A 123,031-nucleotide genomic window follows, 5' to 3' on the forward strand; every position below is an offset into this window, starting at 1 on the left:
GTCACAAATGATTGACACCTTCTAGAGGATCCACTGCAACTGGGGACCTCCACACTGCAACCAAATATTCAAAAACTTTCCCTAAAAAAGCAGACACAAAAAAAATCGTTAAAAGGTTAGTCAACCGTAAAATTAACAAAAGTTTTCATTTTTTGAAATTGTTAAATGCATAGTAGTTATATTTTTACAAAATAATGTACATTTTTAAGTATATCTAATTGAAGTTTCTTGAATGCAGCCTTATTTGATTACAGCTAAATATTAATAGGTCTTTCCAATATGAAAAGCTTCTCTACCCCTATTCTAGACAAGAGGTAAAGTAGAAATAGAAAAACATTGACCCTTCACCCTCCTGAAAGAGAACCCAGGATGAAAACTTACAGGAACATTATAGCCAAGTTTCAAAGCTCCCAAATTAAAGAGAAAATACTACAAACCAGAAGAAAAAAACCAAACAAACAATGTAAATGCTGTGGAGCTATAATCAAAATAACGTTAAGACCTAGCAGCTTCTACATTAAAAGATCACAGGGCTTGGGACATTATATTTCATAGAACAAGGGAACTGGGATTGTGACCAAAACTATTCACTCACTGAGTAAAACCCTGAATGAAAAAAAAAGAACATTTAATGCACTGAGAGACATGTAGGTGTTTATGAAAAATAGAGCAGAACTCAATGGAAAATGGAACATGGAAGATCCAGGAGAAACATAAGGTAAAAATTAAAGGCCATATAAGGGACTCAGTATGTCAAACTGTTTACATTTTATGTGTGAAAATGTTATCAGTGAAGAGGTTAAGGGGTGCTGGGGACCCCAAAATACCGACAGTCCGGGTCATGCTTGAATGAATTCGACTCAAGCTTTCTTAAAGCCAAAGAAAACAAAGTTTATTAGAGATTCGCCAAATTGGGTTGGCTCTTAAGGAGCCTAAGCATTTGTAACGCTTGTATTCACAAGTGGGCCAGATAGAACCTCAGCTAGACAGAGTCTGAGCTGGATTGCATCTGAGCGCCTTCATGGAGGCAAGGTGGGACTTAAATACAGAAAAGGGTATAGGAGGGATCTGGGGGGGGTGGGGGTGGTCTGGTAGTCCAGGGTGATGGGAAGAGGGGTTTAGGAAGGGTCTTGAGGAGAAGTCCAAGGAGGGAATCCAAGGAGGGTCAAAGGCTGGAAACAGCTGGAGGCTAGCAGGAGATATCAGACAATGGGGCACCTAGGTGGGCCAAGAGATCTTGATAGGGGCAGTATGGGAATGAATACAGATCTTGATGAGCTTCCAGAGACTGCCTGAACAAATGGGAAGATTAAATTTCAGTAAGAAAGGCCAGATTAAGTAGGAAGATTCAAGGGGAGTTCTAGGAGGCTCCCAGAGTCTGAACCCCATCATCAGTACTCTTAAGAATGTCTTCATTACTAGTGTAGTTTTGAGTTACATAAGCTCTTATCCTTCTTAGAAAATCATTCACATTATTATCTTATGTGTCATTTACTCCAAAATCTAGTAACAATACTCAACATTTGTACTGTGCTCACCATGTTAAGCACTTTGGAATTATTTAATTCCTCCAACAACCCTAGAATGTAGGTACTGTCATCATTATTATATCACTCTGTACATTCAAAGATTGGTCAAATACTCTAATATTCTAGAATTCTAATGTAGCTTCTAAACAAAGTTTTCCCTCAAATCAATGTTTGATTTATAGTAACAAGTGGCAATAACTAAACTTTTTCACAAGGACCCCATATTTTTAGTTGGTTCAGATTCAAAACAATCTATGGTGATGCTCTCACATCTTTTTGTCTTTGAATTGCCCATAGAGGCAAATCAAATCTTTTAATTTTTTAGACTTAATTTTTCCAGTGTGCCGTCAGGAATTTCTCAGAAAATTCCCCAAATCTTTTTCTTAAGTGGGATCAAAAATGATTTAAATGAACAGAATTCTCCATTACACTAACTGAACTTTGAATTCTCCTAAATGAAATATAGATGCGTAATCACTAATGTTAGCAATTTAAGAATCTCAACTTTCACAAGGACCATTAGCTACCAATACTTCAAATGTCAAGGTCCAATATTATGAAGGTGCACATGCTTTAATTTATGCTTGACAAGAGGCAGGGAACATCCTGAAATCATTTGCGGATTCTGTTTTGTTCTCTCAATATTCCAGGGTTTTATACTCATATTTATAAATTATGTTCTCCTTTTAATTTGATCTTTTGTAGTCTGACCACCCTCTATTACATGTGCATGCACTTAATTCATTCTTATACTTTCCTATGATTCCATATTCTTGTTTAATTCTAGCCTTAGTAACTCTTACCCTAACTTAGTATACATAACCTTCACACAATTTCCACAAAATGCATTAACTTTTACTTCCTTTTTATTTATAGCAGCTCTTTTTGTGGTGAACAAGAGCTGGAAATTGAGGGGATGCCCATCAGTTGGGGAATAGTTGAACAAATTTGGTATATTGATAATGTTTAATATAAAATTTTGGAATAATCTCTTTGTTCTCTCTGAAGCAAACTCAGAGAATGCCTCTCCTATGTCAACAAAGCCAGCCAAGGCTGACTCTACATTCCTTAAGAGACCTTTAACCTAAGACACTATCTTGAATAATGGGACGTTTTCCATATCTTAATATTTGTAGACATACACTATGTTATGGCATGTTAATGGTAAAGAAAACACAGACATCTTAGGTCGTAATTTCTATTGAACTTTGTTTACCCTTTCCTATGTCAGTTATCTGTTTAGGGCAGGAAGCCTGCCACTTACTAGTGGTGGGATTTCCTTCTCTATCACCGAGACATATGTTTACCCAGCTGGAATCCCAAGGCCTGACCAACATTACTTTGTTAATTGTCTTGTCTTACTAAATTTATGATTTGTTCAACTAGGAGAGTTCCTTTCTCATGGCAAAATGTATATAAGCCAGAAGATTTCTGCACTGGGTAGCCAGAACATTTCTGGCTCCATAATGCATTATGTTACTGTTTTCTTTAATAGGGAATTGATTAATTAATTAAATCATAAAATGTATGCATTTAGCCATGTTGCCTTTTCTTAACAAAGTTTTCAGGTCAACAATATGAATGTAATGGAACATATTGTGCTATAGGAAATGATGAACAGGCAGATTTCAGAAAAACCTGAAAAGACTTCTATGAACTGATGTTGACTGAGAACAGAAGGACCACAGTAACAGCTACAGCAATGCAAGGACCTAAAACATTCCCAAAGTATTCTTGAGGCAAAATGTTGTCCACATCCAGAGGAAGAACTATGGAACAGGAATGCAGAATGAAGCAGAGTATTTTCTCTTGTGTTATCCTTTGTTTTCTTTCCCATGGTTTCTCCCTTTCATTATAATTCTTCTGTGCATCATGATTAATGTGAAAATGTGTTTAATAGGAATGTATGTGTAGAGCCCATATCTGATTGCATGGTATCTTGGGAAAGGTGGGTTGGAGGGCGAAAATATCAAAGTTATGGAAGCAAATATTGAAAATTGAAAATAAATTAAATATTTAAAAAAAATAAATTTTACTTACTTTTGAGTGATTTATAGTTTTGCAACAAGCTTTTCTCTCTCCGGGCAAGTTGGTGTTTGAAAGCAGAAATTAAATTCAAATTCTTCTGACTTGTATTCCTTTGGGGACTAAAGGTCCTCGATGAAACCCAAAGGATTCCCCAACATGACATACTCAAGACGAGTTCAAACTCAGAGACTGACTGCCTGAAACTTCTTTGGGCTTAGCAAATATGTCTCTTTTTTACAATCCTGAGTTGTGGAATTATTTATACTGGCAGGAATTTTATTCTGATTTCTCCTATACTGTTTTTCTTATTTTAAAACACTGAATTTTATTGAATCCCTATTTCACTGAATCTCTCCTGAACAGATTTCATGACTGACAAAACTTTTTTTAAATTTTTATTTGTTTTATTTTTTACTTATGGAATACAACAAGCATTTCCATAACATAGTATAATAAAAAAAATGATTTCACGTGAAGCTGCAGATCTATTTTGTACAATTCACATTTTTGTACACTCACATACCAACTAGGTATTAGTGGGCCTAGATTTCCATAGTCTTTCCGCCATTTACTTTTCCCATCCTCTTTGTTCTAATATGGCCACTCAGAGGTAAAAAACTCATAATTAGTGGTCACTAGGTGGTGCAGTGGATACACTGGGAGGCTACAGTCACTTACTAGGTGTATGACCCTAGACAAGTCACTTAATCCTGCTGGCCTTAAACCATTGGAGAAGAAATGACAAACCACCCAAGAATAGTTGCCAAGAAAACCCTGTGAACAATATTGTAGTGCTATGGTCCCGAAAGTAAGGGAGAATCAAACCAGACTGACCAACCACGTGACTGGCACAGTGCCAAGCACTGGGAGTACAAAAAGAGACAAAAGATCGTCTCTGCCCCCAGGCAGCTCACAATCCCCTGAATAAACAGCAGGAAAATGCTTCCACAGTGAGCTATGTAGTGGATAAATAGGAAATGCCTAACGCTGCAATGACTAGGGGTTGGAGAAGACTTTGTAGAAGGCAGCAGTTTAGCTGAGACTTAAAGGAAGCCAGGGAGGTCGGTAGTCAGAGTCGAGGACAGAGAGTGTCCCGGGCTTTCTGTGACAGCCAGAAAAATGCTTTGACCTGAGAGCTCTAGGGTCTTGTGAGTGAAACCTCAATGAGACCAGTGTCACTGTATGGAGAAGGAATGCGGGGGAGAAAAGTGTTAAGTAGACAGGGAAGGTGGGAGAGGGCCAAGCTATACCAGGCCTTGCATGCCAAGCAGAGCATTTTCTATTTGTTCCTGGAAGCCATAGGGAGCCACTGGAGTTGACTGAGTGGGGGAGGGAGGTGGCATAGACGGACCAGCACTTTAGGAAAATGACTGGGGCTGGACCAGAAAGGGGAGAGACTTGAGGCAAGATAAAGGTCTTTGTCCTCTCCCCTCAGGCATAGAAGAATACCTAAAATCTCTGTGGAGTCCTAAATCTGATTCAGTCTGGGGAGGGGGCGGGTCTCGGATCAGATCCCCCAGCTCCAAGGAAGGGGGTGGGAGCCCTAACCCCAGGAAACCCCACTAACCCAGGCCAAGTGAAGGGAGCCTAGGATGTGTGACCCTCCCCTCACCTCCCCCACATCTGGGCTGGGCGGAGGCCGGGGCAAGGAGGAGCCAAGTTTAACCTAGCCTGGCTGGGAAGGCAAAGGGGTGGAGGGAGGAGAGATAAAAATTTGTGATTTCCACCCATCCGTGGAAGGGTGGAGGACAGATTCCAGGGAGCAGTCACTCTCTGTCATCATTCAGCTCTGCTGGCAGCCTGAGAAGACATCAAAGGACCAGAGAAAGTAAGTCTGGGGGTCAGGTCCCCTCCTTCCCCAAACCCTGGCCTCAGCAGCCCCACAGGTATCTGCCCTCCCCCCACCTCCTTTGGAAGACAGACCACCAGGGGACCAGGAAGGGAAGCACTTTTGAGAATCCTTTTAGTCTCGTGTCCCACTTAGTCAATAATCCCTTTCCTTTCCTCCAGAGGGAAGTCTCCAATGGCCTGCCCCCATGATGGGAGCCTGCGTGGTAGAGGAATTTGAATCCAGCTCCCCCAGGTCCCAGTACTAGACCCTAGTAGTCATACTGTGATTTACACATGAGGTCACATTTGATCCTCACAACTCTGCCTTGTAGAAGCTATTATCCCCATTTCCTGGATGAGAAAATTGAGTTTGAGAGGTGCAATGACTTTCCCAGAGTCTTAGCTGGGACGTGTCAGAGGGAGGATTCTTAACTAGGGTGTAACTGACTCCAGGCCTAGATCACTCCCCACTTAGCCTTGGCTCAGTGTTCTCTTTGTAAAATGAGGGAGCTGGACTTGGTGACCTCAAACTAAGCCCCTTTGGGGTTTCACATATAGATGCATTCCTGCGATCTGGAGATCACGTCAGAAATTAAAAAAAAAAAAACCTCAGGGATATTTAGAGTTGGAAGGACATCAGAAAATGATTTTGGAATTCTCTATTGGCCCAGGCTGTTCCTTAATGCCCCTGTGACCCTGGGCCAGTCATTGACAGATCTGAGTCTTGTTCCTTCAGGCAAGAAGAGGACCTGGAGCTCTGAGGCCCCTCCTGGCTGTAGCCCATGGTCTTTTCTGAGCTGGCCACTTGAAAAGTAGATTCCAGCCTGTGAAACCTTCTCTGTCCCTGCTTAGTATCCTGGTTCCCTGCTCCTCTCTTACCTTGGACAGCACCTGGGTCCAGGCTCAATTGGGAGAATCCTGCAAACACACTTTGGGGACCTGAATGAATCCTGCTCCAATCTTCCCAGGCTGATTCGATTCCCCTGGGTCTTTTTATTCTCCACTCCTCTGTGTCTGCCCTTCTCTCACAGACAGGCTCTGGCCTCCTAGTCATTCTTTCATCTCATCTTTCCATGAACAAACATAAAATACCCTCCTCCCTTCCTCCATAGCACTGGGCTATGTTTGAAAATTCCTCCAAGGAAACTCGTTGGCCTTAGCACAGTGCCTGGCCGGTACAAGATGCTTTTTTGTTGTAGTTTTAGTCACGTCTGACTCTTTGGGACTCATTTTGGGGTCTTCTTGGTAAAAATACTTTAGTACTTGATTTGCCATTTTGAGTCAGATAGGGTTATGTGACTTACCCAGGGTCATACAGCTAGTCTGAGGTTGGAAAATGAACTTAAGTCTGACTACAGACTAGGCAGTCTGTCCAGTGCACCACCTAATAGGTGCTTCATTGAGGTTTATTGATTGTTTGACCTGCTGAGCCTTAGTGACTGAGGGGGGCATGGAAGTGAATTATCTCCTAGGATCCTCGGTGCTGTGACCCCTTTCTGCCACAGCTCAGCTTTACTTCTAAGTGCCCAGCGGGCAGGGACTGGGATCCTCATGTTAAGTTTCAGTGGTGCTGAGGACAATGGAGGGTTTAGGTGGGAAGAAGGTGGCGCCATCTAGGGAGGACAGATAATGGCCACAGATTTGGATATGAAAGGCCAGGTTAAGTGGGGAGAGTACAAGAGAATTCAATTTGAGTATGAAAGGCCAGGTTAAGTGGGGAGATTCCAGGAGGTTCCCAGAGCCTGAACCCCATCATTTCCCCTCTCAAACAGATTGGACCCAAATTCTTTTGGGTAAAGGGCAAAGGTCTCAGTTTCTGAAACTGCTTCCTGCTGGCAAGGGGTGTAAGAGCTGTCCCTGCCTGGATGGGTCCTGTTTAAGGGGTACATAGCCTGAGCAGTCATCTGGAAGTTGATGGCTTGTGCCCTGGAAAAGACAAACTGGCAGACAGGGACCAAACAGGCATAAGAGAAGTATAAAGAAAAGACAATTTCCCTGGCATAAAAGACAGTTTCTCTAGAGAGAATTAAAGATGACTGTGGCAAGGCCAAAACATAGAAGTGATGAGGTTTAGGGGTGATGGGAACCCCAAAATACCGACAGTCCGGGTCGTGCTCAAATGAATTCAACTCAAGCCTTCTTAAAGCCAAAGAAAACAAAGTTTAATAAGGATTCGCCTAATTGGGTTGCCTCTTAAGGAGCCTAAGCTTTTGTAACGCTTGTATTCACAAGCGGGCCAGATAGAATCCCAACTAGACAGAGTCTGAGCTGGATTGCATCTGAGCGCCTTCATGGAGGCAGGATGGAACTTAAATACAGAAAAGAGGATGGGGGGGGGGGTCTGGTAGTCCAGGGTGATGGGAGGAGGGGTTTAGGAAGGGTCTTGAGGAGAATCAACAAATATCAGACTTGGGGGCGCCTAGGTGGGAAGCATGTAGGGCAATCAAGGGATAACAGACTATGATCACAGATCTGTGTATGAAAGGCCAGATTCTGTGAGGAGATACAGGAAGAGATCAATTTGAGTATGAAAAGCCAGGTTCAGTGAGGAAATTCCAGGGGAGCTCAAGGAAGTTCCTAGAGTCTGAACCTCATCCGAAGGACGTTTGATAGGGGAGTTTTTTGCTGTCAGATATCCCCTTTCTTTCCAGATTGCTCCTTGGGCTTGTAGAACAAGTCCAGCCCCCTCATTTACTCTGTTTTGAGTAAAGAAAGACAACAACTAGCCTAGGATCAGGTGCTACAGTGTGGGTTTAGACTCCCAAAACCTGTCTGCTCCTTTCATCCACATCCAGAGTGAAAGGGTTTCTAGCCTGGGCAGGGCTAGTGCTGGGGTCGTGGTCAAGTTAGTTTTCAGAGTCCCAAAAGCTTTAGCCTGCTTGGAGTCAAGGCCTTGAGTATTGTCATAAAGGGGTTTAGCAATAAAACCGAATTAGGAATCCAGAGTCTACAAAATCCTGTCATGCCGAAAAAGACTGGAACTTGTTTCTTAGTGGTTGTAACAGGGATAGACAGGATAGTCCTTTTTCTCTCAGGTTAAGGAGTGAGAGCTGGGTATGAGCTCATGGTCCAGATACTTTAGGAACTGGCATGCTATCTGGACTTGGTTCAAAGAGATCCTATAGCCTGGAATGCCCAAGAAATTAAGGGCTTCTGTGGCAGCAGCCAAAGAACCTGCCTGGGTGGGGCTACACATAAGTATATCATGCACGTACTGAATCAAGCCACTATCTGGTAGTTTGAGGTCCTTTAAATCCCTTCCCAAAGCCTGGCCAAATAAATGAGGATTATCTCTAAACCATTGGGGCAGCACTGTCCTTGTTAGCTGATATGGACTGGATTCCCGAGGAAGAGTCCATTCAAAGGTGAAAATAAATTGTGAGAGTTCTGTTCTCCATTAGTCTTTTTTGTGGGAAGGATCTCATTACTTCGTGGAGATAAACAAGGGAGTTCTTCCCAGGTCTCAGGCTTAATCAGATACTGGCCTAGATGGGGAAACACTTTAGGGTCTGGGCAGTTAACACGGGCTGGGGTGGCAGAAGTAGCTCACCCTGGAATTCTCGGATCCCAAACAGTTGGCTCCACTGTCTCCCACACATTTAAGTCAACATGGGGAGATTTAGTGAACAGAGGGAAAAGGGAGATGGGAGGATTAACTAGAGAAAATTGGCTCCACATTTTCACCATCAGGACCCTTCCCAACAAGAGGGCAGGTTAGAGGAGGGCATAAGGAAGGAGTGTTTAAACAACAGATTCTCCATTAGGCTGGGGAAGGGGTAGGTCTGGAGACTTTCCTTAGTTTCCCCTTCAGTGCCTATGACCCAAAGGGTCAAGGGGCAGGTAGGGTCAGAGTAACTGGTTCAAGCAGAGAACTCAGTCATGTTAAAGTGGGTAGCCTTACCTTCAGCCTCTGTTTTTGCCCAGGGCTTGGCAAGAGAGGTGGAGAAAGTGGGAGCACTGCCAGCAGCCAGGCTTTCTCATCATTTTAAGTCTTGAGAAGACTGAAGGATAGGGTACTGGGGGGTGGCTCCACCACTTTTCCAGGCTGAGGGACATTCTTTCCTCCAATATCCCTCTTGGTCACATGGGCGTGGTTCCACAGGCATTGGTTCCTGGGTCTCCTTCTGGGGCGGGGCATCCTGGAGGGGCACTCCTTGGACCAGTGGCCCTCCTTGTGGCGTGGAAAGGAGGTTTCCCCACTTGCCCAAGTAGCCAGCCTTCCTCCAAGAGGGCCCCCTGGAGGGGTGCTCCCTGGGTCTTTTTCTGGCCATGGCAGCAGCCAAGAATTCAGCATGCTCCCTGTTCCTGGCCCTTCCCCTGCATTCTCTTTTTTCGGCTGCAACGAAGCCTCTGTTGTTAAAGACTCCAAAGACTGTCTCAAGTAATTGGGCCTGAGGTGTTTGGGCTCCCACTGCCAATTTCTGCAGTTTTCTCCTAATATCTGGAGCAGACTGATTAAGAATATACATGCTAAGGATTGCTGCTCCTCCTATGGAGTCAGGATCCAAATTTGTATGCTTTTTAATAGCTTCTGCTAGCAAGTCTTGAAAAACAGCAGGGTTTCCCTTTTCTCCCTGAGTAATTTCCCTAACTTTTTGAAAATTTACTTGTTTTTAAAATGCAGTTTTTAGGCCTGCTAACAGGCAAATTACCATAAGGTCTCTTTCCTCTATCCTCACCCTTTTCATAATGCCATCCTGGGTCACTAGTGGGAACAGCAGCTGCTCCTGGGCGGTATTTTATGGGATCATTGCTAGCCATATGATCCTGGGCATGTTCCCAAATTCTTTGCCTCAATGGTACAACAGGCAGAGAAAAGAATATGCAGATCCTTCCAAGAAAGTTCAAATTGTAGGGATATGTCCTGATAATATTTAATATAAAATTTTGGAATAACCTCTTTGTTCTCTCTGAAGCAAACTCAGAGAATGCCTCTTCCTATGTCAACAAAAGCCAGCCAAGGCTGACTTAATGTTCCTTAAGAGACCTTTAACCTAAGACACTTTTTCTGAATAATGGGATGTTTTCCATATCTTAATATTTTGTGGACTTATACTATGTTATGGCATGTTAATAGTAAAGAAAACACAGACATCTTGGGTTGTAATTTCTATTTGAAACTTTGTCAAACTGTTATCTTTTTTTATTTACAACCTATGCAATTAAGAAATTCCTTTCTAATGGTCTAGTTAATCACTTACGGAGACCATAAAACTGAAGGACACAGAACACTTTTCTTTGTCCTAAAAGAGATTGAAGGCTGGCTGTTTTGGGTATCTGGTAGCTAGATTTAATACCTAGCTCCAAGAACTCCACGTACTGTTACTTTGAAAGGAATTAATTAATTAATTAATAATAAATGTATGCATTTAGCCTGTTGCCTCTACTTAACCAACTTTCAGGTCAACAGTCTCTAAAACCCTCAGTAAACCTAGTGGGGTCTTTACTTCTAAGTGCCCAGTGGGCAGGGACTGGGATCCTCAGAGCCAGGGAATTTTTGACTACCTCTTAAATGACTGTGGACCTGGAACTTGGTTCTCCATTTCTCTTACCTCTCCCAATGAATGAATGGTCATTTCTTCACCTCTTCGTTAATCCGTGCCAGAATTTGGAGTGAGTGCTGTAGACTCTAGGACCAGAGCCCAGATCTGGCACTCCAGCTGGCTCTTGAGACTCCACCCTGCCCAAATATTATTTCTCATCCCCTTAAAATTCACCCTCTAGTTCTTCCAAGTCTTGAAATCTCAGTTCCCCTCAGGTTTCTGTTTTCCTTGGTCAAATTCAAATGGCGTCTCCTTTCTGCCTTCTGATCTTGGTTGGAGATCTTCTGGGACCATGAAATGCTAATGGTTCTCCCCAGAACCTGTCCTGCCCAAGTCCCACTCTCCCCTAGTCCCCCTCCAGCTCCAAGGTTTTGCTTTTTTGTCTGGGTAATAGCCCCACTGATCTGTTCCTCTTTCCACATCTCATTCAAAGTTCCAGTCTCTGCCGATTAAATTCCTGGAGAGAGGAAAACAGAAACAGTCCTTGGCCTGGGAGGTTTACCCTCTACCTAGAGATGGCCACTTCTGAATATTGGGAGATCTGTGGGGGTGGCGCACATGTCAGTAAGCTCTGCTTGCAGGGCAGGAATATGTGCATGTGATGATTTGTTTACAGTACTATACCTTGCAATATTGCTGCATCCTAATTTTAATGCAGGAAAAACCCATAAATTTATAATAGATTATTAAATTTAAGATAGCACCTTTTTTCAAAAATTTTTAAATGATGCAAATTTCAAAAAACCATTAAAGAGTTAAAGTAGCTTGGGAGAGGGGCAATGAGTAATTTTTTTCTAAAGGGAGCAGTAGGCAGAGAATCTCTATTTTGGCTTCAACTCCAAACTTTCCCTCTCCTTTCCAATTCAGCTACATGTGTGGAGACCAATACCTACTCTTCTCCAGGATCTGGTTGATTTGTGTCAATCTATGCCTGAAAGCCCAGCTCCTCTACCCAGTAACATTTTGAGTCATTGAACCCCTCCCTGCCCACAGCTCAGCTTTGCCAAATAAGATCCCGAATGGTGGGGACTGTCTTTCTTTTGTATAAAAAAAGTGCAAAAAGGATCTTTGAGGATTGTGTGCTGGAATATTGAGCTCCCCCCACCCCCCACAGCAATCCCACCTCAGTCCTTTTCTGGCCTCCTTCCTAATTTCCTGCCATCCTGGTGCCCCAAGACCAACATTTCCTGCTTCCTGCTTGTCTTCTTTTCCCATTAGAACTTGGGTTTTGAGGGCTGAACAGAAAAATTGTGGGACCTCCCAATGGATGGACTTCATTTGCTTAATCAGGTAACAGCCAAACCCCCAGATGTACAGAGAGATGTGAAGGTAATATAAGTGGGTCGATAAAGTTTATAACATGAGCTGTAACTTATGCCCTGGGACCAGGCAGGTGTCCTGATGTCCTGGCCTCAGCTCCTCATTAGGATCCAGCTGTCTTCCAGTGAGAGAACATCTCATAGAAAATAAGAACAAGGAAATAAAATCTAGACAGAGGGAAATATCTCCTCAGTGTTAAGATTGGGGTAGGGAAGGTGTAGAATGGAGATGGATCCAGGAGGTAAATTTTTAGTTTGGAGGAGAGTTGAGGGGGGGTGGGCAGGTCTGGGCTCAGACTCCATAGAAGAAAGGGGGACCTGAGCGGGGAGGGAAATCAGGGAAAGGGAATGGCTAGGAGAACCTGGAGGGAAGTAGGCTGGGGATATCTTTGTAGGTAATAAAAGAGTGTAGCAGGGGGAGAGCTGGAAGACCAGGAGATTCTGCTGAGAAGAGTCAGAATCTCAGAGCAAGGTAAAGGAGGGAGGGAGAGGTGGTCCAGCCATGGGGGGAGGGGAGCTCTCAGACATGGTTGGTTGCTTGTTGTCCTTCATTCTTGAACAGGATGAAAATGATAGCACTGTGCTGGAGGCAGGTTTCTGTGTGTCCAGCTATGGCATTCACACAACGTGGCCAGCCTATCAGAGTTGCGCTCTCTGAAACACAGTTCCAATGATTGGCAGTTTGGTTTGAGAAAGGACATCACTGTCTGCTGTGTTAATCTGCCAGGTGATCTGCAGAATCTTCCTAAGACAGTTCACATGGTGGTGATTCAGTTTCCTGGCATGGTGCTCATAGACTCTCCATGTTTCACAGGTGTACAACAATGAGGTCAGCACAGTAGCTCTGTAGATGTTCAGTTTGGTAGTCAGGCTAATACCTCTTATCTCCCACACTTTCCTTTGAAACCCCCAAACACTAAACTAATTCTGGCAATGGGTAGGTACATTCATCTCATTATCAATGGGTACATCCCTGCCAAGGTAAGTGACCTTATCCACTGGATTCAAAGCTTCTCCATTTGCTGGAGCCAATGGATGGTGTGGTGCTGGCTGATGGAGCACCTGTGTTTTATTGATGTTAATTGTTAACCAAAATTAGCACAAACAGCAGAGAATGGGGCCATACTTTCTTGCATCTCAGCTTCAGAGACTTCACTGAGTGCACAATCATCTGCAAACAGAAAATCATGCACCAACACTCCCTTCACTTTAGTCTTGGCCTGTACCTTTTTCAAGGTGGAGGATTTACCATCTGTATAGAGCAATATAGAGGACAAAAGAGGTCAATGTAGAAGTTGAAGTTTCGGACAGGGCTGGGCTCTTGGGATTAGGAGGACCCACCTAGAGCAGGTTGGCTGGAAGCAGAAGCACTAGGAGTTCTGCCTTCTTTTGGAATAGAGAAATCTTTCTGGGAGCCAGCTCTGCCCATGCAGGTTCCAGATAGGTCTGAATGAGGACCACTTCTGGTGGCTTCCTTTTTCACTGGACCTCCTCTTTCCTCTCTGACCTCCAGGTGACTGTCCTGCAGGCTTGCCAAAGCAGGCTGCCTTCAAATTTCTGGCTCCAGGTGTTACTCTTCTACTTGTCCAGGTTCCCAGTCACGTCCCAAAGGTCCTACACTGCTATCCCATTTTACATCTGGGTCACAGTGACCCGACCTACAGTATCCAATGAAGGCAGAACTCTGGGTCTAGAGTCATTGAGGCTCTGCCTGATCTCATCTCCTCTGGGATGCCAAGCCCCTTCTCCCTCCTGGGTCTCTGCAGGAGGATGGGGGTGAGGTATGAGGTCAAAGGGAAGGAGTTAGAGAGGGTGGCAAGTCTACTTATGCTCAGACCAAGCTCACTTCTAAGTCTCACCCTCTCTGCTGCCCTACTCCTGAGGTAGACTCTCTCCCCTGAGGGCAGAGCATTCTGGAAGCTCACCCTCTGAAATTCCTGGCTGATCATCATCCACCCTAGGAAGAGAAGGCAAAGACTTCCCCTTGTTAAGATTTTTCTCCCTCCTCAGGTGAACCTGCAGATGACCAAAGCCTTTTCCTAGGAGAGAGCCTGGAACCAGAGAGAATGGCCTCTGACGGCCAGAGACCCTCATCCCAGGTGAGTGCAGTCCATCCACAGACCTGACCAGCATCAGAAATCCTGGAATACAAGATAGCCAAGGAAGCTTTATCCTGTTAGATGGAGGTTGTCGTTTGCACTGCTGTCAGCAGAGCAGAAATTGTCCTCCTGCCTCAGGTCACAAAAATGTTCCCAGGTTTTCTCTGAATTCCTCCTATTTCCCATTTCTTAGGTCAAGTCAATAAACATTTAGATAGTGGCTCCTTTCTAAGGAAAGTGTGCCAAGCACTGTGCTAACCTACTGAGGATGTAAAGGGAAGGGGACATAAAACAGTTCCTGCCTTCAAGGAACTCCCATTTTAATGGAGAGAGACCATTTAATTATCTGCGTCCAAACAAGCTCTCTACAGTATGAATGGGAGATTTCCCAAGAAAGAAGTCTCTAACAGTTTCAGGGACCAGAGAAAGCTTATTTTGGAAAGGTGAGATTTTAGCTGAGATGTGATGGAAGCCAGGAGGCCCAAGTGAGGAGGGAAGACATTCCAAGCATGAGAGACAGCCATTGAGAAGGCACAGGGCCAGGGGATGGAAGGTCTTGGTCAAGGATCAGCCAGGAGGCCAATGGCACTGGGTCAGAGTAGAGAAGAGGACCAAGGTGTAAGAAGAGTAGAAAAGGTTTGGAGGCTGGTCATGGGCCTTCTGGATATTTAAGTGTAATCTTTTGACTGAATCCAAATTTTATAGGTTTTTCAGATTTGTCAATTAAAGCATCAATTCCAAGTATGGAGAGAGCATGTTTAGGAAAGGAAGGATGCAAGTTAAGTTGTGTAAAGGGTTAAGGAGTGAGCAGAGGGCAGCTTGGAATCAGGAACACTTGTCTTCATGAGTTCAAATCTGGCCTCAGACATTTACCAGGTGTGTGATCCTCAGTCATGTAAGTCACTTAACTGTTTGCCTCAGTTTATCATTTCTAAATGAGCTTAAGCAGGAAATAGCTAAACACTCCCATATTTTTGCTCAGAACACCTCAAATGGGGTTTACAAGAGTCAGACACAACTGAAACAACTGAATAACAACTAAGGAGTGAGTGAGAGAGGAAAGTAGAAAGTTCAGCCAGATGTTACAAGGAGTTTGTTTGAGAAAAGGAGATGAGACAGATTGATTGTTCAGAAGGTGGTGTGAGGGTTTAGGGAAGGTTTCCTTAAAGATGGGGGAGATGGGTATGTTTGAAATGACTAGGAAAGGGACCACCTGGCAGAGAAAGGTTAACAATGTGAGGGACCTGGATGTGGAAACTGAGTGAGTGTGCTAAGTGGTGGGGAGGATAGGATGGGGTGGGATCAAGTGGCCCTCCACATGGTTGGTCTTTGCGAACCATGTTCTTAGAGAACGAGGAAAGAATGCATTGTAAGATCACCTGAAGAGGTTCTGAGGAGAGAATGTAAGCAGTCATTCACTCAAGATTTATCAAGTGCTCACCATGTGCCTGACACTGCTCAGTGGGGGTCATGCAAAAAGAGGCCAATAGAGGTGTCTACTCTGAAGGAGCTCACAGTCTAATGGCAGAGACAATGAGCACACAAATATGTACAATTAAGCTACAAGCACAAATTCGTCATAGAATTTTCTTAATATGTCACTTAGGACACTGCTTGTAGGGAGGAATTTCAGATGTTCCCTTCTCTCTTTCTCCTCCACAGACTTTTATACCTCACTAAGAGAATACGTACATACCTTCTCCCTAATTCCACTGGAAGAAGTATTGTGTAGTAAGATATTTTCGCCAGCTTTTATTATTCCAATGTGATTCTCAATGACAGGTTTCAAGTACTGGGTTTGATATTCACAAAGGTTAAATAAGTTTTATGCAAATTGCTTCTGTACTTCTGTTTCCTCTTCTAAACTGATGAGGTTTGGACTAGAACTCTCAAGTCTTTTTAGGAGTTGGTGATGACATTCAAGGATGTGGTTGTGGACTTCACTAAGGAGGAGTGGGGCCTCTTGAACCTTTCACAGAAAAAGCTGTACAAGGAGGTCATGCTGGAGAATGTGCAGAACCTGCTGTCCCTGGGTAAGGACCATTTCCTCTCTTTTTTTGGTGTTAATTATCAGGCCAAAATTAGCAAATGTGCCTGAGAATGGATTCATATTCTTGTGCATCTCAGTCTCAGAAGCTTCATTGAATGTACAGTCATCTGTGTGCCATTTTGGTCTTGGCTTGTAGCCTTTTCAAGTTCAATAATTTACCATCAGTCAGGTAGCTGGAGATAAAGATTTGAGTTCATTCTCAGAGGAAGAAAGTAAAATTTAAAATCCCACTCCTACTTCCAGGAGATATTTCAAATCATCTCAAGACCAAAACAGAGTTCTTGGAAGAACTTAGAAAGGAGTTCAAAAATCAAAGGAGGAATTGGGGCAAAACTCAACGGGGATCAACCACAGTCCAGGAAATCAAGAAATTGGAAAAAGCAATCTAAACCATAAGAAAGAGAATTTAAAAGAAAAAGGAAAGAAAGTAACTCATTTAAAACCAGAATTGGGCAAGAGAAAGTTAATGACATTAGAAACCATCAAGAAATACTGAAAACCAAAAGAATGAAAATGTAGAAAAGAAACTTCTCACTAGAAAACAAACAATTTGAAGAACAGATCAAGGAGACATAATATAAGAATTATTGCACTACCTGCAAGGTATCATCCAAAAAATTGAGTCTAAGTACAATACTTCAATACATTTTTAAGGAAAATTTCTCTGCACTTCTAAAAGAAGAGGTAAAATAGAACTAGAAAAACATTCATCATTCATTCCCTGAAAGAGATCCCAAGATGAAAAATTCCAAAAACACAGTCAAGTTTCAGAGCTCCCAGGTTAAGGAGAAAATACTACAAGTCATAAAAGAAAAAATTTAAACATGTGGATACTGTGGAGCTACAATCAAGGTAACACAAGATCTAACAGCTTCCACACTAAAAGACATAGGTCTTGGGACATTATATTTAACAGAGAAGGGTGCAGGAATTGTGACCAAAAATAATATCACTCAGCAAAGTTAAATATAATCCTGAATGAAAAAAAAGACATTGAATGAACTGAAAGACATTGAAGTACATATGAGAAAAAGACTTATAAGACTTATGAACAGGAGAATAATTTATGAATAAGAGATAGAGAAGAGAGTGAAGTATAAAGGGGATAATTTTTATTATGTTAAATTAAAAAGATTTTGTACAAATAAAATCAATGTAACTATGATGAAAAGGAAAGCAGAGAATGGGAGGGGAATTTATATATAGTTTTTAATTCTTTTTTATTTTATTTTTGATTTATAGGTTAAAACAAGCATTTCCATAACATGTTACCATAAAAAAGATGATTGCAGATGAAACTGCAGATGTACTATGAACAACTCACTATTCCTTTCAAATATACAACAAAATTGTGATGTAAATTTCTTTTTTCTTTCCTCCTCCCCTAACAATGGCCACCATTAGATATGTATGATAAAATTTCTCAGATGAAGTTCACATATCTCAAATATACAAAATATACAAAGATCACTGAAAAATCCAGAAGAATATGAGTCATTCCCTTACTGATAAATGATCCAAGGATATGGATAGGCAGTTTTCCATTGGAGAAATCCAAACAATTTATAATCTAATGAAAAAATGCTCCCAATCATTATTGAGCAGAGAAATGCAAATTAAAGCAGTCTTGATATATCATTTTATACCTATCAAATTGACTAAAATGATTGAAAAGGAAAGTCACAAATGTTGGAGGGGATGTGGCAAAATTGGGACATCAATTCATTGTTGGTGGAATTGTGAGTTGATCCAACCATTTTAGAGAGCAATCTGGAATTATGTGAAAGTGTTGTTAAACTGCGTATGCCCTCTGACTCAGCAATACCACTACTAGGTCTGTGTTTCCAAAAATGATTAGGGAAACAGGAAAAGAACCTATATGATCTGCAATATTTATAGGAACTCTTTTTGTGATGAAAAGAACTACGTAGACTTCAATTGGGGGAATCACTGACCAAGTTGTGGTAGATGACTGTGATGAAGTACTACTGTGCTATAAGGAATGATGAGCTTGATGATCTTAGAAAAATATGGATAGACTTGCTCAAAAGTAATGAGGAGGGAAAGGGGCAGAACCAAGAGGACATTGTATACAATAACAGCAAAATATTTTTAACTTGGAGCAAATAACCCATTTTGAGTATTAGAAACTGCAAAAAATCACAAAGGACATATGAAGGAAGATGCTATCTGCCTGCAGAAAAAGAACTGATAAATAGAAGTATGTATGGAATGATTTTACATATATGTGCATTTGTGTGTGTGTGTGTGTGTGTATGTGTGTATACATTTGATGTTAGCCATCTCTAGGGTAAAAGGAGGGAAGGGAATAAAGGAAAAGAAAAGAAATTTGCATGATAACTTTATTACCTATTTAAAAAGAATAGGACGTTGTACAATAATTTATTTGCTACTTCATGTGTAATCACCTTTTTTAATTATACCATGCAATTGAAAAGCCTATTTTACTCCATGAATTAAAAATAAAACAGATAAAATTTAAAATAAAACTAAAGATAACAATTTTTTAAAACTTTCTGTTACTGGTGAAGAAATAGAAAGATAGATCAGTGGACCAACGTAGACATGGAGGACATAGTAGCAATTGCTTATAGTAACTTTGTGTCTGAAAAATGACAAGTTTTTCTGGTAAGAATTCCTGATTTGGTGGAAATTGTGAAAAAAGCTGGAAAGTAGTCTGTCAGAAATTGGACAGAGACCAATCTCATGCTCCATTTACCAAGATTAAAAGAACATGGAACATATGACCAATCAAACTTATGGAGAGGTGAATAATTTATGCATAAACAAGAGAAAGGATAATGAGGTGGAAAATAGATGATTTTTTTTTTTTACTAAATTATGTTAAAAGGTTTTGTATAAATAAAATCAATGCAGCCAGAATCAGGAGGAAAGCAGAAAGGGGCAAGGGGGAATTTATAGACAGTGTCTCAGATAAAGGTCTCATATCTTAAATACATGAAGAACTTAGTCAAATCTAAAAGAATATGAGTCATTCCCCAGCTGATAAATGGTCAAAGGCTAGAAACACCCAGTTTCTGGTGAAGAAATTAAAGCTATATACAGTCATATGAGAAACTGTTCTAAATCATTATTCATTACAGAAATACTAATCAAAACAACCTTGTGGTATCATCTCATAGTTATTAGATATATTATATATATATACCATATATAGGTATTATTATTATATACATATATATATATTCGATGTATAGTTATCAGGTACAATGATAGAAAGGGACAGAAATAAATGTTTGAGGGAAGATGGAAAATTTTAGACACTAATTCACAGTTGGTAGAACTGTGAACTGATCCATTCATTTTGCAGAACAATCTGTAATCATGCCCAAAGAGTTATAAAACTGTGTCTACCTTTAATCCAATAATACCATTCAGGTCTGTTTCCAAAGATGATTAAGGAATACAGGAGAAAATGTATGTTTTAAAACACTTATAACAGCTCTCTCTTTGGTGAGAAGAATTGTAAATTGCAAGTCCCATCAGTTGGCTAATAACTTGAGAGGGATTGAGTACAGCCTGAGTAAATGGTCAATAGCTTCAGCAGTGGTTGAGCATGGTCTCTAGAGAATGCCATGGAAGTGGTTATCCCAACTCTCCAGGATCATGTCCTTATCACCAGTTAGTGTGGTTCCATCAGCACTGAGTAGCTGAGATGGACTAAGGTCTTTGGCCCATACTTAGCCTTCAGGGTATTATAAAATCGATTTGGATTTTTACTATCAGCACAAAATTGAATTTCATCTGCCTTCTTATTGAGGTAACACTCCTGAATCTCTAAGCTTTGCTTGCATTTAACTCTCAGACGAGTGAAACACAGATAAATGAAGTAATGTACTGGTAGGCCTGTTGAGTTCTCGTTTTTTATTTAGTAACTTCTGAATTTCCCAATCATTTTCATCAAACCTCTTTGGAAGTTTCCAAGTGTTCTGGCCCAGATGAGTTAATGTGATGCTCTACATTAAATCTCTGAAAGCTGGCTACTCCTTTCTTGCTCAAATGTTGAAAACTGTTTGGCTTAGCTTTCCCTCCAAGTTAACAACAGACTGTACTCCCTTGGAGAATCACTGTAATCTACTGACTTTAAGTTTTCTGGTAGCAACCTTGTCTTGGGGCTGCTGCTTGAATGTGAATGTTTAGTCTCTGATGGGTCCAACCTGCTCTGAGGTACAAGCCTCCTTTGTCACACACAGCTTTTCTGTCTCTTCCCCTTACAATGACACAGTCTATTTAATGCCAATCTTTTCTCCAAGAGTACATCCAGAAGGTTTTATTGCATTTAGAATGGTGATAAGAGGTTCATAAGTCACACAGTCTTAAGTAACAATTGCTATTGCATATATTTATTTGTGTATATCTTTTATGTATTTATATGTATATATTATGTGTGTGTGTGTGTTTGTCCATTTGCTTCAGTTGTAGAGACCAAGTTTGAAGTAAATCAAATTCCTAGGAAGCTGAGAATATTTGTGGAAGAATGTGACCTGCAAAGATTCATGAACGATACTCCCTTTGACTTCAATTTGAGAGAAATCCATGCCTCTAATACTGAAGTAGAGCTTTTTCAGTCCCTTGAGAAAGCTCCTGAAATGCCAATGTATCCAGGTAATCAGTTGGAAATGGCCTTGAGGAGGACTTCAGACCTCATGGGACATCAGAAGAGTGAGAGTGGAGAAATGCTTTGTGTAAGTAAGAAAGGTGGGAAGGCTTTGAGTCAGAACTCCAAGCTCATTACATATCAGCAAATTCCCTTGATAAAGGAACCTGATGAATATAATGAATGTGGAACATCCTCATCCCATCACTCATCTCTTCTATCATCTCAGAAGATTCATACTGGGGAGAAGTTTTATAAATGTCATGAATGTGAGAAGACTTTTTGCTACAGATCACTCCTTATTAGCCATGAGAGAATCCACACTGGAGAAAAACCTTACAGATGTAATCGATGTGGAAAAAGTTTCAAACGTTGTTCCAATCTTACTGCACACCACAGAATCCACACTGGAGAGAAGCCTTATGGATGTAATCAGTGTGGAAAAGCTTTCACACAGAGCTCCAGTCTTGCTGCACATCAGAAAACCCACAATGGAGAGAAGCCTTATGTATGTAATCAATGTGGAAAAGCTTTCAAACAGAGCTCCAGTCTTGCTGCACATCAGAAAACCCACACTGGAGAGAAGCCTTATAGATGTAATCAATGTGGAAAGGCTTTCACAGAGGCCTGCCATCTTGCTGCCCATCAGAGAATCCACACTGGAGAGAAGCCTTATGTATGTCATCAATGTGGAATGGCTTTCACACAGAGGGGCCATCTTTCTACACATCAGAGAATCCACACTAGTGAGAAGCCTTATGGATGTAATCAGTGTGGAGCAACTTTCACACAGTGGGGCCATCTTTCTGCACATCAGAGAATCCATACTGGTGAGAAGCCTTATGGATGTAATCAGTGTGGAAAGGCTTTCACACAGCATTCCATTCTTGCTAAACATCAAAGACTCCACAGTGGAGAGAAACCTTTTGAATGTTATCACTGTAAAAAAGCCTTCATAGAGATCTCCAGTCTTAATGTACATCAGAAAATTCACACTGGGGAGAGACCTTTTGAATGCAATCAGTGTGGAAAGACTTTCAGACAAAGATGCAGTCTTTCTACACATCAGAAAACCCATACTGGAGTGAAGATTTATAAATGTAATCAATGTGGAAAGGGTTTCACAGGCAGGAGAGGTCTTGCTGCACATCAGAGAAGTCACACTGGAGAGAAGCCTTATAGATGTAATCAGTGTGGAAAGGCTTTCACACATTCTTTTCGTCTTGCTAAACATCAGAGAATCCACAGTGGAGAGAAACCTTTTTAATGTAATCACTGTAAAAAGGCTTTCCCACAGAGTTCCCTTCTTGCTATACATCAGAAAATACACAGTGGAGGTAAGCATGATGTATGTAATCAGTGTGGAATAGCTTTCAGATTCACCTCCAGTCTTGCTTTACATCAGAAAATTCACCCCGGAGAGAAACCCTAGGAACTTCATTCATCATATGTGAGGGCACAATATAATTATAGGGTTCATGTGACAGTAATCCTTTATAGTATTGGTTCCAATTTATGCAGTATTCATTAATCTTTGCATGAATTCAGTATAGTTGTTAGAGTCAATATACACCACATGCACATATGTTCTAAATTATATCTAAAGAAGTATTTGATAGGTTTTCAAACTCCCCAGTTGGTCTGATCTGTAGGTAGGATAAAGGTGGTGTACATTCGATGGGCTTCGGAGGACAACTTTTCAATAGGAGTTAATAAGTTTTAATCCACTGAGTAAGTAGAAGGGAACATCTAGCACAGGAAATGTTGGGGAGCCAAGGTGGAAGAATACTGGTCGAGGAGGACAGCCAGCACAATAGTACATTCTGGAGTCTTACATGAATACAATGAGCACTTGTTTACACCCAGTGAATAAATAGTTGGTTCTAAAATGTAACCTTACTATATGCTAATTATTAATAGATATCATTTCATGATTTTGTAATTGATCATAGAGGAAACTCACTTGTTATTTAAAGTTTAACCCATAAACATCCTTGCTTTGCCTGGGAGAGGTCCTAATGTCTTAAACTGCAGCCTTAAGCAGTCTCTGAACACTATGCACAGGGCTGGGGAGATCTTTTCAAAGGTTAAGAAGTCCAAAGGAATCCAAAGAGACAAAGATGAGTTAGTCATTGATCATTACCATTAGTTTATTAATTAAAACACAATATACCACATTATTAACTTTTCAAATATTTTCTCACATTCTATAATAGTTACATTCATGGTCTAACAGCATTCAGATCAAAAATAACCTGCTTTACCATGTTTTTTTTTCTCCCCAAAGGTTATAATACTAGACAAAAAAGTTCAATAGAATGAATTTTCAAAGAATGTTCCAGGGAAAATCAGTCATCCTATCTCCCTTGACATTTTTGAAATCACATCTAATGACATTGAAAACCCAGTATTTAGTATGGAGTAAGTACAGTCAGTTAAAGGGGTAGCAATAGTTCATTTCTACAGTATTTGCCATATGCCTGACTTTTCTCCTAAGGAATTTCATGCAGCTGTGAGGTCTTCCACCCAGTCTTCACTTGCCTGCCCCTGCCTCTAGGTTCCATACCACCTCCTTTCTCTCAAGGGTTTAAATTTGCCACTTTATAGTTCAACCTGGACAATGTTATTGCTTCCCTCATTGCTGACAATTGCTCCAGAATGCACAGAGCTGGCTTTGCAGGAGACAAGACCCTTCAGGTTGTCTTCCTTCCACTCTTGGGCACTCCAGACATCAGGGTGTGATGGTGGGTATGGGCCAGAAAGACAGGTCTATGGGGAATGGCACCCAGAGCAAGAGAGATATTGTGACCCTGAAGTACCTCACTGAACATGATATTGTCACCAACTGGCATGACATGGAGATCTGTAGTCATACTTTATACAATGAATTCCTTGGGGTCCTTCCCCATGCCATGCTTTGCCATGCTCTGGTTGGCTGTGATCTGACAGACTGCCTCATGAAGATCCTGACAGATGACACAGTTTCACTATCACAGCTGAGAGAAATCATGTGTGACATCTAGTAGCTGTGTTACATAGCCCTAGACTTTGAACAGGAGATGGTCACTTCTGCATGTAGCTCTTCTCTGGAAATGAGCTTTGAGCTCCCTGCTGGTCAGGACATCACCACTGGTAATAAGAGATCCTGGTGTCCAGAAACTCTCTTCTAACCATCCTTCCTAGGTCTGGAATCCACAAAGCTACCTTCACCTGAGTCATGAAATGTGATGTTTACATCTGTAAGCCATTACAGTATTGTCTGGTGATACCACCATGGATCCAGGCAATGCTGACAGGAAGTGGAAAGAGATTATAGTCCTAGCTCTCCAGCACAATGAAAATCAACACCATTTCCCCACCTGAGCATAAATACTGTGTCTGCTTTGGAGGCTCCATCCTTGTCTCTCTCCACCTTCCAACAGAAGTGGATCAGCAGACAGGGGTATGATGAATCTGGGCCCTGCATTGTCTACCATCAATGCATCTAAATGGACGGTTTGCAGTTTTTTGGTTGTTTATATATAGTCATATTTATAGTATGGTCTAACAGATGAGCCCCTAAGAAAAAAAAAGAGACTGCTGTCCCCTCTTTTTTTGGCACTTGCCTCAGGATTTAAAACCTGGAAAGGTGAAAAGTGATGAGTATTTATTCTAAGTATCTTGGAGGTAAATGTCCCTATAGTTCTACAGTGGGTCTAAGGACTATGGTTACACATTTTTAAAATTATAAATATTGAAAAATGCATTTTTATAGAATTATTTGCCTCTAGGAAAGTTGTCCTTCTCTACCAAAAGGATCCATTTAAGGTGAATCCAGAGAGGGAAAAGATGAGGTGGGGAAGGTGTCAGTATTGCTTTACATGTAAATGATATAATCCTTTTAAAAAAAGCACTTTGTATCTTCTGCCTTAATACTTGTTCTTTTTCTAAATTGTAACAACCTAAATCAATGGGCCCTCAACACAGATGTTGTCAACCAGCTTGAGCCCTGACCTTACCTGAGAAAGACCTAAAACTTGGATTGGCCAATCAGGATGAAGACATTTTGGCCCACTCTGAGCATAACATACCATAGTGCCTTGGGTGCTCTGGCAAAACAGACATGCTTTGCTTTGTGCTCTGAGGGAATCGAAGCTCTCCTGCTGTACTTTGCTGACTGGGAACATTCTTGTGCTAAGGACCTGGCCCACTGGACATTTCCCTTATCTCAAGTTCCATGACTCACTCTTTGTTAGCAGCTTCCCTCTTTCCTGTTCTTTCTGTTCTGTTCTGTTAATGATAGAACAAAAACAGACATCCTGGAAGTATAATTTCCATTGACACTGATGCATTTCTTATTTTTTACAAAATTGTCCTGTTAAGAAATTCCTTCTCATAGTATAAGTATATGGGAACTGTAGTTTTGACTGGCACAAGCATGAGTCAGGAAGGAGGAAGGGAAGCACACTCACTTTGCTTTGAGAGTATAAATGTTCCTATAAATGGTCCCTTCTGGGAGCCCAGAATTATTTTCAGCCCAGAAATGCATGCGTGATTCTCTGGCTCAATGAGAATAATTGGGCACATTATAGCACATGTATAGCCTTCTGTTGTTCTGTGGACAAACCTTCAGTTAAGGAGGAAACTGATTGTTTCTTTGGACCAAACCTTTGGTAAAGGGTTTACCATTTTTGGTGCTGTGTGACTGGTATGGAACTGATGGAGTGGAGAGGTGATTCCTGCCCCCCCCCCCCACCCCCCCCAGACAACACTAATGACTTGATGCCACAGGATAGGTTTTTTCCTGGAGTCTCATCTTTGCTGGTTGTGTGGGTGAGTTTTTTACTCCCAGATCTAATTCTCTGACCTCCACAGGTTTGGTCCAAGTCTGCAATTCTCTTTAAGCCAGCTTTGGGAACATGGATCACTTTGGCTTTATTTTCTTGGTCCTCTTTGGTAAAGGTTCAAAATTGGTTTATCTTAAGTCTTAAAACTAGTAAGCTTAAAGGTTAACCATGTCTAAAGTTTGGAAGTTTTTCACTGATGGTGCTTAAAACTGGCAGAGTGAGAACCAGAAGCTTCTTTCCTTAGAGCTAGCAAAGCCACTTCACTTTCAGCACTCTTTCCCACACCATTTAATCCCCTTCCTTTTAAAGGCCTGGTGAACTCTCTTATTGTGATAAGGCTAATTCCCTTTAAGGCTATGGTCCTGACAGGGACTCAGATCCCTGAACTTAACTTCATCATGATTTGCCCCTTTAAATCAGCAATCTCTGGGGCATTCTGAGGAAGACTCATGAGATACTGTTCCCATTCTCTCTTTTTGCCCACTCTCACTTAGGAGAGGTGTAAGGGGGCTACACTCATCAGTCTTGGATCTTTGCAAATTCCCCAACCACCCTCCTCAAAGTAAAAATAGCCTATTCATGACAAGTTTCTAATAAGCCTCTCTGAGCTTTTAGACATATATAATATATAGTTAGAGCAAACACTGGGAAAAATGAATGAACTTTCTTGTTATTTTGAGGTCATAGTTGAAAGCAGGACAGGTTAGATTTTTTTTTTAAGAGTAAAGTCCGTAAGACTTATATGTTGTCTTGACTCTGGTGAGCTTAAGGCTGTAGTAAAAAAACCCAAAAAAGTCAGTTACAGCTAAAAACATCTGAGAAGATTCTGGAGGTTTTGAGATTAATCATTAAGAAGTTTAGACACTGATTATTTTAATACTGTGGGAGAAAATTCCTGAAATTGGAGGCAATTCCAGGAGCTCACCCCCTGACAGAGTACCTCCTGACAAGCCCAACTTCCCCAGAGTCAGGAGTTCATCTCACTACTGGGACTGTAAATAGCTCCATGTTTTCCCAGTCAATCCCTCTCATATCAGGTCAGATTAAGAAAGGAAAGTGCTGGAGAACTGTAGGGAACTCGTTACCGTTCTCTACCTGGCTGAAAGAGGGGAGTAGTAGACATAGTGAGGGCTCTACTGACAGTGGGGACACTGGCTATTGTTCACGCCTCTGGGCAATGCCTGAGAGCATTACCCAGATTCTGTACAGCCTCCAACCTCACCAATGTCTGCTGCTGTGGGGAAGTGGAGAAAGGGGGGATCTTAGGCCCTGTAGCCAGCATTCCCTGAGCCCTGTCACCAAGAATTACTACTACTTGGGAAGTCCTGGCACAAGCCACCCCAGATCTTGTGCAGTGTCCTCTGCCATACCCCCTACCCCAGCACCCAGCTGCTATCTTTGAGAATCCAGGTGCCCCTGGAAGGCCATGGCGCTATGAAGTGGAGAAGCCAGTCAGCCTCTACCCTTGGTAAGCCCACCCTTCCCCATGCCAGTTGCAGAAATGTATCATCTATGTAATTTGTGACAAGCTATTTTATCTCTGTTTGCCCTGTTTCCTGATTTGTAAAACTAAAAATGGTTATTGTGGGATCAAAATGAATGATTCCACATTGTTTAAGAAAATGATTGGCATCTCCTAGGTCTCTCTAATTTAACGTACTTGTTCCATACCTGTTAATTTTGAAGTAGTTTTAAAATACCAGAAGTAATAAGATCAATACTTTTTATATGCAATAATTTGGAAATGCAATTGATGTCATCTGAAGTTTATTGTTTGTGTTATTGTATTTCTAAAATCTCTTAGATCATAAAATTTGAGAGATCATTCTGAGGTAGAAATGGTGTTAGACAAAGCAATTTTTAATTTGGATTTTGTTGCCTAAGAATTGGGCTTTTAAAGGGATGCAATTTTAAGAAACTAGATAATTTGGAAACTTAAAATAGTTAATGAGGTATATTTGGTTGTAAACAGGTACTAATAACAATGATATTTAACATAGCAAATTTTCATTTTAAATTAAAAGGTGGTTGAAAATTGTAGTTTCAACGTATTAATGATGAAATGAATTATTTTCTGTGCAAAGTAATTTGAAAATTTATGCACCAAAATTAATAATGGATTTGTTACAAGTTTTAAATGTATAATATTGTTTACAGTATTGTTACATTTCTAAATTTGGTAAACAATTGTGTCTGGATGTTGTTGGAAAAAGTAATTCTTCTTATAATCTAATTAGAGTAAAACTTGTTCCAACAAAAATATATAAGGGAGAATGAAGGGTCAAGATAAACTTCTGAGTTTTGTCTATATTTAAGAGGAAGTTTCACCTAGAATTCTTATAAACTGTGCAATGGAGATAAGCTAGATGCATTTCTAATTTTTCTCTTTTAAAGAAGAGTTTTCTGTGTTGTGGAAATCCTACTGAGCAAATGGGAAACCTTGCACAAAATACAGGTGTGATTTTCAAGCCTGTTTCATCTAAGGAGATGTGTGTGTGTGTATGTTTGTGGACTACTACATTTACTATGTGGGTTTCCAGAATGTAATTATTTTCTTAATTTCTAGTGATATGTTTAAGGATCAAAGGAAAGGAAAGATAATGAGTAAAAATTTTAAAGGCCTGGTGAACTCTCTTATTGTGATAAGGCTAATTTAACTGACATGTTCTTCTTGGCTTAAAAAATAGAATCCCCGCCCCATTACAACACCTTTATGACTAGGAATCCCTGAAAATTCCTGAATCCCTGATTCCCTGAATCCCTGATATAGATAACCTCTCCTAGTACATTACTGTTATCTGACCCAGTGTCTCCATCATTCCTTAATAGAGAGTACTGCTGGTTTTCCTCATGGTGGACTTTGTCCAACAAAAATGGCAGGTCATCCTACCCAAAGCAGTTGCTGCCATTTCCATATAGGAGGAATGATATGATTTTAGATAGAAAGATAATAAAGTACCAAGGCATGATTAAAAATAACTAGGGTTAGCTGTTTGACCATAGTATTTCAAGGACCAATACTTTTTCCAATCCCAAGTGAGACAATCATCCTTTCCTTGTCTCATGTTTCTTCTTTCACTATATCCTTTTATTTTTCCAACTTTGGTAGGAATTTAGTGCCAGTCTATCAACTTAGTAAATTTCATGTTATAGGAAAACTTAATGGCATGATCTGAACTTAGCCCTCCATGGCTGACAAACCAGATCTGCTGATTAGAGACTGGGTGCTTTTAATGAATAACTTAGGACCTAGATTATAGTGACTAGAAACCTAGTCAGATCCAAGGAATCTAAGTTTTTTTCTGTTATACATCTCAAGCAATCCATGTCTTATCTTGAAACTGCCTCCTTGCTGGTTAATCAGCTACTGTCTCCTTGTACCATGTTTGAATCCTATAAAAAGATGTAACTTACAGACACTGAGTGGGGTTGGGGGAGGTTGGTCACCTTTATTTTGGCTCTCCCCTTTAATGGATGACTTAACAGACTTCTTGTAAAGTTAACCCAGTTGAAGAAGCTTATGTTCTAGCTCACAATGTCTAAAGTAGAAGTGCAAGAAATGATTACCCAAGTCATCCATGTTTGTCCAACAGAGTTTATTGGAAGAAAACATAGGAACAGTAGAGTTACAGTAATAGCCTCAGCTGTGTAGCCTGTGTAGACTCTCATTTTCCTGACTCCAGGGTTCAAAGTGGGTTGAATCAAATGCCAACCCCTTGATGTCACTTAGGACAAAGATACAATACTAGGTGACCTACTGACCCTCTCCTCTTCCAGTTAAGGGTTTTCAATTTAAGGGGAAAAGGATAGAATTTTCTAGCTCCAGTGGGCCAGGCCACTTCCAAATCTGTTAAGTCTTTTTCTGCCCCAAATGTAATCCTATTTTAGGAACTTGCTAGAAGGTAGGGAGGAAATGGAAACTGAGGACATGTAGCACATCCTTACCACATGGATGGTCATGAAGTTTGCCCAAGACTGCTAGCCTTCCAATGCCCAGAAAAGGCTTGAGACAACACCAATAGCTATGAGCCCACATGCCTACTTTCTCATCCTTACACATTTATGATGATCTACATGCATATTGAAGATATTTGCAATTAAAATTTACCAGGCTTTCACAAAAAAATTCTCTACATCAGACAACAAACATCCTTAATTACACAGTTAACTGACTGAGTCTTGCAGAGAATACGAGATCCCACAGTGTATGCTCACTGATTACAAAGGAAAAACAAAAACAAACACTTAACTGGACAGAGCAAAATTCAAAGACTCCCTGCCCCCTCCAAGAGGAGCCTCTCATGCATATATGCTAGGATCATACAAGATATCTGGTAAATGCAGTCACAAAGATGACATTCCAACAGTCCTCCAATCATTCATGTTACAAGGCATAATCAAGGAGATGAATATTTGCCAAAATCTGCATGTTTCCCACTGTCAGGGTGGATGATTTGCATTAGATATAAATCGAGGAGGGGTTTTCTATAGATGTAAAGAGATTTTCATATAGAAGGATTTCTACCAGAATGTGAGCTCCTTGCTTTCTCTATTTCCCAGCACTTGGGCACAGTGCCAAGCATACTAGAAATACTTAATAAACATCTATTAGTTGGACTTGAGTCGAGGGTATTGTTCTCTGGGCACTCCCATCTATGGAAGATATTGTATAATCTAATTGTGCATCCCTCTCTGCCCCACCTCCCATTCCCTGAAAATTGCATGGCCTCAGTAAGACCCATAATTATTCAAGAAGAGCTTGGATTAACAATTGAAACTAGAAAAAGGAAATGGTTGAAAATTTTCTGTTGTCCAGACTGACATACAGCAGGATAGTTAGTCTACTGATTTACTCCATCAAAACACATTGCTGAAGCAGAAATTATAGATAATAATGATATGGCTCAGAATTAAACAGACAAAGACTAGGGTAGATGTGTTTGACAAAATTTACATTTAATGATGCCATGCAGTTTCCTGGTTTGTCAACATAAATATTTTCTGCAAAGATGACAGTGTTACATGTATTGAAATACCAGCATCTCCAAAGACACAAAGCTGCAGATGACCCAAAGGAAATGGAAGGTGGGTCCAAATACACTGCAATGTATTTTCAGTAATGAGTTATGCTCAAGCAATGGTATAAGGGGCATCGCTGAGGAAACATATGGCCAAAAACAGATTTGGGGGGAGGTAGAGTTCATGTGGTGAAAGTGAAAGATAACAGATGGACCTTCCACAGGAACTTACAAAATGTAAGAAATCAGAGGAAAGCCTCCAACACAGAAGGTGAATTCTTGAGGTGAGGCCTCTATGGGATGATGTAAATGAAAACTACCAATTATGAAAGGGTATGGATGGGCAGTAATCTAGAGTGGTGGAAGGAATACTTCTGTCAGAACATAGGTTCACCAAAAGCATTAAAGGAAAAGTGAGAATGAGAATTTGCCCATGGCCAGAGGAACTTTCTACTCTCAGGTTCTGACAGCTGTTGAGGACTGAACCATCACTAAAGGTCTTTTCACTTTCCCTGCATTTATAGGACTTCTCACTAGATAAACTCCCCACATTCACAACGATTAACGAGCTTTTTCCATAAAAAACAAACAAAAAACTACATTCCTTGATAGTATTGGCTTCAGCTAAAAGCCTGGTTACATTTATTATATTTCCCAGCTTCTTTCCTATGTGTCTTCTGATGCTCAGCAAGAGATGTGCTTTGGTTGAAGGCTCTGTCACATTGATTACATTTGTAGGGCTTCTCACCAGTATGGATTCTTTGATGTCGTGTAAGGTTCATATTCTGGCTGAAAGATTTTCCACACTCATTACAGTGATATGGTTTCTCTCCAGTATGAGTTCTCTGATGTCGAGTAAGATTCATACTATGAGTGAAGGCTTTTCCACATTCATTACACTTATAGGGTTTCTCTCCAGTATGAATTCTTTCATGTTGAGTAACTGATGAGCTATTGCTGAAGGCCTTACCACATTCACTACAATTATAGGGTTTTTCTCCAGTATGAATCCTCTCATGCTGAGTAAGAGATGAGCCATTACTGAAAGCTTTTCCACATTCATTACATTTATATAATTTTTCTCCAGTGTGAATTCTTTGATGTCGTGTAAGGTTCATACTCTGGGTGAAGGCTTTTCCACATTCATTACATTTATAGGGTCTCTCTCCAGTATGAATTCTCTGATGTTTAGTAAGACTTCCCTGCTGACTGAAGGCTTGTCCACATTCATGGCATATGCAGAGTTTCTCTCCAGTATGAATTTTCTGATGACGAATAAGGCTTGTGCTCTGGCTGAAGGTTTTTTCACACACATTACATTTATAGGGTTTCTCTCCAGTGTGAATTCTCTGGTGTTGAATAAGAGTTGTATACTGGCTGAAGGTTTTTCCACATTCATTACATTCATAAGGTTTCTCTCCAGTATGAATCCTATTATGTAGAATAAGTGTAGAGCTATTACTGAAGGCTTTACCACATTCATTACACTTATAGATTTTCTCCCCAGTATGAAGTCTCTGATGTTGAGTAAGGTGTATATTTTGGCTGAAGGCTTTTCCACATTTTTTACACTTAAAGGGCTTCTCTCCAGTGTGAATTCTTTGATGTTGGATAAGGCTTCCCTGTTGACTAAAGGCTTGTCCACAATCACCACACCCATATGGTTTCTCTCCAGTATGAATTCTCTGGTGTATACTGCAAGATGAACTGTTGCTGAAGGTCTTCCCACATTCATGACATCTAAAGAATTTTTCTCCAGTATGAACTCTCTGATGTCGGATCAGGTTTGTGCACTGACTGAAGGCTTTTCCACATTCACTACATTTATAAGGCTTTTCACCTGTATGAATTCTCTGATGTCTAATAAGGCTTGTGTACTGACTGAATGATTTCTCACACTCAGAACATTTATAGGATTTCTCTCCAATCTGAATTCTCTGATGTGGAGGAACAGACAAGTTGTTACTCAAAGCTTTCCTACATACATCACAATCACACAGCTTCTCTTCAGTATGACTTCTCTGATGTAGAGTAAGAGTTATGTTATCACTGAAGGTTTTCCCACTTTCATTATATATGTGGAGGTTCTCTCCAATAAGGGCTTTCTGATCTTGGTTAAGGTCTCTCTGGTGGAAAGTTTTCCCAAGTTCATAACATACATAGGATTTCTCTCCATTAAGTATTCTGTGACACTGAATGAAGTCTGAGGGGTAACTTAAGGTAATGCTGCATTCATCACATTGATCAGACTTTTTACTTGAGGTGACCCTATCAAGTTGAATTAGGTCAGAATATTGTCCAAAGCAAAGTTGGTGTGAATCATACTTGGAGGCACTTTTTCTAGCACTCTGTTGTGTTATAAGAATTGAATCTGAACAGAAACTTCTCTCATAATTATTATACTCTTGACCTTTCGGCTCACCAGTTTTCTTGTGGACAAAGGGTACTTGCCTGAAATTTCTCTCCTGGCTTCCCTGCTGCCTCTTAAACCTGCTACTACATTCCCAGGATTCCCTCCAAGGAGCACCCCAGGGACCATGCCAGGTTTCTTGTAATGATTTTTCCACAGCAAAATAAGACTTTGAAATTGTTTCCTTGATCTCATATCTGGACTCCCAATCTGAAAGAAGCAAGAAAATGTAAATGTTCTTTGTTCCATAGTCAGCCATCAATCAATAAGTACTTATGAAGCACCTGCTATGCATCAGACACTCTCCTAATTAATGTGGAGACAAAAGCTACAGACAAGCCCTGCTCTCAAGGAACTCACAGTCTAATGGAGGAGAAAGCATAGAAACAACTATGTATATATTAGATATTTATAGGATACATCAGAAATACACAATTGTGGGAAAGTATTAGAAGTGGGAGGTGGAGAGCAACAATGAAACACCACTTATGGAAGGTCAGATTTGAGACTAGTATTGAAGGACGCCAGGAAAACAAAAAGGCAGAGGTGAAAAAAGAATATTCTAGGGAAGGAAGGTATCAAATGAATGGTAGGCATGGATTTGGGAGACAGAGTATCAAGTTTAAGGAAGAGCAAATAGGCTGAATTGGATATGAAGGGTAAAGGTGAAACAAGAGTCAAGGATGACCCCAAGGTTGTGTTCCTGGGTGACTAGGAAGATGGCAGTGCCAGACTCAGTACACAGGAAAGTGGGGAGGAGAGTGAGGGCTTGGGAAGAAAGAGAATGAGTTCTATGAGTTCAGAAGCCTACAGAACCTCCAGTACAAGATATCTAAGAGGCAGTTAGTGATGTGAGACTTGAGCTCAGGAGAGAAGTTAGGAGCAATGAAAGTGAGCAATGACCCAAAAACCCAGAGAAGAGAGGGTACTGGAGGAGGGGAAGTTCAAAAAGGTCAAGAAGGATGAGCACTGAAAAAAGCCATTTGATTTGGCATTAAGAAGTCCCTAGTGACTCTGAGCTTGAATGATGAGGTCAGAAGCCAGACTCTAGTGAAAGAACAAGGCAGGGAGAGCGGGCACTGATTCTAGGTTTCTCAAGGAATCTGGTTGAGGAGAGGACAGATATAGGATGATAGTCAATCCAAGAAAGCAAAGGCTTTTTAAGGAGGGGGAAGATATGGTTGTGTTCATAGGCAGCAGAGAAGGAGCTAGGGTATGGAGATATTAAAGATTAGGCAGTGGGAAAGTGGAGATCATTAGAGAAAGGGCAATCCCATGGAGAAGTAGGGAAAGATGGGTTCCAGGATGAATGGAGAAAAGTTTCCTTTGGAGAGAGCACCACATCCTCCTGCAAGTAAAGGAGGAGATTGAAGAAGGAGGCATCTTAGTGATGTGAGATGAAGAAGAGGGAAGAAGAGGGAGTTTCTGTGGAATGGCCTCAATTTGTCCTCAGCTGGCAGGGTGGCAGGAAGAGAAGCAACGGGAGCTTTGAGGAAGGATGAAAAGTTTGGAGTCGCTGTGCTGAGTGGGAATGTCGATCCATTCATGAGGTATCAAAAGACTGTTTTGCTGCAAGAAGGGTCCAGTCAAGATTATATAACCTGCATTTGTAGAGCAATCACCCTGATTTTGTGACTTTTTCCATTTGCATTTAGTAGCACATGAATAGTGGTGAAGATTATGGATTGTGGGAGTAATTCAAGATTGGAGTTTAGCAAGGCATGATCTGTGACAGAATCCTGGGAGGTAAGGGATAGTATCGTCTTCATTTTATAGATTTTACAGGTAAAGAATCTGAGGGAGAGGTGAAATAAGTATAACTTAATTAGTGTCATGCAGCTAGTAAGTCTCTGAGGCTAGATTTGAACTCAAGACTTCCTGACTCCCAAATCAATTCCAAAATGCTACCGAGCTGCCTCAGAGAATATATAAAAAGCACTTGCCAAACATTAATATGCCATATAAATGTTATTCTCCACATAGCACTTCCAGGTGTTCATGATTCCTGAAAGACATGCAGATGAGGAGAGGTCCTGCATGACTGGATAAAGATTCATGTCATAGCTACCCAAAAAGGAAGAGAATGGTATCTGCCAACTTTAATCCAGGGACTTTGACTTTTGATTTCCCAAAACTCCAAGATAGAGTGCCTAGCACTCTATCTACTAAGCCATTGGCTTCCTCCTCAGAAGGGAATTTAGGTAGACTGATTTATCTTTAAAGAGTATTTTCTATAGAGTAGTTTGGGTGGAGAACAAATCATGGCATTTAAGAGGATAGAATGGAAACCAAGGACATGGAGAAACGGGACAGAGTGTCTCCACTGGAGAATTCCAGCAAGTAAAGGCAGGATAAAATTGGAAGGAAGTGAGAGGAGACTGAAAGATTTCACTTGTTCGTTTTAAGTGCAGGGCAAATTAGGGATCCTGGCAGATGGAAGAAAAGGACTGAGGATGTAAGACACCAAGCAGACCAATAGGAAATGATTCTGAGAACAATGTCCTTCAAGGGAAGGAGGCAGGAACACAAGGAGAAGCTATACAAGTAAGGAAGCACAAGAGTTTCTCAGAGACAAGAGGTAAGTATAATGGGAAAAAGCCAAGCAAGTTACTGATTCAGGCAAAGACTAAGGATGATGGGGGACCCAACATGATCCAAACAAGCTATAAACAGGATACCAGACACTAAAGGGAATGCACCAGAACCAAAAGACAATGGTCTATGAAAAGGCTTATGTCACAGCCTCAGACATTCTCAACCTATCTGGGGTCATACAGTCAGCACCTCAGATATGCTACTTAACTAAAGAAGTCTCTTTTTAATTTAAAATTTATTTTTTCAAAGGAAGATCTCCTCTCCTTCCCATCTTCCCTTCTAATCCCTGTCCCCCCCCTTTCCCCATACACATTGAGAAAAAAAAACATCTCTGTTACAAAAACTATGTATAGCTAAATAAAATAAACCCCACATTGGGAATATTTTACACTGCATTGCACACATGTGCACAAATATACACATATATTATATATTATAAATAAAATATGTGCATATATTTTATATATGTGTATTACATTTATGTATCATATATAAATATATATGTTTACATATACATATAAATATTCTCAACGTGGGCATTTGCTTCACTTATTATACATGATTTTTATATGTACATGTACAAACATATATAATAAATATTTTCAATGCATGAATTTATATGTGTGTATATAACATTACATTCTAATTCTGCACTATGTGTTTGAGGAGAGGTCTCAGAGATGTCATGCCCCACTCACCCTGTGACCTGTTGTTTGCATTGGCTCTCACCTACCTCAAATTTATCCCCTCACCTGGAAAAATGTTTCCTGCTGCTTCTCTCTCCGGCATCCATGGTGTTTCACTTTGCTCTAATTGGAAGATCACATTTGGTTTGGAAACAGGATGTCCTGCTCATGAGGAAGAAGTAGGAAAATTCTGGGAATAGAGAGCCTTCTCCAAAGGGAATTCTCTCTTCCTCCTCCAAGGAAGGTAGACTTGGCAACAATGACACAAGGATGACACCCGGGCAAGCAAAGAAGGGACCCAAGGCTGAGACAGGGTCACAACCAGCACCCAGCAGGTGAGAACCTTTCCCTAAGCATTCTGCTCTGAGCTGCCTTCCCCCAATCCCTTAAGTAATTTCATTCCTTCTCATGGCATCAGTGGTCACCTCTCTTCACATCTCCACATGCTCTTTCCAAGGTCCTCTCCATGTCCCAAGCTCCAAACCCTACAAGATCTCTACCCAAAGCAATGCTACTTCAAACACATCATGTCCAAAGCCAGCACTTAGGACAGTGCCTGAACATACTTAATAAGTGCTTAGTGATGCACTAAATGATGGTCCCTCTCCCACGCTGTTTGTCTGTCTGATTTTATTTCTATTAGTAGCCCTGTGGTTCTCTCAGTGTCTCACATTTGAAACTCTGATATTACTTTGGACTTTTCCCTCTTCTATATCTCAGTTACTAAGTCCTCTCCAGTCCCAAACTGCCATCTCTCCCATTCAATCCTTTTTCTCTATTTCCATGGCCACCTTCTTCATAGAGGCCCTCACTGCAATACTGTAATAATTTCCTGGCAGGCTGTCCTGCCTATCACTTTCTTACTCCTCCAGTTTTGACTCTGCACCAATGTCAGACTCTTTCCTTATGCACAGGACCAGACATATAATTTCTTTACTGAAAATCTTGGATAGTTCCATATTTGCTATTGAGCATAATACAAATTCCCCAGCCTATCATTCAGGGTCCTCTAGATTTTGGCACCAACTTATCTTCCTGACATTATTTCAAATTCCCGTCCATGCACTCTGAACTTGAGATGATGCTCACAATGTCCAGGCTCCACAGTTTGGTTCCTCCATGTCTTTACAGCTCCAACCTGCCCAACATCTACAAATCTTTGATGCTTAACTCAAATGCTACTGCTCCCAGAAGGCTTCATCAAGCATCTGAAGGTAATAACCTTCCATCCCTCAGATGACAGAAAGCACCGTGCACCTCTCCAAGGCACCTTTATTAGGTAATATCTTATGAGCAGTTTGTGAATTGCAAGCAAGGAACATCATCATCTTAGAAGAACCAAAATGACAAGAAGCTGGGTTGGATTGTATCCCCCAGCTACACTGTGAGTCCAAAGGCAGAACTCATCCTTGCCTAAATGTGGGCTCTGCCTGCACCCAGATGCTTGATAACACCTGAGGAACTGACTGGAAGCCTCATCCTCAGGCACCTGCACTGAGATACTGGGGTAGTATGAATGATGTGGAGGAACAGAGGATGGGGAATGTAAAGCCTTGGGGATGGCCCCATGAGAACCAAGTTGTGACAAGGACTAGATATATGATGTCAAAACCCTTCATCTGGAAACAGAGGAAAATAGCGTCCTGTCTCTTACTCTTGACACATCACAAATATCTGGTCCTTGCTTGGCACCCCACAGCTGGCCTAAGCACTTTGCATACCCCACAGGAGGCCATATAATCTTAAGGTTCTAAGTCAGAGAATAAAGCTGCCCTGGGGATGGCAAAACTAACGGTGGGCCATGAAAGTAACAGAAAGTTGCTGTGCCTGAAGAAACAACAACCATAATAAATACAGAGAAGCATGGAAAGATTTCCATGAACTGATGCAGAGCCAAGAAAACAATTTACACATTGGCAAAACAATGTAACTGGAGAGAAAGACCAAGACAAAACAAGCAAAAGAAAATGTTGCAAAAATATAACAAACAAACTTGGCCCCAAAGAAAAAGCATAAAAAGACATGTTCCCTCTCCCAGGCCTTTGCAGAAGTTGGGAGCCACAAGTGTGGGACTGCACATAAAAACCTATTTTTTTGAAGGTATAATCAATTTTGTCAAAATTTTTCCCTCTTTTTCTTTTTTTGTGAGGCAATCAGGGTAAAGTGACTTGCCCAGGGTGACAGAGTTACTAAGTTTCATTTGTCTGAGGCCAATGAACTCAGGTCCTCCTGGTTTTCTATCCATTGAGTCTCCTGGCTGCCCCACCTCTTTCATTTTTAAAAATACTTTACTATATGGGATGGCTACCTGGAAAAGCGAAAAGAAGCAGGATGCAAAGGAGAATCTAGATAATGTAAAAACAAAGGATACTGATAAAAATCCATGTTTTTTAAAGGAAGAAATTATCTTTACCCAGGGACACCAGGTTCCGATAGTTCTCCAGCATCACATCTCTGTACAGGGCCTTCTGACCAGGGTCCAGCAGCTCCCACTCCTCCCAGGTGAAGTCAATAGCCACATCCTTGAATGTCACCAATTCCTGAAATAGCAGACAGATTCCGGCTCATCCAGGGCCCATTACCCCTCACACAGCCAGGAAGGCAGAGAGGAAATTGGGCAGTGGTTTCTCACAGTGTTCAGCATTCAGTATGCCAATGAAACCAAATCACATTCCCAAGGTAAATCTTTGATTAGATAAATGTAGAACCCACTTTCCAGGACTAATCTAAAGTCATTCCATAAGACTATACATCTAGAGCTGCAAGGGACCTCCGAAACCAGCTAGTCAAGCTGCCTCATTTTACAGGTAAGGAAACATGCTCTGAGAGGATAAGTGAATTCAACCAAGGTCACACAGGTCTATGAGTGGCAAATCCCAGTCACCTAATTTGAGTTAAATCCAGGACTTTTTAGTCAGCTCTCTTTTCACTCTGATTTCATGAAAGAAAAAAAAAAGGGGGGAATTTCGTTAGAATTTCATAATGACAAACTTTTATCTTGATTGCTTCAACAATAACCATTAAAAATGGAAGCAAATCAAGGGTAGACTATAACTAAATCACATTGACCTTGACATACTTGCTATCAATGAAAGCAGAGGCCCAAAGGAAATGCAACGAAAGGGGAGAGGCCTCACATCTTCTCATAGCATTGAGCGTGGTTGGTTTTTATCAAGTAACCAAAGACAAGAGGAAACAACACTGCCAGGGCTCATGGTTCCAATAACAACACTAACCATAACAGCTAGCATTTATATAGTGTTTAAGGGTTGCAAATACTATCTCTTTAATCCTCAGTTATCCTGTGGGTAGGGGCTATCATTATACTCATCTTACAGATGAAGGCAGACAGTGGGAAAGTGACTTGCCAGGGTCACCAGCCAGTAAATATCTCAGGCTGGACTGGATCCCAGGGCTTCCTGACCCAGAGCTCTGCTCAGAGTCCCACCTAGCTGCCTCTCCAAGACCCCTAGGAACATAACTGAACTTAGGTGACAACTCCCCCTACAGTAGCTGAGAGGATATAGGGCAGCTTTGACAAGACTCCAAAGACCCTCTACATCAGTGACTTCACTGTCATGGTGGCCACTGGAAAACTCAGCAAGGCCAAAGACTTGCAGCCACTCCATGGCCTTGGGGATGGAACACTGGACTGAAAACCACAAGATGTGGAAGCCTGGCTAGTCTCTTCACCTTGGAGCCTCAGTTTCCTGATCTGTAAAAGGAAGGGGGTGGAACCATCTATAAACCTATGAGATGACCATCTTCTGTAGCAAGCTAATTTTTTTTTTCCCCAATCAATCAACCAAGAGTCAAGTATTTATTAAAGTGTTTAATATGTCCCAGACATTCTGCTAGGTCCTGGGGATAAAAGACAAGGACAGCCTCTACTTTCAAGAGGCCTACATTACTTTTTTAATATTTAATTTTTAATTTATTTTTTCTCAATTACATGTAAGGAAAAATTTTAACATTCTTTTATTTTTCAAATTTTAAGTTCCAAATTCTCTACCTTCCTTTCTTCCTTCAAGCCGAGCAATTTGATATTATACATGTGCAGTTGTGTAAAATATTTCCATGTCAGCCATGTGATGAAAGAAAACACAAACAAAAGAAAACAAGAAAAATTCAGAAGCTTTCTCTGGAGGTGGATAGCACTTTACATTATGAGTCTTTTGGAACTGTCTTCGATCATTTTATGGTAAAGACTAATTTCTTAAAGAAAACACTTGGTAATTGGGGGACCAGGACAGCATCGGATAACATCACACAATAAAACTATCTTTTTAAAGAGAGGAAGTAGCTCATTGCTGCTAGGGAGCCTGGTATCAGTAGCAATATCTTAGCACCTTCCCCCATGAGGGGGAGGCCTGGTTTTTTCTGAAAAGGTCTTAGCCAAGTGGCCAGGCCACTTCATCTACCTGACTTTCAGCTTCCTCAAATTAGGGTATTATATCAGATGAAGGGTGAATTTAAAAATATATATATATATATATTTGATAACCATGTCTAAATATGATTGGTTTCATTTTAAAGGCAGCTAAGTGGCCCAGAGTTCGGAAGATCTGAGTTCAAATCCAGCCTTGGACACTTAGTAGCTGTGTGACCATGAACAGGTCACTTAATCTCTGCTTCAGTTTCCTCATCTGTAAGATGGGGATCATAATAGCACCTTTCTTCCAGAATTGTTATCAGGATAAAGTTAGATGATATTTGTAAAGTTCTAAGCACCAAAGAAATGCTACTGATGAGTCATTATTATTAATCTTCTGAGTTTCATTTCATGCACGTAAAAGCATTCTGAGAAAAGGTACTTGGGTACCCAACTGTCTGCCAAGGGGGTCTAAGGCAAGCTCTAATAACTCTGGGCTCTCCATCGCACCCAAGATAATCAAGAATCTTCTGGGGAAAGACACTGAGGTTCAGGACCCTGGATGGGCCGGCATGCAGGAAGTGCCAGTGGTGCCCACATTTTGAGAACTGAGACAGCATTTCAGGAAAGAGTCAAAGCCAACTTACCTGTGACCTACCATTGGTCAGGACACCAGAAGCCATTGTTTTGTCCTCTGCCTCCTCCTCCTTCAGGGAAAGGGCAGAGTCCTGAGAATGCAGAGCTACAGAAGGAAGAGAAGTCATGAGAGAGACCGAGATGGGCCTGTAGCTCCCCAACTCCCCAGGGTGGAATTCTCCCCAGAGAAGCTTCTTCAACCCCCATGGGCTGAGCACAAGATGAAAAGGGAGCTGAGGAATATGTGTGCTGCCTTGTGGCATGAGAGAAAGGTTCTGGCTTTAAACACCTGATAGCTCACTTGCCCTGTGGTCCCAGAGGGTTTCAGAGAGGTAAGGAGCCACCTGGTGTTGTGGAGATGCAGCTGGTCTTGAAGTCAGGAAGCCCTGTGTACAAGTCCTGTCATTGGCATATTGCTTCTGGAGCATAGCAAAGTCACAATCTCTTAGTGCCCAAGGGAAATCTCCAAGACTTCAAGCTATGTATGAGTTGTGAGCCCCTGGTGACTGGTGTCATGGGAAGTTTTTCACTTTGACAAAATGGCAGGCAGAGCTTGGCCAAAAATGTCTAATGGCAGCACTACCTGGTGGGAATGGCCCAGAGCTACCAGGCCATACGTAGAGCTGAGTGCCAGGCACAACTGGGGAATGGGATACCTCTCCAACAACATCAACCCAGGGTGCCAAAGCTAGAGCTTCTGGAGGAGAAGGCTCACCAGGAAGACTTGGCTGGTCCCTGCTTACCACCCCAAGAAAGGCTGAAGGGCAGAGCTACCCCAACCACAATTCTGAGGGCAAAGAAGGAAGAGGAACACTGGGCTGGAGGATGGGACCCCCAGCGGCTCCCAAGTGTCCCTATCCCCAGAGAAAATCCTACCTTACTGAAGTTCTTTGAAAAAATGTCTTGATATCTTTTGGTATTGATGTCACCTACATTTCCTACCTTATCTCCTCCAGGGAACCATCCCTTTTATTAAGAACAAAATGAGAGGAAGAAAGTAAAGAAAGTTTCCAAGCTCATCAGTTCATCTACAATCTGACATTATATGCAGTTTCCCACGCTTCTAGTTCCCCACCTTTGCAGAGAAGTGGTCCCTCCACTCGCTAGTCACAGGGCATTTCTTAAGATATAATACACATCCACAGCCACAACTATGGGATAATAAGTATATAAGTGCATGGTACTTTGAAAATCATATATACATATATATATATATATATGTATATGATCTCTCTCTATATATATAGATCATGTATATATATGATATTATATATATATATATGGAGAGGGAGAGATACACACATAACATATATATATATACATATATATAGCTGCTATTCCAATACTGAAGGAACAGCCCAGGCAGACCTGTGTGTGGTTTAGCTGCTGGAACAAATGGAGACCCTGCAGTGGGACTTCACTTGAAGAGATCAGGGATAAGCAAAAAAAGGGAAAAGAACCTATTTGACCAAAAATATGTATAGCAGCTCTTTTCGTGATGGCCAAGAATTGGAAATTGACGGGATGCCCATCAGCTGGGGAATGGCTGAACAAGCTGGGATCTATGAAGGTGAAGGAACACTCATGTCCTATGAGAAATGACAAAGGGGATCACTTCAGAAAAGCCTGGAAAGGCTTGTATGACTGATGCAAAGTGAAGTTAGCAGAAGAACCAGGAGAACATTATACATAACAGCAGCAGTATTGTAAGCCCGTGAAAGCCCTAGTTACTCCAATTACTAAAAAAACCCAAGGCAACTCCTAAGGACCTATGAGGACAAACATTCTCTACCTTCAGGCTGAGAACTGATGAATTCTGAGTGAAGACTGAAGTGAATTTTTTTAGTTTCTTGATTTTTATTGGGTTGGGTTTTTTGCAACATGGCTAAGATAGAAAATGTTTTGCATGACTTCACATGTATGAGTATTGCTTGCCTTCTTAATGAGTATGGAGGGGAGAGGCAGAAGAGAATTTGAAACTCAAAATTTTTAAAAAGAATGTTAAAAAAAAAAGAAATTTGAGGGAAAAAAGGGAAATGAAAGATCAGATAAATGACTGACCTCCAGAGCACTCCCTTTGTTCTTCAGGGAGTTCAGCACCTGGTTCACAGGGCAGGCTTTCTCTCCTCCCCTATGCCTGCCCTCATACTAGGGAATGTCAGCATTTCTACTGATCCTCCCTCAAATCCCCCAGGCTCCCATGACTGCCTCCTCCTCCAGTTCACCTCTGCCACCCACCAGCGCATCCACTTCTGAGGTCACCGTACCCTCACCTGATCACAACCTACTATCATCTCTGCCCTCCCCCTGCCTGTGGTCTGCTCATACTGTGACCTCCACCAAGCCTTATCTTGGTTATCTCTCAATCCTTCTCTCCCCTTCTTTTCCCATCTTGACCCCGTGGTGAACTAGCTCAACACTACATTCCTCTTCTCTCAAGTCAGGGCCTCCTTCACCTATCCCTGACCTAGGCTGGCCAAGCTTCAGCTGGGCTCCCTTTCACTCTCTTCCAACTGCATGCTGCTACATGGAGATAAAGAGAATCAAGCCACCATTCTGATAGAGTCCACCCCAAATCTGCATTTGTTAAAAGGACAGGGGGCAAAGGGTGGAAGAAGGAAGGCTATCACTGGGCAATGCCAGTAATGTTTATAAAAGAGGTGGTGTGGGACATAATTTAAAGAGAGAAAAGGAATGGTGCATGGACAGGTTGGAATGGGTGCTCATAGGTAGGACAGCAGAAGGAACATGAACTCTGGAGTTAGAGGTACTGGGTTCAAATCCTGCCTTTGCACTTTACAAAAAGGGGGACTATGACCAAGTTCCTTCACATCCTGGTATCTCATTTCCTTCATGTTTAAAATGAGAGTTGGACTAGCAGCCGTGGGGGTCCTTTGCAGCTCTCAGATCCTAACACACCTCCTTCCCCCACAAGCCTTTCATAATGCTCACCTCTCTTCCCAAACATTCGGGCCAAGGCCTCCATAGGCACCCCCACTGTGCCTCTATGGGCCTGACGTGGGTTCAGGAGGGGCATCTGTCCTCAGGCACTTCGATCAAAAGAGTTGGCAGGGATGGATCCTTCCCAGAACTGGTGCCTGGGGGTTCAAAGACAAAGGGTCCTTTAGCTGAGACCTCCATTCAGGGTTCCAGAGTCTGCCTTCCCAGCAGGAGAATCCCCTCTGATGCTCCCAGGAAAAGCCTTGGTAGAGCTACTGTGGTCGGTGATGGGGCTGAGTCACCCACAAGACTCCAAGTCTCGGACCTGGGTTCAAATTCTGGCTTTGTCATGTGTCTGTTTCTTCTTGGGCCTGTTTTCTCTTCTATATAACAAAGGAGTTGAACCAGAGGATGTCTAGTGTCCCTTCTAGTTAAAATTTGGTGACCTTATAAGATTTCTAGCATCCTAATACATGCATATCTGCTCACACACACATATTATATGTGTGTATATATGGAACAATGGGAAGCAAACACACTGCCCTTAGACTGTTGAGTCCTGGGTTCAGATCCTGTCCCTGCCACTTATTACCTGTCACTGAAAGGAAGTCACTCTCTGTGCTTCAGCCTCAGCCTCAGCTAGGGTGGCAGGAAGACCCTGCTAGGACCCCAAGCACAAGACAAGCTTTGCTAATTTAATATTCCTTCACTGAGGTTTCAATCACATTCATTGTAAGCCAGCCCACGGGGTATCAGCAGGATTGGGTTCACAGGGCTGAAAGTAGAATCAGAAAGACCTGAGGTCCAAGAGGGCCTCAGACACTGGCTGGTTGTGTGACCCTTGGCAAGTCACTTTAATCGCTGGCTGCCTCAGTTTCCCCTTCTGTAAAATGGGGCATCTACCTCACAGGATTGCTGTGAGGAATCAAGGAGATGAGATTTGTAAAGCCCGTGGCACCCCAAAGGACCACAGAAATGCCAGCTGAAATTCCTCCTGAATAAGGGACCCAGAAATGCTGCCTGAGACCCAAGGAGGTCTGGGGTACAAAGAGGCTGGGGGGGAGTCACAGGAGAGTGACAGGACAGAGCTGGCCAGGGCTGCTCAGGACCAGGAAGGACCAGATGCCAAGACAGTGATCAGCCCCCTGGAGGGCGGGGGTGAATCCCTGGCACTCCCTTCCCCTCCCCAGGAGCTCCCCAGGCCCCTCTACCCCTCCCCCCATCCTCAGGGAGGAGGGTCCCTCCAGCACCCCCATTCCATCAGATGCTGTGCCTCTTCCTCCAGGGAAATCAGGGGGTTATTTACATTTATGCAGTACCTTCTGTATGCACTGTGCTAAGAGCCTTGTGATCTGAGTGGATCCTCCCAACCACCTTGGGAGAGGGAGGAAGGGAGGGAGGGAGGGAGGGACTGCTGTCACTCCACTTCACAGATGAGGAAACTGAGGCGAACCGCGTGGCAGAGCCAGGACACACCTGTGACTCCGGGTCCCGGGGCATCCCTGCCCGTCCCTCTGCGCCCTCGGGGGGTGCTTGGCCCAGCTTACACACAGCAGCCCTTCACACACACCCTGGCACGCACTATCTCACTCAGGGACACTCCGGCCCCTCCCCCTTACGTGCAATTTACACACACGCACACCCTCACCAGCCCCTCCCCCATCACGCACCCTCCCTCACAATCCGCCCCTCCCCCTCACGCACCCTCCCTCACAATCCGCCCCTCCCCCTCACGCACCCTCCCTCACAATCCGCCCCTCCCCCTCACGCACCCTCCCTCACAATCCACCCCTCCCCCTCACGCACCCTCCCTCGCAATCCGCCCCTCCCCCTCACGCACCCTCCCTCGCAATCCGCCCCTCCCCCTCACGCACCCTCCCTCACAATCTGACCCTCCCCCTCACGCACCCCCCCTCACAATCCGCCCCTCCCCCTCACGCACCCTCCCTCACAATCCAGCCCCTCCCCCTCACGCACCCTCCCTCACAATCTGACCCTCCCCCTCACGCACCCTCCCTCACAATCCGCCCCTCCCCCTCACGCACCCTCCCTCACAATCCGCCCCTCCCCCTCACGCACCCTCCCTCACAATCCGCCCCTCCCCCTCACGCACCCTCCCTCACAATCCGCCCCTCCCCCTCACGCCCCCTCCCTCACAATGCAGCCCCTCCCCCATCACGCACCCTCCCTCACAATCCGCCCCTCCCCCTCACGCACCCTCCCTCACAATGCAGCCCCTCCCCCATCACGCACCCTCCCTCACAATCCGCCCCTCCCCCTCACGCACCCTCCCTCACAATCCGCCCCTCCCCCATCACGCACCCTCCCTCACAATCCACCCCTCCCCCTCACGCACCCTCCCTCACAATCCGCCCCTCCCCCTCACGCACCCTCCCTCACAATCCACCCCTCCCCCTCACGCACCCTCCCTCACAATCCGCCCCTCCCCCTCACGCACCCTCCCTCACAATCCACCCCTCCCCCTCACGCACCCTCCCTCACAATCCGCCCCTCCCCCTCACGCACCCTCCCTCACAATCCGCCCCCAGCCCCTCCCCCATCACACACTTGCACGTGCAGTCACACTCTCGGACACACAACCCCCCTGCTCACACACCTGTGCACGCCTTCACGCCCAGCTTTGCACCGGTCCGAGCCCTTCCCTCTCCTGCAAACGCAATCCCACACGCACACCCTTGCACGGCCACTCCCACGCTCACTAACCCGGCAGGGTCCGCGGGAGTCTTCACCCCGCGGTGGGGTAAGGAGGAGGAGGGGCTCCCTAGCAGCTCTAGGTGGGGCCACGCCTGCGCACTAGCTACCTCCACACCTCCCTGCCTGGCCCACACTCAACCAGCGGGGTCCCAAGAACAAAGGGCAGAAAAAAACGGAGTTCCTGGGGAAATGTGCGCCTGCGCACCTCGAGATTCCCGGCATGCCGTGGGGTTCTGCCGCTGCCACAGAAAGTGCGGAGGCGTGAGTGACGTCACTCTGCAGGCCTTATGGGAAATGGAGTCCGAGCGTGGGACGCTCCGGCCTGGACCTGGCGACCACGTGGAGAGCCGCGAGGCCTGGGAGGGCGTCGGATCCTTTCATCTCACCCCTTTTTAAAAGAGCACTAAACGCTGCTAAGAGGGCCTGGGAAGCTGGGGGAAAAGCCCCTTCTGCCGCATAAATGTCAGCTGTCACTGTCACTGTTCGTTCTCACAGCCATACTGCAAGTGAAATGGATCAAACCCTGGAGCTGTCCAACCCTGTAGGAAGAACCTCTGTGGACTTAGCCCAGGAGGTGCTCAGAGCAGGGTTATCCACATCCCGCCATGGTTGGGGGAGGACATACAGGATGATGAATTTCATCTTCAATGACTCAGTCAGGATGCTCTGGGGCAGCTAGGTGGTGCAGTGGATAGAGCACCAGTGCAGGAGTCAGGAGGACCTGAGTTCAAATGTCACCTCAGACACTTGACACTCACTAGCTGTGTGACCTTGGGCAAGTCACTTAACCCCAATTGCCTCATCCTGGGTCATCTCCAGTCATCCTGATGAATATCTGGTCCCTGGATTCAGATGGCTCTGGAGGAGAAGTGAGGCTGGTGACCTGCACAGCCTTCCCTCACTCAAAACAAAGTCAAGTGCAAGTCATGTCATCATTTCTCTGATGGCATGGTCTTCTTTGGCAAGGAAGGACGAACACACACAGGATGCTCTAGAATGCCAGCACCTGTGCTGGGTATTAGGAAGACAGACTGAAACCAGAAAGCTCATTTTCTGATAGTTTTTGGATTTTAGCCTTGGTGGTCCCATCCCAGGGAGTTCAGTGAAAAGGAAAGAAGTCATGTTAAGCCAATGTTTCAGCCTGTCCTCTATGGCTATGCCGTGGATCTAACCCATCAGTGTTCTACTTCATGGAGATGTAGAATTGTTAAGAATTAGGGCAGCTCAAGGAGCAGTGCACAAAGCACAAGCCCCGAAGTCATAAGCACCTCAGTTGAAATGGGCTGCATGACTGGGAACAGGTCACTCAACCCTGTTTGCCTCAGATTTCTCATCTGTAGAATAAATCAGAGAAGAAGTGGCAAATTTTTATCGAATCTTTGCCAAGAAAACGCCAAATGGAGTCATGAAGGGACAGGACTAAGTAACAATATATTGACTATGACAATATAAATGGAATGGGGAAAAAAAACATAAGATTGAATGCTGTATATATTTATAATGACCAAATCTTGACCTGGAGAATAGTTGAGAAAATGTAGCTCTTTGTAAATGTGGAGGACTCTGGCTGTGGAATAGTGCATAACCTGTCAGAAATCATGGTGTTTTCTTTGATTTGAATTTTCTTTTCTCTCTCTTTTTTTAATCTATGTTGTAAAGTGTAAGAATGGGCATCAGCCCAGATATTTACTCCACCTCACTTAAAATAAGTTGCCAAACTTGATGCCTTGTAGAGGTCCCATTAAGGAATAATTAATCTGTTAAATTTTTGTTTTCATTAAACTCTGAAGAGTTTGGTAGTATTCCATAAGTTCATCAAAATATCAAGATATCCAGATTATAATTTAGAAATGAAAAAAATTTGATTATTCCTTTTTTTATATACTTGTTTTCCAATTAATTTTTTGTATCTTACTTTTCCATTAATTTCTGTATCTGTCTTTCACCTCAGCAATCTCCAAAATGACCAATGTTGGAAACGATTTAAAAAAAAGAGAGAGAGATTTGTCCTCTTTCAAGTTTTTTTTTTAAGTTTTTGGGTTTTTTTTTTTAGCTGCCTACTTCTTTTGGTTGATCATGTTAAAAGAAAAGGAATAGATAAAAACACCTTTTAGCTTTCAGTTAGCACAAATAACATAGCACAGGCAATACAGACACTTATTTGCCATTCTCTTAAGCATTTTCTTAATAGTATGATGTCCTTTTTTTATTTGAAGTAATTCCTAAACTTAGTTTAATCATTTCCAAAACAGGCACATGCAGAACATATACCAAGACACAAGATTAAATCAGGCCTGAACTTCTTCTAAGTTCTTCTCTAAGGGATTTTGTAGTCAATATCTTACCTGTCTCCCCTAAGTATAGAACTTCTGACCATCTTCTGGCTAGGGTTCTGCTGTCAGCCTAAGGTAATTCTTCTGTTGCCTCATTACTAATTCAGTAACAATAGAAAATTGCTTTATTCTAATTTGCCCACTGGGTTCACACAATTAAAGTATACTTTATATTTAGAACAAGTCCCTAATAGACAGAAGATTTGGTTAAAATCCCATTCCTGTAGACTTTTTCCAAAGTATAACCACAGGAAGGAAAACTGAGAATGATGAACTTAGCAATTTCAATAGTTCATTTGTTCTAAGCAGATTTGGGAGCTTGTTCAATTAAATTCCATAACTTTCTACGTAATCAAAAATTCCAGCTCTCGGTGGCAGAGAGGAGGAAGACGACGACAAGGAGGAAGGAAATCGCAGCAGCCGAGCCTCCGTACTTTTCTCCTTGGCTCGCTCCGGTGGGTGGCCATGGGGAGTGCCCTCTGTTCCTGGGCCTGGCCGAGGCATGGAGGTGCAGCTGCTGGGCACCTGGCTGGCACTGGTGCTGAGCCTCATCCTGCTGCCCTTGGCGTTCGGTGTGTCTCTGGGCATCTCCGAGGTGTACCTCAAGATCCTGGTGAAGATCCTGGAGTGGGCCACCTTAAGGATTGATAAAGAATCTCCAAAGGAATCAGTACTTAAAATCTCAGCTTCTGGCATTATAATTGGGAGAGATGAGTCGCCTATGGAGAAAGGGATGTCTGGACATCGAGGGAGGGACTTTGAGCTGTCTGATATGTTCTGTTTCTCCAAGAAGGCTTCTCCAAGACGTTGTAGAGGATGAAGTGACTCAGATTCTCCTCAGAGGAGCTAGTGTCTTGGAATCTTCTCACCAGAACAAATGTTAACTTCATCAACCTCTGGTTAACCATGGTGTGGGTGCTGGGAATTATAGTAGGTTACTGTTTTCTTCTTCCTCTTCGCATTACTTTGACTTTCTTTGGAATTAGTTTGCTGGTTATAGGAACTACTCTGGTTGGGCAAGTCCCAAATAGCAGTAAAAAGAACTATCTGAGTGAACTGGTCCTCTTGATTTGCTGCAGGATCTGTGTCAGATCCCTTTCTGGTACCATTCATTACCATAACAAGCAGTACCAACCGCAGAAAGGAGATATTTATGTTGCCAACCATACTTACCGGATGGATGTTCTGATCTTGACCACTGATGGTTACTACGCCATGATTGGTCAGGTTCACGGTGGACTGATGGGCATCATTCAGATGGCTATGGTTAAGGCTTGTCCATATGTGTGGTTTGAATGTTCAGAAATGATGGACTGACATCTGGTGACCAAAAGACTGAAAGAACACATTGCTGATGAGAAGAAATTGCCCATTTTAATCTTTCCTGAAGGAACCTGTATAAACAACACCTCAGTCATGACGTTTAAAAAGGGAAGTTTTGAAATAGGAGGAACCATATATCCAGTTGCAACAAAGTATAACCCTCAGTTTGGTGATGTGTTTTGGAACAGTAGTAAGTACAGCATGGTGAACTATTTACTTGAATAATGACCAGTTGGGCCATAGTCTGTGATATGTGGTACCTGCCTACAATGATCAGAGAGGTAAATGAAGATGCAGTACAGTTTGCAAATAGGGTTATGTCTGCTATCGCCGTGCAAGTAAGATTGACCGAGCTTTCTTGGGATGGAGGTCTGAAGAGCTCCAAAGTCAAAAATACTTTCAAGGAGCAGCAGCAGAAGAACTATAGCAAGATAGTTGGAAATGGGTCTATAAACAGAGATTCTGATTGAGTACAAAAATGAAATCAGCCAGTTTTCTGTACCAGTGGCAGAACACAGAAACGGATTTTTCATTATAACTTCATTCCACTGAATTATGTAATGAAATAGATTTCCACCATTATAAAATGAAAAGGATTAAAGTGGTCCTCCCTTGAATAATTAATATTGGACTGAAATACTTAGGTAGTAAATCTTGAAAAGGATATTTTCTAAGACTTCTTGGAGGTCCTTGTTTATAAGTCTGGAAGGATAGCCAGACTTTAGTTTCTGATCAGCTTTGCTTTCCCCCATCCCTACCATCCCCAGAAAACAAAACAAATAAGAATACTCATTAGGTACAGTTCCTCTGGTATCCTGACAAACTTAAATTCTATTACCCCAAATTTGAAGATGGGATGTTTGGAGGTTTTCAGGAAACAAGCTTTGGCTGTAAAATGCCATGAAAGTCCATATTTTGGGATAGAAGTAGAAACATGATTTGTGGACCTCCACTCATCAGATGTGTCCAGTGTGGAAATGTGAATCGAATCTGAGTGCATATTGAAATAAAGCACCTTACCAGTAATCTGTTAGCATCGTTCATATCTACTCAGCCTCTTAATGTTCTCAGCTCTTCTTTTGTCTGCCTCTAGTTTGACATATACTTTTGTTTTCGTAGGCAAACTTTCACACACTAGAATCAGGAAAATGAATTCACATCACATATCTTTAATAGAAGCATGAATGTAGAAACATGTGGTGCTATGCCATTGCGGTGGGTATATTTTTCTTTCCCTTACAATTTAAAGAGAAGTAAAATAACTTTGAAAAACTGAGCCTTAAAAAAGAATAAAAGGGAAAATACATATTTCCCAACTCACCCAGCATAAGCAATGTTTGTTAGCAACATGACACAATTATTAAACACAATGAAAAGTATTATCTATTATTTTCTGATGTAAAGAATGTTAAAACTATCTTATTGTAAATACAACAAAAATAAATTCTATATTTCTAAAAAAAAAAAAAATTCCATGCTTTGGCCAAAACAATCATCTAAAGCATTTGAATTCTCAAACCAAACTATATGCAGCTCAATAGCTCTTTCTTTAGACACCCCTGGACAGGCAGTCCACCCTTGCCCCTGTGGGGATCCCATAGGATGCGTTTCTCCTCTTATATCAGACCACATCTCTCCTGGGGTGGTCCCAGTCAGGGGATTCCTCCGAGGAAGTTCTCCTGAAAGAACTGAACTAGATTCCCGAGGATCCATCTTATTGATTATTCCATTTGAGAAGTTGTCCACTGAAGATGCTAAAGATGTCCCCCTATAATTACGGATCATGGGAGGCAATATTTATTTGCCTGAGTTCTACCTATATGGAAGTCCTTTGCCTACAGCTAACTGTAATATTCAGGGATTCATTTTGGCATATTGTCCACAATTTCCAATTCTTAACTTCTGGATTTAAGCTCTAGGATCCTAAGACCAGGCAATTAGGACCCAAAGGATCTCTACAAGTGAGTATTCACCAAAATTTATACCAATTTTTCTTTACAACTTCTCAAAAATTTAGCTCTGATTGTCAGTTACTGACTTAATCCTAGGCAAATCATCAACAGGCAATCTCAGTCAGAAGATTTATGTGAAAACCAAGAGAAATGAACATGCATGTGGCACCCAAAGGTCTTTACAGAAATTTACATTTTTGTAATAGCAGGACAAAGGGAAGAAAGGATACCAGGAAAGGGAGTGACACCAGAGGGGGAACAATGCAGCAAAAGTGGGAAAAGGGAAGAGGAAGGTGATGACAAAAGCCTCATTCTTTTCCTTAGGGAACTGGCTAAACTAGGAACATAGAAGAAGAGTCTGCTTCTCTACAAAGGACCCCAGCTATACAAGCATTATTCCAGCCCGGCAAACACTGGCTGACTCCTATCTTACTTCTCAAGTGTAGCGGACAGAAGATACACGGGAGGCAGGAAAAGATAGACCAATTCCGTTTATTGATCTGAGGGTTAGGGCATATATAGACAGAAACTGCAAGTCTACATGACATTCTGCTTGTCTCCTGTCCCAGTGATTTGGCCAGTCTTATTGTCTTTAAAGACTGTTAGCTTAGAGGACATCTATTTTACATATCCCTTGTTTTCTGTAGTTCTTGTTTGTCTCACAGAGACAGCAACATCTGGGGAGGCATGGAGAGCCATTCCGGATGATAATGAGCACAGTCTCAAAGAACAGTTTCCCTGAAGGTCTTTCCTGATCTTGTCAACCACACTCCACCCTGGCCCTCAACACTCAAGGATACACAGGGAATCTAGCTTGGGATGAAAATAACAAATTAAGTCAGATCAGAGGGAACTTCATCCTTGCATCAACAGGGACAGTCTTGAGTTGAGTGAAGCATGGGCCATCTCAGGATGGTCATAAGATGGTCACCTGCTCATGTTGAACAAAAGGGAATGGTACAAAAGACACACTTACTCAGGGTCCTCCCCACAGCCCATAAAATACCTGTAGAGAGGGACTCAACAAATTTTGGAGGAGCAGAAGTGGAGAACAACAGAGTGGAGGAGATTTCCAGCCCACAGTGACCTGAAAGGCCCATGGAAACATCAGTTGCGCTGGACACGGAGCCAAGTGGGGAGCCCAGCCCATCCTTGGCCAAGTGGCAGTGGGCGTGACAAGACTCTGGGAGGAGGACACCTTGGGGGCAGAATCACCAGTCACAGTAGGGGGCCTCAGATCCCTCGGCCCACAGGCCCCAAAGGTCAGTGACAGGGTTTAATCAGCAGGCCAGGAAGGGAGAAGGGCTTTCCCATACCTCCTCCAGCAGCAGGCAGCAGCCACAGAGCCTGCACAGCAGCCCATAGGGAAGCTCCACTGTTCGAGCATAAAAACCCCTGGGGGCATTGAAGAGCTGAGTCTTGCCTCTGCCCTGGGTGGAGGCCCTGGCCTAGCTGGTCTTTGTCTCACACCGAATGACGGCCCTGACCATCCAGCTTATCTGAAAATCAGCCCCCAGTGTTCACTTGGGAACTGGAGGCCAAGTGGCTGTGGAGAGGTATCTGCTAAGATTCTGGGCACAAAAATCCCTCTCTGCATCCAGACCAGTACACGCTTGATTGTGCCACCTTGGAGGAACTGAGATCTCACAGATTCCTAGAGTATACCCTACTCTTGACAAAGGACCCAAAAGTCAAGTAATTGGTTGGGAAAATGCCCAAAAAAGGGAAAAAAAGTAAGACCATAGAAGGCTACTTTCTTGGTGAACAGGTATCTCCTCCCATCCTCTCTGATGAGGAAGAACAATGCTTACCATCAGGGAAAGACATAAAAGTCAAGGCTTATGTATCCCAAACACCCAAAACAAATATTCAGTGGGCTCAGGCCATGGAAGAGCTCAAAAAGGATTTTGAAAATCAAGTTAGAGAGGTGGAGGAAAAACTGGGAAGAGAAATGAGAGAGATGCAAGAAAAGCATGAAAAGCAGGTCAACACCTTGCTAAAGGAGACCCAAAAAAATGCTGAAGAAAATAACACCTTGAAAATAGGCTAACTCAATTGGCAAAAGAGGCTCAAAAAGCCAATGAGGAGAAGAATGCTTTAAAAAGCAGAATTAGCCAAATGGAAAAGGAGGTCCAAAAGCTCACTGAAGAAAATAGTTCTTTCAAAATTAGAATGGAACAGATGGAGGCTAATGACTTTATGAGAAACCAAGAAATCACAAAACAAAACCAAAAGAGTGAAAAAATGGAAGATAATGTGAAATATCTCATTGGAAAAACAACTGACCTGGAAAATAGATTCAGGAGAGACAATTTAAAAATTATGGGACTACATGAAAGCCATGATCAAAAAAAGAGCCTAGACATCATCTTTCATGAAATTATCAAGGAAAACTGCCCTGAGATTCTAGAACCAGAGGGCAAAATAAATATTGAAAGAATCCACAGATCACCTCCTGAAAGAGATCCAAAAAGAGAAACTCCTAGGAATATTGTGGCCAAATTCCAGAGTTCCCTGGTCAAGGAGAAAATATTGCAAGCAGCTAGAAAGAAACAATTCAAGTATTGTGGAAATACAATCAGGATAACACAAGATCTAGCAGCTTCTACATTAAGGGATCGAAGGGCATGGAATATGATATTCCAGAAGTCAAAAGAACTAGGACTAAAACCAAGAATCACCTACACAGCAAAACTGACTATAATACTTCAGGGGAAAAATTGGTCTTTCAATGAAGTCGAGGACTTTCAAGAATTTGTGATGAAAAGACCAGAGCTGAAAAGAAAATTTGACCTTCAAACACAAGAATGAAGAGAAGAATGAAAAGGTAAACAGTAAAGAGAAGTTATAAGGGACTTACTAAAGTTGAACTGTTTACATTCTTACATGGAAAGACAATATTTGTAACTCTTGAAACTTTTCAGTATCTGGGTAGTTGGTGGGATTACACACATGCACACACACACACACACACAGAGCACAGAGTGAGTTGAATAGGATGGGATCATACCTTTAAAAAATGAAATTAAGCAGTGAGAGAGAAATTTATTGGGAGGAGAAAGAGAGAAATGGAATGGGGCAAATTATATCTCATAAAAGAGGCAAGCAAAAGACTTTTTAGTGGAGGGAAAAAGAGGGGAGGTGAGAGAAAAACATGAAGCTTACTCTCATCACATTCCACTAAAGGAAGGAATAAAATGCACACTCATTTTGGTATGAAAACCTATCTTACAATACAGGAAAGTGGGGGAGAAGGGGATAGAAGGGGTGGGGGGGATGATGGAGGGGAGGGCAGTGGGAGGAAGGAGCAATTTGAGGTCAACACTCTTGGGGGAGGGACAGGATCCAAAGAGAGAACAAAAGCAATAGGGGGCAGGATAGGATGGAGGGAAATATAGTTAGTCTTACACAACATGACTATTATGTAAGTCATTTGCAAAACTACAGAGATATGGCCTATATTGAATTGCTTGCCTTCCCAAAGGGACTGGGTGGGGAGGAAGAGATGAAGAGAAGTTGGAAGTCAAAGTTTTAGGAATAACTGTTGAGTATTGTTCTTACTACTAGAAAATAAGAAATACAGGTAAAGGGGTATAGAAAGTTATCTGGCCCTACAGGACAAAAACGAAGATGGGGACCAGGGAAGGGAAGGATGTTAGAAGAGAGGGCAGATTGGTGATAGGGGCAATTAGAATCCTCAGCATTTTGGGGAGGGGAGAGGGGAGAAATGGGGAGAAAATTTGGAACCCAAAATTTTGTGAAAATGAATGTTAAAAGTTAAATAAATAAATTTTAAAAAATTAAAATTAAAAAAGAGAGAATGGTACAGTGGAACAAAAATAAGGTGAATCACTTTCCATGTAATTGAGTCACCTCTGTCACACTGGGCTTGGTGACCATGAGAAGGAAAAACAGGGGTGAAGTGTTTCTGGTTAGCTTCCTATGAATAAGCAAGTGAACATACAATCCACAGTTCACATCCCTGAGTCCTAATTTACAGAACTTGTAATCATTACTCCATGGAATCACAGCAAACTGATTAATACTGATTAAAACAGAGTAGGGGGTTCAAATAAATTATTTCTCACAATCTACCCAATTGTCCCCATAAGAAAATATATCTCACTTCAAATGAAACCACAGTATGATTTACTTTTAGGACAGACTCGATCCAATCAAATCTGGATTTATAATCTCAAGTGGTATCTTTAGAATCTAAAATTTCCCAAGGGCCATTACCTGCCGGGACCTCAAATTATATGGACCACAGTTTTCAGTTACCTTCCTTCCAAAGATATATGGAGGCAGTCTCACATGTTTATCTCCATCTCTTTTGAGCTCATGAGGTTCTCCTAAAATACAAAAATTGTAAACATAAAGATATCATGACTGAATATCCATCTCCTACATCAAGATTGGAATACACTCTTCTAATGGACCTTCAATGACAGAATTTTACTATGTTATACTCAATTCCATCCCACAAATTTATTACTATAGTTTCCATTTGGTAAGTGGTATAACTTGATAGAATACTGTCAAAACAGACATTTCTTCACCTGGAGCCCACAAGTTTATATGCTTTTCCCAAAGAGAACCGTCCTCAAACCTGGCTTTCCCAAGCTCCAAATCCTTCATTTTCCAATCTTCCATTCACAGGGGAAAGATACTCTAACTTCTTTTCACTTTCCATCCAGCCTCGTTTTATCCCTACTTGTTTAAATCTTCTCACTCTTTTGTCATCCAGGGAACTTTGACTAAAGCCCTGCAGACTTCAAAGCTTTCTTGTTGCACCTTGATTTACCTGGACATCTTTCCTTTATTTCCATCTCATCCTTAGTTAGAAATCAAATCTTCATCTGAAAGTTATCCACTGAAAATTTCCTGTATGAATTTTCTTGTCTTATATTTTCAGTTACATAGTTCTTATCAGTTTCTTTTAGCTCACTTTATCTCTAGTTTACCAAGACAATTAAGTTCAGTAACATCATTCACAGAAGAAAATGCAATGAAAAGGCCAATCTCATAAGATCTAGAGAAGACAGATGGAAACCTTTATTTATTTATAGCGTTGCCTACAACGCTTGAAATTACCTTCCACTAAAGCAAGGGATCTATCACCTTCCAAGGGAAAAGAGTGGGGAAAAAAAAATCTTACACATTAATTGCATGTAATCTTGCCTTTACTAACTTGCGAACCCCTTAAATGGTAATTTAAATGTGAAGATCTTTCCCATTCATTAATAGGCCCATGTCACCTGCCTGAGTCACATGGAGCCTGTGGAGGGAGGAGCTTGCTGAATGGGTGGAATGTGAAGGGTGGAACAGGAAGAGGAAGAACTAGAGCAGAGCTGGGAGGAAGTTAGTCATGAGAGCAGTCAGAACTAAGGATGCAGGCAATCAGGCATCTGGCTAGCAGGAGTGAAAGAGCTTCTTTGTGATTTTGTTTAAGGGAGCTGGTTTGTGGAAAGCCTAGCAAGGGAAAGGTCTGGGGATGATGCTGTTCTCTGCATTGTTATTGTATATACATTTTGATGGATTTGGCTTTCTGGTGTCTGAACAAATATTTTGGTTCTGTGTTCCATGTGGAGAGTCTGCTGTATTTCATGATTCAGAATTGTATCAGGATAGTCATGACCACTGTGGGTGCTGTGAATATTGCATTGGCCCTACACCCTTCAAAAAAATCCAATAAAATATTTTAGTATTTGCAAAAACATTCAAACTGTAATTTAGAAATTTACAGTAAAGACATTATATTTCATTTAGTTTCCAATCAATTTTAAGTGCCCCAAATTCTTCTTTTTTCGTTGCTTGTCCACATCTCTGCACCTCCTCCTGGGCAGGGTTAAAGACTAGAAGAGATTATCTAGTCCTTTTTCTTTATTTCCCACTGAAAGTCTGATCAAAGTATCAGTGGAAGGAAGTCCCCATATTTTAAGAAGGAGATCTTAGCATCAGAACTGCATGTTGTGTGTCACAGAGAGCTATTTCAAGTAACTTTTATTAATTTAAACTCATATAAGACTTTAATTTAAAAGATATCATCTCCTATGATGCAAGCAACATAGAGAAGGCTAATATCAAATAGTTGGCATTGTTATGTTGTGGTTTCATCCTATTAAACTTTTCATGACTCCATTTGGGATTTTCTTGGTAGAAATACTGGAGTGAGTTGGCATTTCCTTTTCAAGCTCCTTTTACAGAGGAGAAAACTGGGGCCAAACTTGTCCAGAGTCACACAGCTAGGAAATGAATGAGGCCAGATTTGAACTCAAGGAGAGGAGTCTTCCTGACTCCAGGCTTGGAGTTCTATCCTCTGTGCCACCTAGCTGACCCAATATTGCCTTCCCCAATATTATAAGCTCCCTTAATATGCTCCAATTTATGATTTCCCCTGCTTTTCTTGAGAAGAACCAGAGGACTGGATTGGGCTAGGAACTGGGGCCAGGAGTTGCAGGGTCACTGCTGCCAAATAGCACAGAAAGCAACATGGAAATTAAAAAGGTAAAAACCTTGGTTTTATGAATATGCTCAAGCACAGGTTCAGGCCTCAGAGAAACCATGAACCATCCTGAGGATTCTGACAAGGTGGTTTAGAGGCAAAATTACATCAGGGTGAAAGAGAAATCCTTCATTTCAATATTGCAATCTTGTGCATTCCCCTAAGGCCATAAAATTTCCAGAGAAGAAAAATCTATAATTCCATACTTCTTTCAATATTGTAAAGGTTGAACACAGTTACACAGTCATAATCTCATACATTCCCCAAGAAAACAAACTGTATAGGTAAACTGAGTCAAGGTTACAGATTATACTAAAGTTAATGATGGATTCCCAACTAAGCTGAATGAGGAAGAGGATTTTACTTTGTAGCCAAGTCATCAGGGACAGCTGAGATTCTTCCTCTGATTTCTTTTCTAAGGAATATTAGGCTCTCAGTAAATGTCCACATTCCATAGGACAGGTGAGGTTCATGTTAACCAAAAGTGGCCAGAGCAATGAAAGGATAGAATCAATTCCCTTAACCATAATAACTAACATTTAAACAGCACCTACTATGTGGCATGCACGGTGCTAAGAGCTTTATGATTATTATGTACTTCGATCCTCACAAAGAGCTTGAGAGTTGATGCAATTATCTGCATTTTACAAATGAGAAAACTGAGGCAAACATTTGCTCTCTCTTCCAGAATTGACAGGGTCCTTGCCCGGGACTGCCAGAGTAAGGCAGCACAAGATGTAGTCAGACAGGTACATGGCAGTGCTCTCAGTGACCCACATCCTCAGTAGGGTCCTTCAGTTTCAGAGGTCACCTATGTATGTATTCCTGTCTGCGTCTAGTGTTTTCCTTCTGTTCTCCTCGATCAGAGAGAGGGCAGAGGACTTTCAGGTAACACCTTAGGCAAGAAAAGGGAGAGAAAAAGTGCATTTCTCTTTTAAGGAATAAAGAGAAAGATGCTTCCACTGCTCCCGGACTGTTAGCCCCGGGGTTTGCACCAGTGCAAAGCCCTGTCAGTGCCTTGGTCATTAGCCTTTGTGCAGCTGCTGCTGCTCCTTGACTGGTCTGGCAGGATGAAGTGAAGGGGGTGAGGTCCTGGAACCCCTTCCAGGTCCTCCTTTGCCATGTGGGGTGGGGGAGGTTCTGGAGGAGACGTTCAGGGCACCCCCAAGAGGCACCCGTTACTCGAGTCCAGGAGAGAAAACGGAGACAGGTGGGTTTCTCCCACAGCCCACTATGGACAGTTTTCACAACCTGCTGGGAGGGTGGACTTATTATCTTTATTTTACAGTGGGGGAAACTGAGGCCAAGGCGGGGAAGTGACTCGCCCAGGGTCACCCACACTGAGTGTCTGAGGTCATATTTGAACCCAGATCTCCCTAGGTCTAGGCTCCCATTCCGTCCAGAAGTCACGACACCTCTGACTAGGGAGGGGTTTTACCTATTGGGGGGTCCCCCTGCTCCCCAAAAGAGTCATTGAAGTCTTTTCCATGAGCCCAGAACTGCTCCTCTGCCTTCCACCAGTCGGCCGTTGGCCTCTGCCTCAGTTTCCTCCTCTGTAACAATGGGATGATAAGAGCAGCACCTCTCGGGGTCCTCTGGGGATCACTGAGGCAGGGAGCACACATTAGGCACCTCCTGTGTGCAGGACAGGAAGCAGAGAAGGGGGGTGAGAACGTGCCGAGCCTGGGACTGGCGGAGAATGACGTCACAAGCCCTCCAACCAATGCTCTGATCCCGGAACACGCCATGACGTCACACTCATCCGGGCCCCTCCTCCTGAGGCAGCCACGGCGAGCCCCAGGGCATGCTGGGAGTCTCCTGGTGCACGGAAACCGCTTCCCCAAAGGACGGGCCGTTGGGAGAGGGGAAGAATAGGAGGGAGTCAGTGCGCAGGCGCGGCCCCGCCTCCCCGCCCCCTGGGGGCCCCTCCTTCCCCTCTGCCTCCTCCCACACACTCCGGACCCAGTTCGGGTTAGTTTGGCTGCGTCTGCTGGAGAGTGTGCGTGGGCGTGGGCGTGGGCGTGGATCTGTGCGTGCGTGGGCGTGTGCAAGGGGTGGGTCCGGGCCGTGCGTGTGTGCGGGGTGGAGAGGGGTGGGGGAGAGGGAACGGGAGGGGTGACGGGGGAGGGGCCTCGGAGCGTGTCCGAATTGTGAGTGATTGTGGGGGCCTGTGCCCCGATGGGGGTGGGGCCGGGGCGGGCTTGTCACGTGGTCCCCGGCTGCCCCGGGTGCTGGTGAGGGGAGGGGCGAGGATTCCCTGCCCCCTCCCCCAGGTCCCCACCCAGGTTACCCCCACTTCCTCCCTTCCACAGTGGGAGGGGCAGCAGGCCCCTGCCCCGCCCCCCGGTGTCAGGGGATGCCCCGGGACCCCGGAGTCACAGTGTGTCCTGGCTCTGCCACCCCGTTTGCCTCAGTTTCCTCATCTGTAAAGTGGGGTGACGGCAGCCCTACCCTCCCTCCCAGTTGGGAGAATCCAGTGAGCTCACAAAGCTCTTAGCACAGTGCCAGCATACAGTAGGTGCTGTATAAATGCTACCTCTTACTATAAATTACCCCCTGATTTCCCTGGAAGAGGCACAGCATGTGAAGGGGTGGGGGTGCAGGAGGGACCCAACCGAGGGGGTGGGGCTGGCTCCCTGAGAATGGGGGGAGGGGGAAGCAGCTGGAGAGCTTCTGGGGAGGGGTGTTTGGAAAGGGGGAGGGGGGCCAGGGACTCACCCCCACCCCCCAGGGGGCTGGTCACTGTCTTGGCATCTGGTCCTTCCTGGTCCTGAGCAGCCCTGGCCAGCTCTGCCCTGGCCTCGCCTTCCTGTGACCCCTTTGTTTGGCCTCTTTGTATCCCTGACCTCCTTGGGTCTCAGGCAGCATTTCTGGGTCTCTTATTCAGGAGGAAAGGAAATACTCCCAGCTGGCATTTCTGTGGCCCTTTGGGGTGACTTTACAAATCTCATTCCTTGGTTCCTCACAGCAACCCTGTGAGGTCGATGCCCCATTTTACAGAAGGGGAAACCGAGGCAGCCAGAGATGAAGTGACTTGCCAGGGTCAGTCACACAGCCAACCAGTGTCTGAGGCCCTATTGGACCTCAAGTCTTCCTGATTCCATGCACTTTCCCCTTCCAGGGATTCAGATGAAGGCCCTGTGATTTTGAACCCAGTCCTGCTGGTGCCCCAGGGGCTGGCCCACAGTGAATGCGAATGAAATCTTAGTGAAGGAATGTTAAATTAGCAATGCTTGTCTGGTGCTTGGGGTTCTAGCAGCGTCTTCCTGCCACCCCAGCTGAGGCCCAGGCAGGGAGAGAGACTTCCTTCCAGTAACAGGTAATAAGTGGCAGGGACAGGCTCTGAACCCAGGACTCAAAAGTCGAAGATCAGTGGGCAGTCATTTTGTTTCCCGTTGCTCCATGCTGGCTCCCACACGTTACACATGTGTGCTAGAAGACGTGTACATGCTTAGGGAAATCACCTGCTATTGTGTGAAAGTAGAGGCCAGTTTTAGAGCCACTTTCATTCTGGAAATTCTTTAGACCCCAAATTGCCTTTGTTTCCTTGGGAAGAAGCACTCAGGAGTTGGCTGGGGGCAGCTGGGGGAGACCTTGGGCCATGAGCCTTAGGCTTGTCCAGTGTGGCCCATGAGGATGAAGGGACCAGTTTGGGAGGAGTTCCCCAGAGCCCCTCCTCCAGTCCTGGAGGAGAAGGTAATGTAGTGATGTCTTTCCCCTGAAGACAGAGCCTTTGTAACTGATCTTTTGAGAGCTCATCTTTTGTCATTCCTGGCTGACCAACCTTCACCCTGGGAAGAGAAAACAAAGACCATATCTCTACCACTCTGAGATTCTTCTCCCTCCCCAGGGAAGCTTGCAGAGAACAAAGCCTATTTCTAGAAGGGAGCCTAGACCCGGAGGGAATGGCCCTTGTTACCCTGAGACCCTCATCCCAGGTGAGTGCAGTCCATCCACAGACCTGACCAGCATCAGCAAACCTGGAATACAAGAGAGCCAAGAAAGCTTTATCCTGTTAGACATAGGTTGTCCCTGACAGTGCTGTCAGCAGAGCAGAAATTATCCTCCTGTTTCTGCACATGTCCTGCCTCAGGCCACAGAAGCCTCCCCAGGTCTCTCTGAATCCTTCCCAATGACTATTTCTTAGGTCAAGTCAATAAACATTTAGAAAGTGGGTCCTCTGTGCCAAGCACTATGCCAGCCTACTGGGGATGCAAAGGAAGGTTGAAGAAATGACAGTGCCTGCCCTGTCCAATGGGCTCACAGTCCAATGGGGAAAGAGCCATGTCCAAAAAATCTCTCTACAGCATGCATGGGTGGCACTCTTAGAGGGAAGGCTCTGGCAGTTTTAGGGATCAGGAAAAGCAGCCTGTAAATTCTCCTTATCTGACAGGTTCTTTAGGGACTTACCAGGTAGGGACCTTGGGGCTTTCTTTTGGGTAAGGTCATCAGATCTTATCAGCCTTGGAGAGGCATTGCCTAAAGAAAGTAATGAAGTAGTTTAGGAAAATTAGAATTCACCTAGAATATTATGTATGGCAATTGTACATTTGAGCCAACAGAACCTCAGCAGATCCCAGCCTTGATTCAAAATGGGAACCCTTCCTTGAATACTGTTATATTATCACACCTTGGAATGCAAAAAATAAAGAGAATGGCTCCAGTCCCCATGATCTGGGGACTCAGTTGTGGTAAATCAACAAGCACTGATTATGTGCTGAGCGCTGTCCTAAGTGCTGAAGTTACAATGCAAGATGAGCAGCCCCTCCTCTCAAGGAGCTCGATTTCCAATGGCTTTAGTCAAGTCATTAAGTCAGTGAGCTTTTATTAAGCATCTGGTATGGTCCCAGCAACTCCATGTCTCTTGGGATTCCAAGAATGGAAAAAGAAAACATATAATTTGTAAATAACTACACACATGCCTACATACATACATATGTGTGTATTTTATATATATATATGTATATGTATATAGCTACTTCTAGAAACAGAAGCTGCGTGGTACAGTGGCTAGAGTTCTGGGCCTGGATTCAGTAAACCTGAGTTCAAATGTGACCTTAAACACTTCCTAGATGGTTGGTCTCAGTTTTCTTTCCTGTAAAATGGTGGCAGTAGAACCTACATAAGAATTAGTATGCGGATTAGATGATATAATGTTTTTTAAGTGCTTCTGCACAGCACTTAGTAGGCACATTGTATAAGGTAAATTTCAGGAAATCAAAGAGAGAAAGTGGACCAAGAAAGGCTCCTTGTAGCAGACTGAGTGATCAAGAGTGAGGAAGAGAGATGAGTTGGGATGAGAACTTAGAAAAGGTTGTCAGATCTGGCAATTAAAGCATCAAAGCTAAATTTGGAGAGATCACTTTCAGGAAAGGAAGGATGAAAGCCACTTTATAAAGGGTCAAGTGAGGGGGTGACAACAAGGTGGCCCAGTGGATAGAACACTAGCCTTGGAATGTGCAAGACTCATCTTCATGAGTTCAAATCTGGCCTCAGCCACTTAATAGCTATGTGATCCTAAAGTCACTTATCTCTGTTTGCCTCAGTTCATCATCTCTAAAATGGCTAGAAGCAGGAAGTGGAAAACCACTTTTGTATCTTTGCTCAAAAAACCTCAAATAGGACCTGGAAGACTCAGACACAACTGAAACAACTGAATAACAACTAAGGAGTGAGTGAGTAGAAAGTAGAAAGTTCAGTCAGATGTTTGAGACAGTTTGCCTGAGAAAAGGAGGTAAGAGAATGATTGTTCAAAAGGTGTTGAGGGTTTAGGGAAGGCTTCCTTAAAGATGGGGAGATGGGCATGTTTGAAGTCACTAGGAAAGGGACCATTTGGTAGGGAAAGGTTAACAATGTGAGGGACCTGAATGTGGGGAATGATTGAGTGTGCTAACTGTTGGGAAGGAGTGGATGGGGTGTCGGGGGATCAAATGGGCGTGAACCTGGTTGGTCTTTGTAAAAACAAGGCTCCCACTTTCTTAGAAAATGGAGAAAAGAAGGTTCTGTAAAATCCCATGAAGAGGCTCTGAGAAGCAGAGAAGATAGGCAGCTACTCACTCTGCACTTATTAAGTGCCTACTATGTGCCTGGCACTATGCTTAGTAGGGGTTGTGCAAAAAGAGGTTAAGAGGAGTGTCTGCCCTCAATGAGCTCACAGCCTCAGGGGGAGACAGCAAGCACAGAATGATGTACAAACAAGCTATAGACTGGTCAATGGGATATAATTAAGAGAATGAAGGCAGTAGAAGAAAAGAGAGCTGGGAAAAATAGAAGGTGGGATTTTGGTTGAGAATTGAAGAAACCAAGGAGGCCTGAATGAGGAGGTAGAGAATTCCAGCCATTCCGGAGAGCCAGAGAAAATGCCCTGAGCTTTGAGTGGCTTCTTCCTGGTATATAAAGGAGGCCAGAGTCATTGAGACAGAGAAGGTGGCAGGAAATAAGGAGGAAGAAGACTGGAGAAGTAAGTGGTGTCTAGGTCATGGTGGGCTTTTAAAGCAAAATAAAAAAGCAAAATAAAGCAGATGAAAGTGTTTGGATAGTCAGTAGTCAATAATTGTTATTGGCATTCTATATGCCAGGACTGGGTTAAACTTGGAGATTTAAATAGAAAAGAAGAAAGATTGTCCTGCCCCCATGGAGTTTACACTTTCTAGGGGAAGACAACACAGCAAAGGAAGAGATTTAGGGGAAAAGACACCAGACCCTAGGACAGGGTGGCAGAGTCAGGGAGGATTTCAAAGTAGGGCAGCCAGGTACAAACATGGAGATGTGGGAGCTGACCCTCTCCCTATGTGGAGGTTGGGAAGTATATGAGCTCATCTTATGGTGGGAAGGAGAGATTGTGGGAGGATGGGGAAGGAAAGAGATATGCAAGTGCTACTAAGAGCAAGTTAGGGATTAAATAGATGTATTATCAGTGAATAAAAGCATGGCCTTCTAAAGTGATTGTTCATGTTATAAATAAATACAGTATAATGAAGGGTCATGACTCAGAAACCCAGTGAGAAGGAAAATTTTGTATATTTTTGGGAATTTAAAGAATCAGGAAAAAATAAATTCCTTTATTGCCCAGAAGTTCAATGATAGAAATAATTGATTCTAAAAGTGAAACATAGATTATAGACAATAAGACATTTTAAATAAAATCAAAATTTTAAAAAAGTGAAAAGAGATTTCTATCTCCATAAAAGAGAATTGGTTTAAGTAATACAACTTGTAAAAATATTCTGCTTGAAATGGAAGAAAGTGAAATGGAAGATCATCAAATTCCAAATGGATTGACCAAACGTTCTCCATGTAGCCCCTTTGAGAAGTAGACGAGCCCTCCCAATTATCAAAGGCTTTACAGCTGTGGCCATTCTCTTGTATGATATCCATCACTCTGCTTCTAGACTCATTCTGTTGATGGGTGAGCCCTAATGCTCTAGCAGCATGTTGAAATAATTTATTTTTCATAAATAAGGTGAGTATCTTTTTTATGCATTAACATAGTCTCCCAGCCTGTAATATATTACCTTTTTAATGAACACTCCTTTGCCCATATAGTGACTCTTATTTCTTGAAAATTAAATAATAAAATGAATGTATTCCATTAACAATTGAAAGCAATCATAAAACATTGACAGCAGTTGTTTTTAATTTATTTATTTTAATTTTTAACGTCCAGTTCCACAAGATTTTGACTTCTAAATTTTCTCCCCATCTTTCCCCTCCCTCCGCCCCAAGATGGCATACGTTCTGATTTCCCCTTCCCCCAGCCTGCCCTCCCTTCTATCACTCTCCTCCCTTTATCCCCTCCTGCCTTTCTTTTTTTTATTATTCTACTTGTTTTCCATGTTCCCTAATCACCTCCATAAATCCCAGATTTTTTTCCCTTCCCTCCCTCTCCCTTCCCCCCACTTCCCCACTCCTTGCCTAAGATGGCACACAATCCCATATAGGCTCTACACATACATTCCTACCAAATACGTTTTCACCTTAGTCATGTTGCACAGAAGAACCAAAATGAATGGGAGAAATCACAAAACAAAACAAAACACAATGTGAAAGAAAATGATGTGCTTCACTCTGTGATTGAGCTCCATTGCTCTTTTTCTGGATGTGGAAGGCATCCTGCCCCAAGAGACCACTGAGAATTCCCCAAGTCCCTGCATTGCAATGAAGTACTAAGTCCACCAGAAAAACTCCTTGCACACTGTGGTCACTACTGTGCACAAAGTTCCCCCAGACCCGCTCCCCACACTCAGCACCAACCCACACAAGTTTTTCCAAGCCTGCCCAAAGTCCTCCTGTCTGCCTTACTTTCTTGTAGGACAAGATAGATTTCTATACCCCATTGCCTGTATATCTTATTTCCCAGTTGCATGTAAAAACTTCTAACACTTGTTTTTAAAACTTTGAGTTCAAAATTCTCTCCTTTCTTTCCTCCCCACCCACCCTCATTGAGAAAGCAAGTATTTCAATATAGGTTATACATTTGTAGTTATGCAGAACACTTCCATAATAGTCATGCTAGGAAAGACTAACTGTACTTCCCTCTATCCTCTCCTACCCCCAACTTACTCTGTTTTCTCCTTTGACCACTTTGCTGTAGGGTAGGATACCCAATTGAGTGAGTATGTTATTCCCTCCTTAAGCCAAATCCAATGAGAGTATGGTTCACTCATTCCCTCTCGTCTCTCCTCTTTCACCTTCCATTGTCAAAGCTTTTTCTTGTTTCCTTTATGTGAGATAATTTACCCCATTCTATCTCTCCCTTTCTCCTCTTCTCCCAATATATTCCTTTGTCACCTCTTAGTTTTAATTTTTTAGATATCATTCCTTCATAGTCAATTCACCCTGTGCCGTGTGTGTGTGTGTGTATGTATGTATTCTCTCCAACTACCCTAATACTGAGAAAGGTCTCATGAGTTAAAAATATCTTTCCATGTAAGAATGTAAACAGTTCAACTTTAATAAGTCCCTTATGATTTCTCTTTCTTCTTTACCTCTTCATGCTTCTCTTGATTCTTGTATTTGAAAGTCGAATTTTCTATTGAGCTCTGGTCTTTTCATCAAGAATTCTTGAAAGTCCTCTATTTCATTGAATGTCCATTTTTCCCCCTGAAGTAGTATACTCAGTTTTGTTGGGTAGGTGATTCTTGGTTTTAATCCTAGCTCCTTTGACCTTGGGAATATCATATTACAAGCCCTCTGATCCCTTAATGTAGAAGCCATTTTGGCAGCAGCTGTTTTTGTCCATGACACATCATACTCAGTGTCATTTGAACCTTCATTATAAGAATAGAAAATTCTTCACTTCACTGGAAACAGCCCCATTCTACTCAGTGGAGGCCATCTTGTGGGCAATCTCTCTTTAGAATCCTTTTCATACTTTCGTCTAGTTAAGAATCTAAGGAAACTTTAAGGAAATTTACTAGATCCTTCATTTTACTTTGTTCTCTCCTCAGTGATCATTGTTCAGTTTCCTTCCTGAGAAGCACGGTACTTGCCAGCTTCTCACAATCTCTTCATGGAATTTTCTTAATATGTCACTTAGGACACTACTGGTGGGGAGGAATTTTCTTAATATGTCACTTAGGACACTACTGGTGGGGAGGAATTTCTTATGTTATTCTCTCTTTCTCTTCCACAGATTCTTATACCTCATTGACCTCTGTAATTCCTTTGGGAGAAGTATTGTCTATTTAAACATTTTCCCTTTATTGTTCCAATATGATTCTCACTTCAAATATAAAATGCTTTTCTCAATATTCCATTGGGCTCTTAATGACTGGTTTCAAGTGTTTACTCTGACACTCATAAAGGTTATATGAGTTTTAGCAAATCCCTTCTCTGCTTTAGTTTCTTCCTTTTAGTTGATGAAGGTGGACTAGAAGAATTCTGTAGTCTCTCTGCTCTAAATCAAGTGATTTTTGATGGTTTAGGAATTGGTGGCATTGAAGGATGTGGTTGTTAACTTCACTGAGGAGGAGTGGTGCCTCTTGGACCATTCTCAGAAAGAGCTGTACAAGGAGGTCATGCTGGAGAATGTCCTGAACCTGCTCTCCTGGGGTAAGGACCATTTCTTCTTTTTTCTTGATGTTAATTGTCAGGTCAAAATGTACACAACCAGAAGAGAATGGTTCCATACTCTGTTGCATTTCAGACTCATAAGCAGCATTGAGTGCACATTTATCTGTGTGCACCAGTTCTCCATCCACTTTGGTCTTGGCATGTAGCCTTTTCAAGTTAAAGAATTTACCATCAGTCAGGTAGCTGGAGACAGAGAAGATTTGGGTTCATTCTCAGAGAAAGAAAGTGAAGTTAAAAAAAGTCCTCTTACTTCAAAGAGAAATGTGAAATATTCACAGGCCCAAAAAGAGTTCTTGGAAGAACTTAAAACAGACTTCAAACATCAAGTGAGAGACTCAGGAAATATTAGGGAAAAATAAATGCAAAGAAGTTGAGAAAATTATGAAAAGAAAGTCAGAAAAAGAGATCTAAAAACTTGAGAAAGAAAAAAAACTTCTTAAAAACTGGATTTGGGCAAGAGGAAGGTAATGACATTATAAAATACCAAGAAACACTAAAAACCAAAAGAATGAAAAAGTAGAAGTAAATGTGAAATATCTCATTACAAAAACAAATGATATGGAGAATAGATCAAAGAGACACAATATAATAATTGTTATACTACCTGAAAGGTATGATCCAAAACAAAAGAGTCTAGATACAATATTTCAAGCCAATATTAAGGAAAATTGCCCTGAAGTTATAGAACAAGAGGTAAAGTAGAAATAGAAAAAAATTCACCATTCACCCCCCTGAGAAGATAGCAAGATGCGACTTTATAGGAGCATTATAAACAAGTTTCAGAGCTCCAGAATTAATAAAAGAATACTACAATCAACAAGAAAAATATAATGTAAATATTCTGGAGCTACAATCAAGATAACACAGGTCCTACCAGCTTCTACATTAAAAGACCACAAGGACTGGGGCATTATATTTCACGGAGCAAGGAAGCTGGGACTGTGACCCAGTTATTTTACACCTGTCAGATTGGCTAAAAAGGTTGAAAGATAAAGTGACAGATGTTGGAGGGGATATAGAAAAATTGGGACCCTAATTCATTGTTGATGGAACTGTGAATTGATCCATCCATTTTGGAGAACAGTCTGGAATTAGGCCCAAAGACCTATTTCAAACAGTTTCTACCCTTTGACCTAGCAATACCACTGTTAGGTCTCTTTCCCAAGATGATTAAGGCAAAAAAAAAAAACCCCCAAAACCTTACATTTTTACAAATGTTTATTTTACCTCTCTTTTTGGTGGGAAGAACTGTAAATTGTGGGTTTACTAGTTAATTGAGGAATGACTTGAGAGGGATTGAGTACAACCTGAGTGTAAATGGTCAATAGCTTTTAGAGTGCTATGGAAGTGTTCATCCATCTCTCCAGGATCATGTCCTTATCACCAATCAATGTGACTCCATCAGCAGTGAGTAGTTGAAATATACTCTAGGTCTTTGACCCATAAATAGACTTGAGGGCATCATGAAAACAATTTGGATTATTACTATCAGCACAAAACTGACTTTCATCTGCCTTCTTACTGAGCCAAGAAACCTACATCCCTCCAAGTTTTGCTTGTACTTAACTCTTAGTGGAGTTAGATACTGCCATCTTGGAGACAGATGAAATAGCCTGGTAGGCCTGTAGAGTTTTCATTTTTCAGTTAGTACCTTCTGATTTTCCCCATCATTTTCATCAAACCACTTTGGATGTTTATAAGTATTCTGGCCCAGATGAGTAAATATTATACTATACAACAAATCTCTAAAAGCTCGCCATTCTTTTTCTACTGGAATGTTGAAAACTCTGTGTTGGTCAACTTTCCTTCCAAGGTAGGAACAAACTGTTCTCCCATGGAGAATCACTCTAATCTGTTGATATGACATCTTGCTTGGGGCTACAGCTTTTGTTGAATGTGAATGTTTAGTCTCTTATGGGTTCCGCACTCTGTGGTGCACATCTCTTTTGTCACTCTCACAGCCTGTCTCTTCTCTTTACCATGACACGGTCTATTTAATGTCAGCCTTTGCTCCATGAGCAAATCTATAAAGTTTTGTTGTATTTAAGTTGGTGATGAGAGAGTCATGAGCTTTTTAAATCAATAGTAACCATTAACATTGCATATATTTATGTGTGTGTATCTTTTGATGTATATATGTTTGATTGTTTGTTTTCTTCAGATGTAGAGACCAGGTTCAAAGTAACTGAAATAATTAGAAAGCTGAGAATTTTTGTGGAAGAATGTGACCTGCAAAGATTCATGAGTGATGGTCCCTGTGGCTTCAATTTGAGAGAAATCCCTGACTCTAATATCAAGTTAGATAAAAATCCAAAGAGTGACTGTGAATTTGTTGAAATTAGAAATATGTTCAGACAGTCTTCTATCCTAAATCACCACAAGAAAATGACCTCAGGAAATGATTGTCTTCAGGATAATGAGTATAGCAAATACTTTGCTGAACAGGCAGAACATTTTCAATCCCATGAGAAACCTCCTGAAATGCCAGTGTATCCAGGTAATCAGTGGAATATGGCTTTGAGCTGGAGTTCAGACCTCATTAGACATCAGAAAAGTGCCACTGGAGAAATGTTATGTGTAAGTAATAAAGGTGGGAAGGCCTTGAGTCAGAATTGTAAGCTCATTACTCATCAGCAAATTCCCATTAGAAAGGAGCCCAGTGAACATAATGAATGGGACACAACCTCATCGCATCACTTATCTCTCCCTTGCCAGGCTAGATTTCATCCTGAGATGAAAAGATATGCCTGTCCTCAGTTTAGGAAGGCTTTTGGTTGGAACTCGGATCTTGATAGACCTCAGAAGATTCATACTGGGGAGAAGTTTTATGAATGTCATAAATATGGGAAGACTTTTTGCCACAGATCACTCCTTACTGACCATCAGAGAATCCATACTGGAGAGAAATTTTTTGAATGTAATCAATGTGGAAAAGCTTTCACACAAAACTCCAGTCTTACTGCACACCAGAGAATCCACACTGGAGAGAAACCTTATGAATGTAGTCAATGTGGAAAGACTTTCACACAGAGCTCTAGTCTTGCTGCACACCAGAGAATCCACACTGGAGAGAAACCTTATGAATGTAATCAATGTGGAAAGACTTTCACAAAGAGCTCTAATCTTGATGCACATCAGAGAATCCACACTGGAGAGAAACCTTATGAATGTAATCAGTGTGGAAAAACTTTCACACAATGGGGTCATCTTGCTACACATGAGAAAATGCATAGGAGAAAGAGACCTTTGGAATGTAATCAATCTGGAAAGGCTTTCACAGAGACCTTCAGTCTTGCTGCATATCAGAGAATCCACTCTCGAGAAAAACCTTTTGAATGTAATCAGTGTGGAAAAACTTTCAGAAAGAAGTATGCTCTTGCTTTACATCATAGAATGCACACTGGAGAGAGACCTTTTGAATGTAATCAGTGTAGAAAGGCTTTCACACAGAAGGGCCATCTTGCTGCACATCAGAAAATCCATACTGGAGAGAGACCTTTTGAGTGTAATCAATGTGGAAAGACTTTCACACATAGGGGCAATCTTGCTGCACATCAGAAAATCCACAGTGGAGAGAAGCTTTTTGTATGTAATCAATGTGGAAAGGCTTTCACAGAGAGCTCCCATCTTTCTGCACATCAGAGAATCCACACTGGAGAGAGACCTTATGTGTGCAATCAGTGTGGAATGGCTTACACACAGCGAGGCCATCTTGCTGCACATCAGAAAACCCACAGTGGAGAGAAGCCTTATGTATGTAATCAATGTGGAAAGGCTTTCACACAGAGCTCCAGTCTTGCCAAACACGAGAGAATCCACACTGGAGAGAAACCTTTTGAGTGTAATCAGTGTGGAAAGGCTTTTACACAGAGGGGCCATCTTGCTACACATCAGAAAATCCATACTGGAGAGAAGCCTTATGGATGTAATCAATGTGGAAAGGCTTTCACACAGAGCTCCCATCTTACTACCCATCAGAAAATCCACAGTCGAGAGAAGCCTTATGGATTTATTCAATGTAGAAAGGCTTTCAGACTCACCTCCAGTTTTGCTTTACATCAGAGAATTCACACTGGTGAGAAACCCTAGGAATTTCATTCAACATATGAGGATATAATTATTCTGTTCATGTGACAATAATCTGTGGCAGTGTTGGTTCAAATTCATGCAGCATTCACTAACTTTTTCATATATTCAGTATAATTGTTGGAAGGCAAAATTCACCTGATTCTCTCCACCTGGGCTGGTCTGTAGGTAGGATAGGTGGCTTTCAAAGGACAGCTTGCTATAGAGGAGTTAAAAAGCCTTAATCCACTGAGTAAGTAAAAGGGAACAACTACCTGATGGAGAGGGAAGCTAGCTGAATGTTGGACAAGGAGGACTGTCAGCACAAATAGTACATTCTGGAGTCTTACATGAATACAGTGAGCACTAGTTTACACCCAGTTGGTTCAAACATGTAACTTTATTATGTACTAATTATTAACAGATACCATTTCATGATTTTCTCAGTGTTGGCAGATGAAACTCACTTATTATTTAAATTTTAACCCAAAAGTTTCCTCACTTTGGCTTGGAAAGGTCCTACTGCCTTAAACTGCAGCCTTCTCTGAACACTGTGAGCAGGGTTGGGGAGATCTTTTTACAAGTTAAGGAAGATGTCCAAAGGAACCTCACAGACAGAGACCTCTTTAGAGGATTTTGCTATGCTTTCCTCCCAACAGTTAGTGATTGACCGTTATCATTAGTTTCTTAATTAAAACAAAATATACCCCATTATTAAGTTTTCAAACATTTTGTCACAGTTTATAATAGATATATTTAAGATTTAACAGCATCCAAATCAAAAGTAACCTGCCTTGCCAGCTTTTTTTTAAAGTTACAAGATAAGAGAAAAACTATTCAATAGAATGAATTTTCAAAAAATGTTACAGGAAGAATCAGTCTTTCTATTTCTCTTGACATTTTAGTAGTCACATCTAATTACATCAAAAACCCAGTATAGAGTTATTTAGTATAAAGTACAATCAGTCAAAGAGGTAGCAACATTTTATTTCTACAGTATTTACCACATGCCAGACTTTTCCCTCTAGTTCTTAAAAATTACTTTAAAGAATTTCTTCAAGCTGTGTGGTCTTCCACCCAGCTTGCACTTACACCCCCCTGCCTCTAGGTGCCATACTACCTCCTGTCTCTCCAGGATTTAAACCTGCCACTTCAAAATTCACCCTGGAGGATAACTATTGCTGCCCTCATTGTTGACACTTGCTCCAGAACTTGCAAAGTTGGCTTTGTAGGAGACAAAGTGTCCCTTGGGTTTTCTTCCCTTCCATTGTTGGGCAGGTGTGTGATGGTAAGTATGGGCCACAAAGACACCCCTGTGCAGGATGAGGCCCAGAGTAAGAGAGATATTGTACTAAAGTACTCCATTGAACATGGAATTGTCACTAACTGGCATGACATGGAGAAGATATGTAGTCATACTTTATACAGTGAGTTCCTTGGGGCCCTTGAGGTTCACCCCATGCTGATCACAGAAAGTCATGCCCTTCCCTATTCCATGCTGCTTCTGGATCTGGTTTCTGGGAACTAACAGAGTACCTCATGAAGATACTGACAGAGTGCACTGATTCACTACCACACCTGAGAGACAAATCATGGGTGACATCTAGTAGCTATGTTACATAGCCCTTGACTTGGAGCAGGAGATGGCCACTAGTACATCTAGCTCTTCTCTGGAAAAGAGCTTTGAACTCCCTGATGGTCAGATCGTCACCATTGGCAAGGAGAGATCCTGGTGCCCAGAAGCTCTTCCAACCATCCTTCTTAGGTTTAGAATCCTATGGAATCCACAAAGCTACCTTGAACTCATTCATGAAGTGTTAAGTTGATATCTGTGAGAATCTGTATGCCATTACAGTATTGTCTGGTGATACCACCGTGCACATAGGCATTTCTGAGAGGAAGCAGAGAGAGATTACAGCCCTAGCCCCAGTACAATGAAAATCAAGACCAAATACCCTGTCTGCTTTGGAGACTCCATTCTGGCCTCTCTTTACCTTCCAAGACATGTGGATCAGCAAGCTTGGGGCCTCCATTTTTCACCACAAATGCATCTGAATGCACAATTTTTGGCTTTTTTTTCCTTTGGTCAAAGAGTGTGACATGATAGATGGGCTCCCAATAAAAAATGAGATTGGTATACTTTTTTGTTTGTTTGTTTTTTGTGTTTTGGTTATTTTTTTCTATTTGACTGAGGATTTAAAAACTGGAAAAGGTAAAGGTGATGAGTACTCTAAGTATGTTGGAGGTAAACATCCTCAGAGTTCTACAGTGGATCTTAAAGACTTTGATTATGCATTTTTACAATGATCATTCCAAATGTTGTATAATGCATGTTATGGAGAGTAACTTGCCTCTAGGAAGACTGCCCTGCTCTACAAAAAGGAACCATTTAAGATAAATCCAGAGCCGTGAGAGGAGGATGGGGCAGGGGAGTTATCAGTATTGCTTTACATATAAACCTAGAAAAAAAACTTTGTATCTTCTCTGCACTTGTTCTTTTTTTTTTTTAATTGTCAGAGCGTAAAAGAATTGTCCCCTAAATTCCCTTCCTCCCCCCATCCCAGTTATAAAGCAGAATTTTACAGTCGCCCCAACAGTAAATTCAGGTTGGTGACTGTCCTTGGGGGAGGGGAGGAGATTTCACTGATTTAAGACCAGGTCAAATAAAAGCAGGCACTTTAGAGAAAGTTAAAGAAAAAGAATTTGAGAGACCTGCTTTCTGTAGTACTTTGGCATATTTAGGTAGTCATAAATAATAAGCCTGAAATCCTTCCCTTCAGGAGGCTAGTTTAGAGGAAAATGCATTTCATTGAGTATCTAATAATGTTTCTTAAAACAATCTTGCTATCTTTAGCAGTCTATTTCATAATTTATTATCCTTTATCAACAATTTAGTCCATTTTAAAGTAACTTTACCTAAGCACAGTTACAAAATTTAAATCACAATTGTGGTTGGAGAGGTCCTTAAGTCTTCTATTAAATCATAAGAATTTAAGGCAAAAGGCATTGCATTATTACTATTTTTAAGGACTTTTATCACATTCATTTAAATAACTCCATAGGGAATTGGCCCTTCTAATAGCATTTTGCAGTATCTTAGAAAAATTCCACATAACAGTATGTTTTTAAAAGGATCTTCTTCCAATTAAAAGAGGATTCACATTTGTAAGCATATGTCTAATATTCTTCCCAAATTCCACAAGAAAACTATTAGTCTGAAGAGTATCATGTTTGTTTGTTTTTAACCATAATGCCAGACTTCTCAGATACTCAAGTCCAATTTCATCAATTGAATTAGATAAAATCTTATCCTTCTTAGAAAATTATTTACATTGTTATCTTAAATACGTTATTTATTCCAAAATCCAGTAACAGTAGTCAACATTTGTACTATGCTCACTGTTAAGCACTTTAGAATTATTTAATTTCTATAACAATTCTAGGATGTAGGTGCTATTATTATTATTATCTCCCTTGTCCATTCCAAGATTAGTCAAATCCCTAATATTTTAGAATTACAGTGTATTTTCTAAACAGTATTTTCCCCAGTATCAATGTTAGATTTATAATAGCAAGTGGCAGTAAGTAAACTTCATTTTTCACAAGGGTTCATTGTTTTTAGTTGGCTCATTTTCAACCACAACAAACAAATCATGAGGATACTCCCAGCACCCATCCAGAGAGCTAAATCAGATCCTTTTATTTTTCAGGCTTAACTTTGCCCATCTACCTTCAAACATTTGTCAAAAAATTCCCCCAATTTTTTTTATGTGAGATGAAAATGACTCTTTCAGTTTCCTTTTCCAAATTCAGTCCCTTTTTTTTAAAGTTCTGCCTTCACACTGTGTCAGGGAAGATTCCAGTGTTCCTTAAACACTCTCTTCATTCTTCTCTCACCCCCTCCTTGCTTCTAGTCTTCATTCCTTTCTTTTTATATTCCTCCAGTGTACTCTGGTTAAGGGTCTCCCAAATTGGACTTTTCTTGTTTCCTTCTCCAACACTCTTATTTTCTCTGACTTGTTTAATTCCTCTTGTTTTTACTTCCTAATTCTCCAGATTTAATCTTTACTCCATCAGTTTATTACAGTATTGTCACACACACACTTTTTTTTTCTTGCTTCCTTAGGACTTACCATTGCATAGTTTTGGTCTTTTTTTTTTAAGAATTAGAATTAGACCCTTCAAAATTCAGCTATCTTTTAGTTAATCCATCCCCCCCACACACATCTTTTTAAGATCAACCAATTCAGATTACAGTACAATTTATCACATGCCAATTTACCCTGACTTACCCATAGCCAAATTATGGATATTCTTTCAGAGAAGACCTTCTTGAGGTCTCTGCCCCTAGAGCCTGCTTGGAGAGAAAAGCAGGCTGCAACCGAATACAGGGATTCCAAGAGATAGAAGCAGGGATTTGAGGGATAAGACTCACCTACCTTTCAGGGCTGAGACTTCAAGAGAAAAAAGTCCTATGGATGCCCACTCCCAGTGCTGTCAGAGAGAAGAATTCAAGGCCCAGTCTTATATCCAAGTCACAGCACCAATTGTCAACCTGACTGTGTTTGATCTAAGAAAGACCAATGAAATTAGTTGTCCAGGTCTGTGTTTTTATTTCTCTCAAGCCGGTGGTATGCACGCAAAGCTGCAGTCATACTGAACCCCCTAAGAGAGCCAAACTAAAACTGGACTCCATTTTGGGGTTGAGAATGCCCCATTTATATACCTTTACAACATGGGCTGATATCACCACATCATTGTTTTACCTCCAGACAGGAAAAACCTATCAAACCACTGAAATTTACAGGTTACATGGCAAGAGGAGGTTATCCCCCAGGAGTTCAAGGATGCCTCATTGTCCATCTCTATAAAGGTAAAGGAAATAGATTGTCCTATGACAATCACAAGGGGATGCTGCTCTTAGTCATTGCTGGCAAGATTCTTGCCAGAGTCCTCCTTAATAGGCTGATCCTTCACCTAGAAGATGGTCATTTACCTGAGAGCCAGTGTGGCTTCAGGAAGGGCCGAGGAACAGTTGATGTGGTGTTTGCTGCCCAATTACTCCAGGAGAAATGCCAGGAGCAGAACAGAGGTCTGTACACAATGTTTGTAGATCTGACCAAGGCCTTTGACACTTTTAGTTGTGAGGGCTTATGGAAAATTATGTCAAAATTTAGTTGCCAGGGGAAGTTCATCAGCATTATACATCAGTTTCAGGAGCAGCACAGAGGTGTATGCACAATGTTTGTAGATCTGACTAAGGCCTTTGACACGGTTAGTTGTGAGGGCTTATGGGAAATTATTTACATTAGTTTCATGACAGCATGCCTACCTCGGTTCTAGATAATGGACAGTGCTCTCATGTTTTCCCAATCACCAATGGAGTGAAACAGAGCTGTGTGCTTGCTCCCATACTTTTGAGCATGATGTTTTCAGCCATGTTGTCAAATGCTTTCAATGAGGATTTACATGGCATCAAGGTCAGTTACCCCACTGATGGTAAATTCTTCAACCTGAAAAGGCTAAAAGCCAAGACCAAAGTGGAAGGAGTGTTGGTGCATGATTTTCTGTTTGAAGATGATTGTGCACTCAATGCAGCCTCTGAAGCTGAGATGCAACAAAGGATGGATTAATTCTCTGCTGCCTGTGCTAATTTTGACCTAACAACACCAAGAAAACACAATTGCTCCATCAACCACCACCACAGCATCCATACATGGAACCACTGGTTAACAGCAAATGGAGAAGTTTTGAATGCTGCGGATAAGTTCATTTACTTTTGTAGTATACTTTCCGGGGATGTACACATTGTTAATGAGGTTGATGCATGCGTTGACAGAACTAGCTCAGTGGCTCTGAAGGAAAATGTGAGAGGTAAGATATTAGACGGACTGCCAAGCTTAAGGTCTACAGAACCATTGTGCTGACCTCATTGTTGTATGCCTGTGAAACCTGGACAGTCTACCAGTGCCATGCCAGGAAACTGAATCACTACCATTTGAATTTGTCTTAGAAAGATTCTGAAGATCACGTGGCGGGATAAGGTAACAGACACTGAGGTCTTTGCTCGAACTAAACGGTCAAGCCTTCAGACTCTGCTTCAAAGAGCGCAACTCCAATGGGCTGCCCACATTGTTTGAATGCAAAACATATGATTGCCAAAAATACTATTTTATGGAGAACTCACACAGGGAAAAACATTCATTTGGTGGCCAGAAGTGATACAAGGACACTCTCATGGTCTCTCTTAAGAACTCTGGAATTGATTGCGTTACATGGGAGACACTTGGCACAGGACCACTCAGCATGGCATGCCCTCATCAGAGAAAGTGCTGTGCTCTATGAGCAAAGCAGAATTGAAACAGTTCAAAGAAATGCAGTATGAGCAGATTTAGAGTATCCACCCCAAATATTCACATGCATTATTTGTGCCCAACCTGTGGTAGAGCATTCCGAGCTTGTCTTGGTCTGATCAGCCATAGTCGGACATATTGAACCTTGACTCTACCATACCAATGTCATTTTGGTCTTCTAAGAACAACAACCAATTAACCCCAACCATACCAGAATACTCCCAGCCTTGGGCTAGCTATCTGTCTGCACTGAAGCCTGAGCAGAACGCAATGGGGCTTTGATTAAATCAATTCAGGCTTAGGTTGGGGTTTGACCAAGATAAAAAGCGTCAGTGCAATCTCATTATCAGTAATGTCCTGAAAAAGAATTGAACTTTAAGTCAGGACTTTGTGAGTGGGGAGGGACTGTGAGTCTCCAAGATAAGGATGATTAAGATTATTAAGAAAAATCATTTTTCACAAAACCAATAGAGAAGGGAGGATTAGACACTCAATTTACGAATGAAGTGCAGTCCATTCAAAGGGTACTTCTTGGTTGTGTTGGAAGTGTGCCTGAGTGTTTTTGATATAAATACATTCAACCACACTCACACCATAGTTATGTCTTAATCTGACAGATCTGAGCTCAGTTTCAAGGTTCTCCCTCCCATGATGCTGAGGGTAAATTTTTGAAGCCCTACCCGGTTTTAAGAACTTGACTGCCTGGTGCATCTCTCTACATAATCCTTCCAGCTTGGAAAGAAAAAAGCTCAAACTTTTGAAATCAGAAAACCTCATTTCAGAAAAGTATTTTACATGATCACTGTGGCAACCCACTCTAAGATCTTTGCCAAGAAAACTTGCCAAATTAGATCATGGAGAGTCAGATTCCAGGGAGAGGATTCAACAACCAGTAAACATGTTAGCTGATAGGTGTACTTCTTTCTTTTCCAGTTCATAATCAACAGGTCTGTTACTGCTGAGGTTTCTCAAATTATTTGCATATCCTTAACTTCTTTCTTGTTTATCCTTTTAATTTGTATAAGTCTGAAAGTGACATATTGTAACCTACAAGTATAACAGTTTTACTATTTTCCCTTTCATTTTTTCTTTCTAGTATTATTTGTTCTCCTCCCCTCCACTATTTTCCCAAATCACACTGGAATACTGCCTGGAGAAAGAAGTTTCTTCTTTGGGGCCAAGTAAAGAAAATTACCCCAATGAGCCACCTCCACTTATGGGACCTATCCAGGAACTTAACTGGATTAACTTAACTAACTTGATAAGATTTGAAAAAAAAGAATCCAAGCTTAAGGTGATGGATTTCTACAGGTCTAAAGTTCTATCCTTCCCACATCACTTCTATACAATAAATTTCTGTGATTTTCAGTCATTGATCCCCTCCCTGCCCACTACTCACCTTTGCTACATAAGATCCAGGACTGTCTTTCTTTTGTTAAAAAAAAAATGCTGGAAGGATCATTAAGGATTCTGTACTAGAAGTACTGAGTTCCTCTACCCTCAAAAGCAATACCACTTTGAGTTTTTTCTCAGGCTTCCTTCCTAATTTCCAGCCATCCTTGTGCCCCAGGACAACACTTCCTGCTTTCTGCACCTCTCCCCTTCCCATGACAGACTGAAATTTGAGGGGTGTAGGGTTAATGGAATATAAAGATCTTCCCCATCCATATGGTCTACGTGACCATATGTGTTCCCTTTTTCTCCTTGGAATTGGGGCAGTGTTCCTAAGTTTAGAGGTACACAAGTATTTCACCTCACCAATCACAGATGTTTTGCCTCTTTGAACTCTGGTCCAGTTCACAGCTGTGATATACCCTATGACAAGTCACACAGAGCCAGCTAGGCCCACAGGCTCTCACATTTTCTGGCACTAAGCATGTAGGCTGTTATGCATTTCTATGCTGAGCCAATCAAGTGCAGAGTCTTTGTTTTAAAGCTATATATGCAGAACTCTCTAGGGGGAGGAATGACTAGGAGGGGAACTTGCCCACCAGAAAGACCCTTAGCTTAAGACCTTTTCTAAGCAGCTGGAGCCTCCTTGCTGTGAACTGAGATGGCGGTCCTCCCAGGGCTGGTAGCATGTGCAAGTATGTTTGTTGCCCTTTTCAGCTTTGCTTTTCTTATTTCCATACTGATATTTTGTCTAGTATTTACAGAATAAATGTTATACTGGCTCAGTTTTGAGTGAAATTTGATCCTTAAAATACATATATATCTTCAGAGCAGTTGCTCATGTCACATTGGTGATACAAGGGATGAAGAGTGGAACAGAGGGACTTCACAGGGTTTGGATTTCAGTTGCTTAATCAGGTAGCAGCCAAACTCCTAGACTTACTGGGAGACATACAGGTTTATCTAAGTGCCTAGAGAAAGTTTATAACATGAGCTGCAACCTATGCCCTGGGTCCAGATGTCCTCATGTCCTGCTCTGAGCTCCTCATTAGGATCCAGCTGTCTTCTACTGGGAAATAAGAAGGAAATAAAATCTTGAAAGAATGAAACATCTCTTCAGCGTTAGGGATGGGGTATGGAAGGTCAGGTATGGAAATGGGCCAAGGGGGTAAATGTCTCCAGCTTGGAGGAGAGTTCAGGAGGGTGGGCAGGTCTGGGCCCAGGCTGCAGAGAAAAAAGGGGGGTGTGAGAAGGGAGGGAATCAGGGGAGGGGAATGGCTGTGAGAACCAGGAGGGATTTAGGCTGGGCACATCCTTGTGGGGAAGATGAGTGTATTGGGGGAGGGCTGGGAGATCAGGAGATTCTGCTGAGGAGAGTTGGTCTCAGAGCAGCCTAAGGGAGGGAGGGAATTGGTGGAGCAATAGAGGAGGGAAGCTCAGAGATGACCAGCCTGGTGTGGGGGGCGGGTGAGGGGAGGGGGTAGGGGCTGATGGCATTCTCTCCCTGGGGGAGGTTTGGAAGCCTGGGGAGGGGGGGGAAGAGGAGGGGAAAAGAACATTCTGCCAGACTCAGGGAAGGGCCAGGCAGGACTCCTGGGATTGGGAGGGCCCACCCAGCATAGGCAAAACCTTAGGATTAGAGATCTCTCTCTCTGCCTTCCCTGTCACATACTAAAAGTTCTAGACAGTTTCTCTCCCACTGGGAGATTCTTCTCCCTCCCCAGGTCAGATTGCAGAGACCAAAGCCTTTTCCTAGGAGAGAACCTAGAACCAGAGGCACCTAGAGACCCTCACCCCAGGTGAGTACAGTTCATCCACAGACCTGACTAGCATTAGCAAACCTGGAGTCCAAGAGAGCCAAGGAAGCTTTATCCTATTCTACTGAGTTTGTCCTTTGCAGTGTTGTCAGGAGAAAAGAAATTGTCCTTCTGGTTCTGCTCATGTCCTCCTGTCTCAGCCCACACAAGTCTCCCCAGGTCCCTGTGAATCCCTCACATTTCCCATTTCTTAGGTAAACTTAATAAGCCTTTAGAAAGTGGCTCCTCTGTGCCAAGTGCTGTGCTAACCGCTGGGGATGCAAAGGAAAGTTGAAACAATAACAGTCCCTGCACTAAAGGAGCTCACAGGAGAGAACATGTCAGCATCTGTCTCCAAACAAGCTCTGTACACTATGGATGGGAGGCACCCTGAGAGGGAAGGTTCTAGCTGTGTCAGGGTCCAGGCAAAGCTTGTTTTCAGGTGAGATGTTACCTGAGATACAAAAGAAGCCAGGAGACCCAGGTGAGGGGGAGGACATTCCCAACATGAGAGACAGCCCTTGGGAAGGCATAGGGTCAGGAGATGGAGGGTTTTGGTCCAATATCAGCCAGGATGCCAGTGTCCTTGGGTCAGAGAGAAGAGAACCAAGCAAGAAGGGTGGAAAGAGTTGAAACCAGTTACATGGTGTTTCCTATGTGCCAGGAGCCATATAAATACTAGATAATTTGACAATTTGTTTTTTGTGAAAAGAGGGTCCTTGCTAGGTAAAGAATAAGGGAGCACAAGTTATCAACAGTAACCTGTGGTTTAACCACTCAAGAGTGTGACATACTCCAGGAGTAGGTGATGGACATGTGTGTCTCACAGTTCCACAGAGGACACAGAGACTGTCTCCTCCTGAGTCATAGGACCTGTCCTTTAGGTAGAATCCTTGAGGTCCTATAGGCAGGTTTACAAAGAAGTTTTGGATTAGATTAGCTTAGAGGACACAGAGAGGAAAAGGTACATTTTTAGGAAAGGAAAAGAAAGTCAATTTAGAGTTAAAAAGGTTTGTTAGAAAGGTCTTTAACATAGCTTCTTACACCAGTCCAAAGAAAACCATAGCTACTTGATTAGTCAGGAAGTTAATCAGCATTTGCTAAGCCCTTTGTGCCTTCTTAGAATAACAGCACTGTGAGTCTATGAGTTTTCTCCAAGACATTTGGGGAAGAGAGGTACTGAATGAAGGGCACATTCAGCACACTGATATAAGAGCAGCCAGTATAGCATCAAATGAAGTCAGTTATGTTTTCTCAAAAGTTCACTTTGACAAACCATTATCCTCAGTAGAGTATGTGAAAGCCTCAGTAGTAAGTGTTGAGGAATATGGCAAAGGTGTGATTGCTTCTCAAACGTAAAGGAAGAGATGGGGAAGGGGCATCTGGATGGCCTGAGAGCAGTAGTCAGGGGATAAGGGTTAGGCTGATGGAAAGGTCTCCACAGTCAGGAGAGCAGGGCCTCTGGGTAAGCACCAGAAGGCTGACTGAAGCAGGAACCTAGCACGAAGGTGCCATCAAAGACCACTTCTTGTTCTTTGAAGGCCAGTCTGAGTAAAGGCAGGCCATCTGACTTCTCTGACCTCCTGGCTCAGACTTGTCTATGAACTGAAAGCCCAGAACTGGATGAAGACAGTTATCTCAACTCAAAGGGTTGCTTCTTCTAACCAGGATGTCTGGTAGGAAGAGGAGTCCAAGGCAGAGCTTGCCCAGAAACATAGGCCATATGCAAAGCATAGGAGGGCCTATGACCTCAATGGACCAAGACTTTGCCAAGCCTGCTGCCCCCCCTCTTCTTCCATTTAACTCTCAGGACCAGAAACTCAGGCCCCTACTTTCCTCCCTGCTGCTATTCTTAGCCTCCATCAGCTGCAATGCTGTGGCCATGGCAATGACCCCTCTTCTGCCTTGACCTTCTCTTTGTCCACCAACTTCGACCCCAAGGCTCAAATTTCACCTATGGCAAAACACAAAAGAGTGCTTCCCCCTGAGAGCCCCTCTTCCCTCATCTGTCCATCACCTCCCATTCTCCCTACTTGATACTATTTTGGGACTCAGACCCTTCTCCTTCTGAGTAGAAAGATTGCCACAGGCGAACTTTGGCAGGAGACTTACCCAAAGGCGTGGGCCCTATATTTTGACATCCTGGTCACAAATGGAATTGCATTTGTCCTACACAAAATTATAATATGGTCTCATTTAATGTCACATGTATTCTTCTGTTGGAATGCTGGTGATGTTTAACCCTTTATAGGTGGATTATACCTTAGTGGAAAATATTCTTAAAATTTGGCATTATGGCAATATGTTTAGAAATTATGAAGAGAAGTTTTGAGAGCATCATTGGATCAAAATGACTCTGTCCTGGTGTCTGAATGCAATCAGTCTAGAATGTCAAATCGGTAAATGGATAAAGTGATTTCATATGTAAGAAAATTCACAAGTGCTTTCAACTGAATAGATTTTATTTGATCCACAGTAAGTTCATATAGTTATCTATATTATTATGAATCTAATTTTTTGTGATATTTGTTCATTTGAAAAAAATAATTCCAAATGGACAAAGGAGCCTTTAACTTCTCCTTATCTGGGCAGCTAGATAGCTTGTGTTTTGCATTTGAGCAAGGTCATCAAATCTTACCAGCCTTAGAAAGAAGTTGCCTAAAGAAAGTTGATGAAGTGCTTTAAGAAAATTATAGAATTCTACCCATGTATGCATGGAATTTACACATTTGAGCCACCTCATTCTCAACAGATCCCAACCTTGATTCAAAATAGGACCCTTTCCTCAAATAGCATTGATATTGTCAGATCCTGGAATGCAAAAAGTAAGAGAATGGCTCCAGTGCCCATGATTTGGGGGACTCACTCATGGTAATTCAATACCCACTGATTATGTGCCAGGCACTCTGCTAAGTGCTGGGGGTACAAAGGAAGGTGAGCAGCCCCCCACCCCCACCCCCACCAAGGAGCTCACTTTCCAATGGCTTTAAGTCAGCAAGTCAGTGAGTTTCTATTAAGCATCTTCTCTATTCCAAACAACTCATAGGCTCTTGGGATTTCAAGAATGGAAAAGGAAAAGGAGATAATTTGTAAATAATTACAAACATACATATATACTCATTTACTTCAATAATCAGAAGCTAGGAATTACAGTGGTTAGAGTTCTGGGCCTGGATTCAGGAAAAGCTGAGTTCACGTCTGACCTGAAAAACTTCTAGAGAGTTGGTCTCAGTTTTCTCTACTGTAAATGGTAGCAATGGGACCTATATAACAGAGTGAGTGTGAGTATCAGATGAGATAATGTCTGTAAAGTGCTTGTGTCTGGCACACAGTAGGCACATTGTATAAGGTAAATTTCAGGAAATCAAAGAAAGTTCACCAAGAAGGACTTCTTGAAGTAGATGGGTGGTCAAGACTATCGAATGATGAAGAGATGTCAGTCAGGATGAGGACTGAGAAAAGCCTGTCAGATTTAGTAAGTAAAACTTCAGTGCTAACTTTGGAGACAGCACTTTCAAGAAAGGAAAATGAAAACCAATTTGCAGAGGGTTAAGGAGTGAAGGGGGTGGTAGCAATGTGGCCCAGTGGTGGAATGCTAGGCTTGGGATCAGGAAGATTCATCTGCATGAGTTCAAATCTGACCTCAGACACTTACTAGCTGTGTGATCCTGAGTCACTGAGTCACTTAACTCTGTTTTCCTTAGCTTATCATCTCTAAAATGAGCATACACAGGAAATGAGAAATCACTCTTGTATCTTCGCTCAGAAACTCCTAGTTGGGTTCTAGAAGAGTCAGACACAACTGAAACAACTTGGTAACAACTAAGTAGTGAGTGAGAGAGGAAAGTGGAAAGTCCAGCCAGATGTTTCAAGGAGTTTGACTGAAAAAAGGAGGTGAAATAGAATGATTACTCAAGGGTGGTGGGGGTTTAGGGAAGGCTTCCTTAAAGATGGAGGAGATGGGTATGTTTGAAATCAATAGAAAAGGGACCAGATGATAGAGAAAGGTTAAAATTTTGCATATGAGGAATAATTGAATGTGTTAACTGTTGAGGAGGATAGGATGGGGTGGGATCAAATGGCCATGGACCTTTGTAAAAACAAGGCTCCCACTTTCTTAGAAAATGGAGGAAAGACAGAATAGTAAGATCCCATATAGAGGTTCTGAGAAGGAGAGAATGTACGTAGTCATTCACTCAAGACTTATCAAGTGCATACTATGTGCCAGACACTGCTTAGTAGGGGTTGTACAAAAAGAGGCTAATGGCAATGTATGCCCTCAAGGAGCTCACAATCTAATGGGGGAGACAACAAGCACACAATTATGTACAAACAAGCTATATTCAGGTTCATGGGGCATAATTAAAAGTAAGAAGGTACTGGAATGAAGAGCAGCTGGGAAAAAATAAAAGGTGGAGTTTTGGTTGAGAATTGAAGGAACCCAGGAGGCCTAAATGAGGAGGCGGAGAATTGCAGTCATTCTGGAGAGTCAGAGAAAATGTCTGGAGCCTAGACATGAAGTGTCTTCTTCCTGGAATAGAAAGGAGGCCAGTGTCGTTGGATCAGAAAAGGTGGCAGGAAATAAGGTGGAAGAAAACTGCAGAAGTAAGTGATGCCTAGATCATGAGGGGCTTTTAAAATACAATAAAAAGCAAGATACTCAGTTGAGAGTGTTGGGATAGTTAGTAGTTAATAAACATTTCTCAAGGACCTTCTCTATGCCATGAACTGTGTTAAGGCCTGGGGATTAAAATAAAAAAGAAAACTGTCCTGTTCCCATAGAGTTTATACTTTCAAGGGGAAGACAACATACCCAAGGAAGAAATTTGGGGCTAAAGACACCAGACCCTGGGATGTGGTGGCAAAACCAGTGAGAAGTTCCAAAGTAGGGCAGCCAAATGCAAAATATGGAGATATATGAGCTGACTCTCTCCTTACATGGAGGGTTTGGAGTACTTCATACATACTTCTCTCCCTTTCTCTGTCCCCACCCATCCCCTCTTAGAAGGCAAGCAATTCAATATGTTATACATGTGTAGTTATGCAAAAGACTTCCATTGAAGTCATATTGTGAAAGACTAACTATATTTCCCTCCATCCTATCCTGCCCCCCATTTGTTCTATGCCTTCTTTTGACCTTATGCCTCCTCAAAAGTGTTTACTTCTAATTACCCCCTCCTCCCATTTGCCCTCCCTTCTATTATTCCCCTAATCCCCACTTATCCACTTCTTCCCTACTTTCCTGTAGTGTAAGATAGTCTTTCATACCAAACTGAGTGTGCATGCTATTCACTCCTTAAACCAAATCTGATGAGAGTATGGCTAATTATTTCCCTCTCTGCTCCCCCCTCTTCCCCTCCATTGACAAAGCTTTTTCTTGCCTCTTTTACTTGAGAGATAATTTACCCCATTCTTTTTCTCCCTTTCTTCTCCCAATATATTCCTCTCTCACTCCTTAATTTTATTTTTTAAGATATCATCCCTTCCTATTCAACTCACCCTATGCTGTCTATGTGGATATAATCCCTCCAACTACCCAAATACTGAGAAAAGTATCAAGTGTTACAAATATTATCTTTCCATGTAGGAATGTAAACAGTTCAACACTAAATCCCTAATGATTTCTCTTTCCTGTTTACCTTTTCATGATTCTCTTGAGTCCTGTGTTTGAAAGTCAAATTTTCTATTCAGCTATGGTCTTTTCATCAAGAATCCTTGAAAGAATTCTATATCATTGAATGGTCATTTTTTCCTCTGAAGTACTATACTCAGTTTTGCTGGGTAGGTGATTCTTGGTTTTAATCCTAGCTCCTTTGACCTCTGGAATATCATATTCCAAATCCCTTAATGTAGAAGCTACTAGATCTTGTGTTATCCTGGTTGTATTTCCACAACACTCGAATTGTTTCTTTCTGGCTGCTTGCACTATTTTCTCTTTGACCTGGGAGCTCTGGAATTTGGCTATAATATTCCTAGGAGTTTTCTTTTGGGGATCTCTTTCTGAAGGTGATTGGTGGATTCTTTCAATATTTATTGTACCCTCTTGTTCTAGAATATCAGGTCAGTTTTGCTTGATAATTTCTTGAAAGATGATCCTTTTTTGATCATGGCTTTCAGGTAGTCCCATAATTTTTAAATTGTCTCTCCTCATCTATTTTCCCAGTCAGTTATTTTTCCAATGAGATATTTCACATTGTCTGTAATTTTTTCCATTCCTTTGGTTTTGTTTTAGAATTTCTTGATTTTTCATAAAGTCATTAGCTTCCATATGCTCCATTTCAATCTTTAACGAATTATTTTCTTCAGTGAGCTTTGGACATCCTTTTCCATCTGGCCAATTCTGCTTTTTAGGGCATTCTTCTTTTCATTGGCTTTTTGGATCTCTTTTGTCATTTGGGTTTGTCTGTTTTTTACAGTGTTATTTTCTTCAGCACTTGTGGGGGGGTCTCCTTTAGCAAGTACTTGACTTGTTTTTCATAATTTTCTTGCACCAGTCTCATTTCTCTTCCCAATTTTTGCTCCATTTCTTTCTATTTCTCTTACTTGATTTTCAAAATCCTATTTGACCTTTTCCATGACCTGAGACCAATTCATATTTTTCTTTGACACTTTGAATTAAGGAACTTTTACTTTGTTGTCTTCTATTTGCATGTTTGGTCTTCCTTGTCACCAAAGTATTCTATAGTCTGATTCTTTTTTCAGTTTTTGCTCATTTCCTCAGCCATTTACTTGACTTTTGAGCACTTTGTCAAAGTAGATCTCTGCTTCCAGTGGGGATGGGATGTGTACTGTCAGCCCTCTGTTCCCCCACAATCTATGGACCTAGAACTCCAGAAACAATCCTTGCTGCTGCTGTGACTGCCACAGTTCCTCTGCTCCCTTCCTTCTCTGCTGCCCTGGGGCTAGGATTGGACCACTCCACTCTCCCATACTGATCCCACAGGCTTTTTTCACTGACCTTCCAATTTGTCCTCAGTATTCTGGGATCATGAAGTCTGGAAACCTCCACAGGTTCCTGTCATTCATTTACACTCCACACCGCATCCCTCACCCCCACCCCCCAGCCTACTCAGGTCCCCTCTATGCCTGCGTGGCCCGTGTTGGACTGCACCCTGTCCCTAGTGATAGACACTTCCTGGAGACTTTCCAGGCTGTCTTGGGCTGGAGATTTGCTTCACTCCATCATTCTGTGGGTTCTGCAGCTCCAAAATTTGTTTAGAGCTATTTTTTACAGATATTTGGCTGGGCTTGGGGGAGAGCTCTAGAAAGTCCCTGCTGTTACTCCACCATCTTGGCTCTGCCCCCTATAAATATTTTTGTGTACATGGGTCCTCTTCCCTTTTTTATAATCTCTTTGGGATACAGTCCTGGAAGTGGTATTGCTGGGTCAAAGGGTATGCACACTTTTATAGCCCTTTGGGCATGGTTGCAAATTGCTCTCCAGAATTGTTGGATCAGCTTAAAAAATAACTTTATTGTGGATGATATTATGATATCCATGTAAAATCCCAAAGACTCAACTAAAAAATTAGTTGAAACAATAATTTAGCAAAGTAGACGGATACAATGTAAACTTACAGAAATCATTAGCATTTCTATATATCACCAACTAAACCATGCAGGAATAAATGGTAAGTGATATCACATTTAAAACAACTCTAGACAGTATAAAATTCCTGGGAGTACATCTGGAAGAAGAAACTTAGGAACTACATGAACACAAATAGAAAAAAAACCATTTTATACAAAGAAAATCAGACAAATAATTGGTGAGATGTTAATTCTTCATGGATATGCAAGACCAATATCATAAGAATTTTATATACAAATTCTCAGATAGAGCCCTCATATCTAAAATTTACAAAGATCTTTGTAAAATTTATACATTCCCTGATTGAGAAATGTTCAAAAGCTATGGACTGATAGTTTTCCAATGGAGAAATCCAAACAGTTTATTATACTGTGAAAAAAATGCTCCAAATGATTATTGAGTAGAGAAGAGAAATGCAAATTAAAACAATCTTGAGGTATCCTTTTACACTTCTCAGATAGGCTAAAATGATTGAAAGGGAAAGTGACAAATGTTGGAGGCAATGGGTAAAAATTGACATGCTAGTTCATTGTTGGTGGAATCGTGAATTTGGAGAGCAATCTGGAATGATGTTCAAAGACTTATTAAACTGCCTATATATATCTTTTGACCCAACAATACAACTAATAGGTATATTTCCAAAGATGATTAGGGAAGAAGGAAAAGAACCAGTATGTTCTAAAATATTTGTAGCAGTTCTTTTTGTGGTGGCAAAGAACATTCCTCCAGGAATGACTGAACAAGTTGTGGTAGATAATTGTAAAGTACTGATGTACTATAAGAAATGACGAGCTCGATGTTCTTAGAAAAATGTGGATAGACTTGCACAAAGTAATGAGAGAAAGAAGCAAAACCAAGAGAACCCTGTATACAATAACAACAAAATAGCTTGAAGCACAACACTGAGCAAATAAGCCATTTTGACTATTACAAGCACTCAAAAATACAAAGGATATATGAAAGAAGATGCTATCTGCTTCCAGAGAAAGAACTGATAAATAGATGTTTGGAATGATGTTACACATGTATGTAATCAATATGGAATGGCTTATAGAGGACCAATTTTACTGCACATCAGAAAATCCACACTGGAGAGAAAGCTTATGTATGTTATCAGTGTGGAAAGGCTTTCTTTCACACAGAGCTCTAGTCTTGTTAAATATCAGAAACTCCACAGTTGAGAGAAGCTTTATGGATGTGATCTATGTGGAAAGGTTTTCAGATTCACCTCCAGTCTTGATTTATATCAGAAAATTCAGGTGGCAAAGAAACCTTAGGAACTCCATTCATCATATGTTAGGGCAGGATATAGTTATTGTGTTCATGTGATAGTAATCCTTAACAGTAATCCTTCAAATAAATAATATTTATTAACATTTTCATCCATTCAATATACTTATTGGAAAGCAAATTCAACACATGCATGTATGTTCTTAATTATATCCAAAGGAGCATTTGATAGGTTTTCAAACTCCCCACTTGGTCTGGTCTGTAGGTAGGATAGAGAAAGGTAGAGTATATTTGGTGGACTTCAGAGAACAGCTTGCCAATAAGAGTTAAAAAAAACTTTAATTTAGTAAGTGGAAGGGAACAACCACCACAGGAAAGGGGAGGCAGGATGGTGGAATGTTGGGTAAGGTGGACAATCAGCACAAATATTACATTCTGGAGTCTTTCATGAGTACAGTGAGCACTCGTTTACACCCAGTGAATATTTGGTTCAAACATGTTACTTTACTACGTGCTAATAATTAACAGATATCATTTTGTGATTTTCTCAGTGATCACCAATGAAACTCCCTTATTATTTAAAGTTTAACCTAAAAGTTTCCTTATTTTGACTAGGAGAGATCCTAGTGCCTTAAACTGCAGCCTCACAGAATCTCTGAACACTGTGAGCAGGGCTGGGGAGATCTTTTCACAGGTAAAGAAAGTAATCCAAAGGAACTACACAGACAGAGACCTCTTCAGAGGATTTTACTGTGCTTTTCTTTCAATAGTTCATCATTTATTAATATCATTAGTTTCTTAATTAAAACAAAATATACCCCATTATTAACATTTCAAACATTTTGTCACATTCTATAATAGATATATTTAAGATCTAACAGCATTCAGATCAAAAGTAACCTGCCTTACCAGTTTTTTCTTTTCTCAAAGTTATAAGACAAGAGAGAAACTGTTCAATAGAATGCATTTTCCCATGTTACAGGGAGAATCTCCCTTGACATTTTAGTTATCACATCTAATGACATCAAAATCCCAGCATTTAGTATGGAGTAAGTACAGCCACTTAAAGATGTAGCAGTAGTTCATCTCTACAGTATTTACCACATGCCAAACATCTCTCCCCTAGTTCTTAAAGATTAAAGAATTTCATCAAACTGTGAGGTCTTCCACTCAGCCTGCACTTGCTCCCCCCTGCCTCTAGGTGCCATACCACCTCCTCGCTCTCAAGGGTTTAAACCTGCTACTTCAAAGTTCACCCTGGTAGATGCTATTGCTGCTCTCATTGTTGACAGTTGTTCTAGATTGCGCAAAATTGCCTTTGCAGGAGACAGTGCCACTCGGGTCAACAGTCTCTGAGCAGATTTAAGACCCTGGGATTCATCGAGGTTGGAGAAGACTTGCTGCCAAAGGCAGGATTTTCGATGGGACTTAAAGGAAGCCAGGCAGGTCATTTGAATTCATTATTACTCAAAAAGAAATTCATGCTAACTGTATTTGTTTCATTCATCCTCTTTTTCTATTTTATGGTATATATAAAATGTTCATTTTATTTCATGTTTGTGATTTTCAAAATTAAAAAAAATCAGATATTAATGATTTTCTGTTTGTCATTTTCTCCAATTTTGGAGGCATTACAACAAATGATAAAATTATTTTTGCAGGACATACTGTTTTAATCAGTGCTTTAGAGCATGTTTTCATATGTCATTTATGGCTGTCAGGACTTTGGAAAATTTCCTGTCCTTTCAGTACTTGTCTATTGGCATTGGTTCCTTGGTACACATAGATGTCAGTTCTCTTCCTATCATGCACGTAAATGATTTATTGGTGTCATTTGTTATGTAATATTTGATATATTCTACATGGTGCATCTCTTTGGACTTGGTCTTCATTTATTTTATTAAAACACTTAAGTTTCATGTAGTTAGAAATATATGTATATTCTTTTTTTTTTTTTGCCAAAACTTAGATCAAGAATTCTCCTAGCCACAGTTGTAAAATTACCTGAGTGTTTACTTGTATTTTTAAATAAATTTTTTTTCATCAGGAAAAATTTCATGTGCCTCTCCCACTCATCCATGAGAAAGAAAACAAAACAAAACCCCCATTGCAAATATGTATAAACAAGGGCAACATTCCACTATTATCTATCCCAAAAATATACTTGAAGAAGTTCTATATTTTTGGAAAATGCAGCTGTAATTTTTAAAAATATAGTTTATTTATTTTCAGTTTTCAACATTCACTTCCACAAGACTTTGAATTTCAAATTTTCTCCCCATCTCTCCCCACTTTCCTCCTCAGGACAGTGTGTACTCCAATCACCCCTTGCCCCAGTCTGTTCTCTGTTCTATAACCCAGTGCCCTTCTCACATCCCCCTCCCCTCTATTTTCCTGTAGGGAAATATAGATTTCTATACCACATTGCCTGTACATCTTATTTCCCAGTTGCATGCAAAATTTTTTTTTAATATTCATTTTTAAAGCTTTGAGTTCTACATTCTCTCTCCCTTCTTCCCACCCCACCCACCCTCATTGAGAAAGCAAGCAATTCAATATAGGTCACACATGTGTAGCCATGGAAAACATTTCCATAATAGTTATGTTGCAAAAGACTAACCACATATCCCTCTATCCTGTCCTGCCTTCCATTTATTCCAATCTTTCCCTTGACCTGTTCCCCCACAAAGGTCCTTGCTTCTGATTACCCCTTCCCCCACTTACCATCCCTTCTATTATCCTCCCTCTCCTGTCCCCCTTTCCCCTGCCTTCCTGTAGGATAAAATAGATTTCCATACCAAATTGAATGTGCTACTTCCTCCTTAAGCCAAATCCAATGAGTAAGGCTCACTTATTCCCTCTCACTTTCCAACTCTTCCCTCCATTGTAAAAGCACTTTCTTGCCTCTTTTATGTGAGATACTTTATTTCATTCTACCTCTCCCTTTCTCTTTCTCCCAGTACATTCCTTTCAACACCTAATTTTACTTTTTAGGTATCCTCCCTTCATATTCAAGTCACCCTGTGCCCTCTATCTGTATAAATATACATACATACATACATATACACCTATATATATATATATATATACATACAGACACATATATACACACATATATAATATACACATACATACATACACATACACACATATATTCCCTCTAATCATCCTAATACTATATTCTAATAAATATCCTAATAAAGATAATATTATCTTTCCATGTAGGAATGTAAACAGTTCAACTTTAATGAGTCCCCTTATGGCTTTTTTCCTGTTTACTTTTTCATGTTTCTCTTGATTCCTGTATTTGAAAGTCAAATTTTCTATTCAGTTCTGGGCTTTTCAACAAGAATGCTTGGAAGTCTATTTCACTGAAATTCCATTTTTCCCTTGAAGTATTATACTTAGTTTTGCTGTGTAGGTGATTCTTGGTTTTAATCCTACCTCCTTTGACCTTGGGAATATCACACTGTAAGCCCTGTGATCCCTTAGTGTAGTAGCTGCTAAATCCTGTGTTATCATGAATGTATTTCCACAATACTTGAATTGTTTCTTTCTGGCTGCTTGCAATATTTTCTCCTTGACCTGGGAGCTCTGGAATTTGGCTACAATATTCCTAGTAGTTTTCTTTTTGGGGTCTCTTTCAGGAGGTGATTGATGGATTCTTTCCATTTCTATTTTAGCCTCTAGGTCTATAATATCAGGGCAGTTTCCTTCACAATTTCTTGAAAGATTATGTCTAGGCTCTTTGTTTGATCATGGATTTCAGGTAAACCAATAATTTTTAAATTATCTCCCCTGGATCTATTTTTCAGGTTAGTGATTTTTCCAATAAGATATTTCACATTGTCTTCTATTTTTTCATTCTTTTTTTTGGGGGGGGGGTAATTTCTTGTGTTCTCATAAAGTCATTTGCTCCTTCCATTTTCTTCAGTGAGCTTTTGGACCTCCTTTTCCATTTTGTCAATTCTGTTTTTTAAGACATTCTTCTCTTCATTGGCTTTTTGGACCTCTTTTGTCATTTGAGTTAGTCTACTTTTTAAGGTGTTATTTTCATCAGCATTTTTTGGATGTCCTTTAGCAAGCTGTTGACCTGTTTTTATGATTTTCTTGCATCACTCTCATTTCTCTTCCCAATTTTTCCTCTATTCTTACCTGATTTTCAAAATCCTTTTTGAACTCTTCCATGGCCTGAGACCATTTTATATTTTTCTTGGAGGGTTTGGACGTAGGAGCCTTGGTCTTGTTGTCTTCCTCCAGTTCCTCTGGTTGTATGCTTTGCTCTTCCTGGTTCCAAAATGTGTAAGAAAATACATTTTATCTTATATAGTCTTATTTTCTTTCCCCTTTTTGGACATTTTCCCAGCCAACTACTTGACCTTTGAGCTCTTTGTTAAGTGGAGGCTGTACTACCCCAACGTTCAGATTTTTGTACAGCTCTTTTCAGAGATATTTCTAGGGACCTGTACATTTTCAGGTCCTCCAAAGTGGTATAATCAAAGAAAAGGTGTTTACTCCTCTCCTGGCCTACACTCTGGTCTGTGAGCAACCACAAGCATTCTTTTCTGCCCTGGAACTATGAGGAGGATTTCCTCTCCACAGCCACCATCAGTTCTATCACACCAGTGCTTCTCCTTACATCAGGACCACCACCCAGGTCTTCAACCCAAATCAGCTGCTCAATTCTCCCACCATCTGCTGGCTGAGAGCTCTAGGAGCAACAACTGCCACCACTCAGGGACTGGGGCCAGACCATGCTCCCCTCTCACCCAGGTGAGAGAGGTTTCTCACTGACCTTTGAAGCCATCTTTTGTGTTTGTGGGTTGAGAAGTCTGGAAACTGCAGCAGCTGCCTTGATTTAGTACCCTGAGGCCTGCTCCAGTGCCATCCATGGAGGCAGGGCCCACACTAGCGCTTGCCCTCTCCTCTGAGTCCTGTGCAACAGATCTTTTCTGTCAGCCTTCCAGACTCTTAGGCTGGAAATCTGTTTCATTCTCTCATTTTGTGACTTCTGCTGCTCTAGATTTTGTTTAGTCATTTTTGCAGGTAATTTGCAGGTATTTTGAGGGGTTTGGGAGGAGAGCTCAAGCAGGTCTCTATTTCTACTCTGCCTTCTTGGCTCTGCCCCCAATTTTATATATTGTTGAGAAATATGTTTATCGAGCAATTCCCATTCAGCACACACCTTAAGTCTCTTTGCTTTAGTTTCTCAGGCGTCCTGTTCAGGTCTGCTTTGTTTTTCTCATCTTTATGAGAGACTTAATCCAATCCAGAGTTGACAGGACTGGTAAAGTGTTGTCCTTCTATGGTTCAGGGTCCAAGGGAAAGGCCAAGGCTTGGGGAGCCTGGCATGTCTGTGTGGCTCTTGCTTGGCTCTCTGTGGATGCTGCAGAATCTTCTTTTCCTAGCTTATCCCTTCCCGTGTTTGTCAGGATGGTTTTTGCTGAGTCTGACAGAAGACTGGGATCCTGCTGATCTGGTTTCACCCAAGAAGTGGAACACGTTTTATCAGACATTTATTTTTATTCTTTGTCTTTTTAAAATCTTTAAACGTGTTTCCTGTAAACAAGAGACGCAGGGTTTTGTTTTCTGACCCCTCCCCCACGGGTGTTGGGTTATTTTTAACTTTCCCTCAAAGTCCTGAGTCTGGTTTCTCTTTCTCGCCTCCTCTCACGTTAAAGTGAGTCCTAGACTCAGATTTTGGCTCCTTCATCCCTTTTTAGTTTTCACTCCAAGTATTTAACCGTCCTCTTCCTCTTCCCCTCAGGTCCCTGTCACGTGCAATCCCTGTTTTAAATTCTCATTTCCGGGGTCTTTTCCTCCAAGTCTTTTCCCGACTTCTCTTCTTTCTTTGGTCTTTCTGCCCACCCTGCCCTTGCCTCTCGAATTCCTGACACTTGCCCCCAGTTAATCCTTCTGGATTCTCGGGCTTTCTGGAGGTAGGAATCCTTTCCACGTGACTCTTTCCGCTTCCGGCTCGTAAAGAGCGTCTGCCGTTGCCTTGGAGACCATGTCCCGCAGAGGATTCTGGGAAGATGGTGGCGTAGGTCGTCCAGCTTCAAGCTCTCCAGAATTCCCTCAGCCCCAGAGATCAAAGAGCAGGTTCGGGCGGACCCGGAGCCGGGACCAGGTCAGAGTCGGGGCCCAGCGGGGGGAGCCCCGAAGGGAAATCCCGCGAGATTTCCTCCGCCGGGCCGGGCCCCCCGAGAACTTTTACCGAGAGAGGGAGGGGAGGGGGGGGAGCCCAGGGAGACCCCACCCCCAGGACAAGGAGCGGGAGACCCGGATGTGGGGGAGGGGCCGGGAGGGGGTGTCTCTTTGGGGAAAAAAATTGGGGGGATTTTTTCCGAAATGGCCGGAGCCGCCCGGTCAGGGTCGGTCCGAGTGCACAGAGCGGACCGGGCTCCGCAGGGACGGGGCCTGCGGGGAGACCCCGGGAGGAGAGGAGCAGTGTTAGACATTATTAAAAGCGTGAAGCCTTTTCATTGGAAGCAGATGCTTTCAAACACGTAATGTTGTGTAAAGCTTTCCTTAGATACCACAACATGTTGTTAGGGGCCGATTCCCTGTTGAGTTTTTAAAATGAACATGATAAACGTCTTTAAAAATCTGTAACAATGTAGCGCCTTTTGCCTTCAGTTCTTCTAAGCTAATGAAAGGAGTTGTGATTGAAACTTTGTAACTCTGCTTGGGTCAGCTACTTTGAAATGGACTAAAGTGTTGTCATTTCGCAAAAGTAAAGCTAATAATTTGTGAAATGGCCTTTTTTAGAAAAAAAACTAGTAAATACTCGGTGGGTTCTATTTTCCTCTGAAATAGCCCCTTGAAAGGAAGAACTTCAGGCTTACTATTTATAGTTATCAATAGTAATGTAATGATGTAAGTTAGGAAGTGGTTCAAGGAATGACTGAGAAATCCAAAAAGAAACACTACAGAAAGCAGGTTCCTGAAATTCTTTTTCTTTTAAGTTTCTTGAAAGTGCCTGCTTTTATTTGACCTGGGCTTAGATGGGTGAACAAGTAAGTCTCCACCCCTCCCCCATATACTATCACCAACCACATAATACTCTTGGGGAGACTGTAAAGTTTTCCTTTCCATCTGTGTTAAGGGGAGGGGGGGAACTTAGGGAACCCTTCACTTACCTTCTGACAATTAAAAAAAAAAAAAGGATAGTTATTAAGGCAGAAGATACAAAGTATTTTTTTCCCCCCAAGGTTTGCAGGTAAAGAATGTACTAGCACCTCCCCAGCACCATCCTCCTCTGCCTACTTTGGATTTATCTTAAATAGCTTCTTTTTTTATAGAGCAAGACAGCCTTCCTAACAATGCATTATAAGATAATTTGGAATGATCATTGTAAAAATGAACAATCGGAGGCCTTTTGACCACAGCAGAACTTTGAGGATATATTACCTCCAACATACTTACTTATCACTTTCACCTTTCCAGTTGCTAAATGCTGAGTCAAGTGCCCTTCCCTCTAAAAGGCCTGCCAGTCTTATTATTTATTGGGGTCCCATTCATCTTGTCACACTCTTTGACTAGAACCAGAAAAACCCATTAGAAACCACGTAGTCCGTTCAGAATTATTTTGTCGTGGACAATGGAGGACCCAGCTTGCTGATCCACATCTGTTGGAAGGTGGAAAATGGCTAGGATGGAGACTCCAAAGTGTCTAGGACATTGGTGCTCAAGTGGGGCAAAGTCTTGATTTCTGTCAGCCTTGCCTGGGTCCATGGTAGTATCACCAGACAATACTGTAATGACCTACAAATCCTTACAGATCTCAACTTAACACTTCATGATTGACTGGATGGTAGTTTTGTGAAATCCATAGGATTCCAAACCTGAGAAGGCTGGTCAGAAAAGAGCTTCAGGACACCAGAATCACTTCACAGTTCCACCAACAATTAATTAATATCCCCATTTTTCCACATCCCCTCCAACATTTATCTTTCCTTTTCAGTCATTTTAGCCAACCTGATAAGTGGAAAATGATATCTCAACATTGTTTTAATTTATATTTCTCTACTCAATAATGAATTAGAGTATTTTTCAGTTGACTATAAATTATTTATATTTCTCCATTGGAAAACTGCCTGTCCATTTCCTTTGATCATTTTTCCATTGGGGAATGATGCATATTTTTATGAATTTTACAAAGATCTTTGTCTATTTTGTATTTGAGATATGAAAACTTTATCTGAGAAACCATATAGAAATCCCCTCACCAATTTTCTGCTTTCCTTATGATCTTCATTACATGGAATTTATTTGTACAAAACCTTTTTAATTTAACCTAATTAAAATTATCTTTTTCATACCTTACTCCCTTCCTTATCTCTTGATTATTCATAGATTGTTCTCCTGTCCATAAATCTCATTAAGTAACATGTTCCATGATCTTCAGTTTTCTTGTAACATCTCTTTTTAGGTACCTCATGTATCCATTTTGACCTTATCTTGATAAATAATGTAAAATGTTGGTCTGTGCATAATTTCTGCCATATGTCCTTCCGGTTTTCCCAGCAGTTTTTTTCCTTTTGTTTTTGTACCAAATAATGAATTCCTGTCTCCAAATCATAAGTCTTTACACTTGTCAAATACAGGGTTCCTTTATTTTCTTCTGTAAATTGTATGTCTACTGTGTTCCATTGATCTACCTTTCTAGTTTAGCCAGTCCCAGACAGTTTTGATAATTACTGCCATATGATACAGTTTAAGATCAGGTTCTGCCAAATCTTTTTTCCTTTACGTTACTTTTTTATTAGTTCCTTTCACATTCTTGACCTTTTTTCTTCCAAATGAATTTTTTTACTATTTTTTTCTAACTCAATAAAATAAGGTTTTGATAATTTAATTGGGTTAGCATTGAAGACATAAATTAGCTCAGGTAAAATTGTCATTATGACATTCTATTTGCCATGTCAACCCATGAAGATGTAATATCACTAATTATGTAAATATGATTTTATTTGTGCTGGGAGCTGAGATCTCTCTGCCTTTTTTGGATCTAAGGTCTCTCTACCTTCTTCCTTTGGAGCTAAGATCTCTCTGCATTTTTCCCTCAGAAGAGAGATTATTCTATGTTCCCTGAAGTGATCTCTGTCTGCTTTACTCCCTTGGAGTTGAGATCTCTCTGCACTCTTCCCTTTGTGGTGAGATCTCTTTTCAGTTTTCCTTTGGAATCTGAGATCTCCCCACCTTCTTCCCTCATCGCAGAGATCTCTGTGCATTCTTCCCTCAGAACAGAGATCTCTCTAGCTTTTTTGGATCTAAGGTCTCTGCCCTCTTCATTTGGAGCTAAGATCAGTAACTCTGCCATTTTCCTTTGAAAACAGATCTCTCTTCCCTTGATGGCCTTGATGGTGAGATCTCTCTGCCTTTTTAATTTGAAAGCTGAGATCCCTGCCTTCTTCCTTTGGAGCTAAGGTTTCTTTGCATTCTTTCTTCAGACCAGAGAACTCTCCGTGTTCCCTGGAATTGAGATCCCTGCCCTTGGTGGTGAAATCATTTTGCCTTTTACTTTGGAAGCCGAGATCTCTCTCTTTCTTCAGAGCAGAGATCTCTCTGCATTCTTTTGTTCAAACTGTGATCTCTCTCCCTTCTTTCTTTGAAACTGAGATCTCCCTGCCTGCTTCCCTAAGAGCAGATCTCTCTCTGTATTCTAGGAGCCAGCTCTGCATGTGAAGATGCCAGTTAGTTCTGAATAAAGACCCCTCCCAGAACCCCACTTCTGCAAGCTGTCCTTCCCATTGGGCCTCATCTTCCCCCTCTGACCTCTTGCTGAGTGTCCTCCAAACTTGCCAGGACCAATCCTCCCTCCCAGGTCTGGCTCTGGGGCTTGCCCCAGCTACTTGTCCAGGCTCCCTGTCACATCCTAAAAGTCCTAGGATGTGTAAAGGGATTTATGATTCTCATATCAATTGATGTGATATGTGTAACGAATATACTAACTACCTAGTTTTATCAGAACTACCCTTTCCCCAGGGTATTTTGGCTTCAGAGTCAGAGATTCACAGCAGCCTAAAGTGATCAGTCAACTTTTGACAACTTCAATGTTCCTGTGCTTCTGTAAGTTCAGTGAAGTGAATCAAAGATTGTAAAACCAGTTCCTGCCTCAGAACACTGGTTCTGTACCCACAGAGTAATCACGACCCTGAAGACTTGAAACAGTCAACTTAAGAACTGTTTCGCACTGGACCCAGGAATTCCAGGCATGAATCTGCCCTGTGAATAGCAACTCATGACCTAAAATTGATTATGTCATGATCCAGCCCAGTTGTGCTTTGCATGTGTATGAACTCTGCCTTCCCCCCAGCAGGGAAAGCCCTCCCCAAAAAGAGGACTTCAGGTTTGCAGACCTCCTCCCTGACTCTGAAATGAATTAATTAGATCCCTTCTTGATGTGTGGTACAACTGCCTCTGTCCTGCTCAGTTTTGCCTCTGGCCATACCCAGGTTAGAGACCTGTACAGTAAAGTTTTGTTGACAAGTGCCATCCCCAGTGTTACCACTGGGTCATGGTGGCCTGACCTACATATCTCATCCATAATATCAGGTGGAGGTAGAGCTCTGGGTCTGGGGTCATTGAGGGTCTGACTTGTCTCATCCCATCTGGGATCCCAAGCCCCTTCTGCCTCTTGAGTCCCTAGGGACTCAAGGGAAGATGGGGGAGGGGCATGAGACCTAACAGAAGGAGTTCAAGAGGGTGGCAAGTCTTCCTGTTTCGAAGAAGTTCACTTCCAAAGGTGACCCTCCTTGGTGCCCTTCTCCAGTGGTGGAGTGTCTTGACTGAAGGCAGGGCAGGGCCATTGTAACTGCTCTGAGAGCTCACCTTTTGTCACTGGGCATCCACACTGGGCATGAGAAGGCAAAGTCAATATCTTTCCCACCATGAGCTTCTTCTTTCTCCCCAGGTCAGCCTGCAGAGACCAAACCCTTGTCCTGGGAGAGACACCAAGGAGAATGGCCCCTGAGGTTCAGAGACCCTCATCTCAGGTGAGTGCAGTCCATCCACAGACCTGACCAACATCAGCAAAGGTATAATCCAAGAGAGACAAGGAAGTTTTATCCTCTTTTACAGAAAAAGAGACTGAGACAGGTAGAGGTGAAGTGACATAGCCAACCAGTGTCTGAGGCACTATTGGACCTCAGGTCTTCCTGATTCCATCCACTTTCTCCTTCTAGGCATTCACATGAAGGCCCAGTGATCTTGAACCCAGTTCTGTTGGGGCCCCAGGGACTGGCCCACAGTGAATGTGAATGAAACATTAGCAAAGGAATGTTAAATTACCAAAGCTTTTCTCATGCTTGGGATCCTAGAAGGGCCTTCCTGCCACCCCAGCTGAGGCTCAGGCAGTGGCAGTGATTTGATTCCGGTGACAGTGGTGATAAGAGGCAGGGATAGGATCTCAACCCAGGACTCAGCTGTCTAAGGCCAGTGGGCAGTGGGTTTGTTTCCCATTGCTGTGTGCTGACTCCCACACATTTGTGCGTAGTCTGATATGTGTGTACATGCTGAGGGAAAGCACAAATCATCTGTAAAGGTAGAGAAATTAAGCCTCTGTTCTTGAAGAACATTCATTTTCAGGTGGGTGAAGGGCAGGGCAGAGGGGTCCTAACTGAAGACGGAGGTGTTAACAAGATTTTACCAAGCCGACCTCTACACTGAGAATGACAGAAAGAGACATAGTGTTATTAATCAGGTAGCCAACTAATTAATTTCATTATGAAGCACAGATTGGCAAACCATAATTCCCTTCTGAAAGGGCAGGGCAGAGTAGGGTCTGGACTCTAGGAATCAGGAAGTCCCTCCCAGGATTGATTGGCAGGAAGCTGAAACCCTTAGAGCTGAAATCTTTCTGCCTTCTTCCCTTGGAGCTGAGATCTCTTTGCCTTCTTTCTTGGAACCAAGGTCTCTCTGCCATCTTCCCTCAAAGCTGAGTTCTCTCTGTCTTCTGGGAACCAGCTCTGCACATTTAGGTGCTAGGTAGGTCTGAAGGAGGGCCCCTCCCCACACCCCACTTCTGCAGGCTCCCTTTCCATTGGGCCTCATCTTCCCCCTCTGACCTCTTGCTGAGTTTCCTCCAGGCCAGACTCTGAGGGTTGCCCATGCTACTTGTACTGGCTACCTGTTATGTCCCAAAAGTACTGGGTGAGTGCAGTCCATCCATGGACCTGATCACCATCAGCAGAGGTGGAATCATAGAGAGGTAAGGAAGCTTTATTCTGTTAGATGTAGGTTGTCCTTTGCACTGCCTTAGCAAAGCAGAAGTTGTCTTCCCGGTTCTGCTCATATCCTCGTGTCTCAGGCCACACAAGCCTCCTAAGGTCTTTCTGAGTCCCTCCCATTTGCCATTTATTTCTTAGGTCAAATCAGTAAGAATTTAGAAAGTGGCTCTTCTGTGCCAAGCACTGTGCTAAGGTATTGGTTCTGCAATGTCATTTTAAAAAAAGACAGTCCCTGCTCTCCATGAGCTCAGTCTAATTGGGAGAAAACATATCAGCATCTGTGTACAAACAAACTCTGTACGGTATGGTAGGAGGCACTATGAGAGGGAAGGGACCAGAAACCCCTTGTTTTCACAAAAGATGAGCTCTTACCTGAGATGTGAAGGAAGCCCAGGTGAGGGGGGAGGACATTCCCAGCACGAGGGACAGCCATTGGGAAGGCACAGGGCCAGGGGATGGAGTCTTGGTTGAGGACCAGCCAGGAGGCCCGTGTCCCTGGGTCAGAGAGGAGAACAGGACCAAGGTGTGAGAAGACTCTGTGCCAGGAGCCATGTGAATATTATGATTTTTATCCTATTGTGAGAATTGTAAGAGTCCTCACTAGAGACAGCCAGAACAAGGGAGCACAGGTTACACACAGACAGTGTGGTTCATTTATCCAGTCAAGACTTTGGAACTTCTCATTGACTTTGCCACCATGTCCCAATGTCTTTTGCCCAAAATCTCTTCCTTCAGTGTATTATCTTCCCAATGAAAGTGTAATCTCTATGGGGACAGGACAATCTTTCTTCTTTTCTGTTTGAATCCCCAGGCCTTAACTCAGTGTATGGCATTATTCAGTTGTTTCAGTTGTGTCTGATTTTTCTAGACCCCACTTGAGGTTTTTCTGAGCAAAGATATAGGAATGGTTTGCTATTTTCTGCTCATGCTCCTCTTAAAAATGATGAACTGAGTCAAGACAAATGGAACTGAATTTGTCCTAAAGTAAATTATTGTGTGGTCTCCTCTAAAGTCACATGGATACTTGTGATGTTTTACCCCATATCTGTGGGTTATACCTTCATGAAAAATACTCTTAAAATTTGATATTAAGGCCATATGTTCAGAAATTATAAAGAAAAGAATGAAGAATGTCATTGGAGCAAAATGCCTCTACCCGAGTAGAGTGCAATCATACTGCAGCAGGGGTGGGCAACCTGCAGCGTTCAGGCCACATTGACCTTCTGGATCTTTAAGTGCAGCATTTTGATTGAATCCAAATTTTAAACAACAGGTTTGTCAGATTTGGCAAGAGTGTGACACACTCCTTGATGGAAATGTGTTTCTCAGAGGACGTAAAGACAGTGTGTCCTCCTGAGGTGTGAGAAATAACTCATTCAGGCTCAGGAGGGGTGAAGGTAAAAGTTAATAAGGTGACTGCAGCAGGGGTGGGCAACCTGCAGCGTTCAGGCCACATTGACCTTCTGGATCTTTAAGTGCAGCATTTTGATTGAATCCAAATTTTAAACAACAGGTTTGTCAGATTTGGCAAGAGTGTGACACACTCCTTGATGGAAATGTGTTTCTCAGAGGACGTAAAGACAGTGTGTCCTCCTGAGGTGTGAGAAATAACTCATTCAGGCTCAGGAGGGGTGAAGGTAAAAGTTAATAAGGTGACTGCAGTGGTGGGTGCCTCTTAAAATTGACATAGCCTCCAGAAACAAAAGTAAGCCTTAAAAACCTATGCCAGATCGCAAAGTCCTCCCTGTCTCCCTGTTGACTGGGTAATACTGGGAATACAGCTTTCCATTACGCCTAGTACACCGTTGCCCCTCACATGTTCTCCCCTCCCGCTACCTGTATTGCATGACCATTCAGATGAACCTTTAGCCCTCCCAGAGGAGGAGAAGTTAATATTCATAAGCTTATTACACATGCGCATTCCAGGCAAGACTTACCTTTCACCATACTTAGCTGACTTCTGACCTCAAAACAAGATGAAAACCAGTTGGATTCCTGCTTTGCCTGTTATTGTCTTTGTGAGACATACTTCCTTCGTTATGTCTCCCATTCTGCCGATTGTTATTCTGAATTTATGGAAACAAATTTCTCCGTTATATCTCTCCATTTCCCCTCTTCTGCTGGAAGATAATCTAGTACTGGTCTGTGTTGTTTGTGTCTTCTGCAATCAGTTTATTTTCCTGCATTTGCTACAAGTCAAAAGACTTTCTGCTATGTATGGATTGCCTAGATTTCATAAGTCGTATGTTACATAATTTCTGTAGAAAACAAGGTTTTAAACATTCTTCCCCTGAGGTCAGACCCATCTTTTGGGTAGGATCCCTGAGGTCTTGTTAGGCAGACTTACAAGGAAGTTTTGGGTGAGATCAGGTGAGGGGACAGAGAGAGGGAAAGGAAAATTTTTAGGAAAAGAAACAAAATGTGGGTTCAGAGTTAGAGTTAAAAAGGTCTGTTACCAAGGTCTTTAGCCTACCTGCTTTTACCAGTCCAAAGACAATGGTAGCTGCTTCATCAGTCAGGTAGTTAATCAACGTTTGCTAAGCCCTTTGTGCCTTCTTAGAATAACAGGACTGGAAGTGATTCTCTGAATGTTCTCAAAGAGATTGGGGAAAGGGACGCTGAATACATTGACCTCAGAACAGCTAGTATAACATCCAATGAAGTCAGTCATGTTTTTCCAAAAATTCACTTTTAAAAACCGTTACCCAGTTGCTACATGAAAGCTTCAGTGGTACAGTTTGTGGAATAACTCATATTTGGCACTCAGCCAAAGGTGTGAATGTGCTTTCTAGAGTTAAAGAAAGAAAGAGATTGGGGGGTTGGGAGGGGGAGGGGTGTTGGTTGACCAGAGAGCAGCAGTCAGGGGATACATGCTGGGCTGCTTGAGGTGTACTCTCTCCAGTCAGGGGAGGGCTTCTGAAAGGTGCTGGGGTGGGGGTCTAAAGGGCTGAGTGAAGCAGGAATCATGGCATGAAGGGGGCCTCAAAGACCAGTTCTTGGACTTTGAAGCCTCATTAGTAGTACAAGTAGGCCATATGACCTTTCTGACCTCCTGGCTCAGACCTACCTTTGAACTGCAAGCCCAGAACTGGATTTTTAGGAGACATCTTTATCTCAGGGAAAAGGGCTGCTTCTTCCAGCCAGGGAGTCTGCCAGGAAGAGTCCAAGTCAGAAGTTGCCTAGAAATGTGGGCGACATGGAAAGCAGAAGGCCTTATGGGCCTCAGTGAACCAAGGCCTTTCTGAGGGTCCACCACTCTCTTTCTATCTCAGTCCTGAGGCACCAGAGCATCCTCTTTCTCCACTGACACTCATGGCCAGAAACTTAGACCCCTGTCTTCTTCTCTACTCCTATTCCTGGTCTCCATCAGCTGCAATGCCATGGGAATTACACCTCTTCTTCCTTGACCCTGTCCTAGTGCTCCCACTTCCTCTCCAAGGCTCCCATTGTGCCTGGGCCAAAATTCAAAACACTGGCTCCTCCTGAGAGCTCCTGTTCCATCATCTGTCCATCAATTCTCATTCTCCCCCTTCATCCTGTTTGTGGACTGAGATCCTTTTGTTTCTCAGTAGAAAGACTGCCACAACAAAACTGGCGGTGGACTAATCCAAAGGGGGGGCCTTATGTTTTGAGATTCTGGCAGCAAATGGAACTGAATTTGTCCTAAAGTAAATTATTGTGTGGTCTCCTCTAAAGTCACATGGATACTTGTGATGTTTTACCCCATATCTGTGGGTTATACCTTCATGAAAAATACTCTTAAAATTTGATATTAAGGCCATATGTTCAGAAATTATAAAGAAAAGAATGAAGAATGTCATTGGAGCAAAATGCCTCTACCCGAGTAGAGTGCAATCATACTGCAGCAGGGGTGGGCAACCTGCAGCGTTCAGGCCACATTGACCTTCTGGATCTTTAAGTGCAGCATTTTGATTGAATCCAAATTTTAAACAACAGGTTTGTCAGATTTGGCAATTAAAGTATCAGTACTGTGTTTGCAGAGGGCCCTTTCAGGAAAGGAAGGATGAAAGCTAAGTTGTATAAAGGGTTAAGGAGTAAGTAGAGGGCAGCAAGGTGACCCAGTGGATGGAGCCCTGGGCTTGGAATCAGGATTACTCAAGTGTATGAGTAAAATCAGGCCTCAGACACTTACTGTCTGTGATTCTGAGTCACTTAAGTCACTTAACTGTGTTTGCCTCAGTTCATCATTTTTAAGAGGAGCATGAGCAGAAAATAGCAAACCATTCCTATATCTTTGCTCAGAAAAACCTCAAGTGGGGTCTAGAAAAATCAGACACAACTGAAACAACTGAATAATGCCATACACTGAGTTAAGGCCTGGGGATTCAAACAGAAAAGAAGAAAGATTGTCCTGTCCCCATAGAGATTACACTTTCATTGGGAAGATAATACACTGAAGGAAGAGATTTTGGGCAAAAGACATTGGGACATGGTGGCAAAGTCAATGAGAAGTTCCAAAGTAGTGCACCAAGGTGTCAATGTGGGAATGTTGTGATGTGGGGGAGCTGACCCTCTTCTTATGTAGGTGTTTGGAGGACATGAGCTCACTCCACAGTGGGGAAGAGAAAATGTGGGAGGATGGGGAAGGAAAGAGATGTACATGAGCTTCTGATGAGAACAAGTTATGGATTCCAGACATGAATTATCAGTGAAGAAAAGCATGGCCTTCCTCTAGTGATTGTTCACATTAAGAATGAATAGAATGCACTGAAGAGTCAGGAGTCAGAACATCTAGAGAAAAGAAAAGAATTGTAAATTCTTGGGAATCTAAAAAATCAGGAAAAGACTAAAAACTAATTTAACTGCTCAGGAGTTCAATAATAGAAATAGAGGAAACTATGAAGTCAGATATACAAATGCAAGATAAATCTAATGTTTTAAATAAAATCAAAATGATAAAAAGATGAAGAGATTTTTATTTACAAGACAGATTTGCTCCACAGTAATGCAGCTTCTTAAACAGTGAATCCTAGTGTTCTGCTAGAAATGAGAAGCATCCAATGCCAAATGCCTTGGCTAAACACATGTTTTGTATGTACCAGATTGTGACAATAGATGGGCCCTCCCAAGCATCAAAGGATTTGTAGAAGTGGCCGCTTTCTTGTGTGATCTCCATCAGTCAGCCTCTTGACTCATTCTTTTGCCTCCCCAACCCCAGTGTTCTAGAGTTGTAGCAGCATGTGGAAATCATTTATTTTTCATAAACTGTCAATGTCTTTCTTATCCATTAGCTCCATCTCTAACCCCATTTCATAAAATTTTACATTTTTAATGAAGGAACCCTTCCCGCTCCACATAGTTACTCTTATTTCTCTATAATTAAATATTAAAATGAATGAACGTATTACTTGAACAATTGAAAGCAATTGTAAAGCAAAGACAGAGTCTCTTTCAGCGGTAAATCATGTGACTTTTGATGGTTTAGGAGTTGGTGACATTCAAGGATGTGGTTGTGGACTTCACTAAGGAGGAGTGGGGCCTCTTGGACCATTCTCAGAAAGAGCTGTACAAGGAGGTCATGCTGGAGAATGTCCAGAACCTGCTGTCCTTGGGTAAGGACCATTTCCTCTCTTTTCTTGATGTTAATTTTCAGACCAAAATTTTCACAAGTGGCAGAGAATGGATCCATATTCTGATGTATTTCAGCCTCAGAAGCTTCACTGAGTGCACCAACTCTCCATCCACTTTGATCTTGGCTTGTCACCTTTTCATGTTAAATAATTTGCCATCAATCCGGTGTTTGACCTTGATGCCATATTCCTCCTCCACGATGGTGTCTGACAACTTTACTGAAAATGTCATGCTAAAAAGAATGAGAGGGATTCTGGCAGAATGGCACAATAGGGCAGGAAATCCTTGGCTCTTCAAGAATCTGTTTAAAGAAAGAAAACAAATTGCCTCAAACTGTAGATAGTATCAAATACCTTGGATTCCATCTTCCAAAACAAATACAGGAACTATATAAACCTTTATAATTAAAAAAATAATAAAAATCTTTATATACAAATAAAATCAGATTTAAATAATTGGAGAAGTATTAATTGTTCCTGGGTAGGCAGGATCAATATAATTAAAATGACAAATTTATCCAAACTGATTTATATATTCCATACAATTCCAATGAAATTACCAAAATTATTTTTTACTGAATTAGAAAAGGCAATAGGAAAATTCATTTGGGAAAACAAAAAGTCAAGAATATCAAAGAAAATAATGAAAAGAAGTGTCAAGGAAGGAAGTTTAGCAGTACCAGATCTTATTCCCTATTGTAAGGCAATAAGTATGAAAACTCTCTGATTCTCTGTAAGAAATAGAAAAGATAGTAGAATAGTGTATACATAGAGCAACAAATAAACATAATGATCTTGTATTTGAGATATGTAAAGACATTATTTTGGGATAAGAATTCACTCTTTGGTAAAAAATTTTTGGGAAAACTTGAAAGCAGTGTCTGAAACTGTGTCCACACATGCACAAATACACTCACAGACACATATGTTCCTATTTGTATGTAAGGGTAGCCAGCTCTGAGGGGAGAGAGAAAAATCAAGAAATTCATATGATAATTCTTTTCTGAATTTGAAAGGAATGGGAAGTTGTCCAAAGTAGATTTGTAGTTCTATGTACAGTCATCATTTTTATAATAATATATTATGGAAATGCTTGTTCCATTACATAAATTTAGAAGAAAATTTTAAAATTAATTTGTCAAAAAGGTGGAAATGGTTTATTTCATTGACCTGCGAATTCACCTGATGTAAGTATGATTGAAAACGTCTGATGGGCTATAAACAATACTAGTATGGGTCAAATGGACAGCTTGTCTAAGGCTGGCTTAATATCTAATATCATCAAAGTGTGGTTTCATGACAGTGTATGGAATATGTGTCAAAGCATCTAAACTGAAGGCCAAAACATGATAAAAAAAACAAACAGACCAGGAGTTACCACAACAGGAGTATATGTTGCACATTAAAAGGTGTTTTAAGAGGTAAAATAAAATTAGGTAGGGAGAGGTAAAATGGAGCAGTTATCACATAGAATTTAATCCTTTCTGAATTAGGTGGGAGTGAGGGCAGGTAGTGCTGGAACCTTATTCTCATGGAATTAACAGAAGAGGAAATAGAATGTCTAAGTAAACCTGTTTTAGAAAAAATAATTAAACAGGTCATAAATAAGCTTCCTGAGAAAAAAGCACCAGGAGCAGATGGATTTGAAAGGAAGTTTTTCCAAACATTAAAGATCAACTAATTCCAATATTAAATAAAAGATTTGGAAAAATATGCCTAGAAGGGGTACTGCAAACTGCTTTTATGAAACAAATATGGTATTGATACGCACACCAGGAAGAATAAAAAAGTGAATGAAAGGAATAGACCAATTTCATGAATGAATATGGATGTAAAAATTCTGATTAACATAACAGCTAGGGAATAACAACAATATATTATGAAGCTTGTGCATTCGGCCCAATTTGGATTCATACAGGGAATGGAGGGATGCTTGAATTTATAGAAAATTATTCACATAATTGATTTTATCAGTAGTAAGTAACAAAAATCATATGCTTATATCAATAGCTGGAAGAATAAGCTTTTGACTGAATACAATATTCATTTCTATTTAAAATCCTTAAAATTAATAGATTTTTCCTTAAATCGGTAAATAAAAAGAAAAGAAAAGCATTCACCTAAGCCCATCAGCAGGCATTATTTGTAATGGGGATAAGCTAGAAGCCTTCCCAGTAAGATCAGGGGTGAAACAAGGGTGCCCACTGTCACCTCTATACTATTTAGTGTTGTGTTAGGAATAGGAAGAATATACAATGAGAGAAGAAATAGAAGTAATCAGAATAGAGAATGAGGTAATGAAACTCGGTTTTTTTGGTAAATGATAAGATTGTATACTTGCAGAATCCCAAAGAAAATCACGAAGTTTATTAAGGCAGTTACTAATTTTAGCAAAATTACCTAGCAAAGTAGCCAGGTATAATTCAAACCCATACAAACCCATACAAACAATACAAAACAACCCATCAGCATTCCTATATATCCCTATGCATCACCAACCAAACCATGCAGGAAGAGATGGAAAGAGATACCCCATTTAAAATAACTCTAAATGGTATATAATTCCTGGGAGTACAGCTGTGAAAACAAACCTACAGAATGGTAGATCCTGTAGAGTTTTCATTGTTTCTTTATTAGGTTTTCCATTTCCCCATCATCTTCATCGAACTCCTTTGGATGTATACAGGTGTTCTGGCCCAGATGAATCAATGTGATTCCATTTAATAAATCTCTGAAAGCTCGTCTCTTCTTTTCTGCTGGAATGCTGCAAACCCTGTGTTGGCTCAGTTTTCTCTCTAAGTTAGTAGCAAACAATTCTCCCATGAAGAATCTCTCTAATCTGTTGACAGTACTTCTGGCAGCCATCTTGCCTTGAGGCTACTGCTTTTGTTGAGTGTGAATATTTAGCTTGGAGTGAATAAGTCTCTGCTGGGTCCAGCACCCTGTGGGGTACACCTCCTTTGTCTTTCCCACAGTCTCTGTCTCTTCTGCTGATACGGTCTGTTTAATGCCCCTGTTTTCTCTGAGAGTATACAACGTTTTGTTGTATTTAGGTTGGTGGTTAGAGGATCATGAGCCCCATAAATCTCCTCTAACCATTGCTATTGCACATGCTGATGTGTGTGTATCTTTTGCTGTTCATATATTTGATTGTTTGTTTTCTTCAGCTTTAGAGACCAGGGTCAAAGTAAATGAGGTGACTAGAAATCTTGGAATTTTTCTGGAAAAATGTGACCTGCAAAGATTCATGAGTGATGGTCCCTGGGACTTCAAGTTGAGAGAAATCCATGACTCTAATATCAAGTTAGGTAAAAATCCAAAGAGTGACTGTGAATTTTATAAAATTGGAAAGATATTCAGACATTCTTGCATCCCAAATCACTGTAAGAAAATGACCTCTGGGAATAACTCTGTTCAGGATAGCGAATGTAGCAAATGCTTTATTGAACATGTAGAATTTTTTCAGTCCCATGAGAAGGCTCCTGAAATGCCAGGGTATCCAGGTAATCAATGGGACACGTCCTGGACCTGGAGTTCAGACCTTGTGAGACATCAGAAAAGTGATATGGAGGAAACTCTTTCTGTAAGTAATAAAAGTGGGAATGCCTTGAGTCAAAACTGTAAGCTCATTACTCATCAGCAGATTGCCATGAAATTGCCTGGTGAATATAATGAATGTGAAGCAACCTCATCCCATCACTCTTCTATTCCTTGCCAGCCTAGATTTGACAATGAGATGAAAAGTTATACATGTCTTCAGTGTAGGAAGACCTTTGGTTGGAACTTAGATCTTGATAGATCTCATAAGATTCATACTGGGGAGAAGTTACATGAATGTCATGAATGTGGGAAAGTGGTCTGCTACAGATCTCTCCGCATTGGCCAACAGAGAATCCACACTGGAGAGAAACTATTTGAATGTAATCAGTGTGGAAAGACTTTCACAAGGAAACAGAGACTTGCTGCCCATCAGAGAATCCACACTGGAGAGAAACCTTTCAAATGTAATCACTGTGGAAAGGCTTTCACACAGAGGTACTATCTTGTTACACATCAGAGAATTCACACTGGAGAGAAACCTTATGAATGTAATCACTGTGGAAAGGCTTTCACAGACAGGGGCAGTCTTGCTGCACATCAGAGAATCCACACTGGAGAGAAGCCTTATAAATGTAATCACTGTCCAAAGGCTTTCACAGACAGGGGAAGTCTTGCTGCACATCAGAGAATCCACACTGGAGAGAAGCCTTATAAATGTAATCAGTGTGGAAAGGCGTTCAGAGACAAAGGTAGTCTTACTGCACATCAGAGAATCCATACTGGAGAGAAACCTTATGAATGTAATCACTGTGGAAAGGCTTTCACAGACAGGCGCAATCTTGCTGCACACCAGAGAATCCACACTGGAGAGAAACCTTATGAATGTATTCAGTGTGGAAAGGCTTTCAAAGATAGGGGCAATTTTACTTCACATCAGAGAATCCACACTGGAGAGAAACCTTATGAATGTAATCAGTGTGGAAAGGCTTTCACACAGAAGAGCAATCTTGCTTCACATCAGAGAATCCACACTGGAGAGAAACCTTTTAAATGTAATCAGTGTGGAAAGACTTTCACACAGAGGTACCATCTTGCTTCACATCAGAGAATCCACACTGGAGAGAAACCTTTTGAATGTAATCAGTGTGGAAAGACCTTCACACAGAGACGGTATCATGCTGCTCATCAGATAATCCACACTGGATAGAAGAAGCCTTTTGAATGTAATCATTGTGGAAAGGATTTCACACAGAGATGCATTCTTGGTGAACATCAGAGAATCTATACTGACGAGAAGCTTTATGGATGACATAATCAGTATGGAAAGACTCTTGGGTATTCCTCCAATCTTGGTACTCACCAGAAAATCCACACCGGAGAGAGACCTTTTGAATATAATCAATGTGGAAAGTCTTTCACACAGAGCTACCTTCTTGCTTTACATCAGAGAATTCATACTGGGGAGAAACCCAAGAATGTAATTAATGTGGAAAGATTTTCAGACAGAGCTCCAGTATAGTTAGATTTCAAAACATTGATACTGAGGAGAAGTCTTATTAATATAATCAATGTGGAATTATTTCATGCTGAGTTCAAGTTTTGCTCAACGTAAGAGAATTCCCACTGGACACAAACCTCATTCATGAGTGTCATGAATGTGTCAGAGCTTTTAGTTACCACCCTTACCATATGTAACAAGAGGTTCCACACTTGGGAGAAACCATATGAATATAATCAAGGGGATAATGCCTTCAGGCAACAATCATCTCCTATTTCCCATCTCAAAATTCATGTGAGATAGAAATCTGGTCATTGTCAGTAATAAGGAAAGGCAATAAGATGGAGTTCAGAGCTTCTTCAGGATTAAAGAAACCATTCTGAGGAGGAGGTCCCTGTGGTCTTAGTATGGGAAGGCTTCTAGCTACAGATCATCTCTTACTTTCTGTCAGGATTCACCATGGAGAGAAGCCCCGCAATTGTGCTCATGGCTGCCAGGCTTTTCTCTGAAGGGGTTGATCAGTAGACAACCTTGTTCCTACTGGATAAATGCAGTGGATGTGGGAAGGACTTCCCCTCGATCTCCTGCTTGACTCTTGTGTTTGTCCTTCCTACTTTGGAGAAACCATGCTGGAGAGAAAGCTTTGGGACCTAATTACCAAGGTAAGTCCTCCTGCTGCAGCACAGACTCTATCAGAACTCCCAACCAAGGAAACTTCATTAAACATCCCCAAATTTCCTCCTTTGCATAAAGCCCTCTACATGTAATGTTTTTTCTCTGAAATCCTAATGTTTGTCATCCCTCTTCAATACTTCATGGCATTTGTAGGCTTCATTTCTTCAGCCACTCTCCCATTATTTGATACTCATTTGTTTGCTGTTGTTTGATGGCACAAAAATTCCTTTTTTAAACGCTTTGGTACCTGTTGGACATTAGTTTATCTAATGCTTTCTTTTTTTTTATTTTTTTATTTTTTATTTTTATTTTTTTTATTTTTTATTTATTTATTTATTTATTTTTATTTTGTAATGTTTAACAATCACTGCCATACAATTGCGATTTTATCCCTCCCCACCTACTCCCCACTACCCCCCTCCCTCCCCACGACTGCATACAATTCTGTATAGATTCTACATATACTTTCCTATTGAGTATATTTTCACTATAGTCATGCTATGTAGTCAGACTAAGATAAATGAAAGAAATCGTATAACAAATCAGAACATGATACACAAACACATACACATACACAAACATAATCTGCTACAATATGTGAGTGACTTCCATATTTCTCTCTCTGAGTGTGGCAGGCATTTTGCCTTGAGGTCCTCCATTGGGATTTTTTTTTTTTTTGGTAAGAAGTTCTTGTGTTATTACAAAAATCTAAGTCTACCAGAAAAAACTCTCACACACTGTGGTTGTTGCTGTGCATAAAGTTCTCCTGGTTCTGCTCCTTTCACTCAGCATCAGGTCACATAAGTCCTTCCAGGCCTCTCTGAAGTCTTCTTGTTCATCATTTCTTATGGCACAATAGTACTCCATTACATTCATATACCATAATTTATTCAGCCATTCCCCAATTGATGGACATCCCCTTGACTTCCAGTTTTTGGCAACTACATAGAGTGCTGCTATAAATATTTTTGTACATGTGGGACCCTTTCCCATTTTTATGATCTCTTGGGGATATAGTCCTAGTAGCGATATTGCTGGGTCAAAGGGTATGCACATTTTTGTAGCCCTTTGGGCATAGTTCCAAATTGCTCTCCAGAATGGTTGGATGCGCTCGCAGCTCCACCAACAATGAATATCTAATGCTTTCTTTAAGGACTAGGTAACCTGGTGAATGAAGTGCTTGGAACCACAAGGTCTGAATTGCAATTCAGTCTCTGGTACTTCCTGGTTGTATGTCTTTGGGTAAATCATGTCACCTCATCCTGCCTGAGTTTCCCCATCTGTAGACTGGGGATAATGAGAGTATCTACCTCCCAGAGTGGTTTGATTATTTAATTAAACAACATTTGTTAAATGCTTTACAAACATTAAATTACTGTGGAAAGACTTTATTTTTATGACTATCATTCCTTGCATCATTAGTCTCATAGTAAAGTCAGTTGTCTAAAACTTATGGATAGCTCAACTTAGAAAGAGAGAGGGATACAGAAAGAGACATAGAGAAAGAGAGTCTCAGATCTTCTCCAGGGGAAATTTGCTTACATTTCTCAGTACCACAGAGGAAACCTATTTTCTTCAAACAATTGCAGTGTATGTTGTAAAACATACTGTTTTATTTGAGATATATTGATTTTTAAGTAAGTGTGTTGCTTTAAAAATTGAAATGGAGTTATGATCTAAGACAAATGATTATCATATATATTATGTGAATGTAACTCCTGAACCCTCAGCCAGTTTAGGGGGTGGCCCTAGTTAATGAGATGTTTCCACATCCCAGGGGACATCAGCATGGTCATCAGAGAAGATGCCAAATGGAGCTTCCGGCAATGTTCCTTGGATGTGTCAGACAGGATTGAACACCCAGCAACCCTATGTGCCAGGCACTGTGCTAAGCCCTGGAGATACAAAAAGTGACAAACAATAGTCCCTGCCCTCAGGGATCTTACAAGGGAAGGGGAGATAACCTACAAATCTGTACAAAGTGAGCTATAGACAGGCTAGATGAGGTATAATGAGCAGTGAAGACATTGGAATTTAGAGGGCTTGGAGAAGAGTGGTTGCCAAAGGCAGGATTTTAGCTGGGATTTAAAGCCAGGCAGGTCAGTGGTCAGAGCAGAGGGTGAGGAGTGTTTCAGGAAGGGGGGACAGCCATTGAAGATGCTAGGAGTGGTGAGTTGGTTTTGTGTGTGCAAAATCCAGGGGACCAGTATCAGTGGATCAAAGAGAATGTGGGAGAGAAAGATGTAAGAAGACTTGAATAGTGAAAGAAGGTTGTTCTGCAGGGCTTTGAATGCCAAATTGAGCATTTTGTATTTGCTCCTGGAAACAGTGAGGTGCCCCTGGAGTATAATGAGTAGGGGAAGGGTGGTCTGAGCTGTACTTTAGGAAGATGACTTTGGGGCTGGACTGGAATCAGGTGAGACTTGAGGCAGGCAGACCCTCCTCCTACAGCTATTGTAATAATCCAGAAGTTAGGTGTTTTGTTGGAAGCTGATTGAGAAACTTTAGTATGGAGTATAAAGGTGAATGATTGTAATTCATTATTTTTGTTAGGTATTAATGGCCCTGGGTTGAGTAGTAGGATACAGGTCTTTATTTCCTCCCCTCAGGCACAGAAGAATAACAGATCTCCCTGGAGGTTCCTAAATCTGATTCATTCTAACATTGAGATGGATGGGGGAATCAGATCACCAAGTTCAAAGGAAGGTGTGTCTGCTTGGACACATCTCTGCATTATTGGGGCGGGGCTGACAGCACTGAACACAGACCCCCTAACTTACTCAGACTGGGTAAAGTGACCTTTGGACTTTCAGCCCTTCCCCCTACTTACCTCTATCACATGTGGACTAAGAGGAGTCCTACCATGAAGGGTGGAATCAAGTTGGAACTCAGAAGTTCCCCTGAGATTAATATGTCCATTTTCTATGAGTTACCTTACCAGACACATGCACTGGACACAAAGGAATCCTCTTTGTTGGAAGGAACCTGCAGTGAGCCACAGTCTTACTCGCTCCCAGATGCCTTTGCTGGTATTCACTGGCTGACCTTGCTATATTGTACACATCTCTCTCCCTAAACTAGTTCAGCCTTGTAGTCAACTGTTCTGTAAACATCCTGTTTCTTTATCTGTTCGTGGAAAAGATTGTCCATTCTTTTCCCCAACACCCCCCTTAACTTCCCCTTAACAGTTTTCATGCATAAATTTCCCCTGCCCCTCCTGAGCTATTGGGTTTTTGTATGGTAGTAGTGTCTAATTTTCTTCTTAATAAAATGTTTCTACTTTCAACCCAGCTTGATCTCCTCTGCATTTTCAGGGATGGGCTTCACCTGGTTGACAGAATACAACAACCTTTGGAAGGAAAGAATTCATCAGACATTGCTGTCTTCTTTCTACCACAGACATACTAGCTATACTGTCACAGAAACTATGGAATGACTGACTTGTGTTATCAAACCATTTCCCTTGAAAATCTCCTAGATAGAAGAAAATAAGTTCAAATTGAAAAGTCGCCTTAACATTTTGATGAGAGGAAATCTGAGGTCTGTTTTTGAAGAATGTTTGGAAGTGGGTGGCCCATGATGGTTTCAAGATAGTTTGTAAGGTGCATGCCTACTGATCATGTTTTTCAAAGAGTCTGCTTTCTGCAATGAAAGAACACAAACATTTATAGCATCTTGATATGGTGATTACAGCACTGATGACATGAGAGTACAAAGTAATGTTGGAATGAAGTGACTATTTTCATGCAGTATATAGAAAAGAAATGAAGAATTGTACATAGCTTTGGCCATCCATTGGGAATTCATTTGCACTTGTACATCCTACCTGTCCGGCAGTTTGGAAACAATTTGATGTCAGGTTGAAAAAGTGAAATAATTTGTTGCATTTAGAAGTGCACGGAGTTTGATGTAATTACTGCATAAACACCAAAGTGTTTAGTGTACCTGTATTGATCATGATAGTTTAGAGTCCCTGAAAATAATTTTTAAAAAATACGTTGGTAATAGCTGTTCTAAGGAAGTAATTGCAGAAGACAATCTATTCTATCTCAGGGGAATAGAAAAAAGTGACTGCCAGTCATGTTGAAGTCTCAGATCTGTCAACAGAAAGAAGATTAAAAAACTTCCCCAGGGAAATTATTGTACTTAATGATGTAATAGATAGCCAAATCATACAAACATGAGAAATATGTGCAACAAATGGCACAATATCAATTGGTCTTAATTGACTATGAGAAAAGTTAGATACAACACTGAATATTATTGGTGTATATTATACATGACAGTTCAACAGAGTTAAACCTGTTTCTTATTTTTTAAAAAAAGAATAATCATGTGATAGTGCACCAAAACTGTTCAGTGCAGAAAAGCAGGAAGATTACCTAAGATTGACAAAATAAAAAGTCTAATGAAAAAGGTGTTTGAAGAAACTATTGAAAGGGCAATGGAGAAAGGCCCTATAATAATGTGGAAGGAGTCCCCCTAATCATAGGCTTTAAATCCTAGTTCCAGCTGCAGGGATTTGAATCAGATCATTCAGGCATTCTGTGCCCCTGGCCTGAGGTGTGAAGCCAGGACATGCAGGTCATGATGACCCCAGAGATGTTCCAAGGGATCTGGTGATTGCTGCAAGGAAGGTAAGGACTTCCCTCCTTGTTCCTTTCTTTGAATGATTTTGGATCTGTCACTCTGGCATCCTGAGCTTATGGCCTGACTTGTAAAGTGGCATAAGAATCCTGGCCTGACTGTGGCATAGGTCTGTTGTGAAGATCCAGTGTTATTGCACGTGAAGCTCTTTGTAAATTAAATCATCCAGCTGGCGTGAGCGTTTAGCCTTTTCAGATGGTTGATTCTGCCTCTTTAAATTTGAACATTCTTCTTTTTGCCTCGGGAAATAGAAGAAAAATCCGTTTTCTTCCTGCCGTCAGAGAGTAGAGAATATATTTATTTATTTATGTTTTTGTTTATATTTGTTTCTTCAGATGCAGAGATCAAGTCTGAAGTGAATGAAACTACTAAAATCTCAGCATTTCTGTGAAAAAAAATCTTGGCATCTTAGATTCATGAGTGATGGCCCTTGTAATTTCAGTTTGTGAGAAGTCTCTGACTGATCTAGCAAGGTAGATAAAAACCCAAAGAAACCCTGTAAACGTGATGACGTTGAAAAGAAATGGATAGAATATTCAGTTTTAAATCACTGTAAGAACATGCTCAAGAATTTACTGATTCCAGTAAATATAGGACATTCTTTACTGCAGAGGTAGAGTTTATTCAGTCCCAGGAGAAGCCAACTAAAATGCAAATTTATCAAGGTAGTCAATAGGAAAAGGCCTTCAACTTCAGTTCAGACCTCTTTGGATATCAGAAAAGTTATATTGGCAAAAAGATTTACAAATGTGGTGAAGGAAGGAAGCCCTTTACCACAAACTCTGATTATTAGCCATCAGAAAATTTGCTCTCAAAGAAACCTTATGAATGTAATGAAGGTGTAATGACATTATCATCTCTTTTTTCCCATTCTGGATTTCAATACTGGGATGAAAACATATACATGCAATCAGTGTGGAAAAGCCATTTGCTGGAACTCAGATCTTGTTAGACATAAGATTCATACTAGAGAGAAGCTATATGAATGTGGGAGAGATTTCTACCACGTATCAATTCTTATTGGTTAGAATTCCCGCTGGAGAGAAACCTTTTGAAATAACGAAAGTGGAAAGGCCTTCAGATGAAGCTCCATTCTTCTTTAAACTTTTAAAATTTTGTTTTTCTTATTTATATGTAAGAACAATTTTTGACATTTACTAAAAAAAACAACTGATTTCCTTTCACTCTTGATGCAGCTCTACTTTGATAAACATCAGCAAATCCACACTGGAGAGAATGGTTGTGAATGTGATCAGCGTGGAAAAACTCAACTGCAGCTTTAGTCTTGCCTGGCATCAAAGAATCCAAAGAAGAAAATCTCTTCAGTGTCAGAAATTTGGTAAAGCATTTGGTGAACACTTTTACCTTGTTGTACATCAGAGAATCCACATTGGAGAGAAACCTTGTGAATGTAAAGAACATGGAAAATGTTGCAGCAGAACAAGTAATTTGCTGAACATCAGAGAATTCACATTGCAATGAAACCTTATGAATGTAATGAACGTGGAAAGGTTTTCCAATAGAATTCTAATCTTGTTGCATATTGATGAGAGAATCCATGCTAGAGAGAAAACTTAGGAACGTAATTAGTGTGATGTTTAATTCCAGTCTGGTTGAACACCAGAGAATCTGTGGTGTAGAGAAGCCTTATGAATGTAATCAATGTGATTACACGTTGTCTTTCACACAGAGTTCCCATCTTGCTGAACATCCAAGAATCCACAATACAAATAAAACTTAATGAATGTGACAGAGTTTTTACTTACCACTCTAAGTTTACTGGACATGAGAATCCACACTGGAAAGAAACTTTAGGAGTATAATCAATGTAAAGCCATTCAGGTAAGTCATCCCTTATTTTCCATCAGAGAATTCATTCTAGATAGAAATCTTATCACTGTCAAAAATAAAGAAATACCTTCAAATGGGCTACAAAACTAGTTCAGCAGAAAAAATCACTCTGAGAATCTCTATATGGCCTCATTGGTCTTGGAAAGCCTTCAGCCAAAATTCATTTCTTTACATCGGAGAGAAGACAAATCAGTGTTCTCAAAGGGAACATGCTTTTCTCTGGAAGAGCAAGATCACTAGACAACAGAATATTGATATTGGAAGGAAGGGTTTTAAAAGCAATAATTTTGGAAAGGGCTTCTTTCACTTAGAGTTAGAGACAAAACTTTTGAATCTAATTGACAAGGGAAAAATCTCTTGATATAGCACAGACTTCATTAGATTTCACAATATGATACCTCTTTGGACATTCTAGATTTTATACTGTGTATAAAGTCCCATAAAAGAAATGAATTTTTCTCAAAAATCCTGGTCATTACTCCTCAGTATTTCATGGCATTCGTATACTGTACCTTCTTCAGCCATTCCCCAATTAATTAGTACTCACTTTACATCCCATCATTTACTGGCACAAAAATTCCTCATGTAAATATTTTGATATCTGTTGAACCATCTGTTTCTGCAATGCTTTAAAGAGCTAGGGAACACGGGATAGATTTGCAGTGTTTGCAGCCACAAATCCTGAGTTCAGATTCAGTCTCAGAAACTTACTAGCTGAATGACACTCAGCAAGTCACTTAAACTATTCCTGCCTGAGGAATCTTCCCATCTGTAGAATGGGGATAGTAATAGCACCTATCTTCCAGGATTGATGTGACCTACACATGAAACAGTATTTGTCAAACTCTTTGCAAGACTCTAAATCACTATGGAAATGCTAGCTTTTTCAATGATTATTGTTTCTGGAGTCCTAAGTCTTATAGCAAAGTCAGTATGCTTAAACTTCTGGACAGTTGAGACACTTTTCTGTTCATTTAAATTGGTGCTCTGAGCAGTGTAAATGAAAACAATACTTCTGAACCCTAAAGCTCTGGATTTGGAATCAGGAAGATTTGGGTTCAAATTCTGACTAAAGTACTCTTTAGCTCTGTCACTGTGAACAAGGACAAGGCACTCTGTGCCTCACCTTGTTCATTTCTACAATGAG

The 123,031-nt window shown here is 41.6% G+C and overlaps 3 protein-coding genes and 1 pseudogene across 6 annotated transcripts; 3 read left to right on the forward strand and 1 right to left on the reverse strand.

Annotated features, from left to right (window-relative positions):
• The first annotated feature begins 13,182 nt into the window (after positions 1 to 13,182).
• On the forward strand, positions 13,183 to 23,065 carry LOC140507385 (uncharacterized). Its single transcript, XM_072615486.1, is given in 6 exon segments — positions 13,183 to 13,230; positions 13,763 to 13,912; positions 14,016 to 14,025; positions 14,242 to 14,348; positions 16,252 to 16,381; positions 20,857 to 23,065. Coding segments are annotated over 6 exon segments (2,058 nt in total). The 3' UTR covers positions 22,470 to 23,065.
• Positions 23,066 to 29,442: 6,377 nt separating this feature from the next.
• LOC140508335 (uncharacterized) lies at positions 29,443 to 47,425 on the reverse strand. 4 transcript variants are annotated; one of them, XM_072616170.1, is made up of 6 exons: positions 47,245 to 47,425; positions 44,533 to 44,678; positions 41,592 to 41,686; positions 38,986 to 39,112; positions 36,639 to 36,734; positions 29,443 to 33,501 (listed from the first exon to the last, which is right to left on the reverse strand). In XM_072616170.1, exons 2-6 carry the CDS (start codon positions 44,615 to 44,617, stop codon positions 31,502 to 31,504), a joined length of 2,403 nt encoding a protein of 800 aa, XP_072472271.1. In that variant the 5' UTR covers positions 44,618 to 44,678; positions 47,245 to 47,425; the 3' UTR covers positions 29,443 to 31,501. The 4 variants fall into 4 exon arrangements, with proteins under 4 accessions (XP_072472271.1, XP_072472272.1, XP_072472269.1 ...); XM_072616171.1 differs by lacking the exon at positions 36,639 to 36,734 and having other exon boundaries at positions 47,245 to 47,423; XM_072616168.1 differs by lacking the exons at positions 44,533 to 44,678; positions 47,245 to 47,425 and adding an exon at positions 41,870 to 42,778.
• A 60-nt stretch (positions 47,426 to 47,485) lies between these two features.
• On the forward strand, positions 47,486 to 52,036 carry LOC140508337 (glycerol-3-phosphate acyltransferase 3 pseudogene; annotated as a pseudogene).
• A 7,512-nt stretch (positions 52,037 to 59,548) lies between these two features.
• On the forward strand, positions 59,549 to 118,675 carry LOC140507386 (uncharacterized). Its single transcript, XM_072615487.1, is given in 10 exon segments — positions 59,549 to 61,319; positions 63,199 to 63,286; positions 69,275 to 69,401; positions 71,584 to 73,509; positions 93,051 to 93,190; positions 97,897 to 97,979; positions 102,768 to 102,849; positions 109,529 to 109,655; positions 112,841 to 114,682; positions 114,685 to 118,675. Coding segments are annotated over 10 exon segments (4,701 nt in total). The 5' UTR covers positions 59,549 to 61,152; the 3' UTR covers positions 114,804 to 118,675.
• The last annotated feature ends 4,356 nt before the right edge of the window (positions 118,676 to 123,031 follow it).

Source organism: Notamacropus eugenii, chromosome 5, assembly GCF_028372415.1.
Source record: "Notamacropus eugenii isolate mMacEug1 chromosome 5, mMacEug1.pri_v2, whole genome shotgun sequence".
Lineage (NCBI taxonomy): Eukaryota > Metazoa > Chordata > Mammalia > Diprotodontia > Macropodidae > Notamacropus > Notamacropus eugenii.

Bases quoted from the DNA above. Each gene is read 5' to 3' on its own strand.
- LOC140508335 (XM_072616168.1), bottom strand. From the start codon at position 42,008: ATGCTCCAGAAGCAATATGCCAATGACAGGACTTGTACACAGGGCTTC. The intron at 39,113-41,591 runs GTAAGTTGGCTT...CTGCTATTTCAG, and splicing joins TGACCAATGGTAGGTCACAG to GAATTGGTGACATTCAAGGA. The intron at 36,735-38,985 runs GTAAAGATAATT...CCTCATGAGCAG, and splicing joins TCGGAACCTGGTGTCCCTGG to GACATCCTGTTTCCAAACCA.